Source organism: Nerophis ophidion, linkage group LG16, assembly GCF_033978795.1.
Source record: "Nerophis ophidion isolate RoL-2023_Sa linkage group LG16, RoL_Noph_v1.0, whole genome shotgun sequence".
Classification (NCBI taxonomy): Eukaryota; Metazoa; Chordata; class Actinopteri; order Syngnathiformes; family Syngnathidae; genus Nerophis; species Nerophis ophidion.
The window spans coordinates 18,944,896-19,089,074 of record NC_084626.1 but is presented as its reverse complement, the minus strand read 5'-3'; the positions used below and the strand labels follow the sequence as shown (position 1 = coordinate 19,089,074).

The 144,179-nt window shown below is 39.9% G+C and overlaps 4 protein-coding genes across 9 annotated transcripts in view; 2 read left to right on the top strand and 2 right to left on the bottom strand.

The window, feature by feature from the left end:
• LOC133535094 (calcium/calmodulin-dependent protein kinase type 1D-like) overlaps nucleotides 1-13,468 on the top strand; it is a 510,841-nt gene extending 497,373 nt beyond the window's left edge. For all 4 annotated transcript variants that reach the window (XM_061874580.1, XM_061874581.1, XM_061874578.1 and 1 more), the window contains exons 2-12: nucleotides 1,304-1,412; nucleotides 4,362-4,487; nucleotides 5,017-5,091; nucleotides 5,833-5,971; nucleotides 6,063-6,186; nucleotides 7,141-7,216; nucleotides 8,979-9,091; nucleotides 11,965-12,043; nucleotides 12,135-12,222; nucleotides 12,415-12,713; nucleotides 12,828-13,468. In XM_061874580.1, coding sequence (XP_061730564.1) covers nucleotides 1,327-1,412; nucleotides 4,362-4,487; nucleotides 5,017-5,091; nucleotides 5,833-5,971; nucleotides 6,063-6,186; nucleotides 7,141-7,216; nucleotides 8,979-9,091; nucleotides 11,965-12,043; nucleotides 12,135-12,222; nucleotides 12,415-12,713; nucleotides 12,828-12,891 — 1,269 coding nt within the window. In that variant the 5' untranslated portion in view covers nucleotides 1,304-1,326 and the 3' untranslated portion in view covers nucleotides 12,892-13,468. The remainder of the gene's footprint in view (nucleotides 1-1,303; nucleotides 1,413-4,361; nucleotides 4,488-5,016; nucleotides 5,092-5,832; nucleotides 5,972-6,062; nucleotides 6,187-7,140; nucleotides 7,217-8,978; nucleotides 9,092-11,964; nucleotides 12,044-12,134; nucleotides 12,223-12,414; nucleotides 12,714-12,827) is intronic.
• A 96-nt stretch (nucleotides 13,469-13,564) lies between these two features.
• On the bottom strand, nucleotides 13,565-54,336 carry lamb3 (laminin subunit beta 3). 2 transcript variants are annotated; one of them, XM_061874568.1, is made up of 23 exons: nucleotides 54,192-54,336; nucleotides 54,078-54,126; nucleotides 52,738-52,892; nucleotides 42,879-42,993; nucleotides 41,864-41,937; nucleotides 41,554-41,745; nucleotides 40,584-40,647; nucleotides 40,352-40,521; nucleotides 40,157-40,277; nucleotides 39,903-40,091; nucleotides 38,103-38,258; nucleotides 33,823-34,016; nucleotides 32,196-32,292; nucleotides 29,272-29,629; nucleotides 29,014-29,174; nucleotides 26,377-26,588; nucleotides 22,987-23,193; nucleotides 20,320-20,464; nucleotides 19,949-20,156; nucleotides 19,709-19,850; nucleotides 19,412-19,588; nucleotides 19,097-19,259; nucleotides 13,565-13,907 (listed from the first exon to the last, which is right to left on the bottom strand). In XM_061874568.1, exons 2-23 carry the CDS (start codon nucleotides 54,112-54,114, stop codon nucleotides 13,768-13,770), a joined length of 3,477 nt encoding a protein of 1,158 aa, XP_061730552.1. In that variant the 5' UTR covers nucleotides 54,115-54,126; nucleotides 54,192-54,336; the 3' UTR covers nucleotides 13,565-13,767. The 2 variants fall into 2 exon arrangements, with proteins under 2 accessions (XP_061730552.1, XP_061730553.1); XM_061874569.1 differs by having other exon boundaries at nucleotides 54,233-54,333.
• A 13,037-nt stretch (nucleotides 54,337-67,373) lies between these two features.
• g0s2 (G0/G1 switch 2) lies at nucleotides 67,374-72,270 on the top strand. Its single transcript, XM_061874512.1, has 2 exons — nucleotides 67,374-67,458; nucleotides 69,890-72,270. Exons 1-2 carry the CDS (start codon nucleotides 67,429-67,431, stop codon nucleotides 70,274-70,276), a joined length of 417 nt encoding a protein of 138 aa, XP_061730496.1. The 5' UTR covers nucleotides 67,374-67,428; the 3' UTR covers nucleotides 70,277-72,270.
• Nucleotides 72,271-79,192: 6,922 nt separating this feature from the next.
• Nucleotides 79,193-131,005, bottom strand: ldlrad2 (low density lipoprotein receptor class A domain containing 2). Of its 2 annotated transcripts, none has more exons than XM_061875619.1 (5): nucleotides 130,756-131,005; nucleotides 108,368-108,856; nucleotides 106,243-106,392; nucleotides 106,007-106,144; nucleotides 79,193-79,707 (listed from the first exon to the last, which is right to left on the bottom strand). In XM_061875619.1, exons 1-5 carry the CDS (start codon nucleotides 130,901-130,903, stop codon nucleotides 79,415-79,417), a joined length of 1,218 nt encoding a protein of 405 aa, XP_061731603.1. In that variant the 5' UTR covers nucleotides 130,904-131,005; the 3' UTR covers nucleotides 79,193-79,414. The 2 variants fall into 2 exon arrangements, with proteins under 2 accessions (XP_061731603.1, XP_061731602.1); XM_061875618.1 differs by having other exon boundaries at nucleotides 79,195-79,707; nucleotides 106,007-106,147.
• Between the last annotated feature and the right edge of the window lie 13,174 nt (nucleotides 131,006-144,179).

Here is a 144,179-nt window from a genome sequence, read left to right as displayed (position 1 = left end):
TTATTAATTTTTCACTATCGATTAAGTTTTGTACATAACATGGAATTAATATTATGATGTATCATGTTACAATGAACAAAACAATTACACACTAAAAGCAGTGCTGTGGCTCAATAAACACACATAAAATGATGTGTATTTTAAAACTTATTTAATTAATTAATTTTTTTAATGTTAGCATTCAGGATCTAATGAAAACAATCCCTGTGAAATGAACGAATTGAAAAACAACTGAACTTAAATCAGGGGTGTCCTGATATACAATTTTTTCAATTCAGATACGATACCGATATTAAAGCCATGAGTATTGGCCAATACGATATCCATACAAATCATATATACCTTTCTTTTTTTATAGTGTGAAATGTGAGAAAATATTTCATCAAGTAAAATTAGTCAAACAGACAACAATGGTAGGTATGAAAAACACTAACCTATTTATTGTTAACTGTCTAGAAATCGACTTATGCTATTTTTATACTGAAATAAAGTTGTCATTTTCTTTGGTAGCACCTCGTGGCCACAATAATTCATGAAGTTAAGCTAATGATGCTGTATATTTTAGTATGCGGACAATTTTGTGACTGGATACTTTCTAATACGCTTCTTTCTAGCTTGGAGCCTTTGTATGTGTAAGTAATATGCGACTATAATTATTTTATACTGGTTTATATTGACAATTGTGCTGTTTAAGACTGCAATATTGTTTATGTTTGTTGAACAAGACTTGCTATGTATTGTGTGCTTAGCTGTTGTGTAACTGGTAGCTCCAAGTAGCCTATAGCTGAGCATGTTTACCTTTTCTAAATGACTTGTTTAAAATACAGGAAAAGACCAATTCAGTGTGTTCGTTGGAGGTCATTAGATTTCAACCGGCTGCCCAGCTTTGCACAAGTAAACAAGCTGCAGGACTGCTTGTATCAGCAGATATCATATCAAATTTTACATGCAAGCCCATGTAATTTACTTTTTGCTGATATTGAATCCACTTAACTTTAATAAAACCACACTAATATTTTGTAAAAACAAACAGGGCTAAAATGGTGATCATTAAAACTCATTTTTAAATGAAAATAATGAATAATCAAACAATCTCACTCCATGCTCTTTATTGTTTATTGCTATGAACACCATTAGTAGCGGAATTGTTGTGTGGATGCATGGGGAAACAAGTGTACAAGTACCCAACAATCACTACAAAAAGAGCAACAAAAATAAGTCAAAATATTCGAGCAAATACATAAACACTCCCCTCCTAAAATAAAAAGGATTCAAATTCAAATGTATGCCATATGTGTTTCAGGAGTCTACGGTAACGTCAGAGCCATGGGGCGAAAGGAGATCGTCTGCACTTGGAAGAAACCCATAAATAACATCAAGGATGTGTTTGACTTCATGGGCAAGATGGGATCGTAAGTACAAAAAGGAGACTTGATTTATATGACTATTAAATTATTGATAATTTTATTGGATGAGGGAAAAGTGGTAGAAAATGGATGGATGTATACAATTTTCGGTTGGAACACTTAGACTTAGATACTACCACCACCAGGCTTGACGGTAGGTATTGGGTTCCTGGGATTAAAGGCCTCACTTTTTCTCCTCCAAACATATTGCTGGATATTGTGGCCAAACAGCTAATTTTTTGTTTCATCTGACCACAGAATTTTCATCCAGAAGGTCTTATGTGATGTCAGATGAAACAAAAAAAAAAATTGAGCTGTTTGGCCACAATACCCAGAAATATGTTTGGTGGAGGCCTTTAATCCAAGGAAAACCAAACCTACTGTCAAGCATGGTGGTGGTAGTATTATGCTCTGGGCCTGTTTTGCTGCCAAAAGAACTGGTGCTTTACAGAGAGTAAATGGGACAATGAAAAAGGAGGATTCCCTCCAAAATCTTCTGGACAATCTAAAATCATCAGCCCGGAAGTTGGGTCTTGGGCGCAGTTAGGTGTTCCAACAGGACAATGACCCCAAACACACGTCAAAAAAGGTAAAGGACTGGTTAAATCAGGCTAGAATTAATGTTTAGAATAGCCTTCCGAAAGTCCTGACTTAAATGTGTGGACAATGCTGAAGAAACAAGTCCATGTCAGAAAACCAACAAATTTAGCTGAACTGCACCAATTTTGTCAAGAGGAGTGGTCACACATTGAACCAGAAACTCACCAGAAGTTTTTGGATGGCTACCAAAAGCGCTTTATTGCAGTAAAACTTGCCAAGGGACATAAAACCAAATAATAACATTGCTGTATGTATACTTTTGACCCAGCAGATTTGGTCACATTTTTAGTAGACTCATAAATTCATAAAATAACCAAACTTCATGAATGTTTTTTGTGACCAAGTAATTGCTCCAATCACTCTATCACAAAAAATAAGAGTTGAAGACATTATTGGAATACTTTATCAAATTAGCAAATACTTTAATGCCTTCAACACATTCCCGCCGAAGCATTTTTTTTAAATATTGGTACATATTTTAATGCCTTTTCAATGCCTTCCTGCCAGCATACTTTATCAATATTGGCACATACTTGTAAGCTTTCGACACCTTCCTGTTATTGCACTTTATCAATATAGGCATGTTTTAATGACTTCAACACCTTCCTGCCAGTGTAATTGATCAATATCAACATGTTTTAATGACTTCAACACCTTCCTGCCAGTGTAATTGATCAATATCAACATGTTTTAATGACTTCAACACCTTCCTGCCAGTGTAATTGATCAATATTAACATGTTTTAATGACTTAAACACCTTCCTGCCAGTGTACTTTAATCAATAAAGCCACATATTTTAATGCGTGCAACACTTTCTTGCCAGTGTACACTACTCCATCAATATTGCCACATATTTTAATGCCATCTTAGCCTTCCTGCCAATGTACTTTATCAGCATTGGCACATGCTTTAATGAATCCAAACCTTTCTTGCCAGCATACTTTATTCTTCAACGCTCTACTGCAAGTGTACTTGTTTAAAATTGACACATACCTTATTGCCTTCAGTGGCTCCCTGCCAGCATCCTTCATCATTATTGGCAAAATTTTATTGCCTTCAAGACTTTCCTCCCATTATACCTGATAAATTTTGCCACATATTTTAATGCCTTCAATAATATACTGTCAGCATAGTTATCTGCACATATTTTATTACCATCAACACCTTTCTCTTAATGTACTTGATCAACATTGACATGTTTTAATGTTTTTAATACCTTCATGTCAGCGTACATGATCAATATTGGCACATATTACACACTGTATTATACACATTTTATACACACCAGCCTGCATTATCAATGCAACTTTTATGCTGTCTGCGTAAACTTGTGCAAGCTCCAACTAAGTATAATAATATTATTATTATTATTTTGCTTTTGTGACTCAAACTTTTCACTTATTAAAATGTACAATTGTAAATATAGTTACAAAATTAATGAGTGCATTTAAGACTAATACATGATGAGTAACAATACTGTACAATTTTGCACTTTGTAGATGTAAGAGTATGTACTTTGTCAGACTAAGTTGACCTCTTTACAATGAAATGCAACAGACTGAGCTGCTACAAATACTTGCTGAAGTATTGATAAGCCTATTACCCCATCACTGACTTGCAGGCCCAAATCTGCTTACAGTACTCATTGACTGGGGTGAATAGAGGTGTGTGTGCGTGTGTGTGTGTCTCTGCTCACTGACGTCAGAATAGAGCAATGTGGGAACATCCTGCACTACTTCATTATAGGATTAAGAAGGAATATATTCATGTTTGAATGTACAGTGTTCTCTATAATGAACATTATAGAGAACACATGGTTGTATAAAAGTATTTAATCTGAACATCTTGTAAATTCACACCCTTACAAAATTACCACATTTTTGAAACATATAATATTTGGAATGCGAGAGACAGAATATCAACAACAACAAAACTACAGAAAGACGATAAAGTGAAAGTAATACATTAATTTGTATTAGATTGAGTGGAATAAGTATTTGAATAATTACTAGTATTTAGTACTTGGTGGAGAAACACTTGGTGTTCTTTAATGACAAAACTACTTTGAAAATAGACAAATGAAAATAAAACAAAGACATAAACACCAAAGATCTATGACATCAACTACCTTCTTGTCGGTAATATCATTAGAAACATTGTCATCATGTGTTGACAATTTTTAGGATAATCACTCATAATAATAATTTCTGAACATTTAAAAATAAAGAACAATTGTGTCTTTTCATTTTACGCAAAATAAAAACTCTCCAAAGAGGCTGTGTGAGTGCTTTGACGTTGTAGCACATGTACTAAGTGAAATGCTATTTATACACTTTCCTTTCTGTTTGGCGTAGGGGGTCTTTTTCTGAGGTGTTTATGGTGAGAGAGAAGAAAACTGGGACATTGTTTGCTCTGAAATGCCTGAAGAAAAAGCACCTCGTTCACAGCAACCTGGAAAATGAAATCCATGTGCTGAAGAGGTAAAGCACACACACATACATATGTGCATATCTGCCCCTCAATCATTTGTTTATTTGTATGTCTATTTTTATATTTCTGTGTATAAATTCCAATCTGTAAGACTTCCACTTACCAAATTCATGAGCATATCTGCAAAATCCACAAGACCCAATGCAGCTGTTATTGTCTGCTGTCTGAATTATTGTGTGCGGATGTGAGAAATAATTATACTTTCTTTACCAAGCACGTGGCAAAAAGGACAGTTCTGATCATACTTATTCTTTATAATACATAATGCTACTTATAGCGAGCACACAACATTGTATTCCTTTAATCCTAAATGCTATATTTTCAAACAAATACATTTGTATGCACTCAAACCACTTTAGATTTAACTGCATACCAATATATGGAGTTAAGTCACGGAAAGTATTGAGCAAAGCACTCAGACAATGTAATAAAAATACATTTGAGCACATATCAGCTTTGTGACTCAAAAAATGTGTCAAAGAAGATATTGTAAATGTCAAAATTCACTTATGGTTTCAGGATTAAACACGACAATGTGGTAGGACTGGAGGATTTTTACGAAAGTCGGACACACTTTTACCTGGTGATGCAACTGTAAGTGGACTATTATTGTGTGTTGTAGTTTTTTTTTTTTTACGTGCCGTATCTAATGTAACATTTGGTAATGTAGAAATTCAATCACATTTTTCTGGCAGATATATTTGAAAGACTTAGCTCACTTTTCTCACATTTAGGCCATTTTCTTCACATTTGAGGTCGAAAAATTAATTGGTGAACCAAAATGTTAGATCTAGATGATTAAAGTTCAATTAAAATGTTAAATATGAATGTTGTGTATGTGAGTGTATGTGTATATGTATGTATATATATATATATATATATATATATATATATATATATATATATAATATATATATGTATATATATATATTATATATATTATATATGTATATATATGTATATGTATGTATATATATATATATATATATATATATATATATATATATATATATATGTGTGTGTGTGTGTGTGAGTGTGTGTGTGTGTGTTTATGTATGTATATCAATGTAAAATTTTAAATATACGTTCAAATGTTAAATATAAATCTAAAGTATATTTAAAAAATAATATTTAGATTCACTTTGTATGTTTAAATTTAACATTCACCATTTAATTTATAGCGCAAATGTGAAGACAATTTGCTAAATGTAAAAAAATATTGTTAAATATTTGAAATACAGTATCGGCAAGAAGAGGGTGATTTAATTTTTACTTACGGCACCTAGTAGGGTAGGGACTGAAATACTGACAATGACTCTCTTGACATGTCTGCAGCGTGTCAGGCGGGGAGCTTTTTGATCGCATTCTAGATAAAGGTGTTTTCACTGAGAAAGACGCCAGCACAGTGATCAAACAGGTACTGGAGGCCGTCAGCTACCTGCACGACAACAGTATTGTGCACCGCGACCTGAAGGTACAAATATGCAACGCTTCCTTTCTGGAGGAAAAATGACAACAAGTTTTCTTCGCACTAATTGATCTTTCTTTTGGTACTTGCTGAGCAGCCGGAGAACCTGCTGTACCACAGCACAGACGAGAACGCCAAGATCATGGTCAGCGATTTTGGCTTGTCTAAAACCTTAGAGCATGGTGTGATGTCCACAGCCTGTGGGACACCCGGATATGTTGGTGAGTGAAAACACACAAATGATAATAGAAATACTTGCTAGTCCGACTCCTTTTTAACACAAAAGACATACTGTATTGTGTTTTTTGCACTGATTAGAGGTGGGACGGTTCTCAAAATTCGATCTCAATTAGGGTTTTGTGACACGGTTTTTCGTTCGGTTTAGAATGTTATTCTTTTTAACACCAGAGACTACCATTTATCGTGTAATCCACCATTAGCATTTATTAGTTGTGGTTCTTACAAAAATATATGGTCAAATACAACTTAAAAAGGTCTCCAAAAGCTCTGCCCCTTGAATTAAATGCAATAATCCGTAAATATATTAGTGCAATACATTATTGGAGAATGTTGCCCACAATTGTAAGTCAAAGCATAATCATTTTTTAACACAAAAGTACCAATAAGTGCTTTAAGTACAACGTGCTTATGTAAGTACTTTTTTTATACCTACCTGGTAAATTTTGTTTGCACAGTCATCGGTGGTGGTGTCCACCACAACACAAGCAGATGAGATGTGCTGTCCTAGCATAAGCCTCGTAGTTTGTTTGAAGACTTAGTGTGTCAAGTGGCTGTTTAGACATTGTTTAATTCGGGAGGGGGCGGGTGAAAGTTTTGGGGACGAATGAGTGGCCACGAACACATAATTTAGTCACAGTTATATACATTTTTGTGAAATTCCACATTTATCAGTAGGTCCGATTAATGTGGAGATCATTTGGCCCTATTTGGCCTCATTATTTGCACACATATGATCAAAACTACACCTATACAAGCTCTAAAGTGATTAGTACCATATGATCAGAACATATGCTCTCCGAACCGTGTCAGATTAAATGAACGGTTCAGATTTTTTTCATAAACTCTTCCATCCTTAACAAAAAAATTGAAAAATTCAATTGTTTCAAGCAGATTGCAGATTTTAATGCATGACTATATACTCTTCTTTCCTGCAGCTCCAGAGGTTCTTGCCCAAAAACCCTACAACAAAACAGTGGATTGTTGGTCCATTGGAGTTATTACTTATATTCTGTAAGTTCCTTTTGTATCTTTAACAAAACCATGACTTACAGATCTGTGTTTTTTGAGATTAGTCCAGCAACTGATTGGTCAATTGTTCAAAAGTTGGCTTACTCTTTTACGTGTTTGTAAGAAATTCTCACAGTATTTGGACTGTACTTAACAGACTTAAAAGTAGACATGAGTTAGCAGTAAAAGCACATACTCATCAAAAAAAAAAATCATAATTACACATAGAAACAGCACCAAAAGCTTTCTTATTGTCCACTGTCTGCTCTGTCGTCCACAAGTTGCAGACATTTTCCATGTATGTTTTACATCATTATTTTTTTTTTTTTTTTTTTTTTGTCCTGTCCAGCTTCTCAGGCAAATCATATAGTTGATGTAGATGCCCATATCGGCTGTTCAGATTTACTTTACAAAAGAGAAGTGTAGGATACTTATCTTGTTGCCTTACTTGAATTTGACTTTATTAAATGTATTTATATTATCATTTGGTGCAGCCGAATGGGGATAGAAAGAGAAAAAAAGGAAGATAGAGGGGGAAATTGTGGGGACACAGGGGGAAAAGACAGACAGACAAAGACAACAACAGCAAATACAACAACAACAATAGAGCAACATCAGAAAATATGATATGTACAAATATAATGGTCAAAGTGATGGCAAAAAAGCAGTTAGCGAAATAAATAGTAATAAAGAAATGACAATGAGCATTATTACACTACAAATGTAGCAGTACAAATACCAACAGAAATAGCGCTATTGATAATGAACATCTATGTTTTACATCTTAACATCTTAAACATTCATTTATGTTCTAACACATTTCCCCCCAACACCTTAAGAGCAGAAGGGGATTGTGTAGCGCGATCAATATGGCAAATTTTTGTTGGCAAATCAGAGATGATGAGAGATTATCAACACACTTAAACATCTCTAAAATGTAAACGCTGCCTTTTTGATACAGTAGGTCGGCATTGCAAATAAAAATTATTTCTTATTTGCCTTACTCTGGATTAATAAATGTTAGATACATATATGAAACCTAGTAGGTAAATGTTTATATACTATACTACCCAGAAGACAGGAAAAGGGAAGTCGGTCTGCGCTAAGTCCCCATTGTACCGTATGATAAATAAATACTTTAGTTTATACAGTATATTGTTCCACATTTAGACAGTTGACGTGCACGTTTGAGTGCCGCTTGGAGAGACAAATTTAAAATGCCCTGAATGGCCAAAATTTGTGTGGAAGTCGCAAGCTTTGGACTAAGTTGTGAGGCTGCTCATAATTTGTGGTAATTGATTTAGGTGTAAAAGCAATTGCGAAATCCTGGAGGGACTGATTAGTTCATCTCGATTTTTTTATCCTAATGTCATGTTTACTTATACTGTTTGGTGTACTGTTGGCGCTCCCACAACATGGTTACTGTTATAAAAGTACTACTGAGACAACTTTTTCCCTAGCCCAATCACTTAACCCCTATATCCTGATTTTTCTTGCTATGTTCTGTCCCTCTATATCCCCAGACCGCCTCTTAAAGCCTTGCATGTCCTTGCCTTTGTCATCAAGTGCTATAGCTCATGTGGTGTTCAGTCACTTTTTTTAAGGAGCGTGCATGTTGCCCTGCTCCTGCTGTTGTGACTAGTGCTGTAGAAAAAACATGGACTTGACTGTTGACTCAAAAGTACTTTAAAACATCCACACTGTGTTGGGGACACAGTGGTGTGGTGGACAATTAGTTGGTTAACTTGTTGATTCTGCCTTTCAGATTGTGTGGCTACCCTCCATTCTTTGAGGAAAACGAGACTCGTCTGTATTCAAAGATCATGAGAGCCGACTATGCCTTTCACTCTCCTTTTTGGGACGAGATCTCAGAGTCAGGTAGGAAAATATTGACAAGAAACATCTTCAGTAATGGAAATTTACAAAACATTTGAAATGATCTTGAATTAGGCATGGCAAAAAATACAACTTTGAATTTGTTGAATCTAGGGTTGTATGGTGTACCGGTATTAGTATAGCACCGCGATACTAATGAATCGTATTCGGTACTATACCGCCTCTGAAAATTACCGGGCCACGACCCCCCCCGCACACCTGTCGTGTCATTGCTAGTTTACGAGCAGACGAGCATGTTCGGTAGCGCAAAATCACACTCTACTTACAAGCAGACACAGTGTGTAGACAGAAAAGGGAGAACGGATGCATTTTGGCTTAAAAACTAACAATAAAGGTGAAGTTTTAACACTGAAACACCCACCAAAAGAGGCACTTTAAGACATGGCTAGCTAGCTAGCGGCGCACGTCCATTTGCAGTCGGCAGTGTTTTAGCTACTTCTAAATCACTAATCCTTGTCTCCATGGCGAAACATAAAGTACATTTCTTGCAAGTATCATGCCTGCAGGACGAGGAATAGCTAAACACGTTTGACTTCACACCGTAGCTCACCGGTGTCAAAATGTAAACAAACACCATTGGTGGAGCTACACCTGACATCCATTGTAATTATACCATGTACAGAAGCGTATCTAGTCGATACTACTATGGTTACATTGATATTTTTGGGCATCACAACATCTTCTTTCGTTTAAAAAAATATATATATTTTTGTTTATAAACTCAGGAAATATGTCCCTGGACACATGAGGACTTTGAACATGACCAATGTATGATCCTGTAACGACTTAGTATCGGATTGATACACAAATTGGTGGTATCATCCAAAACTAATGTAAAGTATCCAAACAACAGAAGAATAAGTGATTATTACATTTTAACAGTAGTGTAGAAAGAACATGTTAAAAGAGAAAGTAAGCAGATATTAACAGTAAACAAACAAGTAGATTAATAATTAATTTTCTACCACTTGTCCTTAATAATTTAGACAAAATAGTAGAATATAAATGACACAATATGTTACTGCATACGTCAGCAGACTAATTAGAAGCCTTTGTTTGCTTACTTACCAATAGAAGACAAGTTGTCTTGTATGTTTGCTATTTTATTTAAGGACAAATTTGCAATAAGAAACATATGTTTAATGTACTGTAATATGTTTTGTTAAAATAAAGCCAATAATACAATGGACTTTTTATCACTGTAAATAAAAGTTAATTGTTTTAGCAATGACGTAAGTATTTTTGCATTCAAAAGAGTGATCACGTAATAACATCAAGGCTTGGAATTGGGGGTTAAATCACCAAAATGATTCCCGAGTATGGCCACTGCTGCTGCTTACTGCTTCCCTCACCTCCTAGGGCAGGGGTAGGGAACCTATGGCTCGAGAGCCAGATGTGGCTCTTTTGATGAATGCACCTGGCTCTCAGATAAATTTTAGCTGACATTGCTTAACACGATAAGTAATGAATAAATCCGCTGGTAATCACAGTATCAAAAATAACGTTCAAAATATAAAACATTCTCATGCATTTTCATCCATCCATCGGGTTTCTACCGCACCTGTTCAAGAAGTCGCATTAATGGTAAGAAGTATTTTATTTATTTTTGGCTAGGCTCAGAATAACAACGTTATTAAAAAGAATAAGAGACTTATTATACTCAAAAAATGTTGGTCTTTCTTAAAAATGCACGCATATAGTTGTATTCAGTGTTAAAAAAAAAGTAAAAAAAAAGTTGTGTGGCTCTCACGGAAATTATTTTTAAAATATTTGGCTTATATGGCTCTCTCAGCCAAAAAGATTCCCGACCCCTGTCCTAGGGGGTGGAACAAGGGGATGGGTCAAATGCAGAGGGTAATTTCACCACACCTAGTGTGTGTGTGACTATCAGTGGTACTTTAACTTTTTAACATGGAAGCCAAAATGATCGTGTTTTCTCCATCGGGGGACGAGGCTCCCTTAGAGATAGGGTGACTGTAAGAAGCTCTGTCTTTCGAAAGTAATTAAGAGTAAAAAGTACCAATGATTGTCACACACACACTAGGCGTGGTGAAATTATTCTCTGCATTTGACCCAACACCCTTGATCACCCCCTGGGAGGTGAGGGGAGCAGTGAGCAGCAGCGGTGGCCACGCCTGGGAATACATTTTGGTAATTTAACCCCAAATTACAACCCTTGATGCTGAGTGTAAAACAGGGAGGTTATGGGTCCCATTTTTATAGTCTTTGGTATGACTCGGCCGGGGTTTGAACTCAAGCCGCTGCTTCTCCACATTAAGGATCCAGATGAGGTGGTTCGGGAATCTGGAGCAACCTGGAGCTAGACCGTGTAGTATTTTATACGCAAGTAGTAAAACTTTGAAGTCGCATCTTAAGTGCACAGGCAGCCAGTGAGCCAGTATAGGTGTAATATGATCAAACTTTCTTGCTCTTGTCAAAAATCTAAAGTCTAGCAACCGCATTTTGTACCAGCTGTAATCTTTTAATGCTAGACACAGGGAGGCCCGAAAATAATAAGTTACAGTAATTAAGACGAGACGTAACGAACACATGAATAATGATCTCAGTATTGGCTGATCTGATTCACTGATGATCAGTATCAGAATCGAAAGCATAAACCCTAATGGAAACATCCCTGCCTATTTCCTATTTTGAAGCTGTGACATTGAGATAAAAAAACAACAAAGTCCTAATACTCCAAAAATGAAGCCAATGCCCACGTTTGTAGCACAAATAGAGTAACAAAGTAACGGAACAAGTAATAGTTAGAAAAACAACGCTGGTTACAGTGAACACACAATGTTTGAAACCATGAGTGAAGTAATGCATGTTGTATAACCTCTATGTCCTCACAGCAATAGATTTCATCAGGAATATGATGGAGAAAAATCCCACAAAGCGCTTCAGCACTGAACAGGCCCTGCGACACCCTTGGTGAGTGTTTTATCAAACATTAACAAACAACTACCCTTCTGAAGACATTGTGTATTTCAACACAACCAACAAATCACTGAATTTATTGCAGGATTGCTGAAAAAACAGCTAAAGACAAAGACATTTATCATTCCGTCTGTGAGCAAATGGAACGAAACTTTGCCAAATCGAAATGGAAGGTTAGTAGCACCGATAGTTAGTTTGATCTCCCAAATACGTTAGACTAACTGTATAATTCAGGCTGAGCACATCAATTGTGCAGATCGTTTAAGTGTAAATGTTGCGTTTCTTGTGCTTTGTTTGACAAAGGGCATAAAAACCCCGCAACAAATACCAATTATTTAATATATTTCTGTGTGCCTTTTCAACAGCAAGCCTTCAATGCAAGCGCGGCCATCCAGCACATGAAAAAGCTGCAGGTGTCCCACACGTCTTCTGCATCGCTCTCACTGCCCCACATCATTTTACAGACCTCCTCTCAGGCTGACCTGGGAAACCATGAAACGGATCAACTCCTCGACCCCAATGGCAATCCCTGCCACGTCACTTACAGCACTGAGCCCAGCAAAAGTCTTTGCCCACCGCTCAGAAGCCATCATAGTGAACGTGACTACGTGCTTGAAGAACCGAAAGAAGTCCCCTCGCAGGACTCTTTCATGTCCTCCAAAAGGTCATACATAATGCCGTGATCCTTGACTCTGTTAGCACTAAAGATAAAACCATGTTGTGTTGTTAGCACATTATAGCATATTCCTGTCTAAAGATGAACCCTGTTGTGTTGCAGTATGGATGCAGTGGCTCGGAGGAAGGACGGGACCCTTCAATCTGGTGTGTGCTCCGTCATGTGATTATTCAGCTAACCCGAAGATAATGTCACAAAAGTAAAGACTCTACCCTCCTTTGTCTGTCTTCAAAACAAAACATTTTAAAGAATTGCCGCTCCAATATTCATATTGTATTCAGTTGACATGACAGCGTGTCTCATTTTCTCAAGAACAACAGTTATATCGGAATGGCTGAAATCCCTCTACACACCAGCGAACTTACCCTGAAGTGGTGTTCAAAGTGTATTACACTTAGGTACTCAAAATACCAAGTGAAGCACACAAGTGTAACACACACATTTATACGAAAGACTATTGAGATACAGCTTGTATGCAGATGCTATGATTCAGACACTAAGTAAAGCTGCATTTTTGATGTACACTGTAAATTAGTTCATCAATTAATCTTGAAAAATTAAAGCTACTAAAATATTCTTTGAAGTGATTACACTCATTTAAGATTGACGAGAGCGCTATTACCTGGTAAAAATAAGTAGTGTTTGCTGTTTTGCAATTCTGTGTATTGATGTGACTTGCTCTTGATGAGTAAGTGAATTGAATGAAAAGTGCCACAAACTGAATAAAAATGCAGTCAACTAAACACGTGTAATTTTGCATAATTTTTTGACTGTTATGATTGCAAATATTTGCTACAAATTGTTAAGCACTTTGTAAGTCTCTGTAACACACAGTGAGGTATTGTAAGTAAAGCTTTTATTCAAATATAAGGGATTCTGCAGAAACAATAGCAACACAAAATAAATAATACAGTAATAATGTTCACAGATGAGTGCGGTGATAGATACTGATAGTAATAAGATTCCTGACATGGAATTTGTGAAATAATATGGTAAAACCCTACGAGAAAAATGTGCTTTTGTGGCAGGCAGCTTGGTGTCCTTAGCCCTGGCAGGTACTCAGGTCAAAAGCTTTCTTTCGAAGTGCGTCCAGGAGGACTTTAAGTCTGTCTTCCAGGCCCTCAAGATTTGTAGACTTCTGAATGATCTCATCCTGCAACTGCTTGAGGGAATCTGCCTTTCCTAAAAAAAAAACATAAAACATGTGAATGGTTAGCATGGGGATGTTAAGGCCTACTGAAATGAGATTTCCCCTTTTAAAAGGGGATAGCAGGTCCATTCTATGTGTCATACTTGATCATTTCGCAATTTTGCCATATTTTTGCTGAAAGGATTTAGTAGAGAACATCGACAATAAAGTTCGCAACTTTTGGTCGCTAATAAAAAGCAGACGATGTGCGCGTGACGTCATGGGTTGTCGGACTCCTTACATCCTCACATTGTTTATAATCATAGCCACCAGCAGCAAGAGCGATTCGGACCGAGAAAGCGACAATTCCCCCATTAATTTGATCGAGGATGAAAGATTTGTGGATGAGGAAAGTTAGAGTGAAGCACTAGGAAAAAATAAAAGGCGACGGCAGTGGGAGCGAATCAGATGTCATTAGAAACATTTACTAAGATCATTCTGGAAAATCCCTTATTGGCATGTGTTGCAATGTTAAGAGTTCATCATTGATATATAAACTATCAGACTGTGTGGTCGGTAGTAGTGGGTTTCAGTAGTTCTTTAAATAAAAAATAAAAATCAACAAAATTAGCACTCTTAACATGCCTGCAACACGCTTGTACCATGAATGTAACATGTTTGTAACGTGCATGTAACACGTTTGTAACATTCTTGTACAACATAAAACATTTAAATGGTTATCATGGGGATGTTAGATTCAAAAAATCTAAATTAACACTCTTAACATGCCTGTTTGTTCCATGCCTGTAACACGCTTGTACCATTCATGTAACACGTTTGTAACAGTCTTGTAACATGCCTGCAACATGCGTGTAACACACTGGTAACATGTACAAACCCCGTTTCCATATGAGTTGGGAAATTGTGTTAAATGTAAATATAAACGGAATACAATGATTTTCAGATCATTTTCAACCCATATTCAGTTGAATATGCTACAAAGACAACATATGTGATGTTCAAACTGATAAACTTTTTTTTTTTCAAATACTCATTAACTTTAGAATTTGTTGCAAGCAACACGTGACAAAGAAGTTGGGAAAGGTGGCAATAAATACTAATAAAGTTGAGGAAAACTCATCAAACACTTATTTGGAACATCCCACAGGTGTGCAGGCTAATTGGGAACAGGTGGGTGCCATGATTGGGTATAAAAACAGCTTCTCAAAAAATGCTCAGTCTTTCAAAAGAAAGGATGGGGCGAGGTATACCCCTTTGTCCACAAATGCGTGAGCAAATAGTCAAACAGTTTAAGAACAACATTTTTCAAAGTGAAATTGCAAGAAATTTTGGGATTTCAACATTTACGGTCCATAATATCATCAAAAGGTTTAGAGGATCTGGAGAAATCACTCCACGTAAGCGGCATGGCCGGAAACCAACATTGAATGACCGTGACCTTCAATCCCTCAGACGGCACTGTATCAAAAAACGACAATCTCTAAAGGATATCACCTCATGGGCTCAGGAACACTTCAGAAAACCACCGTCACTAAATACAGTTTGTCACTACATCTGTAAGTGCAAGTTAAAACTCTATTATGCAAAGCGAAAGCCATTTATCAACAACTTCCAGAAACGCCGCCGGCTTCTCTGGGCCCGAGATCATCTAAGATGGACTGATGCAAAGTGGAAAAGTGTTCTGTGGTCTGACGAGTCCACATTTCAAATTGTTTTTGGAAATATTCGACATTGTGTCATCCAGACCAAAGGGGAAGCGAACCATCCAGACCAGGGGTAGGGAACCTACGGCCCTAGAGCCAGATGTGGCTCTTTTGATGACTGCATCTGGCTCTCAGATACATCTTAGCTGATATTGCTTAACACGATAAGTAATGAATAATTCCGCTGGTAATCACGATGTTAAAAATAACGTATAAAATAAAAAACATTCTCATGCATTTTAATCCATCCATCCGTTTTTTACCGCATCCGTTCAAGAAATAATGTTATTAAAAAGAATTAGTGACTTATTATACTCTAAAAATGTTGGTCTTACTTAAAAAATGCATGCATTTAGTTGTATTCAGTGTTAAAAAAATATGATATGGCTCTCACGGAAATACATTTTAAAATATTTGGCTTTCATGGCTCTCTCAGTCAAAAAGGTTACCGACCCCTGATCCAGACTGTTATCGACGCAAAGTTCAAAAGCCAGCATCTGTGAGAGTATGGGGGTGCAATAGTGCCCAAGGCATGGGAAACTTACACACCTGTGAAGGCACCATTAATACTGAAAGGTACATACAGATTTTGGAACAACATATGCTGCCATCTAAGCGCCGTCTTCTTCATGGACGCCCCTGCTTATGTCAGCAAGACAATGCCAAGCCACATTCAGCACGTGTTACAACAGCGTGGCTTCGTAAAAAAAAGAGTGTGGGTACTTTTCTGGCCCGCCTGCAATCCAGACCTGTCTCCCATCAAAAATGTTTGGCGCGTTATGAAGTGTAAAATACGACAGCGGAGACCCCGGACTGTTGAACGACTGAAGCTCTTCATAAAACAAGAATGGGAAAGAATTCCACTTTCAAAGCTTCAACAATTAGTTTCCTCAGTTCCCAAACGTTTATTGAGTGTAGTTAAAAGAAAAGGTGATATAACACAGTGGTGAACATGCCCTTTCCCAACTACTTTGGCACGTGTTGCAGCCATGAAATTCTACGTTAATTATTATTTGCAAAAAAAATAAAGTTTATGAGTTTGAACATCAAATATATTTTCTTTGTAGTGCATTCAATTGAATATGCGTTGAAAATGATTTGCAAATCATTGCATTCCGTTTATATTTACATCCAACACAATTTCCCAACTCATATGGAAACAGGCTTTGTACTTAACAAGCCTGCAGCATGCTTGTAACAAGTCTAACACTTGGGACATTCATGTAATGCCTGCGTCATGCCTGTAACATGCTTGTAGAACAATTGCAAACTGCCTGTAACATGTTTCTAACATGCTTGTAACATGTCAGAGCACACTTGCAACATGCCTGTAACACAATTACAACATGTCTTAAACAAGCTTGTAACATGCTTGTGACACACTTGCAACATGTCTGAACACACTTGCATCATGCCTGTAACATGCGTGTAACAATGCCTGTGAAATGCTTTTACCATGCCTGTAACATGCCTGTAACACCTTGTATTACGCTTGTAGCATGCCTGCCACTGGGTGAACTGACAGAAGTAATTAATACAATTTTATACGACGGGTGAAGTGTCTTGCCAAAAGGATACAATGGCAGCAAAATACATTCATACAAATTCCCCAAAATTATTTAAAAATATATACAAAATATCTAAGAAAAGAAGGAAGCATTGATCTTTATTTTGTCACATATGTAATTTTGAGCAAAAAGTATCCCTGCATTAATCTATCATCTTGAGGAGCAGTGGTCACCGTCTGGCATGCGGACCGGATGTTGTCTTTGGTTAGCATCTTGGGAAGTGAAGCACCAATGTGTGGGCGACAATGGTGGCAACGTGACTTGTCCAAAGGACACAACAGCAGTTACTGGAATAGAGGAAGCCGGATATGAACTGGAAACCTTACAGTTACTGAATGGCCCGCTCTAGCTCCCGAGCCACTAAAAAGATGAGCTGATTTAAACAAAGCTCCTCGATGTCTCAACATTCACAGCATGTAGATGCTATAGATAGCTAAGGGAGTGAATATAAATAATGAAAACCAAGGAGGTTATGTGAGGCAGGTTAAAGGGGAACATTATCACCAGACCTATGTAAGCGTCAATATATACCTTGATGTTGCAGAAAAAAGTCCATATATTTTTTAAACCGATATCCGAACTCTAAATGGGTGAATTTTGGCGAATTAAACGCCTTTCTATTTATCGCTCTCGGAGCGATGACGTCAGAACGTGACGTCACCTAGGTAATAAAGCCGCCATTTTCTCGAACACATTACAAACACCGCGTCTCAGCTCTGTTATTTTCCGTTTTTTCGACTACTTTCTGGAACTTTGGAGACAACATGCCTCGTCGGTGTGTTGTCGGAGGGTGTAACAACACTAACAGGGAAGGATTCAGGTTGCACCACTGGCCCAAAGAAGCGAAAGTGGCAAGAAATTGGACGGAATTTGTTCAAAATACGAGGGTGTGGGGAAAGCCGACGAAATGGTCAGTCGTTTGTTCTGCACACTTTACCGACGAAAGCTATGCTACTACAGAGATGGCAGGATTGTGTGGATATCCTGCGACACTCAAAGCTGATGCATTTCCAACGATAAAGTCAAAGAAATCTGCCGCCAAACCCCCATTGATTGTGCCGGACTGTCTGCACATTTTACCGGCGATGCTAAGGCAGACATGGCACAGAGATGTATGGATAACCTGCAGATGCATTTCCAATGATAAAGTCAACTAAATCACAAAGGTGAGTTTTGTTAATGTTGTTGACTTATGTGCTAATCACACATATTTGGTTGCAGCATGACTGCCAGCTAATCGATGCTAACATGCTATTTAGGCTAGCTGTAAGTACATTTGAAACTATATTTACATCCAGTGTTTCCCTCCACCCACATTTAATGCCAAACAAACACTTACCAATCGATGGATTTAAGTTGCTCCAGTGTCACAAGATGCGACACTTCCGATCGTTGGTCTGCACATTTTACCAGCGATGCTAAGGCAAACATGGACATGGCCGAATAGCGTCAATAGTTATTCGCTCAATAGCTTCAGTTTCTTCTTCAATTTAGTTTTCGCTATCTGCCTCCATACTCCCACCATCCGTTTCAATACATGCGTAATCTGTTGATTCGCTTAAGCCGCTGAAATCCGAGTATGAATCCGAGCTAATGTTGCTATATCTTGCTGTGCTATCCGTATTGGGATCACTGGATGACGTCACAGAAAAATGGACGATGCTTCACAGATAGTAAAAATCAGGCACTTTAAAGTTTTTTTAGGGATATTCTGGGATGGGTAAAATTTTGAAAAAAAATTCAAAAAATAAAATAAGCCACTGAGAACTGATTTTTATTGGTTTTAACCCTTCTGAAATTGTGATAATGTTCCCCTTTAAGCACTTTCTGCATACTATTTGGAATCTTTGAAGTACAAATTCATTATACTGTAGTACATGTAAGTATTACTATAATCTGGTTTAGGAGTGAAAGATGCTCCCCTGCAATGCAAATTTGTTGCTGAGTTACCTTCCAGCGCATCCAACATGTTGTCAGTGGCGTTGGTCAGCTCCACAGCATCCGTCTGCAGTTTCGCCAGCCGATCGGCCCCTGCTCCCGCCGCTCCACCGGACCCCCCAGTAGCAGCCTTATCTTTAAGACGATCCAGCTCCTCCAGAGCCGTCAACATCTCCTACACAAGACACACACACAAAGGTAATACATCATGTATTCTACAAACTGTACGTACACACAACTAACTATTTAATACCAGGATGTACATTAAAGTACAGTATATTAAGTACAGTTTATTGCAGGGACGTAAGTCCTGAATCCACTTATGACCTGATTGGCAGCTGCTGCTTCATCTCCAGCATTGTCGGCCAAATTCTGTGCGTCCTCAGCATCTTTGTCGCTTTTCCGCAGCAAGTCTTCGAGCTCATCCAGTTGAGGTTTGGTAGGATCAATCATTGCTGATACATCATCTAAAGTCTCCTCTGCTGGCTCCAGGTTGTTTTTGGCCTACATACAAAATATTGTAAATTGTTATTATTGTCAAAGATATTGAGCTTCTCTGTGCCCATGACAAAACAAGAATGATGAGTGATACAATTTTTTAAAATTTCATTTCTTATATGGCACCTTAGTCAACTTGTCGTTCAAGTCGTCTACAAAATCCTCGTTATTCTGCAGTCTGCCTTCCATGTCTGAAAGTAAGCTATCCGCTGAGGTGAACCCTGCCAGAAGTTTATCAACCTTGGCCTTCACTCCCTTGGCTGTATCTCTGTGGATGTGGCAACAAAAGAAAGAGCACACATTCATACTCCAAGACATTTATACAAAACATTAACATGTAGGAGATGTCAGAAGAAAAGGTTGGACCTGGCTTCTTCAGCGTCTTTCAATAGTTTTTGGGCGGAATCCAACTGCGGTTCTGCTTCATTCAAAATGGATGTACTGTCTGGGAGGTTCTTGGCAAGATTTTTCAGATCGTCCAGTTTCTTCTTCAGAGCTGGTTGGCTCAGGGGCAGTTTGGTATTCAGGATCCAGTCGCTGACTTCCTGAACGTGACTTAGGTTGGATTTAGGGTCTGGACCCACAAATAAGGCATAGTATTACTTCTTTACCACTAGTATGACTTACAGTATTACTTTAAAACAAACTCAGTACCAGAGTGCAGTTTTCATCAATATTAGAATGTTGTACTGCATCCCTTCTCCCTGTTGCATGACCAAGTTATTGTAAATGTTTACCTGACAAAAAGTCTTTGAGCTCTTTCACGACATCCTCTGCTTCTTGTAGATCGCCTTTCAGGTTGTTTTTGGCCTGCGTCATCTTTTTGGACAGATCCCCCGATGACTGTCTCACATCATTAGTGACATCTTGTGTTTTTAGGAGCTGTGACAAAGATGAATATTGTTCATTGGTGGTGAATGGATGCACATAATATACCCTGCAGCTGACTGTTGACCAGTAAGGTTGTAGTCTGCCTTTTATTCACAGTCAGCTGGGATGGGCTCTAGCTCATAACCCTTGACTGTATAGAAAATACATCAATGGATAAGTATGTATGGATCCACTTAAAACTATTTTTGTTAATGACCAACAGGGCAAGTTATAACTATTAAAGATGTAGAAACACCTCGTATTATCGCATAAGTGCCCCTGTATTTGATTACAATGATGGACTGCAAGAAGGCGATGCAAGAATGAAGGGAGACAAGCAAGTCAACGCTTTTGACGACCTAAAAATGAGTTGTGGAATGGAATTAAAGAAAACTTTCGAATGTCTTCCAGTTCACTCAATAAGCTGTGTGGATTGAGTTTTGAGTCCGAAAGAAAAAAAAGTTAATGCCCCGATACCACTTCAGATGAGGGTTGCTATTGTTCTGTACAAGCTTGCAGGTTGTGCGGGGATATTTCCAATCAAAGGGGAGGGCAAAAATGCAGAGTGAAGAGGTTTCATACATTCATATATTTGGCATTTGGCATTTGGAGTCTTGTTCACGAGTGAGGGAAGAGTGGATCGTGAAATCGACAGGCAGATTGGTGCAGAGTCTTCAGTAATGCGGACGCTGTATCGATCCGTTGAGGTGAAGAAGGAGCTGAGCCGGAAGGCAAAGCTCTCAATTTACCGGTCGATCTATGTTCCCATCCTCACCTATAGTCATGAGCTTTGGGTTATGACCGAAAGGACAAGATCACGGGTACAAGCGGTCGAAATGAGCTTCCGGGTGGCGGGACTCTCCCTTAGAGATAGACTGAGAAGTTCTGTCATCTAGGAGGAACTCAGAGTAAAGCCTCTGCTCCTCTACATCGAGAGGACCCAGATGAGGTGGTTCGGGCATCTGGCCAGGATGCCACCCGAACGCCTCCCTCAGGAGATTTTTCGGGCACGTCCGACTGGTAGGAGGCCACGGGGAAGACCCAAGACACATTGGGAAGACTATCTCTCCCGGCTGGCCTGGGAACGCCTTGGGATCCCCCGGGAGGAGCTGGACAAAGTGGCTGGGGAGAGGGAAGTCTGGGCTTCCCTGCTTAGGCTGCTGCCCCCACGACCCGACTTCGGATAAGCGGAGGAAGATGGATGGATGGATATATTTGGCATATTAATGAAGGCAGAGACGCAAAAAGGATAGCATGCCATATTTTGCTCACCGAACAGATGTTGAATGCTTAGTGGCTCACTAAAGCTGAATCTGTTCAACACGTTTAAAATTCAGCTCATCCTATGTATATTCAGGGTAAAAAATATAATTTTGTCGATCATCATTTTTGTCGAAGTAGTCTTCGTTGTCTCTCATGAAGTGTACCATTAATAGTAGCGTTGTTTTTAATGAAAAGATAAACAAACGTTATGATGTGTCCGTTAAATTAATAGGCCGTTGTATGCTTAAACTAAGCAAAATCGGTAAATATTACATGCTGTTATGTATGTGCTTGTTACTACATTACATTATATACTTATAAACAGAATGTATGTAAAATGATATTTTTAGAGCAACTTCGATTGGCTCCATTGTTATCTGACTTTTGCTAGCGTTTATCTACAACTTAAAATGCATAAAAAAAACAAATAAATATGTGTTTGGTTGTCATACACAAGAATTGTCAATGATAGACAAAATTCCTAAAAAAGTTCAGTTCCCCTTAAAAAAATTAGCTGGGGTTTCCCATACATTTAATTATTTGCGTCAGCCTGCCACACATGCAATGTTGGTGCTTCCGCGCCACCCTTGCTCATTAACAAATTATAATGTAACTGAAGCGGTATGAATCGTAACCCCCCCGTCACAACTTTGCCAGAGAATAAGAGGTACAGAAGACGGAATCTTTGGTGGCACTTAGCAATGTACTGTATGTACGCATTAAAAGTGGAAAGAGATGAGGAAATAAAAGAGAAGAGTGTGTCTTGCATCATGCATTGGTAACGAAAAACAAGCAGTCATGAAAGGCAGGGAGTGTTAATACTGCGTGCAGAAAACCTGCCCAAGCTGGGACATTAGTTTAGTACCAGCTTTTAATAATGCCGGCTCCACTGATAGTCATGCTAGGTGTGGTGAAATTACTCTGTGCATTTGACCAATCACCTTGTTCAGCCCCCTGGGAAGTGAGGGGAGCAGTGAGCAGCAGCGGTGGCCATGCTCGGGAATTATTTTGGTGATTTAACCCAATTCTAACCCTTGAGGCTGAGTGCCAAGCAGGAAGGTAATGGGTCCCATTTTTATAGTCTTTGGTAGGACTCATTTGAACTCACAACCTACCAATCTCAGAGCGGACACTCTAACCACAAGGCCACTGAGCCAGATTGACAATATATGATAACTTGACTTTAAATCTATTTAATTATTCCTAAATTTTTCTATGGTTTATACAATAATTATTTTATTCATACAGTATATGAGTGGAAGGACTTGTACCTGCTCTGCTGCTTCTGTGATTTTGTTGCTGAGTTGTTCCAGTCGATCTTTCGCTTCTGTCACATCCGCATCAGCCGTCTTTGCTAGAGGAAGCGCGCCAACGCACTTTGCGTCTTTCTCACAGGGCGACGTTGGCTCTGGTGGACACAAGTCGTCCCCCTCACACTGCAGTGGAGTGCAAGGCTTGGTCCGAACACTGCCACATACCTGCAAAATATTCCTCATTCACTCCAATTCTTTCCCTTCACGGATAATTCAATTTGCATTATTCAAGGGACTGCGTGGGTTCCCTCCGGGTACTCCGGCTTCCTTCCACCTCCAAAAACATGCATCTGGGGATAGGTTGATTAGCAATACTAAATTGGACCTAGTGTGTGAATGTAAGTGTGAATGTTGTCTGTCTACTGTATTGTGTTGGCCCTGCGATGAAATTGTGACTTGTCCAAGGTGTACCCCGCTTCCTGCCCGAATGTAGCTGAGATAGGCTCCAGAAAGGGACAAGCGGTAGAAATGGATGGATGATGGATATTCAACATATTTGCAAAACTTCATTTATATGAATGACTACTGTATATGCAGTAAATACTGCATATACATCTTCTCGATGTATTCCTGGAGGCCTGTTGTTTTTTTCTAGATAGTGCCTGTGACACTGACTCGTCCTCAGCCTCCCTCTTTTCGCTTTGTGTATGTGTCATCTAGGGTTGTACGGTACACCGGTATTAGTATAATACCGCAATACTAATGAATCATTTTCAGTACTATACCGCCTCTGAAAAGTACCTTCAACACCCCCACTCGCCCCGTTGTCGTCACGTCGTTTCATTGCTAGTTTACGAGCAGACGAGCATGTTCACAATCATGGAGTACTTCTAACAGACAACGTGTGTAGACAGAAAATGGAGAACGGACGCAATTTGGCTTAAAAACTAACAATAAAAATGTGTAAGGTGTATAACACTGAAACGCCCAAAGGAAGAAATGCTTTAAGACATGGCTAGCTAGCTAGCGGCCAAAGTCCAGGCCCGGTCAGCAGTGTTTCATCCCTGCAGGACGAGGAATAGTTAAACATGCTTCACTACACACCATAGCTATCCAGCGTCAAAAGGTAAACAAACACAATTGGTGGGTCTACACCAGGGGTCGGCAACCCGCGGCTCAGGAGCCGCATGCGGCTCTTTAGCGCCGCCCTAGTGGCTCTCTGGAGCTTTTTCAAAAATATATGAAAAATGGAAATGATGAGGGGGAAAAATATATTTTTTGTTTTAATTTGTTTTTCTGTAGGACAGTGGTTCTCAAATGGGGGTATGCGTACCCCTGGGGGTAGTTGAAGGTATGCCGAGGGGTACGTGAGATTAAAAAAAAAAATAAATTCTAAAAATAGCAACAATTCAAAAATCCTTTTTAAATATATTTATTGAATAATACTTCAGCAAAATATGAATGTAAGTTCATAAACTGTGAAAAAAAATATATCAATACAATATTCAGTGTTGACAGTTAGATTTTTTGTGCATATGTTCCATAAATATTGATGTTAAAGCTTTCTTTTTTTGTGAAGAAATGTTTAGAATTAAGGATCTCTATTACAATCCCCAAAGAGGGCACTTTAAGTTGATGATTATTTCTATGTGTAGAAATCTTTATTTATAATCGAATCACTTGTTTATTTTTCAACAATTTTCAGTTATTTTTATATCTTTTTTTCCAAATAGTTCAAGAAAGATCACTACAAATGAGCAATATTTTGCACAGTTATACAACTCAATAAATCAGAAACTGATGACATAGGGCTGTATTTTACTTCTTTATCTATTTTTTCAACCATAAATGCTTTGCTCTGATTAGGGGGTACTTGAAGTAAAAAAATGTTCACAGGGGGTACATCACTGAAAAAAGGTTGAGACCCACTGCTGTAGGAGGACCAACATGACACAAACCTCCCTAATTGCTATAAAGCACACTGTTTATATTAAACATGCTTCACTGATTCGAGTATTTAGCAATCGCCGTTTTGTCCTACCAATTTGGGCGGTCCTGGAACTCACCCTAGTTTGTTTACATGCATTACTTTCCTCCGACTTTCTCAGACGTGATTTATGCCACTTCTTTTTCTGTCTTATCCCCCCCCCCCCCTATGGTATAACGTTGTTCATGAATGCACAAAGGTGAGTTTTGTTGACGTTATTGACTTATGTGGAGTGTGCTAATCAGACATATTTGGTCACTACATGACTGCAAGCTAACCGATGCTAACATGCTAATTAGGCTAGCTGTATGTGCATATTGCATCATTATGCCTCATTTGTAGCTATATTTGAGCTCATTTAGTTTCCTTTAAGTCTTAATAATTCAATTTATATCTCATGACACACTATCTGTATGTAATATGGCTTTTAATTTTTTGCGGCTCCAGAAAGATTTGTTTTTGGATTTTGGGTCCAATATGGCTCTTTCAACATTTTCAGTTGCCGACCCCTGGTCTACACCTAACATCCACTGTAATGATACTAAGTACAGGAGCGTATCTAGTCGATGCTACTATGATTTTGTCAATATTTTTTGACATTACGACATCTTCTTTAATTTTTTTGAATTTATATTATGTTTATAAACTCCGGAAATATGTCCCTGGACACATGAGGACTTTTAATATGACCAATGTATGATCCTGTAACGACTTGGTATCGGATTGATACCCAAATTCGTGGTATCTTCCAAAACTAATCTTAAGTATCAAACAACAGAAGAATAAGTGATTATTACATTTTGACAGAAGTGTAGATAGGACATGTTAAGAGAAAAAGTAAGCAGATATTAACAATAAACAAACAAGTAGATTAATAATTCATTTTCTACCACTTGTCCTTAATAATTTTGACAAAATAATAGAATGATAAATGACACAATATGTTACTGCATATGTCAGCAGCCAAATTAGGAGCCTTTGTTTGCTTACTTACAAATAAAAGACAAGTTGTCTTGTTTGTTCACTATTTTATTTAAGGACAAACTTGCAATAATAAACATATGTTTAATGTATCCTAACATTTTTTGTTAAAATAAAGCCAATAATGCAATACTTTGTGGTCCCCTTTATTTAGAAAGGGACCAAAAAGTACCGAAAAGTTTTTAAATAATTGTGGCACCCGTACCGGTACCACAATATTGGTATGGGGACAACACTAGTGTCATCTTATTCTTGCCATTCAGCTGAATCTTCAGGTTCTGCCTCATCCTCTGTAGGTGTTTGGCTGTGGCTAACCTATTCGAGCTGCCCCCTCATGGTTACTATTGGCCTGTGGGATCTCCAGGTATTTGTATCTGTCATGTAAGTCGAATATGTTGCGGTGTTGTGTTAAAGCGGATGACTTGAGTTGTGTTTGGTACCTTTTTAGCAACAGGAGTGAGGTCCGGGCGGGTCGCCATGCTCTGGTTAAGTTTGGTAATATCTCGAGTGTTGTCAGAGTACTCCTTTTTCTGAAGATCCAAAGTATCCTCTCTGATGTCCGCCGACTCCTTCACCGTGTTCTTACTGGCGTTTACTTTCTTTGCAGCATCCGTTGAATCATCGTAGGCGTTTTTGATGGCAGAAAAATCTCCTGAATGAGAGAGAAAAAACAGGTCATCACGTCAGTGTGAATCAGAAGAAAACGTTTTTTTATTTAAAGCACTGAGCTGGATTGCTGTTCAATTTCGTTGTTTCCATTCAATGACAATAAAGGGATTCTGATTCTGATTCTGAAATGTTGAATGCAATAAAATTCAACAGTGTCACTGTTGTGAGGAAAAGTCACAAGAAGCATGGACAGATGTACAGGAAATGTAAAATATTACTTCTAAAATATTCTTCTCAACTATTCATTTAATATGCCGTTATTCTTTGTAATTAAAGTGTTGTAGTATTAATCACAGAGTCTAGTTGCAGACTGGTCTGACTCTTAAGCATGTTTAAATGACACTAGGCTTTTCCTGAAACAATTTTTTCACTTTTGATACGATACCAATGTTGCAGCCTTGAAATGCCGATCCGATATAATACCAGCAGTAATAATACATACTATTTACTTTTTTTGTAGAGTGGAATGTTGAAGAAGGTTTGATCTCCCTCATTCCCCCAAAAAATGGATTAACTCGCTGGACTATAAAAACAATATAACATACACCCGTTAAAAGTGGATGCATATTTGTACAGTAATCTATCCATTTATATCTGCACCTTCTTTTGTAAATTCAAACACTCTGCACCTTTATGCTCTTTTATCTTGCACTACAATGAACTAATGCAACAAAATGTCGTTATTATCTGTACTGTAAAGTTCAACTTTGAATGACAATAAAATAAGTCTAAGTCAAAGTCTCTAATCGAGTGCTAAGTTGTTTTGATCACTTGGGCTCTGCTTGCTGAATCCTGGTGCTGCTCGATAGAAGATTCTGGAATTGACTGTACACCTTTTATTTTTTGTATATTATTTTCCCACATTTCTGAGTCTCATTTGCAAGTATGCATTTGGTTCAATTTGTCCTAGATAGGGAGCCGTAGTTGTGAAGTAGTCTTTGCCATTAGGTTGAATTTGCCAGTCTTGTCTTTTATTGATTCCTACAAAGTATTTATGTTGTAAATACATGGACAATACCAAATGTGTAGGCGTTAAAATCGTTCTGTAAAGCCGCTAATGGTAGTTAGTAGCATGTACTGTATATGGTGGTTCTCAAATGGGGGTACGTGTACCCCTGGGGGTACTTGAAGGTATCCCAAGGGGTATGTGAGATTTTTAAAAACTATTCTAAAAACAGCAACAGTTCAAAAATCCTTTATAAATATATTTATTGACTAATACTTCAACAAAATATGAATGTAAGTTCATAAACTGAGAAAAAAAATACAACAATGCAATATTCAGTGTTGACGGATAGATTTTTTGTGGACATCTTCCATAAATATTGATGTTAAAGATTTCTTTTTTTTAGAAGAAATGTTTAGAAATAAGTTCATGAATCCAAATGGATCTCTATTACAATCCCCAAAGAGGGCACTTTAAGTTGATGATTACTTCTATGTGTAGAAATCTTTATTTATAATTGAATCACTTGTTTATTTTTCAACAAGTTTTTAGTTATTTTTTCCAAATAGTTCAAGAAAGACCACTACACATGAGCAATATTTTGCACTGTTATACAATTTGATAAATCAGAAACTGATGTTTTTATTTTTATTTTACTGCTTTATCTCTTTTTTGCAACCCAAAATGCTTTGCTCTGATTAGGCGGTACTTGAATTAAAAAAATGTTCACAGGGGGTACATCACTGAAAAAAGGTTGAGAACCACTGGTATATCCAAATTAGCATCAAGCTGGCACATACAGTTTGTTTTAATGCATTTGTTTTATGTTGGCATGTTAGAGTAATTTTGCATTTAATTTCAGTTATATTGATGTACTTTGTCTTTGTGTAAATTTTTATAGTGTTTTACAGTAAAGACTTTTAAATGGCTGTGATGAGGTGGTGTCCAGGGTGTACCCCGCCTACCACCCGAATGCAGCTGAGATAGGCTCCAGCACCCCCCGCGACCCCGAAAGGGGTAGGCGGTAGATAATCGATGGATGGACTTCTAAAAGGCTCTTATGGACACAACCTATTTTCTGTCTGCTAAGCTATCAAGAAAAGAGACTAACGGGAGGAGAACAAACGTATCGAAATTCTTATGCCGGACGTTTAGGATGCAGGCCAAAACAATCTGATACCTGTTGTTTTGCTGATATCGAGCTGATATGCAATATAAATATTTTTGTTGTAATTGACCAAACTTCTAATCTTCACTCTTCGTTTCAGTCAAACAAGTAGAAAAATGCTGTCTTTATTTGTTTTCCCTCGCGGTAAAGCTTGTAATGCCAGTAACTTATCCGACACGCATCTTCCCAGGGGGTGACCAAGGGGATGGTTCAAATGCAGAGAACAAATGTCACCACACCTAGTGTGTGTGTGACAATCATTGGTACTTTAACTTTAACAGCTTTAGCGCTGACCTCTGTTGCTGGGATCGACAGACTTTTCCATGGCATCTTTCTTGGCTTTGAATTCCACACTCAGGATGACCAGCAGGTCCCTTAGTTTGTCAAGCTCTTTGCTCACATCTTCTCCTTTTGCCAGAGGGGAGAGGTCGTCATTCAAGTTGTCCATCTGGTCTCTTTGAACAAAGGCAAAATTGTGATTTTGGAATCGAGCAGAAAAAGCTCACTATATTCATATCATGAAACACATTCAATAAGAAACATCTCCAGTACCTTATTTTGTTTAGCTTGGACCGAGCATCATCAATCTTTCCGGAAGAAGGGGACGAAAGGGAGACAGAGCCCTGAATCAATTTAAGACGAGATTCCAAGTCTCTAAATCGAGGCTCAAATTTTCCAAGGTCACCAGAACCTCCTGGAGAAGGACGTATTCCCTTCAGAGCTAAACTGAGGGATTGTCGCCGCGTATCCAAGGAGAAGAAGCAGGAGGGACACGCCTGACAGGAAGGGAAGGAATCACATCTTCCTTGACTGCATGAGTCACAGCGAGCACCTGTGACACCAAGACGACACAAACAGCTTCCTGTCTGCTTGTCACAAACTTCAGTGCCTTCAGGATTGCACATGCAAGCTGTGGAAGGTCAAAGAAAGACATGAAATATAACATGTAATGAAATGTACTACATATACCAATTCAAGCATTTACAACTCGGTGTTGCTTGCAGTCAGTCCTCTCCTTTATCATGTCGTAGAAATGTTATTAAATCAGCTTCAAAATCCCATAAATAAACGTGTTGATACAAGTAATAACAAAAAGTAAGACATAAAGAAACGTTTTGATACAAGTAACAACATCGACAACTAGTAACACGTGTTTTGATACATGTAACACCAAGAAGTAACATGTAAACATATACAACATGTACAAGTGCAAGAAGATGCTACAAGTAACAACAAACAAGTCAATAAACTTCTGATGCATCAAGAAACAACAAGTAAATAGCCGTTTTAATTCAACAAGTAACAATAAAAATTTTTTGATGCAAAAGGTTAAAAATAAATACACTTTTTATGCAATAAGTAACAACAAAAAGCAATACGTAACTAGACAGCAACAAGTAACAAGTAAATAAGCGTTTTAACGCATCAAGCAACAATACCTAAGTAAATGCACAAAAGTAAGTAAGTAACAAGCAACACGTAACAAGCAAAAATACTTTTTGATGCAAAAAGTAAATAATAAATAGATTTTTGATTAAACAAGTAACAAATAAATAAAAGTTTTTATACAAGTAACAACAACAAGTAACATGTAAATAAGCTTTTAGATACTAGCAACAACAAGAAGTAACATGTTAAAGGACAAAAAGACGCTACAAGTAACAAATACATAAACTTTTGTTGTAACAGCTGACAGCAAGTAAACACTTTTTGAAGCAATACAGAACAAGAAAATATAATTTTTGAAGCAAGTAAAAACTAGTAAAAGATATATTTTTGTCTGCAATAAGTAAAAACAGCAACACATAACCTATTGATGCCTCAAGTAACAACAACAACTGAAAATCTTTTTCATGCAACATTGAACAAGTAAATACACTTCTTGATCCTTAAAGTACCAACAAAAAAGCAAAACAGAAGTACACAACAATATGCAAGAGTAACAAGTACATTTTTTGACGCATCAACTATACCAACAGCAAGCAATACGTAAGTAAATGTATGTAAGGAGGTAAGTAACAGGCACCACGTAATGGCAAGTAAATACACTTTTTGAGTTTATTGATCAAGTAACATCAGCCAATAAGTAAGTAAATGTGTTTAAGTAAGTAAAAAGAAACACGTAACAAGTAAATACACATTTTGATGCAACATGTACTATCTGTTATCGCAAAAAGTAAATGCACTTTTTGACACAACAAATAACAACTACATACATTTATTGATGCATTGCAACAACTAACCGGTGAATATTTTTCATTGGAACAAGTAGATTAACTTTTTGATGCAACAAGTAACAAGTAGATTTACTTTTTGATGCAACAGAAACTCATCTATTCTTGTGTTCACTTGAAAAAATGTAGTCCAAGGCTATGTTCACACTGCAGGGTATGATAATGTCAAAGTGGTATTTTCTTTTGTCAAATCTCACCTTTTTGATGACATATTGGTCGGATGAACGCGACCCGATTGTTCGGACTGCAGTCGCACCGGATAAATATTTGTTTCATATCCACATACGAAAAAGGACTGCGTCGGATTTGGAAATATCGGAATTAAACAGTGCACATTGACATGAAAAAACCTAATACAGATCAAATATAGTACGTGCAAAAAAATCTGAATGACCTGCAGTGTGAACAAGGCCAAAGACTGGAAAAGTAACACTTGTTTCTTTACTTTAACTCAGGGGTGTCAAACTCAAATACAGAGTAGGCCAAAATGTAAAACTGAACAAAGCTGCGGGCCGAGGTTGAACAAATTAACCTTATAATAGGGACCCAAACAAGTTCTGCATTGAATATTGACCAAGTAAGGCTTATATAACTTTATAGTAACATGCAAAATCCAGTTTCAAATAATAATAATCAAAAAATATCAATGGCATATAAAATAAAATAAAAACACAAATGTAATGCCTTTTTTTGGCGGCTTTGAGTTAGGGCGGGGGTTTGGTGGTAGCGGGGGTGTATATTGTAGCGTCCCGGAAGAGTTAGTGATGCAAGGGATTCTGGATATTTGTCCGGTTGTGTTTATGTTGTGTTAGGTGCGGATGTTCTCCCAAAATGTGTTTGTCATTCTTGTTTGCTGTGGGTTCACAGTGTGGCGCATATTTGTAACAGTGTTAACCTTGTTTATACGGCCACCCTCAGTGTGACCTATATGGCTGTTGACCAAGTATGCCTTGCATACACTGAATTTCGGGAGTCTCCCGGGAAAATTGGGAGGGTTGACGAGTATGAGTATTAGCGGTGAATGTGGTGTTACGACGGCGGGCCAGCTCTAATGTTAATTTGATATTGTCTCAAGGGCCAAATGAAATTACACGGCGGGCCAAATTTGGCCCGCGGGCCAGAGTTCGACACCCATGCTTTAACTGTTACTGAGATTGAGTGATGACAAGGTAATGAAAAATATTTTGTAAACATCAGTTAAAAGTGTCCCAATATGAGAAAAACAAAGAAAGAATGACTTACGCTTGCAGCCCATGAGAGGGTCTCCATACGTGTTGGGGGGGCATTCGCCACAAGTCCGGCCTGAAAAGCCCGGCCTGCACTGACACTGTCCTGTCAACTGGAAATACAAACATCTTCCTTTAAACACTGGACAATAACAAATCATATTCATAAGTATTATCATCTATTAATTAGGGGTGGGCAAATTAATGCGTTAATTACTCGTTAACTCATCAATCTATTAACGCCGAAAATTATTTTATCGCACATTTGCGTATGTTGTTTACATGCTTTTATTTTGTTAACGCCTTTTCTTAACAAGATGGCATCTCCCGGATGTACTTCGGTGTCGATGGGCTCTTGGTAAAGATAGAACATTTGGCAAAAATACCGGACAATTCTGCAAATTTCATGGCTGGCTTACAGCTCACCTACGACCGCCAGACAATTCTGAATGTGGATAGATCGGGCCGTTTTGGACTGAATGACGCGTGCTTGCTAGACCGGCTAGCTAGCATGGGAATACTTTGCCGGCTACATCCAGCGGCCTGTGAAGCAGCGGAGTATTTGTGTTGTCTGTCTATTTATCAATAATGCAGACGAGGCGTGTTGGCTGAGTTCTTAACGTTTACTTTCAGAGCGTGCATATCAAAACATACAAGATGCCGTCATGGCGACACAACCTATACCGGGCTACCGCGCATGCTCGTCACTCCTGTTGCATGCTGGGTGGGGTAGTTCTTTTTTCCCCTGGCTCATAACATCACAAATAGTACCATGTATATGCGTTCAGTTTATCAAAGCACCAACCAAACAATCGGAAAATTCCCATCATATCAATTCCTAGATATGGTCATAATTATTTTAAGTGCACTACGCAGAATAAACACAACATTATTAATATTGCTACTACGGATAATTTGATCAAAAATTCCCCAAAACAGCCCACTACCTATCATATAGGTTTTTTTAAACATAAGATCCCTGATAAAAGAAATGTTCCTGCTGTTACCTCAGAAATTGCCTGTTCGGATGTTATGATTGTGGCTCAGAGATTTGTATGTAGATTATATTTATTTTCCATAACAAACAGGATAACTTAAATACCCTGGCAGTGGAAATAAGCCTAAATGTTTGTATTTACATTTTTTTAGTTGATTTTCATAAAACATGCTATTTAACTGCTACTGTTTAACAAGGACTGATTTAAATCGTGTTTGCACAACAAATGTTTTGGCGCTTTTGTTCATGTGGGAGAATATTCCAATAAAGGTGCATTACACACTACTTTTGAATTAATTATTGGGCTTTGCGTATACAATGCAGTTAATTGTGATTAATCGGAGAAATGGTGCGATTAACTTCGATTAAAATTTTTAATCGTTGCCCAGCCCTACTATTAATACATAACATACCAAGCCATACATTATTTGAACATTTTCAAATGAACGACATTGTTTTCATTGCATCAAAACATGTACATTTACTGTGAAAAGTTTTACTTTTTCAACAACGTAAAGAAATAAATTAAACAATATTTTAAGCAGTCACATCATTCATATATTTTTAAACGTAACACAGTTGATAATAATAGTTTACTTCATCCCAATTTAGTAGAACACACAGGTCTAAAAAAAAGAGTTCTCACCTGGTCACAGGTATCGCCAAAGGACCGAGTGGGGTCACAGCTGCAGAGTTGGCAGCTCTGTGACAGGCGAGGTTTCCAGTATCCTCGTGCACACGCGTCACACCTCAGCCCATGGAAGTATGGCCGACATGGACACTGACCAGTCACTGCGTCGCAAACATCAGACAGCGATCCCTCTGTGGAACACGAACACTCTGGAGAGCACACAAGATGAGTTTAAACTCAGTTCCACACAAATATTGTAGTTATTATTTAAGGGATTTTCGATACAACTGTTTCACTTCCGGTACAAAACCGATATTGGAGGCTGGTATATTTGCCGACACGGATATTGAGCCGATACAATATTAGCATGAATGACACTTTCATTTATTATTTTGTTGTGTGGAATGTAAGACATTCCAAAGACATGCACCTGGGGATAGGTTGATTGGCAACACTAAATTGGCCCTAGTGTGTGAATGTGAGTGTGAATGTTGTCTGTCTATCTGTGTTGGCCCTGCGTTTAGGTAGCGACTTGTCTAGGGTGTATGCCGCCTTCCGCCCGATTGTAGCTGAGATAAGCACCAGCGCCCCCCGCGACCCCAAAGGGAATAAGCGGTAGGAAATGGATGGATGGATGGATGGAATGTTAGAAAAGGTTTGATCAAGTGAAATGACTCAAACAGAGAACAATGGTAGGTTTGAAAAACACTAACCTTAAAGGCCTACTGAAACCCACTACTACCCACCACGCAGTCTGATACTTTATATATCAATGATGAAATATTAACATTGCAACACATGCCAATACGGCCTTTTTAGTTTACTAAATTACAATTTTAAATTTCCCGGGAGTTTCGTCTTCGAAACGTCGTGTAATGATGACGTGTACGCAAGACGTCACGGGTTTTTAGGAAGTATGAGCGCTGCGCACACACACAGCTAAAAGTCGTCTGCTTTAACGGCATAATTATACAGTATTTTGGACATCTGTGTTGCTGAATCTTTCGCACTTTGTTCAATTAATATTGGAGAAGTCACAGTAGAAAGATGGAGTTGGGAAGCTTTAGCTTTTAGCCACACAAACACACGGCGATTCCTTGTTTAAAATTCCTGGAGGTGAAACTTTCCTATGGATCAGTGTCAAGCCAACATGGATCCCGACCAAATGTCAACCAGCAGGTTTCGGTGAGAAAATTGTGGTTAAAAAGTCAGTTCTTAATGGAGAAAAGCTGAGCTTGTGCCGTCCATAGCTGCCGTCGACTCGCCTGAGACACTGCATGTCAAGACACCCGTGGAGACACCCTTCCGACTATCAGGTACTATTTAACTCACTAAAACACTAGCAACACAATAGAAAGATAAGGGATTTCCCAGAATTAACCTAGTAAATGTGTCTAAAAACATCGGAATCCGTCCCAATGCAATCGCGTTATTTTTTTTTATTTTTTATTTTTTTGTAGTCCGTCGCTATCAATATCCTCAAACACAAATCTTTCGTCCTCGCTCAAATTAATGGGGAAATTGTCGTTTTCTCGGTCCGAATAGCACTTTTTGTTGGAGGCTCCCATTAAAAAACAATGTGAATATGTGAGGAGCTATCACACGGGTGACGTCATCGTCTGCGACTTCCGGTAGAGGCAGGGCATTTCTCTTAGGACCGAAAGTTGCGAACTTTATCGTGGATGTTCTCTACTAAATCCTTTCAGCAAAAATATGGCAATATCGCGAAATGATCAAGTATGACACATAGAATGGACCTGCTATCCCCGTTTAAATAAGACAATCTAATTTCAGTAGGCCTTTAAAGGAGAACTGCAGTTTATTTGGAATTTTGAAAATGTTTCACAATCATTATGATCATTAAAATGATGTATTTTTAATTTTTTTAATGTTAGAAATGTAAAAAAAAACAAACACTTGGAAAATGCGGCTAATGGGAGTCACCGTTCACCTTCAAAGCCCTTTAAAACTAGTTAAAAACCCTCCATCAATGTTTTACATACACACTGCAAGTTTATATATAATATAGTAACAGACATGTTCATAACAATATGTCATATGTACAATTTTTACCGTATTTTGGTCATTTTAAGCATTGCTGGAACTTATTTCCCCAGCGCATTTATTTCCGTTTCCATAGCAGTGCACTTCCGACTTCCGGCAACAAACGTGTGTTCCTACTTCCAGAAAAAAACACTTGGGTTGTCTAATCATGGCAGACTTGGTAACAGACAACAAAAACAACAATTTTTGACCCTATCTTTTTTGAAGCTGAATATAGGGAGGATGAACTGTTATAGAAGTGAGCATGAAGGAAGAATGAAATGTTGGAGCAGACGGAAGCCATGAGAGTGAAATCGGTGTGACTTTGACAATGTAAATGTGAAACCATTGATGTGCTATTTTGACATGAATGGAGTGCTTACCAAAAATAAACCGGAAAAAGCATCCCCGGCCAGCTTGACCAAAGAGACAACTGTCCATCGAGTGAATCACACTTTTATTTTGATCATGATACATGCTGTCGAGCTGGCTATGTACAAACAAAACATGAAATGTGGGCTAATACTTTACAGACACTGTAATATGATTGTTCACGTTTTCCAGTAGGTATAGATTGGGGTCCTATCGCATTGTTGTACATTACAAACTCAAAAGTGATTCAAGCGCTGACATAGAAGATAGCTGGAAAAAGAGTTCCTCCGTGTTCGCTTTTACAATAACAATGTCGCTAAAGCTTGTTTATTATACAGGTTACAGAACGTAAATTAAATATTGTTTGGAGTTTTTGAATGCATTTTAAATTGGTTTAGAGGTAAATTTTGATTGCTCCAATTAGCTGCATTGCTAGCCACTTAGAACAAGCTGATTTTTACAAATTATAATGCAAGAAAAAAAATGTTTGTACTCTTGTCTCGCATAAGGCTTGTGAATGATTGGCAAAATTCCCCCAAAAATGTGCTGTTCCCCTTTAAGAGAGACTTGTGGTGTCATTAAGTTGAAGTAATGTGGTATTTAAAAAAAAAAATTTTTGGATTCACCTTGTGGTCAAAATAATTAGTGAAGTTAAGCTTGTGATGCAATCAGTGGAATGATGGAGACATGTTTGTTACTGGATACTTTCTAATACACTTCTGCTTTGGAGACTTTGTATGTGTAAGCAATATTTAACTATACTTATTAGATACGTGTTTATATTGACAAATGTGCTGTTTTAGACTGCAATGTTATTCGATTTTGTGCTTACCTGTTGTGTAGCTGATAGCTCCTTTTAGCATATGGCCCACCATGTTTGCCTTTTGTAAATGACTTGACTTAAACAGAAGAAGAGACCAACCTTGTGTGCTTATTGGGAGACATTTAGATGTTAACTGGCTGTCCAGCTTTGCACAAGTAAAAACACTGCAGGACTTCTTGTGTCGGACAATATTCAGGAGATTTTAGATGCAAGCCAATATCAGCTGATACTTGTTTTTTTGTTAATATAGGGACACCCCTATTATCATTTCACCAAAGTATTTTATATAACACACTGGAGAGTGCAGATAATGATTCTACACAACTGTTATTATAACAACAAAGTATATATATGCTATAATTTGTCAGATTGTTCATTAATGTACTCTGTCCTGAATTAATCAAATAAATAAACATACGTACACTAACTACATAAAAATATTATTATACCATACACTAAAATAATTTTAGAATATGTGTTTTATGTCCACTGCTGCTCCCAAGCTCTGGAACGACCTGTTAGACAAGCCTCCTCTCTTCCTGTTTTTAAATCTCTCTTAAAAACATACTTTTATTCCTTGGCATTTAACACTGAGTGATATCCATCCTGCAATGGCTCCCCGTTATACACCTGCTGTGAACATGTTTTTATGTTTTATTTATTTATTTTTTATCATGTTCTGTTTGTGTTGTGTTGTTTGCTCGGTTCTCTTATTATCTTTTAACCTGCCCATTGTACAGCACTATGGCTACCCCTGTGGTAGTTTTTAAATGGGCTTTATGAATAAAGTTGATTTGATTTGATTTGATTTGATTTATTGTGTTTTTAATCACATTTATGGACTTCTGAGGTTTCTGAGGGTTTTTTTAAAAAATGTCTTCCATATTGTAACTTTAAATACAGTAGTACTTAACTGTAGGACATGTTCTACTAAACATAGCACTTTGAAAGTAGAGTACAAGTGAAATTTAAATGGACACACTGTTTGTGTTTCAAACACATATTAGCAAAGAAGGAACAGTGAATGGGGATTTCAAAAAAAAGGAATTGAACTCACTGGAGCAACCCAGAGGGTTGGAAGCAGAAAGGCCGTAATATCCCATTTTGCAGCGATCGCAGCGTTGTCCTTCGACGTTGGCTTTACACGAACACAAACCTGTGTTGTCGTCACACTGACCACCGTTAAACGTCCCTTCAGAACTGCACACACAACCTGGCGGCAAAAACACAAACACTCACTATACACAGTACACAAAGTAAATGCAAAGATCCATTCATCCATCCATTTTTCAACCGCTTATTCCCTTTGTAATTCATTACTAATTGGTCATGTGTAATATCTCCGATGTTATATCTGTTCATAATAAATATATACTTAATACCAGTGGCGGGCCGTGCGTTTCCCACCTAGGTATTCAGTGATCTCAGACTTCAATAATTACCTCTCAAAATACCATAATTGATGTCACCACATGACCATTGCTGGAGAAATACTATACAGAAACACATTTTGTAGTGTGGAATGTAACTTCAACCCAGATAACAATGGTAAGTTCGAAAAAATTAGCCTCATGACGGTTATGCATTTGTGTTTTGGTGACATTCAAAATAATTCATAAAGTTAAACTCTTGACGCAGTAAGTTGGATGATGCGGACACGTTTGTTACTTGATACTTTCAAATACTCTTCTGCCTTAGTGACTTATATTGACAAATGTGCTGTTTTTGATCTGCTCTATTGTTCAATGAAGAATACTTAGTACATTATGTCTAGCTTGTGTGCAATTGTGTGCTTCGCTGCTATTTCCTAGCAGCCTACAGCCTACCATGTTAACCTTTTACAAAAACTTAACTTGTCTCTGGCCATGCTCCCTCCACCCCAGCAGACGACGGCATGGAACACCGCAGAGGCCACCACAGTGTACATGTTTCCTTTACTTTTTATTCATAGTTGTATGTAAAAGTGTCTGGTTGTATCCGCTGCTTTAATGTCTTTCATGTCCTTTGTGTTCTTTGATGTTTCTTTCTTACACACATGTGAGAGGGATGTGTACTATGGCTATGAGTTGCTGTTTTTTTCCCTTGGCCTCAGTCTGGACCCCCTCTCCAGGGGCCCAGGCTTAGACCGATTTATTTGATTTTATTTACCTGTATCTCACCTTTTTTGTAAGGGGCGCTAGAAGCTGGTAGACTCGTCAGCGATCCTGTTATTTCTCCCTGTAATGTTTGTCTGATCTTGAATGGGATTGTGCTGAAAATTACAATTTTCCTGAAGGAACTCAGCTGAAGGAATAAATAAAATACTATCTAATCTATCAAATCTAATGCAGAGGATAATTTCACCTCACCTAGTGTGTGTGTGACTATCGTTGGGACTTTAACTTATTGGAGGACATTCATATGTTAATTGGCTGTCCAGCTTTGCACAAGTAAACATGCTACCGGACTGCTTGTATGGGAGCTTATATCTGACATTTTACATGCAAGCCGATATCATTCGATGCTTGTTTTTATGATATCGATATTGTATCGCTACGATGAGGTGGCGACTGGTCCAGGGTGTACACCACCTTCCGCCCGATTATAGCTGGGATAGGCACCAGCGCCCCCCGTGACCCCAAAGGGAATAAGCAGTAGAAAATGGATGGATGGAATATTGTATCAGAACAACCCATATGACCAGGCTAAATTTATTGATGGTATTAAGCTTGTGAAACCGGAAAAAATACCCAAATCAGCCTGGGTTATTGTATACGCTGCAGGGTTAAAAGTGTGGGAAATAAGTAGCGGCTTGTAGTTTTTTTGAAATGACAGTATTTTGGACGTGTATTTTTCTTTTCCAATGACGTGTGCTTACGCAAACAGGCATCGGGATGATCCATCTGGCTTCGGGGGTTCTGCTGGTATCCGGGAGCACACTGATCACACTTTGGGCCGGTGGTGTGGTGCAAACATCCCTCGCACACACCGCCACCCCTCCGCCCGCTCGCTTCGTACACCGCCGGGTCAAAATGACAGCGTTGGGCATGGTTGTTACACTCGCAACCTGGGGAGATTAAAAGGAATAAAAAAATCGTTCTGAAGTTTGTGAAGTACGTGACGTTTCCTGACGTTGGCAGGTGTGCGTGTTGCTCTCCTCCGCAGGTCTCCACGGTAGATCGTTGTAGAGGTCGTCACAGCGCTCGCAGTTGACGCCAGCAGTGTTGTGTTGGCAGTCGCACTGAGGGCTGACCTGTTGTTCACAGCAACGTTTAAGCACAGAAAGTCAAGCGATGATCATAATCCTAATAATAACATGACTCTAACCTTATTGTTGGCCTCCAGCAGACAGTGGCTGGCATGTCCATGGCACAGGCAGCTGCCCATCACTTTCATTTCCTTCAGCGCGAAAAACCTACTGAGGGCTCGGCCTGGTAGACGCGGCACATCGCCCAAATCGGTCAGCTTTAACCTCAGGCCCGTTAAGGCGGACACATCTGGGAATCAAACTGTTGATAAGGAGACCATCATTCGAGTCACAAGAAACACAAACTCTTACCTTTAATCTTCTGGTTGGTGGAAACTGGAACGTAGGAATATTGACGCATTGGACTGATCTCCACCTAAAAATTGAACATAGTGCTGATAGATGAATACATACAGATGATGGATAGATGGACAGCAGGGGTGCTGGAAAAAATGTAGACTGACATCTGAATCGAGAATCTTATTTATTACGATTCTGAATGAATTCATAATTTTCAATAATCGATTAGTTTTTTGTTTTTTTTTAAGAATCCAATTTTATTTAATGCCTTTTCTTTATTTTCATGACTATTTATATTGTAGATTATCACTGAAGGTATCAAAACGATGAATGAACACGTGGAGTTATGTACTTGACAAAAATGTGAAATAACTGAAAACAAAATGTATATTCTACTTTCTTTCCCTTTGCTCTGATTACTTTTTTGCACACTCTTGGCATTCTGTCGATGAGCTTCAAGAGATAGTCACCTGAACTGGTTTTCACTTCACGGGTGTGCTTGAAGCTCATTGAGAGAATACCAAGAGTGTGTACAGCTGTAATCAGAGCGAAGAGTGGTTATCTTGAAGAAATTAGAACCTTAAACATGTTTTCAGTTATTTCACCTTTTTTTGTTTAGTACATAACTCCACATGTGTTCATTCATAGTTTTAATGCCTTCAGTGACAATCTACAATGTAAATAAGTCATGAAAATAAAGAAAACGCATTAAATGAGGATAAGGTGGGTCCAAACTTTTGGCCTGTCCTGTATGTATATAGCGGTTTAAATCAAGAATCAATGCTGAATCAAATCGTCAACCTAAGAATCGGAATCGAATTAAAGCTTGAGCTGTAAGAATCATATCCCTGACAGATAGTTAGACATTTAGATAGATAGATACAGTAGATAGATAGACATTAAGATTAATATATAGATGTATAGATGGATACATAGAGAGATGATAAATATATTGACAGATGTATGGATGATATGTAGTTACCGTATGATCTTGATATGGGTTGGCTCCAATAGGGGGCAGATTGTAACAGTAGATTTGGTCCAAAGTAACAGGACTGGCGGTGGAAACGTCTGGAAAATATTTCTGGCAATCTGCGGCCACGTAGAGGGCTGGCTGCCACGTCCTGCCATTGTCCATGGTCTTCTCCACGACCATGGCATTGGGACGTGGTCCCTGAATGCAAAAATCACATTCATTAATACAAATGCATCATTGAAAAATACAAATGATTTCATGTGTTAAAATGTTCATGCCAAAGATTATATGAGAAATTGTTCATGTTTTCACACACCTTGAAGTTGAGCATTAAGTTGTCCAGCTTGAAAACATTGTTGAAGTCCAGCTGAAGCATGACAGGATGGATGTCTACAAGAGAAAGAATATAAAATCACATGCAACATCTATCTAATAACATCCACCTTTCTTTTCTTTTGGGACAACACAAAATTACATTGCAGTGTGTACCATTACTTACCATGTCAACTAAGGGTCAGATCAACAAAGATCCCAAATAAAAAGTGTCATTGTTTAATAGATTGTATCGTAAAACAGAAAATATTAAATGAAAAAACACTAATATTAGCTTGTTTTGGCCAAAGACTCTAATCTTCTTCACAAGGGACACACAACATGTTCCAACTGATTGGTTCGGACCAAGAATGAGAGAAAACAAAAATTCAAAAATCATGAGTGCAAACAGAGTCCACGTGCAAGGACTTTTTGCTTTGTCTTTTTGAGTGTTTTTTAGGCTCACTGATTTTGGCACTAATCTAACACCATACAGCTGGAGTGATCCAGCATGTTGCATGAAGTTTTTTCCTATCGCCTATGTGAAAAACAAACTGCATTAGAAAAAACACTTAGTTTTGTTCGCAAATTGTGCATAACTGTTCCAGTTTTCATGCACATTTTAAACCTGTTAAATATGCTGCTTTAAACCTGCTTAATGTTATGTCAGGCACAGTATTATTCTTAGGAGCCAGGACAGAGGAGTGAATTCTGATTTCTTGTCATGATGTCTTGCAAGATATGAGGCAAAACAACCCAACATAGTAAAACATTACATTACTTCAAGTTCAATTTTATTTAGAATAGCCCCTTGAGATGCAGAATCTTGTTTTCAAGGGGGACATAACATTCACACATTATTAAAATATTTTTAGTGGGATGCAAAGTTCAGCTTTTGTGTGACTTTTGAGATTTTTCGTTATATTTTAAACACTTTCAATTTTTGTGAGTCCACTCAAGGCCTGTTTTAATAAATAATTAATTACAGGTATTTTTTTTTTTTTTTTGTCGATACCAACCTTTCGGAGACTGCCACCATCTCTCTGGTCCAGCTGTGGAGAGAACTTCCTGTAACGTGTGTGCCAGCGGACCATCTGGATTTCTGGAGTCACATGGACAACATTTCATCTTCCTCTGAAATAAACACAGATAAAAAGAGTGGTGCATTTATTTAGGCAAGGAATTAAAATGTAGGTACAAGGAACATGAAGTGTTTGTCTCAGATGAATTGTGCAGCCATCTATTATGTTTTTTATCCCACTCGTCCTCATTGTGTGAGTTGGAGCCTATCCCAGCTAACTTGGGGTAAGAGGCAGAGTACAACCTGGACAGAATGCCCAAATGTGTCTCTTGGATTGTGTCCATACAGTCTGTTGCTTGTGTTACCATTTTAGCTGAAAGTGTGTACAATAGACCTGTGTATTATACTGTATAGTACCTCGGCTTACAAGTTTAATTGCTTCTGTGGCGTTTCCCCCAATTCCCAACTTAATTAAAATTCTGTACTGGTGCCACCCAAAAACAGCACAATTTTAACAGGTAACATGTTTTTAAAAGGAAAAACAAACTTCTATAGGCAAGGAATATTATATAATATAGGAAAAATACTGTACAATGGAATGTAGTACAAACAACTACAGTAGTCTTACAAAGTCATGTAACATTAATGTACAGTGTTTACCTTGGACCATCAGCATCTTCACCATATATATATCTATCTTTTCCATTCAATTTTTATTGACATCCAGCATCAGACATTCCTATCCATTACATCATATTTGCATACATCATATTTCTATTATCTGCCCTAAATGTCAAAATATTTTTTGTTTACATCCCAACGACGCCACCGGTCCTCCCCCATAAAGAAAAAAACAGCAAGAAAACAAAACAAAGTAATAATAATATTTACAGATAAATCAATAAAATATATACAATAAAATATAATAATAATATATTAATATTAATAATAATAATAATAATCAGAATCGTGTTTATTATAAACATAGTAAATAATACAAAATAAAAATAAAAATATATATAGACACATAGGGAGTAATCTTTGTTTTTATTTTTGTTTCATCTGACATCACATGGACAAAGATAAGACCTTCTGGAGAAAAGTTGTGGTCAGATAAAACACAAATTTAGCTGTTTGGCCTCAATACCCAGCAATATGTTTGGAGGAGAAAAGGTGAGGGCTTTAATCTCAGGAACACCCATCCTAAAGTCAAGCATGGTGGTGGTAGTATTACGCTCTGGGCCTCTTTTTCTGCGTTATAGAGAGTAAATGGGAAAATGAAAAAGGATGATTACCTCCAAATTCTTCACGACGACATAAAATCATCAGCCCGGAGGTTGGGTCTTGGGCACAGTTGGGTGTTCCAACAGAACAATGACCCCAAACACACATCAAAAGTGGTAAAGGAATGGCTAAATCAGGCTAGAATTACGGTTTTAAAATGGCCTACCCAAAGTCCTAACTTAAATGTGTGGACAATGCTGAAAAAACAAGTCCATGTCAGAAAACCAATACATTTAGCTGAACTGTACCTATTTTGTCTAGAGGAATGGTCAAAAATTCAACCAGGAGCTTGCCAGAAGCGTGTGGATGGCTTCCAAAAACACCTTATTGTAGTGAAACTTGCCAAGGGACATGTAACCAAATATTAACATTGCTGTATGTATACTTTTGACCCAGCAGATTTGGTCACATGTTCAGTAGACCCATAATAAATTAAAAAAAGAACCAAACTTCATGAATGTTTTTTGTGACCAACAAGTATGTGGTCTAATCACTCTATCAAAAAAAAAAAAAAAAGAGTTGTAGAAATGTTTGGAAACTCAGGACAGCCAAGACATTATGTTCTTTACAAGTGTATGTAAACCATAAAACCAAAAAGTTCTATTTTGGTTTCATTTGACCACATGACATTCTCCCAATCCTCTGCTGTATCATCCATGTATCCATTTTGGTATAAACTCAACTCGTCGTGTTTGGAGGGAGAAGAATAATGAGTTGCATCCCAAGAACACCATAACTACTGTGAAGCATGGGGGTGGAAACATCATGCTTTGGGGTTGTTTTTCTGCTAAGGGGACAGGACAATTGATCCGTGTTAAGGAAAGAATGAATGGGGCCATGTATCATGAGATTTTGAGCCAAAACCTCCTTCCATCAGTGAGAGCTTCGAATGGTTGACCAAATACTTATTTTCCACCATAATTTACAAATACATTTTTAAAAATTCCTACAATGTGAATTCCTGGATATTTTTTTTCACATTCTGTCTCTCACAGTTGAAGTGTACCTATTATGAAAATTACAGACCTCTGTCATCATTTTAAGTGAGAGAACTCGCACAATTGGTGGATGACTAAATACTTTTTGCCCCACTGTATTGTATGTATTATACAAAAAAATAATATAATATAATATATCAGTATAAATTATATTTTCTAAATATAATATGTAAAAATTACATACACGGTATATTTTATACTGCTACTATGGTACATTTTCTGTCTACTTAATACCTGCATTTGAAACTGAGCTACTGTGTGGAACAATTTCCCTTGTGGATCAATAAAGTTTGTCTAAATCTAAGTCTAAGTCTATTTTATTCATTATTCTCTTTGGTCCACTTGACATGTTTAACGTGTTATATAACTAAATTTGGATTGGATTTGAAAATGTGTGTATAGATAATGAGTAAATAAGTAAACCACAGCTGCCGCTGTTGCTGTCAGTCAAGTTCGATGTTTGGTAAATCCTTTCGTGTGGGACGTGAGTCACGTGACCGACACTCTGGCACGGTGGCAGCGTGGCAACTTTCCTGCTAGGGAAAAGTTCCTGCCTGCTTGTTCATTGTTGGAACAGAAATGCCGGGACGTGTCTCAGACACTAGCATGGTCCGGAAAATGTAACCAAGTTCAAATGGTCATTTTTTTCTGCGTTTCCAAAGATGATAGTCACAGTAAGTCATATATCCTTACTTTGTTAAAAAAAAAAAAAAAAAAAAAAAAATGACGATGATGAGTATTAGTATCTACTTTATCATAAAATATGTGGAAATGGAAGCAATGCATGTAATGATGGAAATAGTCATTAGTACAAAATAAATGTATTTTTTAGAGATGCACATAATTGAAGGCACACAAATGTTTTTTCAAACAAAACAAACTATTTAATGTAAATAATTCCTTACAATCTGAAAACAACAACAAACCAACAGAACCAAGGATTGAGGTTTAAGTCCAATTGCTTAATCATTATATCTGCTCATGTTCTACACCACTTATTTTCTTCAGGGCCACCACAACTAAGGCAGTGTACAAACTGGACTAGGACTTTTTGATACGATACATTTGCCGACACTTGAGTCATGATACGATACAGTATTTTCATATAGCGAGATGTTCCGATATACATGTACTACGATAACAGAGTTTAGTGATGAATGTAAAATGCAGCTTAAAATACAAGTTATAGACATGTACATGGGATAACTTAGTAATAATTCATCGCACACATTGAGTCAAAAAACAATGCAATTCAAATGATCAGTTTCAAGTTTCTTGCCACATAAATGGAAAAAAATGGGTTCCACTTCTTAACTGTCCACTTCTTGCACTGCCTTGCTCAACACTAGTAGCAGAACAGCGACACCTTACATAGTGGATTTATGGAAATTGTCCTTGAGTTACCCATCCCATCCATCCATTTTCTACTGCTTATTCCCTTTGGGGTCGCGGGGGGCACTGGTGACTATCTCAGCTACAATCGAGCAGAAGGCAGTTTACACCCTGGACAAGTCGCTATCTCATCGCAGGGCCAACACAGATAGACAGACAACATTCACACTCACATTCACACATTACAGTCAATTTAGTGTTGCCAATCAACCTATCCCCAGGTGCATATTTTTAGAGTTTGGAGGAAGCCGAAGTACCCGGAGGGAACCCACGCATTCACGGGGAGGACATGCAAACTCCACACAGAAAGATACCGAGCCCGGGATTGAACCCTGACTACTCAGGACCTTCGTTGAGTTACCCCTAAATTGATATTAAGACATAACAAATCAATATAATATTGTTAGAAAAAGTTTTGTGCTTCATGGACTATGAAAATATGTATATGGAAGCTGACTTTAAAGAGATGGAGTCTGACTTATTAAAGGTTTGCATATCTTCCATGCACAACTGTGGGCTGGCCTGGCTGAGCCCGGGAGAAGATCTCCCACATTATCCATTCATTTAACAATTCAATAATTATAACCACTCGACTCTACTTTGCTATATTTGTGGTTCCTTTTCCATGTTTCTTCTTATTCCTCAGCTTGGGCCCTGAGGTCAACAAGGTTAATAGCTGCTGCTTTTAAGTTTTTCCTTGCCAGGATGTGGGATTAAATCAGAGGCTGTTGTTGTTAATTTGTGAAACCTTGTGAGACACTTGGGATTAAGGACTAAATAAAGACATTTTGATTGATTGACATTAAAACATGTGCAAACTTGAAAGCACAAGCAAAACTGATCTGCTGATTCCATTCTATTCCATTGCTAGGATGCAAATATAACTATTTAGCGCTCACAATGTGATTTATCAAACCTGAAAGTGTTATGCGTGTACATTTATAAAGATTTTTGAATGTGTGCGCAAACTAGTAGAGTCATGCACAAAAATTGTAGCATTTTCACAATAAACTATGACATCATAAATTGTACATTAGATCGTTTAATAGTTTTTAAACTAGATATTGTAAATTCAATGATAAAATACAAGAATATAGAAGTTTTTAGTGTAACGACTGTACTCCTGTAAAATATTTCTTAAAGGAGCAATTACATGTCCTCATTTCATGGATTTATATACATGCGCAAATGCAGCATGTACATTAATTTCGATGTAGAGCACGACTCGCAAGAACACCGGTGTTGTGGTGCGGTCTCCGGGAGAGCATCTTTGGCGTGCTAAGAATTGGTTCTGTTGTGTGGATCGCGCTTCTATAATGCAGACAAGGCGGCATAGATTATAGTTGTGTTTGCCATGTTTTGCAACATAACAAAACACCACAGGATGTGGAGGGAAACTAGTGTCTCCATGGCGACAGCTGGGAGTACGCACAAAATAGACATTTAAATATGGCGTGTTGCACCACTTTTGGACCAAGTAATTGTACACACAGTCTTAGTAGATCACCTGCAATACACCCGAAAACAAGGTTTTATTTTGGAAACAGTATTTAGTACTTGTTATTTAGATTTTATCTTGGAGTCTTCATCATCCCATTATGATCTTAGCCCAAAAACAATGTGCGCTTTAAAATGCGAACATTTTAATTACGGCTGAAGCTATCGATTATTTTAGTAAAAGAGTAATCCATATAATTTTTTTTGTTTGGTTGAGTAATGGGATAAAGCACACTTTTCAGATTTAATGCGTATTTTAGGTAAAATAGTTTAAACGAAGAACATATTTTCTGCCTGCCTAAACCATCATTCTTTTTTTTTTCCTAATAAAAGCACATCATCAAATTTTAAATTGCACTTTTAACATGTGTGCATTAACACAAATATTGTTAAAAAAATCTACACTGTTTGCTGCCACACACACACACACACAAACACACACACACACACACACACACACACACACACACACACGCACGCCCACGCACACTGGCACACACACACACACACACACACACACACACACACACACACACACACACACACACACACACACACACACACGCATACACACACCACAGTTCTCGAGTGTGCTCTATTAAAGCAGCCATGAAAAAACTCTGTCCGTGTATACAAAGTTCTGCACTGCACTTCATGCAGTCTGGATTTTATAATTTTTTTTTCGGTTACTCATTGAACGATTCATGGAAGCAACAGAATATAGTAAATCAAAGCTTTTTTCATAATCTAATTCATTGTTGCAGCCATAATTTTAATACACTCAAACCTTTAGTAGATTAGGCCCCAAGTATACTCTCTGGTGTATTTCCTTCCCCTGACTTCGTGGGCGTGGGACTTGCTTTACCAAGTGTGTGCTTTGTCAGATCACATCCAATGCATTTAGTTTGGCATATTTGATTTTTGTAATTTGAGACTTAAAAACCGTCTTCGCTATATCATGATGTGAGATTTTATGTTGAATAATTATGGAAAATAATCCAACATAAAAGGCTGTAGCCCAGCATAAGTGAAATTACAATGCAATAATGCAATACAAAAGGAATATAAAAGTAAGTCAATCATTGACACTGCAATAGGCCTTTATTTCAAAATCAGTGCGTGATAGATTTGTGCTGAGCTTGCAAATGGTCTGGATTGTTGACGTGGCAAAGAACTTGGTGAAAGAGTGCAGTTGCAACATGAAGATCTGGCACTGAACTCAGACTGTTTGAAAATTGCAGTCCAGCCAAAAGTAGCACTGCTTCACTGCACGTCTGTCATTTCACTTGCACCTTTGCCTTACTAGCCTCCTGGGGAAACACATACCCATAGTCCTTTTAAATAACAGCTCATCCTGTCACCACCGAGGGAAGTCTCCAATAGAAGATGCTGAGAATATTCAATGAGCTCCTACCTTAGCTATAGCAAACTACCAAGTTACCAAGTTCTGAACATTGGTATTCATTTTAATATCCAGTCTATATTATGTGAGCTCTGAGCAGTGGTATTCTTCTCTTAAAGTCTGATCTAAAAAGATCCAAAATAACTGCTAAAAAAAATTGCAGGTACCGGTAATATTATTAGGCGTGTACAATTTATAACATACCGTATTTCCTTGAATTGCCGCCGGGGCGCTAATCAATTTAAAACCTCCTCTCACTCTTGCGCTTACCAAAGGCATGCGGTAAAAGTAAGCATGCGCTAATTATTTTAAAACCTCTTCTCACTCCGACATTTACCAAAGGTATGCAGTAATAATTTCAGTGTAATATAAGCTTGGACCTTAAATCCTACTGAATAGCTCTTTATCTTCTTCCCTCTATGCGATTTCAAATTACCGGTATTGAAATCAGCCTCCTCCATTTTGAAAATGATGACAGGGGAAATGTCACTCGTGACGTCACGAGTTTGACCAGGCGGTAATACTAAGCATGCGCTAATTATTTTGCGAAGCGAGTTTGACCCGGCAGTAATTCAAGGCAGGCACATACTATATGCCCTGCGGCAATTCAATGAAATACGGTATATCTTCTTTTGGTATTTTCCTGTACCAGTTTCACGTCTTCCTTTGAGCAATATTTCCCGCATCTACCGTATTTTTCGGACTATAAGTCGCAGTTTTTTGTGGACAGCCTTCCCAGAAGAATTGAAGCTGTAATAGCTGCAAAAGGTGGACCGACATCATATTGAACCCTTTGGGTTAGGAATTGGATGGCACTTCAAGTTCATATGTGAGTCAAGGCAGGTGGCCAAATACTTTTGGCAGTATAGTATAATGCCTTTAATGTAATGATACATGCAATGTAATTAGAGGAAGAATCTAAATAGATTCAATACCTAAACCACAACACTAACTTCACTTTAGAACTATATAAAGAAGGTTAGAGTAAGTTGCAGTTACAATTCAAGGAAAAAACGTATTCCCTATTATTTCAACTCATTGTGCCATTGTGCTCAACTCTCAGTGCGTGTGTGAGCTTAAAAGATGCTTTCACAAATGTCATACCAAATTGAAAAAGGAAATTTGCCAAACATGTTCAGTACAACCAGCAATAAAGATGATTTTCAGTGGACCTCGCCTCTGCGCTGTTATGTGGAGCCGAGCATGCGTAACATGCCCGCACATACTTTTTTTCCCCGGGGCCTACCCAAAAATTAGCATTGAATTACAGTAGTAATCTTACTCTTCATCTGACCTACTTACAGATAACTTTTTCAAATGATATGAAACCATGTAGCAATCACAAATATGATTATCTATTTCAAACATAAACCAACGGATACAACATAACAGGCTATATTAGGCTATAGTCAGGGGCTGATTAAAAAAAAAAAAAAAAATTCTACAACTACGGTTGGGCATCGAGCATCGATGGGAACCTGAACCAACATTCTGAACGTCCTGGATTTTTTTATTTTGATTCCTAGTTTTGATGTCTAAGCAGCAAAATAGCTGCCAAACAATGAAGAAGAACCAAGACCACAGCTAAGGCACAGATATTTTTTGGTAGGCCTCTAGGGGGCGATTAGGAATGGTTAGGAAACATTGATGTAGAATACATTTCTATCTTAAGGTAACATTGTCTTTGAAAGTCCTATGTTGTCTCTCCATCCACTGTGTGACCCTCTTCTCTCTCAGATGGCCCGCCCACAGAGCCTTCTTCGCTAAAGTATTTCCTTGCCTCCATCACCAAGTGCTTGCTTAAATGGGGGTCAGTTGGCTGACTTTAATGTATGGAGAGCATGCTTCTAGTCCTGCTCCATGTTCAAAGTGCCTTTAAATATGGTTAGATAAGCGGTAGAAAATGGATGGATGGATGGATGGTGTCCGCCCTGAGATTGGTAGATCATGAGTTCAAACCCTGGCTGAGTCATACAAAAGACTATAAAAATGGGACCCATTACCTCCCTGCTTGGCACTCAGCATCAAGGATTGTAATTGGGGGTTAAATCACCAAAATGATTCACGGGCGTGGCCATTGCTGCTGCTTACTACTCCCTTCATCTCTCAGGGGGTCAGGGTGATGGGTCAAATGCAGAGGATAAACTCACCACACCTAGTGTGCGTGTGACAATCATTGGTACTTTAACATTTTTAACTTCTTTTGTGATTTTGCAGTATATGGAAATTGACTTAAAATGGACACACACACGCACACACATATATATATCTATATATATATATATATATATATATATATATATATAGATATGTATATATATTAGCTATAAAACTAATAGCTATATAACTTATATAAATATCCATCCATTTTCTACCACTTGTCCCGTTCAGCTGCATTCGGGCGGAAGGTGGGTATACCATGGACATCGTAGGGCCAACATATATATATATATATATATATATATATATATATATATATATAGAAATACAGGAAAAAAAATACATATACATGTATATATATACACACAATATATATATATATATATACATACATACATACATATATATATATATATATATATATATATATGTATAGTGTGTATGTATATATATATATACAGTATATATATATATATAGTATATATATATATATATAGTTTATATATATATATATAGTATATATATATATATATATATATATATATATATACTATATATATATATATATATATATATATATATATATATATATATATATATATATATATATATATATATATATATATATATATCAGGGAATTTTCTATGATAAAAAATCCCCTGACTAGCAGGGAAACCTGCAAAACAGACTTGTTGGGATGATGTAGCCTCTTGTGGTCTTTCCTGACCTAACGTGTATTCTGCTCTACCCTGGTATTGAGCACAGTATAACGAATAAACCACAGAAACCTTGACTAATGTATATATATATATATATATATATATATATATATATATATATATATATATATATATATATATATATATATATATATATGTATATATATATATATATATATATATATATATATATATATATATACATATATATATATATATATATATGTATGTATATATATATATATATATATATATATATATATATATATATATATATATATATATATATATATATATATATATATATATATATATATATATATATATATATATATATATAGTTATATGCTACCTCACTGACAAAAATCTAGCAAAGTCTCTCAGGCAAACCATTAAACTCATACCTGTTGGTAAGGTGTGCAGTAGACCTCGGGGTCCGTCAGACCACAGGTGGATGACGCATGGAACTGATCAGAACGACCCACAAGCAGGTCGCTGCTTCGGGGGTAACAAGCTCCTCGAGAGCAGTCGGTCTGGGCCTCTGATATTGCAGCCAGGGCTGGGGACAACATCACAACAAAATAAATGACTTTGATGCTTGTAGTGAACAGTCCACCTATTGGAACATATTGATTATTAGGACTTAACACGTTTAGGTGCCGCTCGCGACCAGCATTTCATTTTTTATCATCACATTCTAAAGACAAATTGAGACATTAAACAAAAAAACTAAGAAAAAAAGCAATTGACTAAGTTCTCCCAAAAAATGGGACCTGAAAACCAAAATGGCCAACATTACTGTATTGTTTTTAATGATTCCTGTATGCATTTTTTTTGCTCTATATGGTACATTTTTGAGTGTGTTAAATTCCTCAATAAGGTTTTAGTTGGTGAAATAACCATACTAAAACAGAATAGGATAACACTTTAGTATGGGTAACACATATTCACCATTAATAAGTTGCTTATTAACATGCAAATTAGTAACATATTGGCTCTTAATTAGTCATTCTTAAGTACTTATTAATGCCTTATTATGCAGGGCCTTATTATACAACCAGTAAGCCATTAACTGAGAGTTTTCCCTCAATAACCTCAGAATTATTGCTTATTAGTAACCCTAACCCTTATATGTTCCTCTAGTGTCCAAATAACTCTAAATTAAGTCTTTGTTACTTTAATAAGCAAGTAATTAATGGTGAATATGTTCCCCATACTAAAGTGTTACACAGAATAGTTATACAAACAAATTAAACATTTCAATAATAATGACAATAATAGAATAATAACACTAATCAATAAAGATAAAGATATGAGGCTGATTGGCTTTGTTTAATGTACCACAATGCGGATTCAGATGTGTATGTTTAGTACAGATAAATAAGCATGCAACAAATTGACTGATCTCTATTGTTTTGCTTTTAGTATCTTTAAATAAACAAAATGTATAGAAGTGTCATATTTAAATTTTTCTGTAAGCGACCTTTGCTGGAGTAAGTATATAGTGTTGTTGTCGTGGTGTAAAAGTAGTTGGTGTGGAAATAAATCTAGCAGGTCCCAACTAAGTCCTGTGAGGGATGGAAGTCTTTAGACATGTGCCGTCATGACAGAAAGCATGCAGGTTTGTTCTTTCTTGCACTCAGCTTGTGGGTTTGTTTGAGTGTAGGTTGTATTAAGTGCTGCTGTGTTGTGTCATTTATAGATTAAAAATATCAGATTAAAAGTGTAAAAGAGTGAATCTTACCAGTTAGAAGTAAAAGCAGCATCATCTTACGGTCCATTCATGTAATATACTAAAATAAAACATAAACAAGAAATAAGTTAGCTTTTGTCAGCAAACAGATTTTAAAATACGTACGTCAAGTTTTTCACTTTGTGTCGGATGTCCAGGTGTTTTACCTCTGGTAATCCCGCCTGTACTGATACACACCGTCGACTCACCTGGACTATATGATAGTGTGTCTATGTGTGTCAGAGTCACACCCTTCAGCACCACTCCCTTCACTCCATGAATCAACACACACACACACACACACACACACACACACACACACACACACACACACACACACACACACACACACACACACACACACACACACACACACACGCACACGCACGCACGCACACACACACACACACAAATGCAGACAGAAAGACAGACATAAGAGACAAGATGGCTACATTTCGACATTTACAGTATTTATGTAATGTACTATTTAAATACACACAAAACTGCCACTTTGTAGCGCCTGTGTAATTACTTCATGTTAAAATAATTACCCCTGAGGTCATACAAGTCACGATGTGATGAAAATGTTTTGATACAAAGATTGTATTGTTAGTTTTGGGCGTGATAAAAATTGCATTACGAGCGCTAAATGATTACATTTGCGTCCCCTCCTCTAGTATTGTGTTGTAATAATCAGCATATATTCAGCATAACACAATGACCACCACACTAAATGTATTGCGCTCTCTATTTTGATCATTTAACAGATGCAATTCTAGTGGATCAGTTTTGCGTGCCATCAGGTTTGTACCCGTTTTAATACAATACATGCTCACCTTTGGTAGAGTAGACCCAGAGTGTACAGAACAATTTGTGACCTGCAGGCTCATATTTTGTGGCTCTTTAATTAACTTCATAGCTCAGTGTAATTACGCCTACACATTGTGGGCGGCTAATAGTTTTATATTTTATGGCAATCACTAACTACAAAAAAATGAGAGCCGAACTAAAACATACTGGGGAAATAAAAGGCAACCTACTGTACGCAAGCTGACGTGTCTCTTACCATTTCCTGGGGATAATACCATCAAGGCCCTACTACTTATAACTTTTGCTGAGGAGCTTATCGTCATCATCGGCGGTCACTCAAAGTGAGTATGACGATCCTCTTGGTAGGGGGGTATTCTTATATCAGGGGTCGGCACTCAGCAACCTTTACCACTCGAAGAGCCATTTTGACCCGTTTCACTAATTAAAGAAGACAGTGGGAGCCGCAACCATTCTCGCAAATATCTGCTGGTGGTCATCCAGACAACAATAATAAGGGCATGCTATGAAGCCATTGTCTTAGACGCCTTCTACATCATGTACAAACTACTTGGCAGTCCAGCAAAATATCGTATGTGACGTCCGCGGATATACGTACATGACTGCAAGGCATACTGGGTGATACAGTTTACACTGACGGTTGTAATATAAACAACTTTAACACTCTTACTAATATGCACAATACTGTTAACCCACACCAAACAAGAATGACAAACACATTTGGAGAACATCCTCACAGTAACACAACATAAACGCAACATAACAAATACCCAGAATTCTTTTGCATTCATGACTCTTCCTGACATTTTTTTTTTTTCTTTGTCATGAAAAAGGGATGCTTTTGTCATGAAAAAGGGAGATTTTTGTTGTTGGTGCACTAATTGTAAGTTTATATTGTGTTTTTTAAGTTGATTTAATTTATAAAAAAAAATACAAATGAATAAAAAATTATTCTGCGGCCTGGTACAGATCGGGCCACGGCCCGGTGGTTGGGGACCACTGCCTTAGCGTTTGCTGCATAACGTCCCTGATATTCATTAGTACATTCAATACAATTCTCCCTCAGATACTGTTAAGTAGCTTAAAACAGATGGATGTCAACCCGTACGTAATAAAATGGTGCTGTGATTTTCTTATGGAAAGGCAACAACAAGTCAAGGTAAACTCCACTCTCTCTGATATACAGGTTAAAGTTGAAGTTAAAGTACCAATGATTGTCACGCACACACTAAGTGTGGTGAAATTTCTCCTCTGCATTTGACCCATCCCTTTGTTTACCCTCTTGGAGGTGATGGGAGCGCCCAGGAATCATTTTTGGTGATTTAACCCCCAATTCCAACCCTTGATGCTGAGTGCCAAGCAGGGAGGTAGTGGGTCCCATTTTCATAGTCTTTGGTATGACTCGGCCAGGGTTTGAACTCACAACCTACAAATTTCAGGGCGGACACTCTAACCATTAGGACACTGAGTATACATATAAGGACAGCACCCCCCCAAGGCTGGGTAAGTTACCCCTTTCTGTTTATTGCATATACCAATGATCTACGGAATCAGCACCCAAACAACTATATAATCACATTTTCAGACTATAGTCATCCTTAGTTTACTGACAAAGCCCCAACCAAAGCCCAAACCATTGGCAAAGCCCAAGCGATTAACAAAGCTTAAACTATCCTCCAACATCGAATCATACAAACAAGATATAGAAGGAGCTGTGAGGTGGTGTGAGGAGAAAAATCTGATTTTAAATGTAAAAAAACCTTGAAAGGAGATGATTGTTGATCCCAAATCTGTGGAGGATCACAGCCCGATCATTATCCATGGGGAGAGTGGAGTAGGTGTCCTCCTATAACTACCTGGGTATTTGTTTTGATTCCCAGTTATCTTGGGCCAACAAAGTTGACTCTGTTTGCTTTCGTATTAACCAGCGCCTGCACTTTGTAAAAAGGCTAAAGGTACACAGTGTGGCAAGCAATATCAAGATGTTGTTTTAAAAGGCAAACATTAAATCTGTCGTCCGTTATGGCATCTCCACATGGTTTGGAAATATTTCTGTCAAACTCAAAACCCAACTTCAAAACCTTATTCAGAGGGCTGGTCAAATAATTGGCATGCAGCCCCTTGTTTCGTTTCAAGAAATATTCGAAAAGACCGTGAGGAAGCAGGGTCTTAAAATCACCCATGACTCACACCACATACTTCATAGTGAAATTGTGTTGATGCCAAATGGTAAACGGTACAGAACAGCAACATAAAAACTCAACAGGTGTAGATTTACCTTTGTCCCACTGGCAATCAAAGCAATAACAAAAGAAAACTACTATAATAACCGGATGCAATAATAAAGAGTGCAATGTTGGAATAGTGCAATATGGGAGGTGTGCAATGTGTTATGTGTGATGTCATAACCAGCTGATACACCTGTGCACTGTTCACAGTCGTCACTGTATTGTCTGATGAACTGTATGTATGTATGTATGTATGTATGTATGTATGTATGTATGCATGTATGTATGTATGTATGTATGTATCTATGTATGTATTTATGTATGTATGTAAAACGCTGTGTCCTAATGTCCAAGACAAATTTCTCCTCCGAGACAATAAAGCTAACTATTATTATTATCATTATTAATAAAGATATATCTTTTTTTACAATAAATTTTGCATTAATAATGACTTAAGGCCTACCATTATTCAGGGGCACTATAGCTGCTGGTAGATGTAGTTAACACATTTAGTCACGTGGTTAAACATGATTCTAAAGTGAATACTTTGTGTGGCTCAGATTCACCTAAAATCTACCTCCAGTGCCCCCGGTTATATTGAGTTCAAAACTTTTGGTATAGAGCATATAGTGCAGGGGTGCCCAAACTTTTTTGCCTCAAAGGGCCAAAGTAAAAATGTGCCAATGGGCTTGGAGTTAAAGACAGCGATTTTAAGTAAGGGTATCCCGATAGACCTTTTAGACTTCCGATTAGATACCAAAATTGACCAATACCGATATTTATTCGATACGATATCAGCATAAAACATACATCCTTATATTATTTAGTAATGTGGAATTTTATTAAATGTTTTATTCAGTGAAATTAATCAAACAGAGACCAATGGAAGGTGTGAAAAACACTAACCTTTTGCATGTATTATTAACCTGGTTGAAGTTGAATGATGCGGTCCTGTTAGTTACTGGATATTTTCTAATGCGGTTCTGCCTTGGAGACTTTGTTGCAACTATAATTACTAGATACTTGTTTATATGACAAATGTGCTGTTTTAGATTGCAATATTGTTCAATGAAGGGCACTTTTTGTGTTTGTCCCGCTTGTGTGCAATTGTGTGCTTAGCTGTCATGTAGCTGCTAGCTGCTAGTAGCATAAAGAGAGAGAGTATGGCCATCTTGGTTTCAGAGTTGGTAGCAAACATGGCACCCTGTAGTCACGTGAGGGGCTTTTGACCAATGCCTATACTACACTGGTCCTTGATCTAAAAAGATTGGTGACCCATGTCCTAAATGATTGCTCAAACGCCCCTCACGTGACTACAGGGGCACCATGTTTGCCACCAACTTTGAAACCGAGTTGGCCATACTTCCTCTATACACGACTGGTAGTGTAAAGTCTACCGTGTTCACATTTTGCAAGATACTTCACTGAAATAAGGAAATAAAAGCCCAACCTTGTGTGTGTCATGATCCACTGCCTGAATCATATGTGTTTTGTTTTCGATTCCCTCACTTCTTGTTTTGAGCACCTCTGTTTTGTATTTTAGTTGCCATGACTCCAGATTGTTTTCACCTGCCTCTGATTAGTGTTCAGGATGCTCACCTGCTCCCAGGCACTAATCAGAGAGCTTATTCCCGCTGTACACATCACTCAGTCTGGTTTTCTTGTTGCTTCCATGCAACACATTATGTCTAAGTATTCTTGATTCATGAGCTAAGTTTTACCATTTGTTTTCAGGTTTACATGCTAAGCTTTCTTGTTAGCTACCCCGTTAGCTTCCCCTTCTATAGGCACAGTTGTCTTATTTATTTTTGTATCCAGTAGGATTTATTGGACATTAAATCATTGTCCTACTTCCATATTGCCTCTGGAGTTTCCGTCTGCATCCTGGGAGAAAGACCCATGCGTAAACATGCGACCCAACCGTAACAGTGTGCTTATTGGAGGATATTCAGATGTTAAATGGTTGTCCAGCTTTGCACAAGTAAAGCCGCTTCCAGGACTGCTTAGGTCAAAGCTCATAGCGAACATTTTACATGCAAGCAGAAATCATCTGATACTTGTTTTTTTTTCTGCTTAAATCACACTTATATCCTGTATCAACCTAGGATTGGGACAATCTTGTTTTTAAGTATAAAACACAAATAACTGAAATGTAAATAATAAAGTGCTCACCCTTTGGCAGGTCAAGCAAAACCACTTGGTGGGCCAAATTTGGCCCACGGGCCCAGGTGGGCTACCCTGATTTAGTGTAGCATACTGTAGCATATGGTGGTTATGGCATATAGTAGACATACCATGTGGAATATGTGTATAATGTATAGCGCCCCCCGCGACCCCAAAAGGGATTAAGCGGTAAAAAATGGATGGATGGATGTATAGTCCATACAACTCCTTATGTCTGTGTCTTGAAAAAAATGAACAATAATGTTTGATGTCTTTGAAGCCATATAATAGAGCACATAGTGTTTATAGTTTATGGTGTATATATCATGCAGCGTATATAGTGTGGTGCAATGCAAGTGTCAGAGACTGAAAGGAGCACTGACATTCCTGAAATGCCTGTACAGTATTTTAAAATGAGCATGTTCAGTCAAAGCATAGTATTACAAGTATTTGGAAAAAAATAAAAAAATTCACATAGTCTTTTTATCCTGCTAAATATGAATGTCTCTCTTACTGTACATCATGAAAACAAAGGTTATCAGATTATATGTTCTTTATATTAATTGTAACCAAACAATTTTTTGTATTGCTGCTTCACTTAATCTGCATTAATTGCAACCATTTTCCATGCCCTCAGTTTGTGTTATTCTAACAAATATCTAAAAAAATTCAAGCATACAGTAAATACCTATAAAAAAAAAAAACTATAGCACTGAATGTCAAAAATGTGTTCTTCACAAGTACAGAATCCCAATAATCCCAGAATGTTAATCCTGTGGAATTTTCACTGATGTTACAATGTGTGTACAACTGATGTAACATTGGAAGACCCGTCTCACTGAACATGTTACCACAGCAATCTCGATGCACTTTATTGTACATGTCAACGCACACAAAAAGAGAGGTAGTATGAAGGTATTACCAGAGTACTACTACAGTACTATGACTATAGTGCCTATTTGTTTTGTTTACAGTTTGTTTACATGGCTTCTGTGTAAAAGTGCAAAGGTGAGAAGCTAAACCCGCACACACTATGCCCATATTATTTTCCTGTATTTCCCAGACATGATTACTAATACCAAGCACAGGGTGTGTTTTGTGACTAAATGCACACACACAATACACACACACACGCACGCACACACATACACTACACGTACAATTTCAGACAAGTACCATCATGCCTTCAGACGCTGCAAGAAGCTGCTCTTCATTTCTAAAGGTACAGTTGTGAAATAGTACACACACTCATTTGAACACCAATGACAAATGGAGGGAAACACATTTTAAGATTTTTCTGTATAAATTGAGTAAAATCAGTATTCCTAAAGTAGAAATTCACATTATAAGTTATGTGAAAGCATTTTACACAAAGAGCAGGTCTACAAGCTCCTGGTACTTTAAAGACAACCAACTAAACCAAGCATGAGCAAGCACTTGGCGACGGAGGCAAGGAAAAATTCCCCTTTAGGGAATGTCATGTTTGATGTCTTTTTGGCATTGCACCATAGTAGATGGACCTCACCAGTTAACCGTTACTTGAGAGCAGGGGACCCCAAACTATGGATTCGGCCGTCCAGTGTCCAAAATCTAAAGTAAAAAAAATATATATATATTATTATTTTTTTATTTTATTTTTATTTTTTCAAATCTGTCCTTTCAAATCTGTTATCTACCACTTGTTACCCTCAGTGTCTCCTAGCTTCTCAGGCAAGTCATATTGTCTAAAAATGCATTTTTCTATCGATAAAAAAGTTAAAGTTAAAGTACCACTGATAGTCACACACACTAGGTGTAGTTAAATTACCTTCTGCACTTGACTTATCCCCTTGTTCCACCCCCTGGGAGGTGAGGGGAGCAGTGAGCAGCAGCGGTGGCCGCACTCAGGAATCATTTTGGCAATCTAACCCCCAATTCCTTGAAGCTCAGTGACAAATGGGTCTCATATTTATAGTATATATATATATATATATATATATATATATATATATATATATATATATATATATATAATATATATATATATATATATATCCATTTACTACCGCTTGTCCCCTTTGGGGCCGCGAGGGGTGCTGGAACCTATCTCAGCTGCATTCTGGACAAGTCGCCACCTCATCGCAGGGCCAACACACATAGACAGACAACATTCACACACTAGGGCCAATTTAGTGTTGCCAATCAACCTATCCCCAGGTGCATGTCTTTGGAGGTGGGAGGAAGCCATAGTACCCGAAGAGAACCCACGCAGTCACGGGGAAAACAGCAAACTCCACACAGAAAGATCCCGAGCCCGGGATTGAACTCAGGACTACTCAGGACCTTCGTATTGTGAGGCACATGCACTAATCCCTGTTCCACCGTGCTGCCTTATCCTTATACATACATACATACATACATACATACGTATGTATGTATGTATGTAGATCTGACAATAGCAAAATCAAGTAGAGTCTATCAAGGCTTTAAGAAAAAAAGCTACCTTGATCCAGGATGGGTGGATGAATGGTGGATGAATAGGCTTCGCTGATTAACAGGTGAAATGATGAGCAGCTGGGAACAGGAACCGGTTGATTGGCCGCAGAAGCAATGAATGAGTGTGACCTGTAGAAACAAGGAAGAAACACAAACGAACCACCTCTACATGGAACGTAACAGTAACTTACTCTGTCAATGTATTTACTAGATACTGTAAATATTTTCAATGACACTTGGGCTGTTACCATAGTTGTTTTGTGTGCGTGTCTGTGTGTGTGTGTGTGTGATGAAGATGAAGAGATGAAGATAAAGAGACCTTTTATGCAACCCTTGACCAGGTTTTATCAAATGTCCCAAAGGAAGACAAGATCCTCCTACTCGGGGACTTCAATGCCAGGGTCGGCAAAGACCACAAGCTCTGGAAAGGCACCTTGGGCAAAGAGGGTGTTGGGAATGTAAACTCCAATGGAATCCTCCTATTATCTAAATGTACTGAACACGAGCTCGTGATCACAAACACCTTGTTCTGCCAGAGAAACCGTTACAAAACCTCATGGATGCATCCCGGATCAAAGTGTTGGCATCTCATTGATTATGTGATAGTCAGGGCCAGAGATCGCAAAGATGTCAACATCACCAGGGCCATGATCAGCGCGGATGAATCCTGGACTGACTACCGCCTCATCCGCTCCACCATGAACATCAAGCTGCGGCAGAAAAGGAGAACACAAAGGAAACATCTTCGCCCAAAATTCAACCTCGACAGCCTGGGAGACACAAACAGGGTGCAACTCTTTCAAGACACCCTACTTGAGAGGCTCCCTGAAGAATACCCAGAGGGTGTGGAGGAACACTGGAGGGCTCTCAAAACCACACTTCTTGAGACCAGCAGAGACACCTTTGGCTACAAGACCAGGAAACATCAAGACTGGTTCGACGACAACGATGTCGAAATACAACATCTAATTGACGCCAAAAGGAAAGCCTTCTGCACTTGGCAAAATGACATCAGCTGCATGGCCAAAAGGGAGGCCCACTCCAAGGCAAAGGCACTTGTCCAAAGCAGAGTACGAGAGTTGAAGAACCACTGGTGGTTGGAGAAGGCCCTGGAAATCCAGAGACTTGCAGACTCGGGAGACACCAGGGGTTTCTTTAACGCCACCAAGGCCATGTATGGGTCCTGCTATCGAGGCCTAAACCCTCTCCGCTCCAAAGATGGACAAACCTTGCTGAAGGACAATGTTGGTATCAGTTCCAGATGGCAAGAACACTTCCAAGAACTCCTGAACCGAAAGACCACAGTCGAGCTCGAAACCATCAACCAGATCCCTCAGTGTCCCATCATGGAGCAGTTGGGTCACCCCCCAACCGAAAATGAGGTCCTGGATGCCGTGAGGAAACTGAGCAACAACAAGGCCTCTGGACCAGATGGGATTCCAGCAGAAATCCTCAAGCAAGGAGGACCAAAACTCCTGTGTCACATCCATAGCCTGCTGGGTAAAATCTGGGATGAAGAGGAAATACCGGCTGAGCTCAGGGATGCCCTGGTTGTTACCATCTTTAAGAGTGGAGACAAGGCCGACTGTGGCAACTACAGGGGTATCTCCCTCCTGTCGACAACGGGCAAAGTGCTGGCTCGTATATTGGCCAACCGGCTACTGCCTTTGTCAGAGAACACCCTACCAGAATCGCGGTGTGGCTTTCGTCCTGCCAGGGGGACCTCCGACATTATTTTTACAGCTCGTCAACTGCAAGAAAAATGTCGGGAGCAACATCTACATTTGTACATGGCGTTCATTGACCTCACAAAGGCCTTTGACTCCAAAAACAGAACTGCCCTCTTGTGTGTTCTCTCCAAAATTGGATGCCCAGACAAGTATCTCAATATCTTGCGACTACTCCATGATGACATGACGGCAACCGTAGTCGGCAATGGTGGATTGGAAACACCTCCTTTCAAGCAGGGCTGCATCATCGCACCAACCCTGTTCACCATCCTCCACTTCACCAGCCAGAACCTACCTGAGGGAGTCAAGCTCATATACAGGACTGAGCGAGGGCAATTTAACATAAACAGATTCAGGGCAAAAAGCAAGGTGTTTACATCCTCCATCATGGAGCTCCAGTATGCGGATGACAATGCCCTAGTTGCACACTCCGAAGTGGACCTCCAGGACATCTTAAACGCCTTTGCCAGAGCCTACAGACTCCTGGGACTTGACATAAACATAAAAAAGACCCAAATCCTATACCAACCAGCTCCTGACACACTCCTACAACCCCCCACAATTCATGTGGGAGACATCATTCTGGATAATGTGGATCAATTTGCCTACCTTGGCAGCCTTCTCTCTACAAGAGCTGTCATAGACGCAGAGATTCACCACCGCATCGGGTGTGCCAGTGCAGCCTTTGCCAGGCTGCGGAAGAGGGTTTTTGAAAACCGAGACATCCAGACAAAGACAAAGCTACTTGTCTATCAAGCAGTAGTTCTGCCCACACTGCTCTATGGAGCCGACAGCTGGACCACCTACAGCAGACATCTGAAGGCCCTGGAGCAGTACCACCAACGATGTCTCCGGAAGATCCTCAGGATCGGTTGGGAGGAGAGGCGTACAAACATCAGTGTTCTGAAAGAAGCCAACATCTCCACCATCACCACAACCATCATCAGACATCAACTGCGATGGACAGGCCATGTCATACGCATGCCTGACAACCGCCTTCCAAAGCAAATGCTGTATGGCCAGCTAAAGGAAGGAAAATGTACCCAAGGAGGGCAGAAGAAGAGGTACAAGGATAACATCAAAATCCACCTGAGAAAGAGTCACTTCAGCCTCAGCAACTGGGAGGAGGTAGCCCACCAGAGGAACATGTGGAGCAAGATGGTCCATGAAGGCACAACTCACCTAGAGAAGGACCTCCAACGTGCCGCAGAAACCAAGAGGCAACAGAGAAAGGAGAGATCCACCACCAACACAGCTCCTCACACCACAACCACTACCGAGTCAACCACCCACGCATGCCCCCACTGAGATAAAGTCTGCGGATCCAGGATCGGCCTCTACAGCCACCTGAGGACCCACAGATGACCAGACCCACCGACAGGAGGACAATCTTACTCGTCTCGAGTGATCGCCGATGATGATGATGATGGTGTGTGTGTGTGTGTGTTTGTGTGTGTGTTTGCGTGTGTGTGTGTGTGTGTGTGTGTGTGTGTGTGTGTGTGTGTGTGTGTGTGTGTGTAAAAATAAATCAAAGCAAAAAATATAGAAACGGTGACATCCGAGGATGCTAGTAATGTTCAAACCCTATTTGAAATTGCACAGACTTCTATTGCACAAGTTTAATCATAGAAACGTGTGATGTATTATTATATCTGTCAGCACACATTTGCTATTTAACCTTGTACGTTATTTGATTTATCAGCTTAAGAGTTTTTGTTTTTCAATCTAAACACAATCAGCTTTCAACAAGCAACCCTATATTTTTCATCTTCCCAACAGCCAAAAAGATTCATCAAAGAACTCTGAATTATGTGGATTTTACCTGATAATTCCAATGACAACATGTTTATTTGTTGCATGGAAACTCTGATGACAGCTCATTCCCACATTCACAAATGTCTTCATGTGCTGTGCAATGCATTGTTTGTCATCATCTCACACATGCGTCAACTTGAGCATGAGCATGAGAGACTGAGAGGCAGAACAAACTGAGAAATGTAAGTTTCCACTCGGACCACAGTCAGGGTGAGAGTTGAAGCTAGAAAGTGCTGATGTAAAAGTAGTTCACATATACAGTCGTGGTCAAAAGTGTACATACACTTGTTTTGACTTTCCTATACATTCTACAACTCTTATTTTTTTGTGATAGAGTGATTGGAGCACATACTTGTTGGTCACAAAAAACATTCATGAAGTTTGGCTCTGTTATGAATTTATTATGGATCCACTGAACATCGACTTGTCCAGGGTGTACGCCGCCTTTTGCCCGATTGTAGCTGAGATAGGCTCCAGCGCCCCCCGCGACCCAAAGGGATTAAGCGGTAGGAAATGGATGGATGGATGGTTGGATCTACTGAACATGTGACCAAATCTGCTGGGTCAAAAGTATACATACAGCAATGTTAATATTTGATTACATGTCCCTTGGCAAGTTTCACTGCAATAAGGCGCTTTAGGTAGCCATCCACAAGCTTCTGGCAAGCTTCTGGTTGAATGTCTGACCACTCTTTACAAAATTGGAGCAGTTCAGCTAAATTTTTTTTTTTTTTTTTGACATGGACTTGTTTCTTCAGCATTTTCCACACATTTAAGTCAGGACTTTGGGAAGGCCATTCTAAAACCTTAATTCTAGCCTGATTTAGCAATTTCTTTACCACTTTTAACGTGTGTTTGGGGTCATTGTCCTGTTGGAACACCCAACTGCGCCCAAGACCTAACCTCCGGGCTGATGATTTCAGCTTTTCCTGAAGAATTTCTAGATAATCATCCTTTCTCATTGTCCCATTTACTCTCTGTAAAGCACCAGTTCCATTGGCAGAAAACAGGCCCAGAGCATAATACTACCACCACCATGCTTGACGGTAGACATGGTGTTCCTGGGATTAAAGGCATCACCTTTTCTTCTCCAAACATATTGCTGGGTATTGTGGCCATACAGCTCAATTTTTGTTTCATCTGACCACATAACTTTTCTCCTGAAGGTCTTATTTTTGTCCATGTGATGTCAGATGAAACAACAATTGAGCGGTTTGGCCACAATACCCACCAATATGTTTGATTCCATTAGCAGCATTGCGCGCCACCAAAAGCGAGCAGATCTTTACATGTTAGAATACAAAAAAACTAAAACTTTCGTATTCTTCATTCTCACAATGATTGTAATCGATAGGCAATGTTCCAAAAAATGTGGAGTTCCCCTTTAAATACTTATTTACCTTACATTACATTATTCACTTAAACGTGATTTGAAATAAGTTTTCCTTTTCTCTGAAGTAAAGAGTATACAGTGGAGTTAATTTGATACAATCATCAGTATATCATCATTGTATAGTGGATAATGACTAATTGATGCATGATCAATATTATAATTAGTGCATGGATGTTAAGTCTGTTTCTAACTTTAATCAACGATTCTTGAATGCCCCTCAGTTATGGACGATGAGATGCAAACGTGAAACTGACTTAAATATTTGCATCTTTTGTCTGCCACTGCTGGAAAAATCTGGTGTTGTGAAACAAACCATTTTGTAGACATTTTTCATTGAATTCAAGCAAACTTCTACTGCTTTCTTTCCATTTTAGATTAAAACCCCGAAAGTGACAAGCGGTGGAAATGGATGGATGAATGGATTTATGCCTTTTTTTTGTTGTTGTTGTTGTAACTTTGACATTTAAATACAGTACACATATAGTACAAAACATGCATCAAATCATATTCAACTTTGATTTAAAAAGTACAAAAAAATGTCATGCATACATAAAAAAGTGTGGAAAAACAATGTACATGAGGGAGGGGTCTAATTTAACCATTGGGGGCGGCCTTGCTAATGAATATTAAGTTAGTACAGAGTGGGTGGAGAGTGTAGATATAAATAAATGAGGACACTATCACGTCCCATAAAGCTCCTGACTGACTGGTGGTCCTCATCCAGATTCAAGATGAGTCTTTCACTTCAACAGACAGCAACAGTAAGTTTGATTGTAATATTTCACCAAAACTGTATATTTTTTATATTTTAATTGTTTGGCTTATTTCGAACCCTTTTACTATCATCTTCAAAGTAAATGATGTCGGATCAAAGGGTCACAACATTCTTTTTACTACAGAGAAGCTTTTGAACTACCATCTTATCACAGTGGACTCTGATGTATCGCAGTGCGAGTGAAATACAAGATTGTATGCATGATAACAACAAGGACATGATTTTAAGGCAGGGATGTCAAACTCGTGTTCAGTGAGGGCCACATTGATGTGCATGAAATATGAATATAAATGTATTTTATATGTATTTTAATTTGCCTCATTATATACAGTGCAGGCCAAAAAGTTTGGACACACCTGTTCCGCATTGACTATTTACATTGTAGATTGTCAGTGAAGGCATCAAAACTATGAATGAACACATTTGGAGTTATGTAAATGGTGAAATAACTGAAAACATAATTTATATTGTAATTTCTTCAAAATGTTGCTCTGATTATTGCTTCGCACACTCTTGGAATTCTCTCGATGAGTAGCTCCTTCAAGACTTGTCTGGAAACCATTTCAGGTGACTACCTCTTGAAGCTTATAGAGAGGATGCCAAGAGAGTGCGAAGTACTAATCATAGCAAAGGGTGGTTATTTTGAAGAAACTAGAATATAAAACATATTTTCAGTTATTTCACCTTTTGTTTCTTTTTTTCCCCCTCATAAGTACCGTATTTTTCGGAGTATAAGTCGCTCCGGAGTATAAGCCGCACCTGCCGAAAATGCATAATAAAGAAGGAAAAAAACATAAGTGGCACTTGAGTATAAGTCGCATTTTTTGGGGAAATGTATTTCATAAAACCCAACACCAAGAATAGAAATTTCAAAAGGAAATTTAAAATAAATAAAGAATAGCAAACAACAGGCTGAATAAGTGTACGTTGTATGACTGAGAAGGTGCCTGGTATGTTAACGTAACATATTATGGTAAGAGCCATTCAAATAACTATAACATATAGAACATGGACGGCGTGGCGCAGTGGGAGAGTGGCCGTGCGCAACCCAAGGGTCCCTGGTTCAAATCCCACCTAGTACCAACCTCGTCACGTCCGTTGTGTCCTGAGCAAGACACTTCACCCTTGCTCCTGATGGGTGCTGGATGGCACCTTGCATGGCAGCTCCCTCCATCAGTGTGTGAATGTGTGTGTGAATGGGTAAATGTGGAAGTAGTGTCAAAGCGCTTTGAGTACCTTGAAGGTAGAAAAGCGCTATACAAGTACAACCCATTTATCATTTAACATGCTATACGTTTACCAAACAATCTGTCACTCCTGATCGTTAAATCCCATGAAATCTTATATGTCTAGTCTCTTACGTGAATGAGCTAAATATTTGATTTTTTTGGTAATGTGTTAATAATTTCACACATAAGTCGCTCCTAAGTATAAGTCGCACCCCTGGACAAACTATGAAAAAAACCACGACTTATAGTCTGAAAAATATGGTATATTATAACTCCACATAATATAAATCCACATGGTTTCGATGCCTTCAGTGACAATCTACAATGTAAATAGTCATGAAAATAAAGTTAACACTGATTGAGAAGGTGTGTCAAAACGTTTGGCCTGTACTGTATATTGATTATTTCCAATGCCGAACGGTAAAAAACACCAGAGTTTAACTGTTAGTTACATATTAATGTAATTGATTTTTTTACTGTAAAATTCCAGCAATTGAAATACTGTTTTCTATACCATAAAATCAATGGTTGTTTATGCAGTGTATTACTGTGACTTGAAAAACGATGCCCCTGTTATTTTACGGTAAAATTCTGAGCTGACAGTTTTTCATAGCAAAATCTACACATTTTTACAGTTTGATGGATAACTTGCTTTGAAATCACAGGTCAATTTAAGTATTTGTATTTTAACAAAAATGATGATAATAATTGTTACCGTTTTAGACAATATTAAGTCTTAAAAGATATCCAGCCATGCAATTATTAGATTAGATAGTACTTTATTATTTCTGTTAAAATGAAAACTTATACTTAGTAAGAGCTATGAAGTGATTTATTGACACATATCGTTATCAGGCTTTCGCAGGCCACAAAAAAGGATGAGGCGGGTCAGATCTGGTCCCCAGACCTTAAGTTTGACACTTTTGTTATAATGCAAAAAAAAATTAGTCAGCGCTCCAGGTCTATTCAGACTGAATATTTAGTTTTGTTCAGATTAGTGACGAGGAACCTGAGGGTTCCTGGTTCGATCCCTGGCTTCTACTGTCCTAGTCACGTCAAGTGGAAATAGTGTCAAAGCGCTTTGAGTGCCTTGAAGGTAGAAGCACTGTACTATTATACAACCCATCTAGAATTTACTACATTATTGTGTTCAAGTGAAAGTTTGATAGTTTTGTTTATGTTTTGTAGATCGAATCGGAGCACCCAGCAAACACAGCAGTTGAAGAGCCGATGGAAAGGCACAGCTTGCAAGATGTGCTCGCCTTCGCTAAAGAAATGATGGCTCAAAAGCCCAGTCGAGGTCTGCTGAAGGTCTACTTGGTGGGCTCCGTGTTTGCGGTGCTCGGGACGCTCATCGGATTGGCCGAGTTGGTGTGTCGACCGCTCTCTTCAGGAGAGCCGCTGGACGCAGAGATGGTCCTCATCATGATGGACAAAGAGCAGAGGACACAAAAATCAGAGCGCAAGGTGGAGGAGACTCTGACAAAAGAGCACAAGGACGTCATCCAGAGCATACAGACATTTTCCAAGAGCCAAAGTCAAAGAAATCTGTGCAATCGTCTCCATGCTTCATAAAAGACACTTTCCCCCTGTGAGGAGACACATCAACCAGGGGAGGATCGAGGGTGATGGGTCAAATGCAGAGAATAATTCCGCCACACCTAGTGTGTGTGAGACAATCAGTGGCACTTTAACTTTAACTTAACTATGTGTTGTCTTCTAGACCCATACACAAAAAGACTAAATGTAATGTGGGAAATATTATTTTGGACTCTTAGCTGTCATGAATTCTCTCTGTGCAGTTGAGTCTTTTCCTTTTGCACAAGCACTTTCACTTAAATTGTCCAAGTTTTTGTTCCCTGACGTCATCTGTTTTCTCTACTTTCTGTTGGTGCCTCAACACACCAACAGGGACATCTAGTGGGGAAGATTGGAACTTCTATTTTTTACATTTTCCATGTATTTCATTATGTTGCTTTTTATATATCAATCTAAATGTATGTATATAGCCCTTCATAAAATATAAATAACGTTTCCTTTTTTAAGTTTGTGCTCATTTTCAAACCATTAAGCCTTTGAATACTTGCCTTATATCATTTCCCCCGTGATAATAAATAAATAATGATAATAATGTGGTTAATAATCATAATTATATTAATCATTTATGCAGTGAACTTCGCCAAGGCAAAAAGTCTACAAAGTTGTTGCTTTGGTGGTGACGTTGGAAATGTATTGAACATATTGCAAATCATATACTGATAAACTGTAATAAAATAATGATAGGTTGAGGCTGTGTGACAAATTCAGGAAATTGTCGAACAGTCAATCCCCTTATGAATGAAGACGAAATTTTATGTTATTTTATGGACTGGCAGCAATGACCAGAAAGAAAGAAATTCGAAAAACATTTTAGGTTTGGTGATTAAATGTTTTTGTTCATTTCTTAAATATTTTTATTTCTGCTTTCCCTTTGAGTATTGGTATATGGTTATATGCCACAAAAGGTGGATGTACGCCACAAAAGGCGCTTATACTTAGTGTTTTTTTTTTGGTTAACTGAAATACAATACACATTAAATGTTATTATTTTCTTCCATCCATCCATCCATCCATCCATTTTCTACCGCTTGTCCCTTTTGGGATCGCGGGGGGTGCTGGAGCCTATCTCAGCTGCATTCGGGCGGAAGGCGGAGTACACCCTGGGCAAGTCGCCACCTCATCGCAGGGTCAACACTTGTTCCACCGTGCTGCCCTTATTTTCCTACAGCCCAAAAATATATATATTGATATAAAGCCATAGACAACTGCACATCTGAATGGCCGCAGCAATGCACACAAAAGGTCATCATCCACAATTCAACCACGTCTCAACTGGTGCCAAACTTGAGATCAGTCTCCTTTTAAGAAAGCACCCCATACTTCTTGAAATTGTACAGAACAGCAATTAAATGTCAGCCAAATTTTCTCCAGTTTAAGGAAATGAATTATATCTCTAATCCCTCAGGTGTGTAAGGGAGGCGCTGCAGCCTTCCAGTTAAACACGATAGGTCTTCTAGCCCAGTGGTTCTCAACCTTTTTTCAGTGATGTACCCCTGTGAAAATTTTTTTAATTCCAGTACCCCCTAATCAGAGCAAAGCATTTCTGGTTGAAAAAAAGTGGCAAAGAAGTAAAATACAGCACTATGTCATCAGTTTCTGATTTATTAAATTGTACAACAGTGCAAAATATTGCTGGCATATTCCGGTGTTTGAAGATTTAGTTCCGGTCCAATTTACTTTCCCTTCCTGTTAATAGTTTGTCCTTGAAGTGACTTGACTCCTGCCTCAGAGCGCTGTTAGGTCCACCTGGGTTGAATTGTTATTTAACAGCCTATTCAAGCCAGCCTTGCATTTTAGTCAGAACAGCTCTGTTTTTACAAGCCTAACCGTAAGTGTAGTCTTGTTTTGATTTCTGTTTAGTCTTTTTGTTCGTTTCTAACCACACTATTGTTCCATTTTATGAGCACATCCCTGCACGAAATTGTTTAGAGTTTGACTACTGGTGTAATTAAATATTCTTTTACCTGCAAGCTGTATTCGTGCATTCCATTTGCATCTCGAAATCACGAGAACTACTGCTTACATGGGGCCCAGCAAGCATGGCAGAATTCTCCAGCCAATAAGTGATTTCGCAATGGGATACACAGGTGAAGAATTTGAGAGAAAAGTGCTTGAGGAATTCCTGAGGTGCCTCCGTCGCTTGTCCTGTGTCCAGCCTGGCTGCTACCTCCTGCATGGCCTCCGCTGCCTGTCTTATGTCCGGCGATGCCGCCACCTCCTGCACGACCACCGCCTACATGATCACCAGCTCGATCTCCAGCATAGCCACCTGCTGTCGTTGCTCTGAAAACCCCGCCATCCTTATCTCCACTAGGCCTTCTCACGACGCCACCATCCTCATCTCCAGCGGGTCGTCCCACGACCCCGCCGTCCTCATTTCCAGCAGGTCGTCTCACGATGCCACATCCTCGTCTCCAGCATGACCGCCATCACTTCCAGTGGGTCTCCTGCCGCCGCCTGTCCTGGAGTCAGCTCCAGCATCGTTGTCGCCTCCTGTCCTGGAGTCAGCTCCGGCGTCGTCGTTGCCTCCTGTTCTAGAATCGCCTCTGTGACCTCCTGTCCTGCAGTCACTTCCGCGAATTCCAGCTTTCCTGCCGCACAAGCAGCCATCAGGTACCCGCACGTGGGGCCCTCGCCTGCCAAGAGTGTGGGCGTTGCATGGATGCCCTTTGTGCTATTAGCAGCAATGCCCATGACCCGGGAATGGTCTGTTACAGCTGCTGGTGCGCCGTGGCCACTCGCCTCACTGCCTCATCGTCGGCAAAGGATGTGACCTTCCAAAAGCGCATGCCTCGCCAGTTGCGGAGGCAGTCGATTCGTCTATGAGGATGTTACACCATCACAATTTCACAACATCATAGTCAAAATGCTGGCAAAAAGTGTGTAAAAATACTCAAAGTCACTAAAATTGTACATAAAAACATAAAAAATAATGATTCAAACATATTTGAACTACTAGATAGATATGTTGTGCCTTCCACCCGAGTGCAGCTGGGATTGGCTCCAGCCCCCGCCCCCACGTCCTCAAGAGGGCCAAGCAGTAGAAAATAGATGGCTATGTCATGACGCAGCCTTCAATTATGGATAAATACAGCATTTGATATATGCAGTGAACGTGTTTTATCATGTTGGAAGCGCATGTTAGCAGAGATTGTCTGTGATTTAAGTAGTGAAAGTGTTTTATTAGGTTGGATCCACGTGTTAGCAGAGATAGTCTACAGACAAAAGAATGAACACACAAGAAGGGAGGGTCAATAAAAGGTGTGTACAAAGCGTGTCACATTTGGTTCTAAGAATAGCTTAAATAATGTTCAATGTGACAGTTCAAATCAGTAAACACACAAATCTCTGCAACCATGTGTGAGGTTAAAATATTTATTTCTAATCAGTATACACACATATCTCTGCAACCATGTGTGTGTTTAAAAATAACACGGCAACCCTAAAACCACATCTTTTATCTTATATTGCACTTTACACTCAAATTAAGTGTAACAGACTTTCCTCTTATAACACTAAGTCAACATATTTATTATTTTGATATTCTATTTGTCATTTATCACTTTGATATTTTATTTGTCAATTATCACACTGATATAATATTTGTCTTTTGAGATAAGCGGTCTCTTGCAAGCAAACATTTTAATGACCGGTGAGACAAGGGTTAGTAAGTGTGCCTCACAATACGAAGGTCCTGGGTTCGATCCTGGGCTCGGGGTGTTTTAGTGTGGAGTTTGCATGTTCTACCCGTGAATGCGTGAGTTCACTCCGGCTTCCTCCCACCTCCAAACACATGCACCTGGAGATAGGTTGATTGGCAACACTAAATTGACCCTAGTGTGTGAATGTGAGTGTGAATGTCTGTCAATTGTGTTGGCCCTGCGATGAGGTGGTGACTTTTCCAGGGTGTAACCCGCCTTCCGCCTAAATGCAGCTGAGATAGGCTCCAGCACGCGCCGCTACCCCGAACGGGACGGGTGGTAGACAATGGATGGATGTTACACTGAAACCTGCAAGATCAGACCAAAACAATCTGGTTTTATTTGCCAGGATAACCTTGTTTTCCAACCATGGGAAGGAAAAAAGGGAGTGTGAAGGCAATGTTGATTTGCGCGATTCAAGTGTTTGAATTAATAGCTCTCCCACGGAAGCAATTAAGCTATTGAGTTGAGGTACTGCCATATATTTGTCATTTATTCCCTTGCTATTCTGTTTGTAATTTACCACCTTCATATTATATTAATCCTTTTTGACCTACATACTATAGTTGTCATTTATCAACTCTTATCGTCATTCATCATTTTGATATACCTACAGTACAGGCCAAACGTTTGAACACTCGTTCTCCTCATTCAATGCGGTTTCTTTATTTTCATGACTATTTCCATTTTAGATTGTCATTGAAGGCATCAAAACTATGACACCTGTGAAGTGAAACCCCTTTCAAGTGACTACCTCTTGAAGCTCATGGAGAGAATGCCAAGAGTGTGCAAAACAGTAATCAGAGCAAAGTGTGGCTATTTTGAAGAAACTAGAATACAAAACATGATATCAGTTTTTTTCACCTTTTTTTGTTGAGTACATAACGCCACATGTTCGTTAAAAGTTGTGATGCCTTCAGTGACAATCTACAATGTAAATAGTCATGAAAATAAAGAAAACCCATTGCATGAGGTGTGTTCAAACTTTTGGCCTGTACTGTATATATTTTTTCTACTTTTACATATATTGTTTTGTCCATGTTTCTCACAAGAACAGAAAAGTAAAGGTTCTGTATAGATATGTTTTGTCAAAGTGTCAGCTATAGAAAGTCCAATCAAAAGAGGCAATGATTTACTTTACTGGTTGCCATGGATACCAAAGCAAACAGTGCAAAACGATGGAGTCTGTGCCAAACCTGTCCAACAAGCTGTGTCCTCCATGTCTGTTTCAGACAACGACACATCTTTGGCATGATCTTATCTTAACTTACCTTACATCGTGCTTTTCATGCCTTTGCCAGATGTTGACAGTGACACAATGTTAACGCGGCTGATTATTTCACTTTGGAGCAAAGCATGGCAACTTCCATCAATGTCAATCACTGTCCACGAATCTCCAACAATGTCTTTCTATGTCCACGAGTGTCAATGTCTTCTGATGGTTGTCATGACAGTGGATCATCTGTTACGGTTATTCATGATGGTACACGTTACAGCCAAAAGCCAAAGCAAGACATACATATATATATATATATATATATATAAATAAATAAATGGGTTAAATGGGTTGTACTTGTATAGCGCTTTTCTACCTTCAAGGTACTCAAAGCGCTTTGACACTACTTCCACATTTACCCATTCACACACACATTCACACACTGATGGAGGGAGCTGCCATGCAAGGCGCCAACCAGCACTCATCAGGAGCAAGGGTGAAGTGTCTTGCTCAGGACACAACGGACGTGACGAGGTTGGTACTAGGTGGGAATTGAACCAGGGACGCTCGGGTTGCGCACGGCCACTCTCCCACTGCGCCATATATATATATATATATATATATATATATATATATATATATATATATATATATATATATATATACATATATAGACATAAATATATATATATATATATATATAAATGTATATGTATATATACATAGAAATATATATATATACATACATATATATATATATATATATATATACATATATGTGTGTATATATATATATATATATATATATATATATATATATATATATATATATATATATATACTAGGGCTGCGAATCTTTGCGTGTCCCACGATTTGATTCAATATCGATTCTTGGGGTCACGATTCGATTCAAAATCGATTTTTTTTCAATTCAACACTATTCTTGATTCAAAAACGATTTTTTTCCCGATTTAAATGGATTCTCTATTCATTCAATACATAAGATTTCAGCAGGATCTACCCCAGTCTGCTGACATGCAAGCAGAGTAGTACTGTTTTATCAACTGATTGATTGATTGATTGATTGATTGAAACTTTTATTAGTAGATTGCACAGTACAGTACATATTCTGTACAATTCACCACTAAATGGTAACACCCGAATAAGTTTTTCAACTTGTTTAAGTCGGGGTCCACGTTAATCAATTCCTGGTACAAATATATACTATCAGCATAATACAGTCATCACACAAGTTAATCATCATAGTATATACATTGAATTATTTATATTATTTACAATCCGGGGGGTGGGATGAGGAGCTTTGGTTGATATCAGTACTTCAGTCATCAACAATTGCATCAACAGAGAAATGGACATGGAAACAGTGTAGGTCTTACTTAGTAGGATATGTACAGCCAGCAGAGAACATAGTGAGTTCAGATAGGATGAGAACAAGTATATACATTAGAAACAAATTTGATTATTTACATTACGTTATTTACAATCCGGGGAGATGGGATGTGAATGGAGGAGGGTGTTAGTTTAGGGTTGAAATTGCCTGGAGGTGTTGTTTTAGAGCGGTTTTGAAGGAGGAAAGAGATGCACTTACTTTTACACTTGTTGGAAGAGCATACAAAATTGATGTGGCATAGAAAGAGAATGAGTTAAGACCTTTATATGATCGGAATCTGGGTTTAACGTGGTTTGTAGAGCTCCCCCTGGTGTTGTGGTTATGGCGGCCATTTACGTTAAGGAAGTAGTTTGACATGTACTTCAAGGGAGGTGTAGCGGATTTTATAAACTAGGCTCAGTGCAAGTTGTTTGACTCTGTCCTCCACCCTGAGCCAAGTTGTTTGACTCTGTCCTCCACCCTGAGCCAGCCCACTTTGGAAAAGTGGGTTGGAGTGAGGTGTGATCTGGGGTGGAGGTCTAAAAGTAACTGGAGTAGCTTGTTCTGGGATGTTTGGAGTCTAGATTTGAGGGTTTTGGAGGTGCTGGGGTACAAGGGGTGTAAGCGTAATCGAAAAAGGGTTGAATAAGAGTTCCCGCTAGAATCTTCAAGGTGCTTTTGTTGACCAGAGAGGAGATTCTGTAGAGGAATCTCGTTCTTTGGTTGACCTTTTTGATTACCTTTGTTACCATTTTATCACAGGAAAGATTGGTCTCTAGAATGGAACCTAGGTAGGTGATCTCATCGTTCCTGGTGATAACAATGTCACCCACTTTTATAGTGAAGTCACTGACTTTCTTAAGGTTGATATGGGACCCAAATAGGAGGGATTCCGTTTTACCTACAGTAAATGTATGGATAGCTTGTTGTCAGCGAGCCAGGTGCAAATATTAAGGAGTTCAGCACTGAGGATTTGTTCCGCCTGTGACTTGTCCTTGCCGGATACCAGCAGGGCCGAGTCATCTGCAAATAGAAACAATTCACGGTGGCATGCTGATGGCATGTCATTTACGTATATTAGGAACAGTAAAGGTCCTAGTATACTGCCTTGGCGGACTCCACAGCTTACTGAGAGGGGAGGGGACACGGTGCCATTCACCTCTACCACCTGTTTCCTCCCCTCCAAGTAAGATTGCATCCAGCTGAATGAGGATTTATCGAATCCGATTGCTCTGAGCTTATCCAATAGTATAGCGTGGTTAACAGTGTCAAAGGCCTTCCGAATGTCCAGCCAACAAACATAATAAACATCACTTACTGTCTTACTGTACAATGTCTGTTGTCATTAGGATGTCGAGTGATAGAATCCTGTTATATTCCCGTTCAGATGAAGAATGACTCATAATCCTCGCAAAAAAATGGGGGGTGGAACCAAGCGTCTTTTCAGTGTCGTTTTTGCCACATTATTTGGCTGTCAAAGTGTCGGATTACATTCTCATCATTCGACTATCAAGGTGAGAGGCATGATTTATGATCTACTTCCACCAACAGGGTTGCTAGAAAGCAGATGAACATTCAATATTATTAACATAGGCACACAAGTTTGTGATCACGGCCCTGCTATAAATAGTTTGTGTGTGTTACTGCTTATAATAACAATATCACTAATACTTGGTTAATGTTCAAGTCGCGAAGTGTAAAATTAGTTTTGTTGGCGATTTTTGAATGGTTATTTATTGGGTTTTATGGGCAGAATATAGGACCTCCCATTGGCTCCATTGTAAGTGGACATTTATTTAGGTTTATTTACCAGTTAGAATGCACCAAAAAAAAAAAAAGTCCGTCGTCATTGGTTTCATAATGATTATGAACCATAGGCAACATTCCCAAATAAGTGCAAATTCACTCTACCATCTGAGCCACGACGCCTTTAAATAAATGAATAAAGTAAACAAATATCAGCCAAATTGATCCAACGCATTTCCCACAACACAAAGCTGACCTTATTACTTAAAGTTTAATATACTTAAGTGCTTCCTGTGAAATGTTGAACACAACGTTCTGGCAGACATCCAGCGGGAGTGTTGACCTTATCTTGAGTGACACACAACCTTATGTGCGCGAGATGTATATTCTGTTCTGTGTGTGCTGTTCGGTGGGTGTACATACACACCCGCTTTTACCTACATTTGGGCAAAGAAATGTGCGAACATCAACGTCACCTGGCAACCTGGAGGTATTCCGTTTGAAGCCTCAGGTCGTGTGTCTTACTGGAAACACAATTCCAAATCCCGACACACACTGTGGACTCGGTGAATGTTGTCACACTAAAATGTCTGCCGGAGCAAAGGTTACACAACTACTCAATGTGGAGCCCAGCACTAAGAAGCAGTGGCTGCTCCTCACATGGAGCATCAATCTCAGTAAAACATTAGGAGCGACAAAACTCTTCTGTTCCCTGCGTACAAGTTCACACGCCTCTAACATTTACTACCCTTGAATCTTACAACACTACAAACCCTTAAGCAGTACTTTTCTAATTGCACAAAAGATGAAATATTTCAATAGGGTAATCTTACAACGCTATAATTTGCTTCTCTTCCAGCCATATAATGAAAGTATATCACACTGCTGTATCATAAACATACATTTAATGAGAGGTCGTTGAATGAAATGTGTGATGCTCCTTTCATTTGAAGCACACAATTAGTTTAATGCATCGATCTCATGACATCACAGCTTCTCACTACAAAGTTTGCAGTCCTTCAGAGCCTCGCCACACAAGACGTCGTTTGCGGTCCAGCAGTCTAAAGAGCGGCGGCTTCGTCAGCGTTGGTTGTGGCAACCGTTGCCGCCGGTGTCCTGTTCACTGGTGACTGAGGGGTGACTTTTGCCAAGCGGAGCTCCTTACCGTGGGCGCAGCTGCCAGTGCAGAGTTGGCAGGAGGTGCAGAATGTGTTGCAGCAGGGCAGAAAGCGTAAAATACTCATACGCCACAGAAACCACCCGGGGGACCAGCAGCACCAGCATGACACGGCACACCCTGCCAACACACCCAGGATGATGAAGACAACCAACAAGGAAACAGACACGCCAGAGTCTGCAAAGAACACAGTAAAATTATGTAATTTTTACAGCAACCACAATTCACTTCGAATTCCAGAAATATGTTTACTTGTACACAACACTCCAGAGAATTCATACAAAAGGAGGTGGAAAAACAGTAAATACATTTAACTCTTAAAACTCTATTGGTCGAGTATTCTACCAGTCGTATTATAAATAGCAGAGAAGTGAGTTATCACACCTAAACAGTGGACATAACCCTATCCATCCAATGCAGTTTGGTTTCCATTAGAGATGTCCGACAATGGCTTTTTTGCCGCTATCTGACATTCCGATATTGTCCAACTCTTATTTACTGATACCGATATCAACCGATACCGATATATACAGTCGTGGAATTAATACATCATTCTGCCTAATTTTGTTGTGATGCCCCGCTGGATGCATTAAACAATGTAAAAAAGTTTTCCAAAATAAATCATCTCAAGTTATTTAAAAAATGCCGACATAGCACTGCCATATTTATTATTGAAGTCACAAAGTGCATTATTTTTTTAAACTTGCCTCAAAACAGCAGCTTGGAATTTGGGACATGCTCTCCCTGAGAGAGCATGAGGAGGTTGAGATGGGTGGGGTTGAGGTGTGGTGGGGGGGTGGGTGTTGTATATTGTTGCGTCCCGGAAGAGTTAGTGCTGCAAAGGGTTCTGGGTATTTGTTCTATTGTGTTTATGTTTTGTTATGGTGCGGATGTTCTCCCGAAATGTGTTTGTCATTCTTGTTTGGTGTGGGTTCACAGTGTGGCGCATATTTGTAACAGTGTTAAAGTTGTTTAAACGGCCACCCTCAGTGTGACCTGTATGGCTGTTGACCAAGTATGCTTGCATTCACTTGTGTGTATGTGAAAAACCGTAGCTATTATGTGACTCGGTCGGCACGCAAAGGCAGTGACTTTAAGGTTTATTGGCGCTCTGTATTTATCCCTACGTCCGTGTACATAAAGTCATACATTTTACACTTTGAAACCGATACCGATAATTTTGAAAACGGACACCGATAATTTCCGATATTACATTTTAAAGCATTTATCGGGCAATAATATTGGCAGTCCGATATTATCGGAGATCTCTAGTTTCCGTAAATCAAGGCTATTCAACTGGCAGTGGAATGACACCATACCCGCCCCCGAGTTCAGTTTAAAACTTGCAAGGCAAACATTTTTGCAGCAATTCCCTATAAACACAAAAGGGTTCCTGTTGTAGACTGAAACTTGGACCGGTGTAAACACATTGAAAGCTACAGTCGTCCCTCGCCACGTTGCACTTTTTTTTATTTTCAAAAAATATTTTTAATATTCGCACATTCACACACTAGGGCCAATTTAGTGTTGCAAATCAGCCTATCCCCAGGTGCATGTCTTTGGAGGTGAGTGTGAATGTTGTCTGTCAATCTGTGTCGGCCCTGCGATGAGTTGGCAGCTGTTATAGGCTCCATCGTCCCCCGCGACCCCATAAGCAGTGGTTCTCAAATGGGGGTACGCGTACCCCTTGGGGTACTTGAAGGTATGCCAAGGGGTACGTGAGATTTAAAAAAAAAGATTCTAAAAATAGCCACAATTCAAAAATCCTTTATAAACATATTTATTGAATAATACTTCAACAAAATATGAATGTAAGTTCATAAACTGTGAAAAAAAATATATAACAATGCTGTCAGTGTTGACAGCTAGCTTTTTTGTGGACATGCTCCATAAATATTGATGTTAAAGATTTATTTTTTTTGTAAAGAAATGTTTAGAATTAAGTTCATGAATCCAGATGGATCTCTATTACAATCCCCAAAGAGGGCACTTTAAGTTGATGATTACTTCTATGTGTAGAAATCTTTATTTATAATTAAATCACTTGTTTATTTTTCAACAAGTTTTTAGTTATTTTCATATCTTTTTTTTCCAAATAGTCCAAGAAAGACCACTACAAATGAGCAATATTTTGCACTGTCATACAAGTTAATAAATCAGAAACTGATGACATTGGGCTGTATTTTACTTCTTTATCTCTTTTTTTCAACCAAAAATGCTTTGCTCTGATTAGGTGGTATTGAATTAAAAAAATGTTCACATGGGGTACATCACTGAAAAAAGTTTGAGAACCACTGCCGTAAAGGACAAGCGGTAGAAAATGGCTTGATGGATGGATTTTCAATATTTTTTTAAAGCACATTCTACAATTGTTTGGTCCTACATAAAGCATTTTCAAGCATGAAAATGGTTCAACAAATCAAAAATATATATACTGAAGCAGGGGTGTCGCCAGACAGATTTCACTGGGGCACGTGCCCCACTGTTGATCTGTCGTGCCCCAGTAAAAATTTCACCAATAAAAAAAAACGCTTCAGAGTTTTAAGTCTACATAACATAGACAACAGCGCACATACTACTTAGTATGGTAATTGATTGCTACTGTGTTCACTCCACGTAACAATGAGCACATGGCTACTTAATATGGTAATTTATTCACGTGTGGATCGAGACTTCGGTTGACAGAGAGAGAGAGAGAGAGAGAGAGAGAGAGAGAGAGAGAGAAAGAGGATGAGAATCACTGCGTGAGGTAGGTAACGTTAGCCAACAACAATTTGTTAATTACATTATTTTGATTTTGATTTGGGGCTTCACGGTGGCAGAGGGGTTAGTGCGTCTGCCTCACAATATGAAGTTCCTGCAGTCCTGGGTTCAAATCCAGGCTTGGGATCTTTCTGTGTGGAGTTTGCATGTTCTCCCCGTGAATGCGTGGGTTCCCTCCGGGTACTCCGGCTTCCTCCCACTTCCAAAGACATGCACCTGGGGATAGGTTGATTGGCAAAACTAAATTGGCCCTAGTGAGTGAATGTGAGTGTGAATGTTGTCTGTCTATCTGTGTTGGCCCTGTGATGAGGTGGCGACTTTTCCAGGGTGTACCCTGCCTTCCGCCCAATTGTAGCTGAGATAGGCGCCAGCACCCCCCGCGACCCCGAAAGGGAATAAGCGGTAGAAATGGATGGATGGATGATTTTGATTTGACTCAAACTGTAACTCCTAGATGGATTTAAGAAAGTTATTCGCCCGGAGCAGAGAAGAAGCAGCAGGAATGAGAGATGTAAGTGAAGTCCTAGCTAGCTAGGCAACATCATTGTCTTAAGTTGATGCTAAGTTAGCTAACGTTATTCCTTGTATCAAGACAAACATATTCATTTGCTGTACGAGCTGTCGGGGGAATTTCCAATGAACATGAAACATAATGTTGGTTATTGTCTGCTGGTTCTGCATCAATGATGATTTGGAGTAAGCATGTGTGAGTTGAGTGCTTCTCAAATGGTTTATCTTCAAGAAGAAAAACATTTTTCCATATCATCAAGTCGTGAGCCAAATTTTTAAATCATTCAAGTTTGTTTCACAGAAAAATAGCACAGTAAACTTGTCTTGTTAATCGGTGTGACTTTGACTAAAATAATCTTGTTTTGTCACCAGAAAAATGGCTACAGCTAAAGCATCTGGTTTTGTTTCCAGAAAAAATAGTAACATTTCTGTATGTGTTTTCAGAAAGATGGCTGAAAATATCGGGTTTTGTTGCCCCATTTACATTTTTAAAAATTATATTTCCATGTCTGTCCTGAGTCCTCCTCCAACTTGTTAGTCGGTTTGCCTTTTGCTAAAATACTCACTAATAGTCACTAGAAGAATGGCTAAAAATATCTGGTTTTGTTGCCACAATTTGATTTTTTTCTCCCTAAACTTTTTTTTTTTCATGCACACATCTGACTGCGACTCACTGAAAATGACACACAATCCACTTTTATTTCACGACGCAGCAGTTGGGAACCACTGGTCAACTGTATAACAGTTACTGTAATATTTCCATGTCTGTCCAGAGTGATTGGCCACTTTGCAAAAATGAAAACGAGACGTTACAGTTTACTTCTCAGAAAATGATTCCCTGAACAGACACACAACAGTTGTTCATTTATTCTACTACTGTGGCTTTATTGTTTTGTGTATATTCTATAGTTTTGTGTATCTGAAATAGGATTAGCCACATTGCCATAAATGGAAATTAAATAATATAAAATAACCCAGAGATGTAGGGGTGCTTTATTTTTTGTTTTACTTTTGTAGATGTTAAATTTGCTGATGGTTACTGCAAAATATATTTCAAAAAGATTCATTGCTCTTCTTTTTTGCTTTTACCAGTAGCAGTTTAGAAGTCTGGAGTAAAAAAGTGCACAGGTAGGTCAAATGCATTAGTTAATTTCAGGTGGTTGATCAAAGATCCATACAACATAATCTGATATGATTTCATAGTTTAAAGCACTATTTATGTATTTTCTATTATAAATAAGTGCTAAATATGTTTTTGCTTGCGCGCTTTGCACGCTCACACTAATTATTTGTGCCCCAGGTGTGCCCCAGTACAGTATTAGGTCTAGTGACCCCCCTGTACTGAAGTAGTATTGGCCACGAGAGGAGACCAAACCAATCAGAGCGTGCTATTCAGTTTCGTTTAGCTCAGCCTCAGGCAGAATTACTACATTGAAGTAAAAGGGTGTAAAAGTGAAAAAAGAGTGTTATTTCATGTTTAGAAGACTATAATAATGTTAAAAAATATTTAGAATACCCCCAAAAAAGGGACAAGTGGTAGAAAATGGATGGATGGATCGTAAAGACAGTTTTTAGACGTAGACTTCCTTTGTCTTTCAAATTTGAACTTTAGAGTACAGATAAGAACAAAATGTTGTTGCATTACCTTGTTGTAGTGCAGCATAAAAAAACAATAAGGTGCAGGTATAAATAAACAGATTACTGTACAGATAAATATGTTCAACTTTTGAAAAAGCGTCAATGTTTACAAATGTATGTTATATTGTCTTTAAATCCAGCGAGTTAATCCGTTTTTTGGGGAAATTGAGGGGATTATTATGATGCGTTCAAGAGTTTTACGGCGTGAGGGATAAAAAGCTGTTACAGAACCTGGAGGTTCTGCTATGGAGGCTGCGGAACCTCTTTTCAAGAGTCCAGCAGCTAAAACAGTCCTTGGTGGGGGTGGGAGGAGTCTCTACAAATTTTCTGAGCCCTGGTCAGGCAGCGGCTTTTTAAGCTTTAGCTATGAAAATATTTAATTCATATTTAATGATTCCTTCGCGGGAATCAATTTATCGCGGTCATGTCTAGAACTGATTAACAGCTATAAACAGGGGACTATAAATAAAGCCAGCATCCACTACAGCAGTCACGTGTAGTTTGGTTTAAAAGGCTATTTCCTACATAAATCTGTAACACCATAAAACAAATTGACCAAAAACAAATGTGCACTGCAAATGACGCTGGTTCGGCCCTTGGTTTTAAGCTTTCAGGAAATGTGCCCCCTAAAATGTTTTTGTTGAATAGTACTTGTTACGCCGGTTCGGCATCATGGTACCGGGTTCGATTCCCTCGAGGATGTGTCAAGTGAACACAGCAAAGGTAAGATATACACAATTTATTTAAATAACAAAAAGAGCTATATAACAAAAATACTGGAGCTAGTAGAATAAAACAAACAAAGGACGCTAGCATAAAAGCTAGGATATACAACAATGAGAAATAAACTGGCACGTAGGCACATAAAACAGTAAAACAAAAACTTCAGCATGAGAACTGGAATGAACAATGAATGGCTAGCGTGAAAAGCTTAGCGAGAATATACATACCTGAGAGTATTGCAGGCGTAACTGGTTGCGTGAAAGGCAAATCATGAACCCAGGCTGAACAAACAAAAGAGGACGGCTTATAAAGTGACGGTGATTATCAGTAGCAGGTGTGCGGGGCCGTGAGCAGCAGGTGAACTGATGAGTAACCATGGTAAATGACTAAACAGGAAGTATGAGGGTAGAACGACGGAGTGAATAAAAATGCAACAAACCATAATATGGGAAGATCGGAGTACGGATCTTAACAGTATCTCCCCCTAAAAAGACAGATCCCAGATGTCCCAAAATCATAAACACAAACTTGAACCCCCTCCCCAAAACCAGAAAGTCCACAAATGAAGGGAGGGTGGAGGGAGGCCACGGTGGAGGGTTGCCAGGTCGCATGTCCTCGAATCCACCGAGGACAGGCAATGTGGCGGCGGCGGATGGAACGCCGCTGCCGAAAGAGTTTTGGCGGCCGACCTTGAAAAGGCCACATCAGTGGCTGCCTTGCAGGATGAGGTGCACGGCGAGGCGGACAACCTCGCAGAGGCCACACCCGTGGCAGACGTGGAGGATGACGCTTCAGCACCGAAGACATGGCATCCTTGGAAGCAGCAGACAAGGGTGCAGAGACTGCAGTCAAAGCAGGCCCGAGTGCAGCTGGTGAGGATGATGCAGGTGCTGCAGCCGAAGAAGGGGTCATTGGAGGCGTGGAAACCGCAGAAGGCGTCATTGGCGGAAGTGGAAGCCGCAGGAGTCGTCATTGGCGGCGTGGAAGCCGCAGGAGTCGTCATTGGCGGCGTGGAAACCGCAGGAGTCGTCGTCGACGTGAATGCAGGCGTAGTCGTCGGTGGTGCTGGCGTGGGCTCCAGCCCCAACGTCTGCGCTGATGTGGGCTCCAGCCCCGTCGTCGACGCTGGTGTGGTCTCCAACCCCGTCGGCGGCGGTGCTTGGCGGCGTGGAGCTGGTACCGGTGCTTGGCGGCGTGGAACTGGTACCGGTGCTTGGCGGCGTGGAGCTGGTACTGGTGCTTGGCTTCGTGGAGCTGGTACCAGCATTTGTTGAGGAGCTGGTACTGGAATGGGCTCCAGTTTAGGAACTGGAGTTGGTGCTGGCGTGAGAACCAGCTTAGAGTCAGTTTCTGGTGCGAGAACCAGACTAGAGCTAAAAGAGGGACATGGACTTGGACAGAAATTAAGACAAGGACTAGAACTATCAGTCGGACTAGAGCTAGGGCAAGTACTTGGGCATGTACAAGGACTCGGCCTACGACTCAGTTTAAGAGTCAGACTAACACTAGGACTGTGATGAGGACTAGGACTAAGACATGACTTAGTGCATGGACGGAACACAGGTGGAGGAGGTCTAGATGGCCGTTGAGGCTTGACCGGGCAAACACAGGTGGAGGAGGTCGACGAGGAAGAGCTAAGCGGAATACAGGTGACGGCGGCCTAGGAGGAGCTAGCGATTTAACGGGCCGAAAAACAGGTAAGGGTGGCCTCATAGGAGGTTGAGGTTTGACAGTTTGAAGAAGCGGTAAAGTTGGCCTACGTGTAGGTGCTAACCGGAATACTGGTGGAGGAGGTCTGCAAGGCCGTTGAGACTTGGCCTGGGGAAAAACAGGTAAAGGTGGTCTGCATGGTGGCTGTGGTTTAGAGGGTAGTATCTGTGCTACCTCCGTAGCACAGCTATAGGCCATAGCCCCTCCCTCCAGACGGGGATCCCAGACCCGTTCCCTATGGTCAGGGACTGACCTTAAGGGAGGGTGGTGGGAGGTTTGGAGGCGGGCCGACTCCTCCCCTTTAATTTGTCCAGAATTTCCTTTAGAAAAGGGAGGAAACACCTTGGACTTGGCCGGAGAATGAGGCTTTAAAGGAGGTGTAGGAGAAGCAGATGATTGTGAATTACCAGAATAGTTAAAAGAAAAATTGTCCTGATAATTTTGTATTTTATCAAAAATGTTATTGTTAGAAAGTTGTTGAAAGGTAGATTTACTGTGCACAATATAAAAATCCTCTCTGAGCTGCCACCTTACCGTGGTAGAGGAGTTTGCGTGTCCCAATGATCCTCGGAGCTATGTTGTCCGGGGGCTTCAAGCCCCCTGGTAGGGTCTTCCAAGGCAAATTGGTCCTAGGTGAGGGACCAGACAAAGAGCAGCTTGAAAACCTCTATGAAAAGTAAAAACAAAGGACCCAGATTTCCCTCGCCCGGACGCGGGTCACCGGGGCCCCCCTCTGGAGCCAGGCCCGGAGGTGGGGCACGATGGCGAGCGCCTGGTGGCCGGGCCTGTACCCATGGGGCCCGGCCGGGCACAGACCGAAGAGGCAACGTGGGTCCCCCCCTCCAATGGGCTCACCACCCATAGCAGGGGCCATAGAGGTCGGGTGCAATGTGAGCTGGGCGGCAGCCTAAGGCAGGGCACTTGGCGGTCCGATCCTCGGCTACAGAAGCTCGCTCTTGGGACGTGGAACGTCACCTCACTGGGGGGAAAGGAGCCTGAGCTAGTGCACGAAGTACAGAAATTCCAGCTGGATGTAGTCGGACTCACTTCGATGCACAGCAAGGGCTCTGGAACCACTTCTCTTGAAAGGGGCTGGACTCTCTTTCACTCTGGCGTGGCCGGCAGTGAGAGGCGACGGGCTGGGGTGGCAATTCTGGTTGCCCCCCGGCTTAAAGCCTGCACGTTGGAGTTCAACCCAGTGGATGAAAGGGTAGCCTCCCTCCGCCTTCGGATGGGGGGACGGGTTGTTTGCGCTTACGCACCAAACAACAGTTCAGAGTACCCACCCTTTTTGGGTACACTCGAGGGAGTACTGGAGAGTGCTCCCCCGGGTGATTCCCTTGTTCTGCTGGGGGACTTCAACGCTCATGTTGGTAACGACAGTGAAACCTGAAGAGGCGTGATTGGTAAGAATGGTCGCCCGGATCTGAACCCGAGTGGTGTTTTGTTATTGGACTTCTGTGCTCGTCACAGTTTGTCCATAACAAACACCATGTTCAAACATAAGGGTGTCCATATGTGCACTTGGCACCAGGACACCCTAGGCCGCAGTTCCATGATCGACTTTGTAGTTTTGTCATCGGATTTGCGGCCTCATGTTTTGGACACTCGGGTAAAGAGAGGGGCGGAGCTTTCTACCGATCACCACCTGGTGGTGAGTTGGCTGCGATGGTGGGGGAGGATGCCGGACAGACCTGGCAGGCCCAAACGCATTGTGAGGGTCTGCTGGGAACGTCTGGCAGAGTCTCCTGTCAGAGAAAGTTTCAATTCCCACCTCCGGAGGAACTTTGAACATGTCACGAGGGAGGTGCTGGACATTGAGTCCGAGTGGACCATGTTCCGCACCTCTATTGTCGAGGCGGCTGATCGGAGCTGTGGCCGCAAGGTAGTTGGTGCTTGTCGTGGCGGTAATCCTAGAACCCGCTGGTGGACACCAGCGGTGAGGGATGCCGTCAAGCTGAAGAAGGAGTCCTGTTGGGTTCTTTTGGCTCATAGGACTCCAGAGGCAGTGGACAGGTACCGACAGGCCAAGCGGTGTGCAGCTTCAGCGGTCACAGAGGCAAAAACTCGGACATGGGAAGAGTTTGGGGAAGCCATGGAAAATGACTTCCGGACGGCTTCGAAACGATTCTGGACCACCATCCGCCGCCTCAGGAAGGGGAAGCAGTGCACTGTCAACACCGTGTATGGTGCGGATGGTGTTCTGCTGACCTCAACAGCGGATGTTGTGGATAGGTGGAAGGAGTACTTTGAAGACCTCCTCAATCCCACCAACACATCTTCCTATGAGGAAGCAGTGCCTGGGGAATCTGTGGTGGACTCTCCTATTTCTGGGGCTGAGGTTGCTGAGGTAGTTAAAAAGCTCCTCGGTGGCAAGGCCCCAGGGGTGGATGAGATCCGGCCGGAGTTCCTTAAGGCTCTGGATGCTGTGGGGCTGTCTTGGTTGACAAGACTCTGCAGCATCGCGTGGACATCGGGGGCGGTACCTCTGGATTGGCAGACCGGGGTGGTGGTCCCTCTCTTTAAGAAGGGGGACCGGAGGGTGTGTTCCAACTATCGTGGGATAACACTCCTCAGCCTTCCCGGTAAGGTTTATTCAGGTGTACTGGAGAGGAGGCTACGCCGGATAGTCGAATCTCGGATTCAGGAGGAACACTGTGGTTTTCGTCCTGGTCGTGGAACTGTGGACCAGCTCTATACTCTCGGCAGGGTTCTTGAGGGTGCATGGGAGTTTGCCCAACCAGTCTACATGTGCTTTGTGGACTTGGAGAAGGCATTCGACCGTGTCCCTCGGGAAGTCCTGTGGGGAGTGCTCAGAGAGTACGGGGTATCGGACTGTCTTATTATGGCAGTCCGATCCCTGTACGATCAGTGTCAGAGCTTGGTCCGCATTGCTGGCAGTAAGTCGGACACGTTTCCAGTGAGGGTTGGACTCCGCCAAGGTTGCCCTTTGTCACCGATTCTGTTCATAACTTTTATGGACAGAATTTCTAGGCGCAGTCAAGGCGTTGAGGGGTTCCGGTTTGGTGGCCGCGGGATTAGGTCTCTGCTTTTTGCAGACGATGTGGTCCTGTTGGCTTCATCTGGCCGGGATCTTCAGCTCTCACTGGATCGGTTCGCAGCCGAGTGTGAAGCGGCCGGAATGAGAATCAGCACCTCCAAGTCCGAGTCCATGGTTCTCTCCCGGAAAAGGGTGGAGTGCCATCTCTGGGTTGGGGAGGAGACCCTGCCCCAAGTGGAGGAGTTCAAGTACCTAGGAGTCTTGTTCACGAGTGGGGGAAGAGTGGATCGTGAGATCGACAGGCGGATCGGTGTAGCGTCTTCAGTAATGCGGACGTTGTATCGATCCGTTGTGGTGAAGAAGGAGCTAAGCCGGAAGGCAAAGCTCTCAATTTACCGGTCGATCTACGTTCCCATCCTCACCTATGGTCATGAGCTTTGGGTCATGACCGAAAGGATAAGATCACAGGTACAAGCGGCCGAAATGAGTTTCCTCCGCCGTGTGGCGGGGCTCTCCCTTAGAGATAGGGTGAGAAGCTCTGTCCTCCGGGAGGAACTCAAAGTAAAGCCGCTGCTCCTCCACATCGAGAGGAGCCAGATGAGGTGGTTCGGGCATCTGGTCAGGATGCCACCCGAACGCCTCCCGAGGGAGGTGTTTAGGGCACGTCCAACCGGTAGGAGGCCACGGGGAAGACCCAGGACACGTTGGGAAGACTATGTCTCCCGGCTGGCCTGGGAACGCCTCGGGAGCCCCCGGGAAGAGCTAGACGAAGTGGCTGGGGAAAGGGAAGTCTGGGCTTCCCTGCTTAGGCTGCTGCCCCCGCGACCCGACCTCGCATAAGCGGAAGAAGATGGATGGATGGATGGAATATAAAAATCTTCAGCAAAGATATCGACAACAGGGGGCGGTGTTGCGTCACCGGTGGGCGTTCCCCACATATCATCACTACAGTCTGAGATGGTGTCATGGCGGCCGAAGGAATGATTGAAAAAAAAACAAGCAGGATTACTGGTAGTGGAAGGTGAATCCTGAATGGAATGACAGTTGCTGTGTCCATGGGGAGGAATAAGTGGTGCTGGAACATTACTGCCGCGCGGTGGACCTCTCCACTGGACCCCCCGTCTCTTCGGGGCAGCGCGAACGGCTTCGGAGGAGACTTCAGGCCCACAGCCGAGTCTTTCCTGCTCCCAAGCCATGAGCTCCAACCACAACCCTAAGTCGAAGGGTTCCTTCCTCTGTTTCGACGCGAGGGAATTCTTTTTTGCTGGGTTTATACTGTTACGCCGGTTCAGCATCGTGGTACCGGGTTCGATTCCCTCGAGGATGCGTCAAGTGAACACAGCAAAGGTAAGATATACACAATTTATTTAAATAACAAAAAGAGCTATATGACAAAAATGCTGGAGCTGGTAGAATAAAACAAACAAAGGACGCCAGCATAAATGCTAGGATATACAACAATGAGAAATAAACTGGCACGTAGGCACATAAAACAGTAAAACAAAAACTTCAGCATGAGAACTGGAATGAACAATGAATGGCTAGCGTGAAAAGCTTAGCGAGAATATACATCCTTGAGAGTATTGCAGGCGTAACTGGTTGCGTGAAAGGCAAATCATGAACCCAGGCTGAACAAACAAAAGAGGACGGCTTATAAAGTGACGGTGATTATCAGTAGCAGGTGTGCGGGGCCGTGAGCAGCAGGTGAACTGATGAGTAACCATGGTAATGACTAAACAGGAAGTATGAGGGTAGAACGACGGAGTGAATAAAAATGCAACAAACCATAATATGGGAAGATCGGAGTACGGATCTTAACAGTACTGCCATAAATACAGAGGTGGGTAGTAACACGTTGCATTTACTTAAAGCTGGGGTATCTAAGTTTTATTCTTTAAGTAAAAAAACAAACATATTAGCATCATACATCCATCCATCCATTTTCTACCGCTTATTCTCTTTTGGGGTCGCGGGGGGTGCTGGCGCCGATCTCAGCTACAATCGGGCGGAAGGCGGGGTACACCCTGGACAAGTCGCCAACTTATCGCAGGGCTTAGCATCATACAATATATCATAAAGTAATCATTTCTGAAAAAAATTGGACGTCTGCGCGCTGTCTGTGATTTATCAATCAATCAATCAATCTCATCAAACACTTATATGGAACATCCCACAGGTGTGCAGGCTAATTGGGAACAGTTGGGTGCTATGATTGGGTATAAAAACAGCTTCCCAAAAAATGCTCAGTCTTTCACAAGAAAGGACCCCTTTGTCCACAACTGCGTGTGTAAATAGTCAAACAGTTTAAGAACAATGTTTCTCAAAGTGCAATTGCAAGAAATTTAGAGATTTCAACATCTGCGGTCCCTAATATCATCAAAAGGTTGAGAGAATCTGGAGAAATCACTCCACGTAAGCGGCATGGCCGGAAATCAACATTGAATGACCATGACCTTCGATCCCTCAGACGGCACTGTATCAAAAACCGACATCACTGTGTAAAGGATATCACCATATGGGCTCAGGAACACGTCAGAAAACCACTGTCACTAAATACAGTTCGTCGCTACATCTGTAAATGCAAGTTAAAGCTCCACTATGCAAAGCGAAAGCCATTTATTTACAACATCCAGAAACGCCGCCGGCTTCTCTGGGCCCGAGATCATCTAAGATGGACTGATGCAAACTGGAAAAGTGTTCTGTGGTCTGATGAGTCCACATTTCAAATTGTTTTTGGAAATATTCGACATTGTGTCATCCGGACCAAAGGGGAAGCGAACCATCCAGACTGTTCGAAGCAAAGTTCAAAAGCCAGCATCTGTGATGGTATGGGGGTGCATTAGTGCCCAAGGCATGGGTAACTTGCACGTCTGTGAATTCATCCATTAATGCTGAAATGTACATACAGGTTTTGGAACAACATATTGCCCTCTATGCGCCGTCTTTTTCATGGACGCCCCTGTTTATTTCAGCAAGACAATGCAAAGCCACATTCAGCACGTGTTACAACAGCATGGATTCGTAGAAAAAAGAGTGCGAGTACTTTACATCGAAAATGTGTGGCGCAGTATGAAGCGTAAAATACGACAGCGGAGACCTGGGACTGTTGAACGACTGAAGCTCTACATAAAACAAGAATGGGATATAGTTCCACTTTCAAAGCTTCAAAAATTAGTTTCCTCAGTTCCCAAACGTTTATTGAGTGTTGTTAAAAGAAAAGGTGATGTACCACAGTGGTGAACATGCCCTTTCCCAACTACTTTGGCACGTGTTGCAGCCATGAAATTCAAAGTTAATTATTGTTTGCAAAAAAAAAAATTAAGTTAATGACTTTGAACATCAAATATCTTGTCTTTGTAGTGCATTCAATTGAATATGGGTTGAAAAGGATTTGCGATTCATTGTATTCCGTTTATATTTACATCCAACACAATTTCTCAACTCATATGGAAACGGGGTTTGTACAAATGTTTACACATATAGAATTTACACAAAGCTGCACACACCAAACACTGCACACACTGTATGTGACTTATCACAGTTAAACTTAAAGTGTAGTGTGTTCATCCTCTACGGGTCAAATTTAGCGCTAAATTTTTTTAAATGAGTTTGATCGGCAGAGTTACACTCAGACCAAAACCAACATGACCACGAATACAATTTAAATACAAAACGTACAAAATATCTTTATGAACAATATCTACTGACAAATATTTGACCAAGTTACATGATGAAGTTTACACGCTACCATTGTTGTTGCTTGTCTGGATCAATGTGTCTGTCGCTAAAAAGGTCCGACAGGAAACAATGACTGGATCACTTGCTCGGGGCAGAACATTCATACTTTGCTGTCTAGTTGTTGTTGAAAGTCTGATTTTTTCTATTTATTGAGATTTTTTTTTCAGGGTTGAATGAGTAGTCTTCTTCTACTCACTCCACTGCTGCTTTGTTGTGACACATAAGCCTCGCTGTTGCCCCCAGCGGGATGGCGGAGTACTGCATTAATGCTCAACCCTAGTTTGAACGGTTTCATCAAGCCTATTTGGGTGATGTTCAGCGGGCCAAATGAAAAGCTTTGGCGGGCTGGATGTGGCTCGCCACAACCCCAAAAGAGGTAATCAGAAGAAGAAAAGAAAGACGCTGTACGTTCAAAAAAACTAAAAAGAACCAAAACTCGAATAAATATTGGTCCCTAGTATTCAACATGGAAGGCATCGCTGGCCAGTCTTGAATTAACTTTGGTCGTGCAAGTGACTGTTTTTCTTCTTGTAATCTAATGTACCATTTTCCTATATTTTGCTCGTATCATTTTGCAAGTCGACATGTGTTACTCATAGTCTGCAACAAAATACGAATGAGGGTATCTTTCAATGCTACTTCAAACAGTCAACAACAATGCGTGTGCACGAACAGCTATCATGCGCGATTTCATGCATTTCCACAGAGGAAGAGACTGGAAGGGACTATCAGCAAGGTTCGCAGAGTGAGGGGTGGGAATTACAGTTTGACTTTTGTCTGGTGACACAAGATTCAAGTACCCCAGCTATAAATAACTGTTGGGATAAATTGTATTGACATATTTTGTATTTTACGAGAGTATTTTTTGTGAATAACAATGCAATTTTTACTCCGTTACAATGACTTTTATTCCAATCGCTACATTACTTAAATCAGGGGTGTCAAACGTACGGCCCGAGGGTTGAGTTTGCCAAGTATAAAATTTAACCTGAAATGTTTGAATGAAAGAAACAGCTGTTCTAAATGTGTCCACTGGATGTTGCAATAGTAATTATTTGTATCTTTGTAGATGATGCTACATATGTGAAAAATAAACCACATGATGTTAGTACATCAGTCGAGGAAAATGATAAAACTACATAAATAACATCCTGCAATTTGATTTTGATAGAATTTTCTTTATCTTGATAGATTGAAAATGAACACCAATGAGTTGACTGATGAACATTATGACAAAAACTTAGAATTTTGGAAGTATTATAATAAAAGTTGTAATTTTACTCAACGCAAGTCAAAATTTTACAACAAAAACTGGACATTTGTGCAATATTATTATAAAAGTTGGAATTTAACTCAATAACTGTCGCAATTTAACAATAAAAGCTTAACTGTCAGGCTTTCCCCTGACAGTTTGTCTATGTTTCAGTTTTTTCCTCTGCATTTGTCTGTTACCTCTGTGTTTAGTATCTCCTGTCTTTAGTTCCTGTCTAGTGCTCTTATTTTGTCAGCTTCCTGTTTTGTTCCCTGAGTGCTGTGTTCCTCCTCAGCTGCAGCTGATTGGCACCTGGCCACACCTGTTGCCAATCAGCCTGCTCCTATTTGTACCTGCTTTGTCTTGTGTCAGTTGCTGGATCATTGTATTGTCGTTGCCACATGTCACTCTTGTCGTGCTACCTGTCATGTCGTTTTGTTACAGCTACTACCTGTCGTGCTACATTATGTCCTGGTCGTCGTAGCGGTAAGCTGTTTCTGTTAGCATTAGTTATTTCCAGTTTTTCTGTTTGCTATCCACTAGCTTCCATGCTAAAGTTCCTTTTTGTTTTCTAGCTTCCAGTGCTAGCTCCCTTAGTTTGTGTGCTAGCTCCCTTAGTTTGTTATTCCGCCCACGTGCGTGCTTTTTGTTTGTTCTTGGTAAGTTTTAATTAAATCATGTTTCCATATTCAATACCTTCCTCCATCTCTGCATCTGGGGGTTCAAAAACAAATACTTCTGACATTAACATTTTGGCAAGTTTATGAAAATAGTCGGAATTTTACCCGACAAAAATCACGATTTTATGGGAACACTTAAAAATGTTGTCATTGTTATAATAATCATCATAATTTGACTAAAAAAAAAACAAAAATTGGCAATATTGTGATAAAAGTCAGAATTGTACATGACAAATGTTGCCATTTTGCATTAAAAAGTAATAACTTTACATAAAAAAGTAATCATTTTCTGAGAAAATATTGCAATGTAACAGAAACAGAAAGAATATGACATTATCACATAATAATAAATAACGACAGATAAAGCTGGAATACTATTAACCGCAACAGGTAATTATATATAAAAAAAAAAACATTACGATTTGTACATATTCAGAATGCGCTTGTTCTATTTTTAAACAAAGAAAACAATCTGATGTTGTCTTTATTTCTAAGTTATTGTGCCATGATTTTACCAGCCTGGTTCACTAGGGAGTAGATTTTTCTTCATGTGGCCCCTGAGCAAAACTGAGTTTGACACCCCTGACTTAAATCATCTTCATTTATTTGTAATCTACATTGATTGCTGCTCGCAAAGACGTATTCATTTTGATTTATACAAACTTCTAGTGAAGTTTGACTCCATTTCACCAACATGCTACTGATTAGCATTAGCATTTTTACAGTATCTGTGTAGGCCCTGGGATGAGGTGGCGACTTGTCGAGGGTGTTCCCTGCCTTCCGCCAGAGTGCAGCTGGAATAGGCTAAAGCCCTGCCTAACTCCAGCCCCACCCCCAGCAGTAGAAAAGGGATGCATAGATTTCAACTCCTCAAAATGTATTTTAAATTAAAATACAACTAAAAGACCTACAACAAAGATGTATGTTACAATCAAACAGTTGGTGTGTAATAAGTACAATACCTAAAGTTTAAACACTTTGTAGGGGTCAACAAAAAATAAGACCTTTACATTAAACTTATTGGCAAAGACTAATTTCTGACTATGACAACACATTGTAGTCCATACACAACTGCCTTGGAATTGCAACTGAAATACACGTGCAAAATGACACAGTTATGCACATGGCTGTAAGAAAGAAAGGGATCGCGTAGCAAAAAACAGCTAGTCAGAAAATCCTTTGTCCTAGGTCTGTGTGTGTCAACATATACGGACGGTCAGAAAAGCAAATATATTAAGCATATCTTCTATTTAGCACTATCATTTTGTGAATTTATAGCTGTTGGATGATTTAAAAGGGCTGATTAAAACAAATTCAATTGATTGGTTTTGTTGTCTGCTGACCTTCTTTTAAGGCGTTGTTTTTTCATTTAAGTAATAATATATCATAATAATATTTCTACTGTATAAAAAACGTATTGCTCTATGCATTTTCTTGCATTTTGCTCTTTCGAGATGCATGAATGCACTGCAGTGTTATGACGGTACACTGCCTCCCTGCAGAGCGCACCGCCAGTGTGCTTAAAATAGTCTAGATTGCAGTTCTGTACTGTAAAAAAGATGTTACAGATTATACATAGATTTGTGCTGTTTGTTCAACATTGCAAAACCCACAGGCTGGCAATGTGCAGCAAATGAGTGTTTCCATGAGCACACAATGCCAGTAGTACACACACAAAAAAACACATTTAAGTAGGGCGGTCTGCACCACTTTTGCACTTATCATTTGTACACACAGTCCTAGTAAATCACACAAAACACTCCCACTAATTGTACACACAATTTTATAGTTTGTACATGCTGTTAAGCACTTGGTATTTGGATTTTAGTAGATTAGGTTCCTAATGTTTAATGTAACTTCTTATCTCAAATAAACAATGTTCTGTACATCAAACACTGAAATGTCTACAGATTAAGGATTAAAGCACGAAAGTGTAACAATAATTAACATATTATACTTATACACTTACACCAGAATTTTTTTTGACAGTAATTCATGCAAAATACATATACTAAACACACAAGTTATCTTTTTCTATACAACATAATACATGGCAACAGGAAGTCCACAAAAATTGATTAGTGACTTGAAACTGACATCTTTTTTCTGGACTCAGTGCTTTGTCTTAAAACGAGAAACACACTCATCCTGGAAGATTTCCCGTAAAACATGGTAAATATCTCATTTAGATTTTTGTCTGTATGCTGTTTTAGACCAGCTCAGCTTTGTAGTAGTGTTTTTTGTGGTGATTAGATTAGATTAGATAGTACTTTATTTATTCCGTCAGGAGAGTTCCTTCAGGAAAATTAAAATTTTCAGCACAAACCCTTTCAAGATCAGACAAACATTACAGGGAGACAGAACAGGATCGCTGCGGGGTCTGCCGGCTTCCAGCGCCCCTTACAAAAAAGGTGAGATACAGGTAAACAAGGGGGGAATGGGAGAAAAAAATAGAAGGGGGGGGGGATAAAATAAAAATAAATAACTCATAGCCATAGTACACATCCCTCTTACATGTGTGTAAGAGGGAAACATCAAACATAAAAGAACACAGAGCACATTAAAGACATTAAAGCAGCAGATACAACCAGACACTTCTACATACAGCTATGAATAAAAAGTAAAATAAACATATACACTGTGGTGGCCTCTGTGGTGTTCCACGCAATCGTCCGCTGGGGTGGAGGGAGCATGGCCAGAGACAGGAGCAGACCCAACAAAGCAACCAAGAGAGCCGACTCCACTCTCGGCCAGTGTCCAGTCCGCATGGATGAGCGAGGATACGTCCAAGGTGACTGAGGTGTCCGACACCTGCTCACCCAGCCAAGACACCGCGAAGCCTCTACATCCCAGCGCTCAGTGGTAGCTCCGCAGCCCTGTCCCCCTCATCCGCATTTCCTCCAGTCCCTCCAAACCGACTCAGGTGTAGCAGAGACCCAGCAGCTGGTCTCCATGGCCAAAAGGCTCCCGGGAGACAGATCCAGAAGTCCACAAAAAAAAAAAAAGCACCACAGAGGTCACGAAAGTGCCACCCCTTGTCACCCAGTTCCAAAGGGTCCCGGACCAAATGGCAAAAAAATATAATAACACATGAAAACAAGAGGGAAACACAAAAGGATGACACAAGAGCACAGAGCTCCTGCCTACAGCAGCCACTACAGCAGCGCCATCTTGGGAAAAATGATGTAGGAGTAGTCCAAAGTATATTTACTAGGATGAGCAAGTCAATAGAATTACACAAGGTTCATTTTACGAACCACCACTAATGCTAAGCAGCCACTAAATGAATGGTATAAACACAAACACAACCAGCTCGACGAGAGCAAATAGGTAGTAAGAGTGTCTATAGACACAATTGTGCTGCATTGTGGTTGCAAAGAATGGAGGTGAGGGAATCACTGTGAGATGTTCTTAAAGGCCTACTGAAACCCACTACTACCGACCACGCAGTCTGATAGTTTATGTATCAATGATGAAATATTAACTTTGCAACACATGCCAATACGGCCGGTTTAGTTTACTAAATTACAATTTAAAATTTACCAATGATGACGCGTGCGCGTGACGTCCCGGATTGCAGGGGACATAATAGCGCAGTACCATATGCGGCCAAAAGTCGTCTCTTTTCATCACGCAATTAAACAGTATTCTGGACATCTGTGTTGCTGAATCTTTTGCAATTTGTTCAATTAATAATGGAGAAGTCAAAGTACAAAAAAGGAGTTGGGAAGCTTTAGCCTTTAGCCACATAAACACACGGTGTTTCCTTTTTTAAAATTCCCGAAGGTGAAACTTTACTATGGATCAGAGCGGTCAAGCGAACATGGTTCCCGACCACTTGTCAACCGGCAGGTTTCGGTGAGAAAATTGTGGTAAAAAGTCGCCTTTTACCGGAGATCAGCTGAGCTTACGCCGTCCATGCAGCTGCCGTTGACTTCCCTATTTAATCTCACTAAAACACTAGCAATACAATAGAAAGATAAGGGATTTCCCAGAATTATCCTGGTAAATGTGTCTAAAAACATCTGAATCCATCCCAATGCAATCGCCTTTTTTTTTTTAACTTAATTCTTTTTTTTCTATACCTTCGCTACCAATATCATCATCCACAAATCTTTCATCCTCGCTCAAATTAATGGGGAAATTGTCGTTTTCTCGGTCCGAATAGCTCTTGCTGCTGGAGGCTCCTATTATAAACAATGTGAGGACGTGAGGAGCCCTCACCCTTGTGATGTCATCGTATGCAAATTCCGGTAAAGGCAAGGCTTTTTTATTAGCGACCAAAAGTTGCGAACTTTATTGTCGATGTTCTCTACTAAATATGGCAATATCGCGTAATGATCAAGTATGACACATAGAATGGACCTGCTATCCCCGTTTAAATAAGAAAATCTCATTTCAGTAGGCCTTTAAGAAGTCATCCATCAATAATAACCGAAGCATAATTTTCCAGGACAGATATTTCCTTTAAAAACTTTTAATTAACAAGCTAATTTTTTTCCACCAAAAACTATAAGAACACCAAATGGGGCCCGAAGCAGAGTGAACACTCTTCTTGTCTGTCACAGCAAAATGAAGTATAATATAATAATAGAAAATAAATAGTTGTATTCCAACAGACTGTATGTCTCAGTATAATTTAGAAGAAATCCCATTTATTGTTAATTGCGGAAGTGCAGCGTAGTAGTGTTTGAGTGTCTAATTGTCTCAACACACCATGCACACCAACACAATTGGAGCTCCATCGATCCATTTTTTTTACCGCTTGTCCCTTTTAGGGTCGCGGGGGGTGCTGGAGCCTATCTCAGCTGCATTCGGGCGGAAGGCAGGACAAGTCACCACCTCATCACAGGGCCAACACAGATAAACAGACAACACTCACACTCACATTCACACACTAGAGCCAATTTAGTGTTGCCAATCAACCTATCCCCAGGTGCATGTCTTTGGAGGTGGGAGGAAGCCGGAGTACCCTGAGGGAACCCACGCAGTCACGGGGAGAATATGCAAACTCCACTCAGAAAGAGCCCAAGCCCAGGATCGAACCCAAGACTTTCGGATTGTGAGGCACATGCACTAACCCCTGGTCCCCCGTGCTGCCCAATTGGAGCTAACATGTTTTAAAAAGTAAGCAACTTTATTGGCATTATTTGTCATTAAGTATCGGTCGTGTTTCCTCCATGCGCAGCAAGAAAGTTGTAGGAGTGTCTGCATTGAGAGGCAGAGATGTGGGCATGGCTTTGCAGCTGAGAGGCGTCGGACTAGTGGAATATTGACATACTATAAATATTTATCTTCACACACGGCGAGAGATTTAGTGCTCACATTTAGATTTAAGATTCAGGTATTAAATTCAACATTTAGGTCAATCAATCAATCAATCAATGTTTATTTATATAGCCCTAAATCACAAATGTCTCAAAGGACTGTACAAACCATTCCGACTACGACATCCTCGGAAGAACCCACATAAGGGCAAGGAAAACTCACACCCAGTGGGCAGGGAGAATTCACACCCAGTGGGACGCCAGTGACAATGCTGACTATGAGAAACCTTGGAGATTAAGATGTTTAGATTTAACATTTAAGTTTATTCATCCATCCATCCATCCATCTTCTTCCACTTATCTGAGGTCGGGTCGCGGGGGCAGCAGCCTAAGCAGGGAAGCCCAGACTTCCCTCTCCCCAGCCACTTCGTCTAGCTCTTCCCGGCGGATCTCGAGGCGTTCCCTGGCCAGCCGGGAGACATAGTTTAACATTTTGCACTTACATTTAGATTTAAGATGTATATTTAACATTTATGTTACGGCGCGTGCGCATGCCGCCGTTCATTCCTCAGCACGCGGATGAGCGCACCACTCGACACGCCCCTGCACGGCTGTGTGCAATCAGTGATCAACACACCTGCCTTTGATGAGACTCCATGCCATAATAGCCAGCCAGTGCTGGAACATAGTTCTCTGTTTACAGTTAGTTATCACATCTCTGGCTCCTCTCCTTGTGTACTCGCTCTAATTGTCCTTCCGCCATTGTGCTCATTTGTCTCTTGGCATCTTCCTTGTCCCTGGATTCGAGCTGTGCGCCTCTCTTCCCTGGACTCCCCCCTGGATCTTGACTGCCTTCTCGGATCTCGACCCCCCGCTTGGACATGGACTGTGACGCCTCTCTTCTGCCCCCAGACCTTTCGCCTGTCTCACAAATTTCCCAACCAGTCTCGCCATATTGGACTTCCTGATTCTGATCAACACGCACCTACAACACTAGCTAGTGACATTTCCTTGTAAAAGGCTTCACATACTCCTGCACCACACCCATAATCGCATACACACCCCCCCGCATCATCAAAGTTAATAAATATGCCTTGTGCTATACCTACTTTCTGCCTCCGTGCCGTCTCCTTCCCCTGTCGAACATAACAATTTAGGTTTAAATTTAAAAATAAGGTTTAGATTTGAGCTTTAGGTTTAGGTTTAACATTTAGGTTTAGATTTAACATTTAGCGTTCACATTAAGATTTACATTTAAGATTTAGGTTTAGATTCAACATATGGCACTTACATTTAACATTTAGAGCTCACATTTAAATTTACATTTAATTAGGTTTATATTTAACATAAATATTTATGTTTAAGATTTAGATTTAGATTCAACATCTGAATATAACATTTAGATTCAACATTTCATTTCAAATTAAATGTGATGAAAATGTTCTAAATATGAGGAAAGTGAGTTAAATCTGAGAAATAGATCTGCTAGAAAAATGTGACTGAACTAAGCTGAATTTTATTTTGAACCCCCCAACACTACAACATATTTTATGCTTTTGCTTTAAATTAAACAAATTCATGAGTGTGGAGGGGGGCGTGGTTGGTACGCCTCATACGGGAATGGAGTGTGTATGGCCCGGCTTTGAAGCCCAGCTGACAGGTGAGTAGATTGCCCAGCTGGGATTAATTATCTAATCATCTGTATCAGCAGTGGCCGCGGCCATGTGCGAGAAGGGCGGATGAGGGAAAGAACAACCGACTACGAGCACACAAGACTGAAAATTCCTGCACACGAGTGTTTATGAAAAGACTTGTTCAAACCTGCTACCTGGGCTCGAGAAGATCCATTGGCCTCAGGAAAACCCTACCTGCATAGAGAGTCTTTCACAATGAGATATACATTTTTCAATATTTTATTCTTCTGCAAAATAACAGTTTAAACATAATTTCAAAGATACATTTGCAAATCTTCCTGACACGTCTCCAACTAAGGAACACAGGGATAAATCTGCAGTGATATTTCATAACAAGCGCCATGTCATTCATTAAAAATCATTTTACATGTGCTTGTCTTTAGAGTGAGCATTGTAACAATACTGCAGATATTTCCTCTCTTGGTTTAGTCACCAGGCAGGAGGAATAGATTATTTTCTCACTCGCAACCTGGCCGTGACTCTTCTAGCGGGCTGAAAGGACAACTCAGACTGGTTCTATTTGCTCTCTCATTTTGGAATACAGACAGAGCACTGAAAGGCTACTCTTTGTTGCGGGAAGCCTTTTTATTGCTTTACGAGTCTTTACAGATAAATTAACAGCTCAATGGCCACCTCCTTTGCTTTTATGTCCCGTCATCAAACAACTTTTCAGCACAATGAGAACTTTTGTTCATTTGTCCACAAAGCCGACAGCTGCTAGGCAAACAGGTGTTCATTTGTTTTATTAAGAGGAAACAATAAGTCAAAAATACGCTGTTATACATGACCGTACTGTTCTCTACCCCATCGTGCGTTTTATGTATACTTTTTATTGACTATACTGTACACAGGGTACTTGTAATCTTTTTGGTTGAACTGATTTTTAAGAACACCACAAATTAAAAATCCCCACAAATTTACTAGAGATTGGTAGTGTTTTGGTACTAAATCAGCACTTTTGAGACAGAATTTAATAAATAGAACACAGACAAATTTTTGTTAAAAACGAAACAATGCCAATGTATTTTTACCGAATTTTGTGACATTCAAGTTTAACAGACCAGTAATTTAAATAGTTATAAATACTGAGACTAATAGTTATACAATATTATAAATCAAACAATGACGAAGTAATACATTCAACAATAAGAACTAAAATCCACAACTGATTGTCATAATTATTGCAGTAAAACCAAAAACAATAGAAAATTAAAGCTGCAAGCAGCGATGGATGGGACCGCTTTGGCTGCTGCCCCCGCGACCCAAGCCCGGGTAAGCATTAGAAGATGGATGGATGAATTATTACACAGAGAAAAAGTTGTATAAACATGTATTATACATCAGACTTGTAGGCACCATATGTAAGTACCCAAAATAAAGACTTGACATAAAAAGAAATTCAATCGGAGCAGAAACATAGGAGGAAACGGGATTAAAACCCGATGCTAACCGCCCAATGAAAATACATGGGTATGGCTAGTAGCTACTATTAGCAAACAGATAGACCTACCAACTCGGCACATAAAAAGTGCAGATAGCCTTAAAACGCCACAACAGTCAGGCACCATATGTAAGTACCCAAAATAAAGACTCGACATACAAAGATATTCAATTGGAGCAGAAACATAGGAGGAAACGGGATTAAAACGCGATGCTAACCGCCTATTGGAAATACATGGGTACGGCTAGTAGCTACTATTAGCAAACAGATAGACTTACCAACTCGGCGTAATATCTTAACATCGACACACTCTCTCGTCACAACTCGGCTCTGGTGGTCGGCACCTATAAGTTTACAATTAATTGTAAAATGTTGGACGGTTGTTTTTATGATATGCAGGCAAACGACAACTTTAAAAATACCGGCTTAACTACGGCCCCTGGCAGCCATCTTGGTATAGACAATCACAGCCCCTCCCTCACGAATGTTGGTGCGTGCGCACCAGCAGCAGACGGTACGAAGAAAAAAAAAAAAACCCCGTCTCCCTCACTGTGTCTGCGCACGGCGGCCATCTTTGAAATGATTTTCAGTGCAGCGGTTCTTTAAAGGCTGATAAAATCAAAACCGTAGCAGTAATTAAAACCCCTTCATCAACTTTTAATCAGAAGGGTTCAATATCTCTCCTGTGATAGTTTGAAGCCGACACGACAAACGCGCTAAGAGAAGATAATGTTTGAAAAAAATGTTTTAAAAAACTTTTGTTTTGAAGGGGGAATAGCAAACTTCCTGTTGATTTTTTCTGGGGGTTGTCAATATATGAAATGTAGGTCTAAGTGAGACCTACATAGAGGTTTTTGTTTCATGTCCCTACGACACTCCTACTAGAAGTTACAGGCAGTTTTGTCTGTGTTTTCTTTCCAGGAGCAGTTTTGTCTGTGTTTTATTCCTAGGGGGTGCTAGAGCGCAATTTTTAGTTTTGGTGTTAGGTTTTTTTGATTAAATTGCAATGTTTGCCAATCCTGATGTGTGTGTCCAATTTGGTGAGTTTTGAAGCATGTTAAGGGGGTCAAATTACAGCTCAAAGCTACGGAATAATAATAAAGAAAGAATAAAACGCTAGAAATTCAATAGGGTCCCTAAAAATGTACAGTATAACTGCTGTACTTTTACTTGATGACAAAACTATATGAACAATATTACAACTACTACAACTATTTCTTATAAGACAATACTTGTATAAACTACTTAAAAGACATCATTCACTACTACTACATTACTTACAACTAGGGTTGTACGCTATACCGGTATTAGTATAGTACCGCAATACTGATGATTCATGTTCAGTACTACACCGCCTCTGAAAGGTACGGGTCCGCCACTCTTAATATCTAAGCAGATATTAACAATAAATGAACAAGTAGATTAATAATTCCTTTTCTACCACTTGTTCTTAATAATTCTGACAAAATAATAGAATAGAAAATGACATAATATTACTGCATATGTCAGCAGATAAATCAGGAGCCTTTGTTTGCTTGATTACTAATAACAGACAAGTTGTCTTGTATGTTCACTATTTTATTTAAGGACACATTTGTTTACTGTATCGTAAGATTTTTTGTTAAAATAAAAGCCAATAATGCAAGTTTTCGTGGTCCCCTTTATTTAGAAAAGTACGGAAAAGTACCGAAAATAATCAAAATATTTTTGGTACCGCTACCAAAATATTGGTATCGGGACAACACTACTTACAACACTTTATAATATCGCTAATAGTAATATTACTTGCAATACCTGTACAATATCACCACTACATACCTCAAATACTGTACAATATCACTACTATTATGGTTACTTACAATACAATACAAAACCTACACAACTATTACTTAGAAGACTTACACAATATCACTACTACATACTTCCAATACTGTACAATTTTACTACTATTACATTACTTAAAATATATTGCCACTATTACTAATATTACTTAGGATATATGTGACTATGATCGCATCACACAGAAGGATAAAATAATAGGTGAAAAAATAAGACCTACCTGGCACTGACGCAGAACTCGGAGGGTTGTCTGCCATGCCACAGTTCAACTGTGTGGGCGATGGCGCTGTGGGAGGATTTACCAAAGATGGTGGTGGGGTTGCTATTGGTGTTGCTGGCGCTGGAGGTAGTAGCTGACCTGCTGATGGACGGCATATATTGTCAAACACATAATCCGAAATGTTGTTCTTGCAGGATAAGTGAGACAAAAAGGTGCCAACACATCGCCTCACTGACCTTTGCACCGCGTCGTCAGATTTTGTTCTAGATCACTTCCATCCCCGCAGTTGTCAATGTCCTTGTCGTCACACACCAGGCTCAGTGGAATGCACTTCCCATTCCTGCAAGTGAAGTACGGCTCACTGCTGCACAACGATTGGTTGAACCCTAAGCAGAAAAAAATGACGTTAAGGGTGATGTCTGAATCAATGGCAACAAACTCGAGCTTTTACTCGAGGTTACAGCGGACCCTGAGTTTACAAACCCCTCATTGAACGACGTACAAACCACAGACCTTCTATTCATCTACAACATCATCAGCTCCACATGGCATTGGTAAGCCTATGACGTGAGCGATATGAAATGATAACTCGGGACACGCAGTGCTAACAACATTGAATGCTAACACCACGGCTAATCGTCGCAGCTGCAACTATCAAGTTGACCATGTTCTTGCAAAACAACTTACACCTGTGGTTTGAGCACATGAAAGCCCAGTTATAACTTAGAGGAATTACCCACAATGTGATAAAAGTATTTCCACATAGTAGTCATGTTGTAGTGGGCGGGTGACTGGCTTAGCAATGACTCTTGTAGGACTGTGAAGAGACGGAGCCGACGAGCCGACAGCGGGCGAGGACAAACATCGGTCCTGACCAAGATGGCAGCAAGGAGGTGGAGCATGCAGCAGAGCGGAGAGGTGGAGCACGCCTGGAGCGACACTGCAGCCATCAGAGTCAGGTGCGTACACAACACAGCCGCTCTCAATCCCTGCATCTTCTGCTGCAGAATAAAAGGGGAGAGGGAGGAGCAATCGTGGCAGAAGTAGGAGACGAAATGACAACCAGCAACAAAGACCACGAGAGCGATGAGTTCAACCCAGAACAAGATGAGCCCCGGCGGAAGATGCAGCCACCAGCCACTGAAAGGTGCGCCGCGATGAGCAGGAAGAAACAGCGCGCTAGAAATTGGCGCGACCAACAGGCAGGAAAATGTGTTTATTGAAATAATAAACCAGAGTCAAACCTGCTACAATGCGTCTTGCATCAATGGCCACAACAACCCACACGATGACGGCTGGGGACCTGTCACAACGACCCTCTTCACTACCAATGCCAGTCAGTACTGTAATGTGCAGCAGAGCACACTGAAGGCTACTATATAAAAAGAGGTAAAGTCCCAAAGATAGTCACACACACACTAGGTGTGGTGAAATTATCCTCTGCATTTGACTCATGCCCATTTTCACCCTCTGGGAGGTGAGGCAGCTGCTGTGGCCGCGCTCGGGAATCATTTGGTGATTGAACCTCCAATTCAAACCCTTGATGCTGAGTGCCAAGCAGGGAGGTAATGGTTTCCATTTTATAGTCTTAAAAGTGAAACAAGTGAAAAGGCTGTTATTTCATGTTTAGAGGTTTTTAATTATGTTGTTTTAAATTGGATAAATAGATGGATAGTACTTTATTGGTTCCTTCAGGAGAGTTCCCTCAGAAAAATGTACAGAATTGAGATCAAATTAAAAAAGTAAAAAGTAAATAATGGGAGTATAAATGGAAACAAAATATAATAATAATAAAATAAGAATAAAAATATTGCAAATAACAATATAACAGTAAAATAAGAACATAACAAGAGAAACTAGGCAGTAGTGACCATGTTATGAAAAAGTATTATTACATAAGCCTACTAAGATAGCCAGCTATATATATATATATATATATATATATATATATATATATACATATACATATATATATATATATATATATATATATATATATATATATATATATATATATATATATTGTGTCCCAGAGGCAGGTGCGAGTAAGTGCAACATTTTTTCTTATTGTGTCCACTAGTGACACAGAGATCATTATACATGCATTTGTTACGTCCCGTCCTAATTAGTGTAACATAATATTTTTGGGTTTCCCCATTATGTATACATTTTGATTGTTTTCATTTGATATGATTGATTGATTTTCATCCAAAAGATTAAGACTAGAATCAAGAGGACTGTGAACAACACTGCTCTGAAGTTTCTTATATTGTGAGCAAATATGTAAGTGTGTGTGTGTGTGTGCGTGCGTGCGTGCGTGCGTGCGTGCGTGTGTGTGTGTGTGTGTGTGTGTGTTCTTACCAAGTCTGAAAGATGTGAAGTCTCCCACGAAGTCCACCCGAGGCTGTGTACCCCGGGTGACGAGCCGAAGGGTCAGGTAATTTCCCGTAGACAGCACTGGCCGAGGAGGGCTCTTTCCACAAAGAGGAGGCCCCAGGGGAGGAGAAGTTCTGTCCAATCCATCATAAAACTGCACATATGACCCAGCGTGACAGGGGTCGTCCCCCGAGCTTTTTTCAGAGGTTGGTTCCAGTTTGGGGTTGAGGGAAGCAGATCCTCGTGGGGACTCTGGCAGCGGAGGGGCCGGGCTTAAAGGGGCCACTCGTAGCAAACTGTAGACAAGGAAGAAGCGAAAGTGGAACTGGACCTTGTCCTTCGGAGAGCTAGCCTGCATTGTGAGGTGGCAGTCGGTCCCCATGGTTACAAAGTAGTACTTTTTAGATTCCTGGTGAGAGTTGATGATCATGCCGTCACCCCGGATGGTCTGGCCACAGAAGTCCACCACGTTTACTGAAAAGACAAAATAAAATAAATTCTATCCTTTCCGCCCAATTGCAGCTGAGATAGGCCCAACACCCCCTGCGAGCCTAAAAGGAACAAGCGGTAGGAAATGGATGGATGGAATTTATTATAATGGATAAAACGAAAAATATTGCTCAGGAACATTACTTCTGCTGTCTGAACACTTTCCAAACTTACTGTGGCATTCAGTATTCCTTAAAAAAAACCCTACGAGCTGCAGCATTTTTATTTTGTTTTAGGTGGCACACTTTGTGAATGTGAGTGTGAATGTTGTCTGTCTATCTGTGTTGGCCCTGCGATGAGGTGGCGACTTGTCCATGGTGTACATTGTAGCTGAGATAGGCACCAGTGCCCCCCGTAACTCCAAAGGGAATAAGCGGTAGTAAATGGATGGATGGACTTTGTGTAACTTAGACTATCTTTTCTTTGTTGTAGGTCTGCTTTCAAAATCAAAGTGTGTTGAGAGTGAGCGTGCAAAGAAAATGTAAGAACAGATTATTCTTCAAATGAAGATACCTCCTCAACTCAGAGCCAAAAGTAGATGGAGGAACGGTTGTAGTATGCAATACTCTGTTATTATCAGCAGGGTGGACCATTTCTCTAAGACAACTAATTTTTCCCCCTTTGCTAAGCTCTCCTCTTCATTGGAGATTGCTGAACTTGTTTGCCTTAGTCTTTATTTTTTGTATTGTTCTTAACACATCCAGCTCTGTGATGTTTAGCCATAGGAGACGGCGTGGCGAAGTTGGTAGAGTGGCTGTGCCAGCTATCTGAGGGTTATTGGTTCAACCCCCACCTTCTACCATCCTAGTCACGTCCGTTGTGTCCTTGGGCAAGACACTTCACCCTTGCTCCTGATGGGCCCTGGTGAGCGCCTTGCATGGCAGCTCCCGCTGTCAGTGTGTGAATGTGTGTGTGAATGGGCGAATGTGGAAATACTGTCAAAGCGCTTTGGGCTCCTTAAAAAGGTAGAAAAGCGCTATACAAGTACAACCCATTTGCCATTCACCATACCAATGAGCCAAGTCCCACTCTGAAGAGGGCCTCCTCAGAAGGTGGTTTCTGTGAGTGGGCAGGTGGTGATGATGTGGTTGGCGGTCTGCACCGTCAGTCAGACCCGACTTATTCGTTTAAGACCCGAAGCACCCAACCTCAGTGTGGAGTTGGTAAGGAGGGTCTATTGTTGTTGAGGTAGCTGTACGCTCTCAACGTCCTGGATGTACTGATTCACGTGATCGTATCCATCCTGCCGACTCCCACCCCCGCTTCAATGTTGCTGCCAGCCATGCCTTCACTGATGGGTCCTTTGGAATGGAAATAAGCAGCTATTTGGCTGCCATCTTGAAAGAATGGCAGGACTTAAACCTGCTCAAGGGAAAGGAGGGGGTCTGTTGTCGTGGCATGCAGGGTCTGCCAGTGATGTTGTTTGTCTTTCTTTGCCATGGTCAGAGTATCTGCCTTCTGCCGTAAACAATTCCTGCAATAATTGGTAGGTAGAACATGTGGGTTGCCCACAGGCAGCCAGTCACAATACTGTGGGCTTCTGCCCCTGAATGGGGCACAATATTCAGCCACAAAAAGAACAAGGCCCTTTGTGGAGAAACTGATTACATTGGTGGAGGCGCCCCAGGTCATACCAGCGACACGGCGCATGAGTGAGACACTTGCAGTGGCTTTGATAGACAGTGTTCTGTCCAGCCCTACGTCAAGGTACTTGGGAGCCTGCTGTGACTCCCGGCGATGGTTTTCCATGTATATCTCCAGCTGCATTTTTTGGCAAGTTTCTTTGACTTCACATAATGCCCTAACCTCGATTCTGTGGTCTGTAAGGCCTTCTGCAAGGGCCTGTAATATTTTCTGCCTTTAACCTCCAGACAAATGTCCGGACAGGAAACTATTTAAAACCTGGAGTGGGCCATCCATAGCGACTATCCTGGTTGACACATGTGATACTGAGGTGGAAGCTGAAAGACACCCCTGTGTGTGACTGTGGTTTTCCGCAGCATACTGTCCTGCATGCTGTGAAAAACTGCCAACTCAGTTGCTGTCCACGTGGCCTCGAAGCAATCACTCACTAAGTTTCTATGCACTAAATTATTCTGATTTCTCAAATAGTTAGTTTTTTTGTATTTTCACACCTACATGTGTAACTCCAGTGTACATGCACTCGCTCTAATGCAACTATTGGTCATACGCCATGTGCCTCCTGTACACTGGGGGGCGTTAGTTCCTTTTTATCGCGGTTAAATACATTTCCTCTATGATGACAAATTATCTTGGATAGTGCTACGAACATGACGCTACTACAAAGAAGGTATCGGGGTGAATGCAGGTCGGACGCAATGAAAGACCGGCAGAAGAGTTTTTCAAATTAATTTTTGGACAAAAATCATGGAAACCAAACTTTTGAATGTTTTAAAGTTCATCCAAAAGACTCTGTGGATTAATGGAAGGAGTTTTAAATTCGAATAAAAAGAACGTTCGTGTCCCGACTAATATCAGGAAGAAGGTTGCTATTGTTCTGGACTAACTTGCCAGCTGTATGGAAAGTGCATCATCCATACTTGCCAACCGTCCCGATTTTCCCGGGAGACTCCCGAATTTCAGTGCCCCTCCCAAAAACTCCCGGGGTCACCATTCTCCCGAATTTCTCCCGATTTCTACCCGGGCAACAATATTGGGGGCGTAAGGCACTGCCTTTAGCGTCCTCTACAACCTGTCGTCATGTCCTCTTTTTCCTCCATGCAAACAGCGTGCTGACCCAGACATATATGCGGCTTTCGCACACACGCAAGTGAATGCAAGGCATACTTGATCAACAGCCATACAGGTCACACTGAAGGTGGTCGTATAAACAGCTTTAAAGGGGAACATTATCACCAGACCTATGTAAGCGTCAATATATACCTTGATGGTGCAGAAAAAAGACCATATATTTTTTTAACTCCGAACTCTAAATGGGTGAATTTTGGCGAATTAAACACCTTTCTGTTTATCGCTCTTTTTGCGATGACGTCAGAACGTGACGTCTCAGAGGTATTACAGCTGCCATTTTCTTTTTCAACACATTACTAACACCGGGTCTCAGATCTGTTATTTTCCGTTTTTTCAACTATTGTTTGGAACTTTGGAGACATCATGACTCGTCGGTGTGTTGTCGGAGGGTGTAACAACACTAACAGGGAGGGATTCAAGTTGCACCACCGGCCCGAAGATGCGAAAGTGTCTGCCGCCAGACCCCCATTGAATGTGCCAAAGTGTCTCCACATTTTACCGGCGATGACAGACATGGCACAGAGATGTATGGATAACCTGCAGATGCATTTGCAACGATAAAGTCAACTAAATTACAAAGGTGAGTTTTGTTGATGTTGACTTATGTGCTAATCAGACATACTTGGTTGCGGCGTGACTGCCAGCTAATCGATGCTAACATGCTACGCTAATCGACGCTAACATGCTATTTACCGGCGGTGCTAAAGCAGACTTGGCACAGAGGTGTATGGATAACCTGCAAATGCATTTGCAACTATATTACGTTTCCTTCCACCCACATTTAATGCGAAAAAAACACTTACCAATCGAAGGATTTAAGTTGCTCCAGTGTCAAGAGATGAGAAAGTCCTGATCGTTTGGTCCGCACATTTTACCGGCGATGCTAACGCAGCTATTCGGCCATGCTATGGCTATGAAAAGCGTCAATAGCTATTCGCTCAATAGCTTCAGTTTCTTCTTCAATACTTTCATACTCAAACCATCCGTTTCAATACATGCGTAATCTGTTGAATCGCATAAACCGCTGAAATCCGAGTCTGTATCCGAGCTATTGTCGCTATATCTTGCTGTGGTATTCGCCATTGTTTGTTTACATTGGCAGCACTGTATGACGTCACAGGGAAATGGATAGTCGCATCGCAAATAGCGAAAATCAAGCACTTTAAAGCTTTTTTTAGGGATATTCGGGGACCGGTAACATTTTGAAAAAAACTTCAAAAAATACAACAAGCCACTGGGAACTGATTTTTATTGATTTTAACCCTTTTGAAATTGTGACAATGTTCCCCTTTAACACTGTTACACATATGCGGCACACCGTGAACCCACACCAAACAAGGCTGACAAACCCATTTCAGGAGAACATCCGGACTGTAACACAACATAAACACAACAGAACAAATACCCGGAACCCCTTGCAGCAATAACTCTTCCGGGACGCTACAATATACACCCCCGCGACCACCGAACGCCACAACCCCCCTCCTTGCCTCTCTTACTGAGCATATGTTATACGTAAGAAGAATTAAAAGGACCTACCCTTGGCCACCGGGGACAGGAATCTAATATCCAGGTAAGGCTGCACATTCAAGATCAAACATCTCTTCAATACCAGAGGGGGTCCTGTTTTTTATCGGCTCCATGTGGTATCTCCAGTTTGCTCATTTTTTCCTTCATTTATTTCATTTGCTACTAATTTTCCTGGGTTGCCTCTGTCCAAGAATCACCCTTGCCAAGTTGCTTTTTGAGGTTCTTTTCCTATTTGACTTTTTCAGGTGTCTATTTTGTTCCATTATCATCACAGTTTTCTGTTCTTTTTTATATAACAAAAATAATTTTTTAATTGTATAACATATCCTGCTTACTAAGCTGTTTCATCTTGTCACATACTTTATATTAAAAGCCATTGAAATCTCTTCAAAGACTCTTTAGTCTGCTTTACTGTTTGACCAAAATGGATGTTGACAGACTCCCTTTACTGAGGCTATGTCTACACTAAGCCAGATAACCCCTTAAACGGATAATTGTTTAGCCCAGGGGCGCTCACACTTTTTCTGCAGGCGAGCTACTTTTCAATTGACCAAGTCGAGGAGATCTACCTCATTCCTATTTATAATTTATATTTATTTATTTATGAAAGTGACATTTTTGTTAAGCTAATGGTGTTTAATGATAATACAAGCATGTTTAACACACATAGATTCCTTTCTTTCATGAAGACAAGAATATAAGTTGGTGTATTTGATTCTGATGACTTGCATTGATTGGAATTAGACAGTGGTGCTGATAACGTCCGCATTTTCAAATGGAGGAAAAAAAAAGTCGTCCTTTCTGTCCAATACCACATGAAAGTGGTTGGATTTGGCATCTCATTTGTCCAACTTGCATACTCGTTTTTAAACACTTTGTTATGAGAGTAGCATATGTGTGTGGCCCTTTAATGTCTGGCAGCAGGTGAGTGACGTCAGTGAGAGTGCGGGTGGGCAAGCAAGTGAGAAAGCGGTCGCTGAGGGCGGGGGAGAAATACATTGGCATCAAACTCCGTAGCTTGCTAGCTTGTGCACGCTAGCTTTCTGAGACTCTTATTTTGTTAGCACAGGCAGGATGAAACGGGTCTTTTATGGTGAAGACAGGAACTGTGCAGTCGGTCTTTAGAGTTTTGACAGTAGGTACGGAGTCTCTAGAAATAAAATGTGTTTCTCTGCGTCCGCCCTGTTAGTGATTTTTTTCTTAAATATGAGCTTGCAGCAGCCAGCGTCATCTCACAAGATCCTCGGGTGCCGAGAATGTCAAACAACTGACGAAAGTGAAGTCTTGGTATGATTGATGATTGCTCATTTTTATGTATATTTTTTAATGCCTAGCTTGAGATCGACTGACACACCCTCCGAGATCGACCAGTCGATCGCGATCGACGTAATGGGCACACCTGGTTTAGCCTAAGCCCTGTTTCAGCCACACTATAAACCATCATTTAAGGAAACCCTCCTTGGATAATTTTTTACACGGGTAATTGCACTGTGTATTTCTTGAATCTCCGGCTCTTAGCTTTGTACAGACTCATTGATCGTTTACAAACTGAGTTCGGAGAGGAAGTTAAGTCAGAAAGACCGCGCCCCATACAGGAAGTGACGTCAGAAAGAACGTGCCACAGCCGGAGCTAACCAATGCCCGTGTTTCTCATTCTTCTACATGTACAGATGCTTGTTGAAATCACACATTAATACCTTAAGAGAAGAAAACAAGCAATTGCAGCTATTTTGGATACAACACATCTCAGACGGCAAGACAACTTTCGAATGTCTGTGTCAGCTGTGATTCTACTTACCGAAACACTTCGTCCATTTGTCGAAGGAGAGACAACGAAAATGTGGGCTCCCGTGAATGTGATAAAAAAGATAGCGTGTGCTTTGTATTACCTGGCCGTCGAGAGAAGACTACGGAAAACATTGAATGCATTTGGACTGGCAAAGCAGACTGTATCAGTTATTGTCCGCCATGTATGACGCGGACTCGACGTCTAGGTCCAGAGTATATAAAGTCACCAAAAAGGAATGGACAATGAAGGTGAAGGCAAAAGAGTGAGCAGTGTCCTGACCAGATATCTAGATCTCTAAATTGATTGTTGTAAAATGTTCTTTATCAAAATGTTTATGTGTCTAATAAAGATTTGATTAATTTTTGATGGCTCAGTAGTGATTCACTACAACAGGGCCCCACAGCACACTGGATTCCATCCATCCATCCATCCATTTTCTACCGCTTATTGAAATACCACAACACTGGATATTGTTCAGATAAGTAAAATTTAAGAACTTGCACACAAAGCAACACTGGAGGTGACCAAAACGTGCGCATTTTCCGCGCATGCGTACTAAGTCGTGTTGCGCCAGCAGACGGATGGGGCAGGAGGTCTTAAACGACCTTTGTGTGTGTGTGGACAAGGATAAAATTAGGTGGGATTCACCTTGGATAACCTTAGCCGGCTTCGTGTAATTGGAGCCTGAGTATAAATGAGCTGTGTCCCAGTATTGAGACAAACTGGGAATCGCAAATACTGGGAATATTCATGACAGTTGTTAATGTGTTACAGCCGCCGTAGTAATTTAACCACACACGTGTAGCTTTCCCTTTCCATTTCGCCAAATTATGTCCTGAAACATTATCGCGTGACTCAACCCCAAGAGGTACAAACGGTAGAAAAAGGATGAATGAAGACTGTAGCTGGATAACAGAAAATTGGTCGCTCAAAGCAGAGCAAAAGAAGCAGTCAGAAGAGATGAGAAAATAGATAGTAGCAGTAGTAGAAGTTCATTTCAAACCTGCTTAATGAGTTACGTCAGAATACACACAGGACCTGACATACTAAAGGTTTACGTGTACTAAAACATGTGCAAACTTGATAGCACATGCAATGCCCAACTACTGTAATGGTGTGCAGACAATTGTGTCTCTTAAATGAGCAAAATAACAATCGCAATCTCTTTTGCATGTCTGTCTTCATGCGTGTGCAGAATATATGCTGATCGTTAAAACACACACTAATGGGAGGAGAAGATGCCAATATAATCTAACAACACACGCAACGTGATTAATACATGATGAAACTATTCGGGCTTTATTTTGAATATCTATTTAGCATGTCTAAAATATATGTAAAAAAGTGTAAAAAAGTAGGGATGGCATTGCAAAGACAGATGGACAGAAAATTGGTCCAATGTGTGTGTGTGTCTATATATTTGAACTATCATTAAGAAAACCTAATAAAAATTTCCTCAATATGGCAATATTATTTTACAAACATTTGTATAATTTCATTGCTGCTGGATGACTTAAGTGGCTGATTAGAACAAATTCAATTGATGTGTTTTGCTGTCTGCTGTTTTTTTCATTTTTTTCTCTCTGGTGTTTGTTTTTTGATTTAGGAAATATATTATTATCCTATATATATGTATAAATATACATGTATATATCTCCTATATTTAAAAAAAAAAAGTCTTGCAATATGCATTTTCTTGCGGTTGGATCATACCAAACGCAAGAAGAGAGCACGGGGAGTGTGCTTAAAATAGCTTCTGTTGTATAGATTGCGATTCAATATTGAATTATTTTTTTTTAACGATTATATGTTGTGTTTGTTTATCAGTATTGCAAAACCCCGCACTTTAGAGAGCATGATACCATAAGGAAATTAGTGTCTCCATGCTGATTTAAATATTGCGTTCTGCAACACTTTTGCACTTGTTATAAATTGCACACATAGTCTTAGTAGCACACACACACACACTACTTTGCACACGCTGTTTAGCACTTGATATTATGATCTTATCAGGCCCTCAGTATCTTATTCACAGTTTAACATGTTCGAAAGGAAGTGCGGAAAAGAAAAGCTTATTATCTCCTACCCATTCTTCATCCTTGGATCCTTGAATATCACAACATTTAATACAATAGATTGTTTTACTTCCTGTGCTCAAAATGCACTACTCACAAAAAGGTTAGGTACATGAAACCTTCGACGAAAAACCACATTGAAGCCAAAATTCACTATGACCTCTGCAGGCAAGCCCAACGTGGTGCCCCCAAACCTCTGGCACACACGCTTAGCTGTCCAATGCGCCAGACAACCCTCACACACACACACACACACACACACACACACACACACACACACACACACACACACACACACACACACACACACACACACACACACACACACACACACGTAAAAGCTGGTAATAAATTAGACGGTTAACTTAGCCAACTGAGCAAGCGACGTTATTAGCAAGTCTGTTTAACTTAATGGCTCTATAAATCCGTGTTTATGCACCGCATTTTTCATCTTGCTGCTGCAGAGACTGAGGATCAAGTTGCTGGAGGACAGACTGAGGTCATATAGGTCAGATCAACTTTTTCTGCCGTGTTTTGGTAATAAAGAAAAATGTTAATATGTCAATACCTGAAGTTGTAGTGTTAGTAAGAGCGTGTTTGTTTATGAGTGTTGGATGAATTAAATTCAGGATAAGTTAGCAGTTAAGTAAGAGTCTCAGCATTCTTATTCTGTATGCCTTGTAAAAATCATATGTGTTAGCACTGAATTTAGTTAAACTGACTTAAATTAGCACATTGTTTGACTTCTTCAATCACTGCGTTACATATTTTATTTCACATATTGATATAATTCTTACGGCTTGTCACACCACGCCGTGCCTTATTTTGAGTTTGTTAGCATTTTTCTGTGCTTGATTAGTTATTTTGATTTTCTGTTTTTGTTTGTCCTTCTTGAAGTGACTTGACTCCTGCCTCAAAGCGCTATCAGAGCCACTTGAGTTTAGTGGTTTGGTTAATCACCAGCCTATTTAAGTCAGCGCTCGAGAATAGACTGCCGTGGCACGCTGTTCTTACTTTTTACGCCTCACCATATGTGTAGTCTGGTTTTAGGTTTTTCATATAGTCTTTTTCTGCACTCTTAACTGCACTAGTTTTCTGTTTTTTTTGTGCACACCCATGCATGAGTCTTTATGTCGAGTTTGACTGCCGGCAAGCTGTATTCATGCATTCCAGTTGTATCTCGAAATCATGTCAACATGCGGCCCCGCAAGCGTGACAAGAATAAAAGTATTGTGCGAGCATCTAATTATTTTGAAAGTTTTTTTTTTTTGCATCACGGTGGAACAGGGGTTATTGCATGTGCCTCACAATACGAAGGTCCTGAGTAGTCCTGAGTTCAATCCCAGGCTCGGGATCTTTCTCTGTGGAGTTTGCATGTTCTTCCCGTGACTGCGTGGGTTCTTTCTGGGTACTCCGGCTTCCTCCCACTTCCAAAGACATGCACCTGGAGATAGGTTGATTGGCAACACTAAATGGTCCCTAGTGTGTTAATGTTGTCTGTCTATCTGTTTTGGCTCTGTTATGAGATGGCGACTTGTCCAGAGTGTACACCGCCTTCCGCCCGAATGCAGCTGAGATAGGCTCCAGCACCCCCCGCAACCCCAAAAGGGACAAGCAGTAGGAAATGGATGGATGGTATACATATATATTTTTTTTATCAGGGATCATATTTATCATGTTTTTTTTAAATAATAATAATTAAAAAAAGGGTTTGTATATTCTCTATAACTGACATTGGGGCTCAGCTCGGGCTGTGAAATGATTAAAACATTTACCCACAATTTTGTCCGTAGTTAACTTGTAATTAATCACAAATAATCGCCAATAGATAAAAGCTTTTTATTTTTAATAAGTGTACCTTAGAGCAGTGGTTCTCAAATACCCCCTAATCAGAGCAAAGCATTTTTGGTTGAAAAACAGAGATAAAGAAGTAAAATACAGCACTATGTCATCAGTTTCTGATTTATTAAATTGTATAACAGGGAATAAGCGGTAGAAAATGGATGGATGGATAACAGTGCAAAACATTGCTCATTTGTTGTGGTCTTTCTTGAACTATTTGGAAAAAAGATATAAAAAAAGCTAAAAACTTGTTGAAAAATAAACAAGTGATTCAATTATAAATAAAGATTTCTACACATAGAAACAATCATCAACTTAAAGTGCCCTCTTTGGGGATTGTAATAGAGATCCATCTGGATTCATGAACTTAATTCTCAACATTTCTTCACAAAAAAAGAAATCTTTGACATCAATATTTATGGAACATGTCCTCAAAAAAATCTAGATGTCAACACTGAATATTGCATTGTTGTATTTTTTCACAGTTTATGAACTTATATTAATATTTTTTGAATTATTATTCAATAAATATATTTTTTAAGGATTTTTGAATTGTTGCTATTTTTACAATATCTTTTTTTTAATTTCACGTACCCCTTGGCATACCTTCAAGTACCCCCAGGGTTACGCATACCCCCATTTGAGAACCACTGCCTTAGAGAGACTATTATCAAGTTTTAATACTGTTAATTAGGGATGGGTACATCATTTAAATTTTTTATTAATACGGTACTAATTCCCAGTACCTGGGAATTAATATCAATACGGACCGGTATCAATTGTCTGTAATTGTGTGTTATTAAATATAAATTTTTTTAATAATAATACAAAAAATATATATTTAACAATTAACATTGAGACGATAATTATAAATGCGCTGTCCAGTTGATATTCCTTGTTTTTTTACACTTTTGAGTTTCATTTGCAAGTAAGTGCCAAGTGCTTGAGCCGAAAACCGGTCGTGACCTATATAATTGTTTTATATTCGTTTGTATTCACAAATGTCATGTTTTAAACTGCAATATGGTTCAATTAAAGAAACTCAAGCTATTGCGTGCTTTGCTATTGATAGCTGCTAGTAGCCTGCAGCCAATCATGGTTACGTTTTGCAAGTGACTTAACTAAAATATGTTTGTACAAGGAAAGACACAAGTAAACGCACTGCAGGACTGCTTAAATATGGAGATTGTAGATGCAAGTCGATAACATCCGATAGGTTTTTGATTGTTATTGGACCATTATCAGAAAAAAATTGCTGAAAAGGGTTAATTATATCTTCTTATTCATATATTATTTCAAATTGTCTTGTAATCAGAAAATATTTTGGTATATTTAGATGGAATATTTACCTGACATGTTTCGACTGTCATCTGCAGTCTTCTTCTGAAGGGTCATCTGAACATTGTGAGGTCAGTTAAAGATTCTATCTAAATATACCGAAAATATTGTCTGATTGCAAGACAATTTGAAAGAGTATCAGAAAGAAATATCGGCTCGGTACACCCCCAGTAAAGATACTAGTGAAATGTATAACATGTTGTGGTCTAATGCAGGTCACACATACGGCCCGCGGGCGAAAAGGTTTTATCCAAAATATGTCGAAATTTAGGAATGAAAGAAACTGCTGTTCTAAATGTGTCCACTGGATGTCCCAATAGCACTTCTTTGTATCTTTGTAGATGATGCTACATATGTAAAAAAATAATAAACCACATGTTAGTGCACCAGTCGAGGAAAATGAGCAAACTACATAAATAACATCCTGTAATTAGATTTTGATTTAATTTTTTTTTATCTTAATAGATTGAATAAGCCTTCCCGGTAAGATTTATTCAGGTGTACTGGAGAGGAGGCTACGCCGGATAGTCAAACCTCAGATTCAGGAGGAACAGTGTGGTTTTCGTCCTGGTCGTGGAACTGTGGACCAGCTCTATACTCTCAGCAGGGTTCTTGAGGGTGAACGGGAGTTTGCCCAACCAGTTTACATGTGCTTTGTGGACTTGGAGAAGGCATTCGACCCTGTCCCTCGGGAAGTCCTGTGGGGAGTGCTCAGAGAGTATGGGGTATCGGACTGTCTTATTGTGGCGGTCCACTCCCTGTATGATCAGTGCCAGAGCTTGGTCCACATTAAGTCGGACACTTTTCCAGTGAGGGTTGGACTCCGCCAAGGCTGTCCTTTGTCACCGATTCTGTTCATAACTTTTATGGACAGAATTTCCAGGCGCAGTCAAGGCGTTGAGGGGTTCCGGTTTGGTGACCGCAGGATTAGGTCTCTGCTTTTTGCAGACAATGTGGTCCTGATGGCTTCATCTGACCGGGATCTTCAGCTCTCACTGGATCGGTTCGCAGCCGAGTGTGAAGCGACCGGAATGAGAATCAGCACCTCCAAGTCCGAGTCCATGGTTCCCGCCCGGAAAAGGGTGGAATGCCATCTCCGGGTTGGGGAGGAGACCCTGCCCCAAGTGGAGGAGTTCAAGTACCTAGGAGTCTTGTTCACGAGTGAGGGAAGAGTGGATCGTGAAATCGACAGGCGGATCGGTGCGGCGTCTTCAGTAATGCGGACGTTGTACCGATCCGTTGTGGTAAAGAAGGAGCTGAGCCGGAAGGCAAAGCTCTCAATTTACTGGTCGATCTACGTTCCCATCATCACCTATGGTCATGAGCTTTGGGTCGTGACCGAAAGGATAAGATCACAGGTACAAGCGGCCGAAATGAGTTTCCTCCGCCGTGTGGCGGGGCTCTCCCTTAGAGATAGGGTGAGAAGCTCTGCCATCCGGGAAGAACTCAAAATAAAGCCGCTGCTCCTTCACATCGAGAGGAGCCAGATGAGGTGGTTCGGGCATCTGGTCAGGATGCCACCCGAACGCCTCCCTAGGGAGGTGGTTAGGGCACGTCCAACTGGTAGGAGGCCACGGGGAAGACCCAGGACACGTTGGGAAGACTATGTCTCCCGGCTGGCCTGGGAACGCCTCGGGATCCCCCGGGAAGAGCTAGACAAAGTGGCTGGGGAGAGGGAAGTCTGGGTTACCCTGCTTAGGCTGTTGCCCCCGCGACCCGACCTCGGATAAGCGGAAGAAGATGGATGGATGGATGGATGGATTTAAAATTAACACCAATGAGCTGAGGGATTAACACAATCACATATTTATTCAGAAAGTATGAATAACGACAAATAAAGATAGAATACTACAGTATTAACCGCAACATGTAAGTGTAAAAAAAAAAACAACAACATTATGATTTGGAAATTTTCAGAATGTGCTTGTTCTATTTTTAAACAAAGAAAACAATCTGAATTTGTTTTTGTTTTCAAGTTATCGTGCCGTGAATTTACCAGTCCGGGCTACTTGGCAGCAGATTTTTCTCTATGTGGCCCCCGATCTAAAATAAGTTTGACACACCCGCTCTAATGTGTCTCAAAATTATTCTAAATATTTATAAAGAGCAAAAAAATTACTTCTTTTGTGAATTGGACTTTATCTGATTAAAACCCAGGTGTAAATCTGTACAATGAATAACACATTAAAAATGTACCATGTTGTACATCCGTCCATTAAGAACTCAAAACTAAGCTTCAATGCTTGAATGAAGACTGGTAACGTGAAGTTTTGCTGCTATTCAATGTTTGCACTAGTTTCCAAACATCTGATGGAAGTCCCTCAAGTGTGTAAATCAGATCAGTGTTGTTATTCAGGGCAGCTTATTGCTCATCCGCAAGCAGAGCAGGATGGATGACGGCAAGATCTCAGTCGCCGTCACCCCCTGCCTCTGGGCTGCAGGCCAAATAATGAGGAGATTTACAATCTCCATGGAGTTTATTAGCTGTGTTTCCAAGGGAGACAAGTAGCTCATCCTGCTCTGACCTCCAGGAATGTCCCAAAGTGTTGGTGGGAAACACTTTCGCCTCAGAAAACTAACCTCTGTGCTAACAACATGACCTGAAAATTCATCACTTTCTACAACATTGTTGTTATGAACGTTAAAGTGAGCACGGCTTATTCTTTCACTTTCATACTCACAGGATTGTCAAGCCTGCTGATTAGAAATAAAATAGAAACAAACAGCGGCGCTCCACAAAAAACAAATACACATTAATATTATTACATACACCAGACCAGTGATTCTCAAACTGTAGTTCGTGTACCACGAGTAATTATATCTAATGGTACGTCTCGGGCTGTTGCTAGGAATTGTATTCCCCCTGAAAAAGTATCGTGTGGGCCCCTCAATCCTTTTCACGGCTACCTTCAATGTTCTTGTTCCTTAATGTTCTTGACGGTGTCTGGTGTAAAACACCCACCGTGTTTCCTTTTTTACAATCAACCACTTAACAAGTCAGAGTATTAGTATGTCAATTATGTATTATTAGTTGTCCATTAACTTTTTTGTATATAGGCTATTCAAATTTCCCACTACTAACACATTTTACAAGACCAACATAACTGACCTTTGTCTGATGCTTGTAATGAGAGATCATTATTCAGTTGCTCTGTAATTATTAATAATGTTTAATGATTAATCAGTAATTATTCATTACTGAGTACAACTTTATGCGTCGTAATACGGTTCAATGCAGCCTCCGATTGGTGCACACTGGAGCCTGGAGTCTGATTGTCGAGAATGTAGCGTTGTCCCGATACCCAATATTTTGATACCGGTATCAAAATATATTTTGATACTTTTCGGTACTTTTCGATACTTTTTTATAAAAAAAGGGGACCACAAAAAATTGCATTGTTGGCTTTATTTTAACAAAAAATCACAGCAATACAATAACAATGCAATCCAATTCCAAAACCAAACCTGACCCAGCAACACTCAGAACTGCAATAAACAGAGCAATTGAGGAGACACAAACACGACACAGAACAAACCATTTTTTGATTGATTGATTGAAACTTTTATTAGTAGATTGCACAGTTCAGTACATATTCCGTACAATTGACAACTAAATGGTAACACCCGAATAAGTTTTTCATCTTGTTTAAGTCGGGGTCCACGTTAATCAATTCATGGTACAAATATATAGTATCATCATAATACAGTCATCACACAAGTTGATCATCATAGTATATACATTGAATTATTTACATTATTTACAATCCGGAGGTGGAATGAGGAGCTTTGGTTGATATCAGTACTTCAGTCATCAACAATTGCATCAACAGAGAAATGTGGAAATTGAAACAGTGTAGGTCTTACTTAGTAGGATATGTACAGCCAGCAGAGAACATAGTGAGTTCAGATAGCATAAGAACAAGTCTATACATTAGAAATACATTTGATTATTTACATTAGGTTATTTACAATGCGTGGAGATGGGAAGGTAGTGATACCAAAAGTAGTGAAACAAAAATGAATATTATCAACAACAGTATCAATATTAGTTATAATGTCAGCATAGCAGTGATTAAAAATCCCTCATTGACATTATCGTTAGACATTTATAAAAAAAAAAGAACACTAGTGTCACAGTGGCTTGGACTTGCATCTCATCTCATAAGCTTGACAACACACTGTGTCCAATGTTTTCACAAAAATAAAATAAGTCATATTTTTGGTTCGTTTAACAGTTAAAACAAATTTACATTATTGCAATCAGTTGATAAAACATTGTCCTTTAGAATTATAAAAGCTTTTCAAAAGAAATCTACCACTCTGCTAGCATGTCAGCAGACTGGGGTAGATCCTGCTGAAATCCTATGTATTGAATGAATACGGAATCGTTTTGAATCAGAAAAATATCGTTTTTGTATTGAGAATCTTGTTGAATCGAAAAAATCGATTTATAATCGAATCGCAACCCCAAGAATCGATGTTGAATCGAACAAATCGTGGGACACCCAAAGATTCGCAGCCCTACAAGACAACTTGTCTTTTGTTAGTAAATAAACAAATTTATAGGCTCCTAATTTAGCTGCTGACATATGCAATAACATATTGTGTAATTTTCTATTATATTATTTCGTCAAAATTATTAATGCAAGTGTTAGAAAATGAATTATTAATCTACTTGTTTATTTACTGTTAATATCTGCTTACTTTCTCTTTTAACATGTTCTATCTACACTTCTGTTAAAATGTAATAATCACTTATTCTTCAGTTGTTTGGATACTTTACATTAGTTTTGGATGATACCACAAATTTGGGTATCAATCCGATGCTAAGTTGTTGCAGGATCATACATTGGTCATATTCAAAGTCCTCATGTGTCCAGGTACATATTTACTGAGTTTATAAACATAATATGAATTCAAAAAAAGGAAAGATGATGATAAAAAAATATTGATGTAATCATAGTAGTATCGACTAGATACGCTACTGTACTTGGTATCATTACAGCTGATGACAGGTGTAGATCCACCAACGGCGTTTGTTTACATTTTGACGCCGGTGAGCTACACTGTGTAGCTATTCTTGTCCTGCAAGGATGACACTTGTAAGAAACATACTTTATTTGTCGCCATGGAGGCGAGCATGAATTATTTAGAAGTAGCTAAAACACTGTGAACTGGGGATCGACTTTAGCCGCTAGCTAGCTAACCATGTCTTAAAGCACGTCTTCCAGTAGGCGTTTCAGTGTTATAACTTCACCTTTATTGTTAGTTTTTCAAGCCAAAACGCATCTGTTCTCCCTTTTCTGTCTACAAACTCTTTGTCTGCACGCCGTGATTGTGCGCTGCCGAACATGCTCGTCTGCTCGTAAACCAGCAATGACACGACGTTACGACATCTTTCCTTCATCTTACTTTCTTTTAAATAAGGCTTCTGAGCGAACCGAGGCACATCAATCAGACGGCGGTGTTGTGTCTTGCTGCGAGGGGGAGGAAGATGGAAAAGAAACATAGCAAAAGGCGCATGTTGGCTTGCGCTGGATCCTAACTTCTGACTAAATGATGACTTGGGGAAGTTGGTAGAGTGGCTGTGCCAGCAATCTGAGCGTTACTGGTTCAATCCCCACCTTCTACCATCCTAGTCACGTCCGTTGTGTCCTTGGGCAAGACACTTCACCCTTGCTCCTGTAAAGCGCTTTGGGCTCCTTAAAAAGGGGTAGAAAAGCGCTATACAAGTACAACCCATTTACCATTTGCCATTCACACTCACTATGATCATGACCATGTCCAAAGCACAATCATGAAGTATTAGCACAGTGACATGATGAAAGACACACTGGACCAAATAGAAATATGTGTATTCATGCACACTGCATATCTCGGTGTAAGAAGCAATTGCATCCATTGTCAAACGCGGAAGTGCAGCTTCAGGTGTTTGAGTGTTTAATTGTTTCAACACATCATGCAAACTCCCAAGTTTGGAGCTAACATTTTTAAAAATATGCAACTTTATTGGCATTATTTCTGTCATGTTTCCTTCTTCCGCAGTCATGCAGATGTAGGCGCGCCGTGCACTGATTGGTGAAATAGTGATATTCTATAAATATTCATCTTTACACTTGGCGAGATATTTATCTGTCACATTTGGGATTTACATTTAAGCTTTTGATTTAGATTTAGATTTAAAATTTAGGTTTAGATTTAAAATATGGTGCTCACATTTAGGTTCAGATTTAAAAATGAAGATTTAAATTTAACATTTAGGTTTAGATTCAACATTTAGATTTAGATTTTCATTTAAGATTTATATTCAACATTTAGGTTTAGATTTAACATTTAGGTTTAGTTTTGACATTCAGGTTTGAAATCAACATTTAGTTTTAGATTTAACATTTACATTTTGGCCAAAGCTTTAGATGTAGATTTAATATTTAGATTCAACATTTATGTTTAGATTTAATATTTACGTTTAGACCTTACATTTAGATTTAGGCTTTAGATTTAACATTTAGGTTTAGATTTAAAATATAGTGTTCACCTTTAGGTTCAGATTTTTAAAATTAAGATTTAGATTCAACATTTAGGTTTACATTTAGCATTTAGACTTAGATTGAACATTTAGATTTTCATTTTAGATTTACATTCAATATTTAGGTCTAGATTTAACATTTCAGTTTAGATTCAACATTCAGGTTCGAAATCAACATTTAGATTTATATTTAACATTTACATCCACACCTAAGATTTAAATTTAGATTTAATATTTTGATTTAACATTTATGTTTTGATTTAACATTCAGATGTAGATTTAACACTTAGATTTACATTTAAGATTTGGATTCAACATTTAGGTTTGGATTTAACATTCAGGTTTGAAATTAACATGTAGATTTAGATGTACAGTAACATTTACATTTAGACCTTAGATTTAGATTTATTATTTAGATTTAGATTTAATATTTAGGTTTAGATTTAACATTTACATTTAGATTCAACATACAGATTTATGTTTAAGATTTAGATTTAAATATAACATTAACATTATAAGTAAACATTGATTGATTGATTGATTTAAGATTTATATCTATCATTTAAATTTACATTTGGATATGATATGTAGAGTCACCCTTTAATTTAAACTTAAATGTGATGAACATAAGCAACATTTGGGAAAAGTGAGTTAAAGGCCTACTGAAATGTGATTTTGTTATTTAAACGGGGATAGCAGGTCCATTCTATGTGTCATACTTGATCATTTTGCGATATTGCCATATTTTTGCTGAAAGGATTGAGTTCGCAACTTTTGGTGCTGATAAAATAGCCTTGCCTGTACTGGAAGTAGCAGACGATATGCGCGTGACGTCATGGGTTGTGGAGCTCCTCACATCTGAACATTGTTTACAATCATGGCCACCAGCAGAGAGAGCGATTCGGACCGAGAGAGCGACGATTTCCCCATTAATTTGAGCGAGGATGAAAGATTTGTGGATGAGGAAAGTGAGAGTGAAGAAAAAGAAAAAACAAAAAAAGGACAAGAGGGCAGTGGGAGCGATTCAGATAGGGAAGAAGCTGTGAGAGGCGCTGTGGCAGCCGTGGGGGTGGCAGGACCACTCGGCCAGGCCCAACCGCAACAAGGGATAGAGCCATACCGCTTTGAACACGACGCTGACGCTGACGGTCAGGAGGACGCTGCGGATATTGATGCTGGAGTCGCACACGACATAGATCGCCTTCAGAATACAGGATGGTAAAATGTTTTTTATTAATAAACATAATACACTGTACTTTGTGTGTTTGGTCCAATCCAACCGTGTTCGCTTGACATCTTTGTTCCATAGTAAAGCTTGACTGTCATCTTTCGGTATGGTAAACAATGAAACACAGGCCGTGTTTGTGTTGCTAAAGCCGGGCGCAATACACCGCTTCCCACCTACAGCTTTCTTCTTTGATGTCTCCATTGTTCATAGAACAAATTGCAAAAGATTCAGCAACACAGATGTCCAGAATACTGTGGAATTTTGCGATGAAAACAGACGACTTAATAGCTGGGAACGATGCTGCAACAAAATGTCCTCTACAACCCGTGACGTCACGCGCACGCGTCATCATACCGAGACGTTTCAGCAGGATATTTCGGCGTGAAATTTAAAATTGCAATTTAGTAAACTAACCCGGCTGTATTGGCATGTGTTGCAATGTTAAGATTTCCTCATTGATATATAAACTATCGGTAGTAGTGGGTTTCAGTAGGCCTTTAAGTCTCAGAAAACTGAGTTAAATCTGAGAAATGTATGTGCTACAAAATTGTGACTGAACTTTTACATTCGGCACCCTGTAGTGAACCATATCACAGTGTAACAAGTTAACGGAGTTTATGTGTGGTGATGGAGTTGTCCGATTGCTTTTGTGGCCATGAACGCATCACTGACCGAGCCGAGTGTGTGCGTCTTCAAGTGCAAATGAAAGTGAGAGTTTGCTGTCAATACGACGTAAAGTTTGTTTGTTTCTGTGTGATTAGAACAGAAAGAGACCACTTTTGTTAGATAGTAGTTTTGTGCTGACGTTTTGTTGTGGTTATAGCCAACATTAATGCTGGATAGAACTGTTGTTGATGCAGCCCACCTCCTTGCCCTCCTTAAAACGTCTTCATTGTTTCACCCTTTGTAACCACTTGTTGAAAATGGCACAGAATAAATAGTTATGTCTTTATTTTGTTTAGAGTTTAAATGTTGGATTTTGGATTTGGAATTTGTGCGCTGCATAGATTTCCAACGTGTACAAGACACGGGAGCAGTGCGCGATTGTGCAGGCGCGTACCTAAGTGGACATTGGTGTGGTCCTAACCATTTTTTCAGAAGGGGCCAAGGGGGTTACTGAAACTATTATAATTATTATATTGTATGACTTGTGGCTCTGTTTTAATTTGTATGAATATAGTTTAGTTCATATAATTTTGTCATATGGGATTGTGGGGCATGCATGTGCGCCCGAGCGCAGTGTTATTTAACCTTTTCTGAGCCGAGGCACATTTTTTTCATTGAAAAAATCCCGAGGTACACCACCAGCAGAAAACATAAAAAAATTACACTCAGCAGCCGATATTGACAGTAAAAAGTTGTTCTCCCAATTGTTGAATATTAACTAAAACCATAACCAACCATGCATCACTGTAGCTCTTGTCTCAAAGTAGGTGTACTGTCACAACCTTTCACATCACAGCGTGAGTTATTTTGAGTTTTTTGGTGTTTTCCTGTGTAGTGTTTTAGTTCTTGTCTTGTGCTCTTATTTTGTTGCTGATCGTCATGTCTTGTACGGATGTACTTTGTGGACGCCGTCTGCTTGACCCACTGTAAGTTTTTGCTGTCGTCCAGCATTCTGTTTTTGTTTACTTTGCAGCCAGTTCGGTTTTAGTTTCGTTTTGCATAGCCATCCCTGAGCTTTAATGCCTTTTGTTTATTTTTGGTTTAAGCAATAGATACCTTTTTACCTGTACGCTGCCTCCCGCTGTTGTCTGCATATTGTGATCATGACAAATCATGTTCCTAACGTCTACAAAGCAATTAGCTACCTGATGCCACCTACTGATATGGAAGAGTATTACACAGTTACTTTGCCGAGCTCTTGGCAGCACAGACAATAATTAATGAAAATATTTTTAACCCGATTAGGTCAAATTACATAATCTCCCACGGCACACCAGACAATATCTCACGGTACACTGGTGTGCCGTGGCACAGTGGTTGAAAAACACTGCCCTAGCGGACTGTATATTCAAACACAGTGTTACTGTTCAAAATGTGTGTAATGTGACTGTGGCCAAAAATATTAAATATTTTTTAAATAAAACCTCTGCCTTGTTTTTAATGAATATTTAGGCCTATTATGCTACTGTATTTTATTGTTAGTCATTATGGTGGTACTTGGAGAGCCAAGTGTTTTCTAAGGTGGTTTTGGTTGGGAAAAATTTGAGAACCACTGCACTAGACAATACAGTGATTGGATACTCAATTCATTTAAAACAATAAAATAGTGATTCGATTAATATCATGATAAAAATAATGTAATTGATGATATTTATATAGTGCCTTTTTCAGAGGCTAAAGTGCTTCACAGTGTGAAGTAATTATTCATTCAGTCCACATTCACATATTGATGTGTAGCCACAGCTGCCCTCGGGTGGACGAATGGAAACATGGCTGCCAAATCGCGCCTAAATAGCTTCTCAAACATTCATTCACATTTTAAACATTAATTATTTTTTTATATTATATGATTTTCAACCACACAGAAAATATTTTCACTAAACATTAATTTAATTTTTAAAACCAAACATTTTTTATACCTAACTTTTATTTTTTTACATCAAAAATGATTTTCCTTTTACACATTACATGAGAGCTGCAATGGAGGCTATGCAGGGTGACTAAAGTATTTTTGCCCAAAGAAATCATAATATACACTTATTTCCACCATTATTATGAGAAAGGCCATCAAAAACAAATACAATTGTTTTTGCAAGACAAACAACTGTCTGGTCTTACCTGTGTCGATAGCTGAGCTGCGGAGAATGAAGAAGCAGAGGGGAAGTAACAGTTTGAGCACGCCAAGTTTTATCATCCTGGATGGACGCGCGAAAGAAGACAAAGTCAGAGAAGAAAAAGAAAACATGTCCGCCACATTCTTCTCCATTTAACTCAGTTCTTCTGCAGGATAAATGTATCCAATATGTTGGGGACGGAGCTTCTCCTTCAACATCCTCAAAACTTCAAGCCTTTTAACAAACACACACGCACAGACACCCGCCCGCTCACACACACACACACACACACACACACACACACACACACACACACACACACACACACACGCACGCACACATTCTTGTATTTGTTACCTTCTCGGGACCTGAAAAAAAATGGCTACCTCTTTAGGACCTCACTTTCTAGAAATATAAAGAGTTGTATTTACAACATTAATAATATATACATACTATGCAAATATAAAAAATGTTGTTGGGAAAAACGGGTTGGAATTTCACAAGAAAAAGGTTACAATTTTATAAGAAAAATGTAGAATTTTGGCAGTATTATAAAAAAAAGTCATAATTTTACTCAACCCCAGGCAAAAGTTTACAAGAAAAACTGAAAATGTGTGCGCTATTATGAAATAGTTGGAATTTTACTCAACAGTCGCGTTTTTACAAGAAAAGCTTAACATTTTGGAAATTTTATGAAAAGTCGTAATTTTACTCGATAAAAGTCACAATTTTATGAGAAAACTTTAAAATGTTTGCAATATCATAATAAAAATCGAAATTTTACTTGGCAAAATTATGACAAAAGTCAAGGACTGGACTGTCTTCCACTCTGGCGTTGCACGCAGTGAGAGGCGACGAGCTGGGGTAGCAATTCTTGTTGCCCCCCGGCTCAAAGCCTGTACGTTGGAGTTCAACCCAGTGGACGAGAGGGTAGCCTCCCTTCGCCTTCGGGTGGGGGGACGGGTCCTGACTGTTGTTTGTGCTTACGCACCAAACAGCAGTTCAGAGTACCCACCCTTTTTGGGTACACTCGAGGGAGTACTGGAAAGTGCTCCCCCGGGTAATTCCCTCGTTCTACCGGGGAACTTCAACGCCCATGTTGGCAGCGACAGTGAAACCTGGAGAGGCGTGATTGGAAAGAATGGCCGCCCGGATCCGAACTCAAGTGATGTTTTGTAATTGGACTTTTGTGCTCGTCACAGATTGTCTATAACAAACACCATGTTCAAACATAAGGGTGTCCATATGTGCACTTGGCACCAGGACACCTTAGGCCGCAGTTCCATGATCGACTTTGTAGTTGTATCATCAGATTTGCAGCCTCATGTTTTGGACACTCGGGTGAAGAGAGGGTCGGAGCTTTCTACCGATCACCACCTGGTGGTGAGTTGGCTGTGATGGTGGGGGAGGATGGCGGACGGACCTGGCAGGCTCAAATGCATTGTGAGGGTTTGCTGGGAACGACTGGCAGAGTCTCCTGTCAGAGAGAGTTTCAATTCCCACCTCCGGAAGAACTTTGAACATGTCACGAGGGAGGTGCTGGACATTGAGTCCGAGTGGACCATGTTCCGAACCTCTATTGTCGAGGCGGCTGATTGGAGCTGTGGCCGCAAGGTGGTTGGTGCTTGTCGTGGCTGTAATCCTAGAACTCGTTGGTGGACACCAGCGGTTAGGGATGCCGTCAGGCTGAAGAAGGAGTCCTATCGGGTTCTTTTGGCTCATAGGATTCCGGAGGCAGTGGAAAGGTACCGACAAGCCAGGCGGTGTGCAGCTTTAGCGGTCGCGGAGGCAAAATTTCGGACATGGGAGGAGTTCGGCGAAGCCATGGAAAATGATTTCTGGATGGCTTCGAAGCGATTCTGGACCACCATCCGCCGCCTCAGGAAGGGGAAGCAGTGTACTGTCAACACCGTGTATGGTGCGGATGGTGTTCTGCTGACCTCGACTGCGGATGTTGTGGATCGGTGGAGGGAATACTTTGAAGACCTCCTCAATCCCATCAACAAGTCTTCCTAAGAGGAAGCAGAACCTGGGGAATCTGTGGTGGGCTCTTTTATTTCTGGGGCTGAGGTTGCCGAGGTAGTTAAAAAGCTCCTCCGTGGCAAGGCTCTGGGTATGGATGAGACCCGCCCGGAGTTCCTTAAGGCTCTGGATGCTGTGGGGTTGTCTTGTTTTACAAGACTCTGCAGCATCGCGTGGACATCGGGGGCGGTACCTCTGGATTGACAGACCGGGGTGGTGGTCCCTCTATTTAAGAAGGGGGACCGGAGGGTGTGTTCCAACTATCGTGGGATTACACTCCTCAGCCTTCCCCGTAAGGTTTATTCAGGTGTACTGGAGAGGAGGAACAGTGTGGTTTTCGTCCTGGTCGTGGAACTGTGGACCAGCTCTATACTCTCTGCTGGGTCCTTAAGGGTGCATGGGAGTTTGCCCAACCAGTCTACATGTGCTTTGTGGACTTGGAGAAGGCATTCGACCGTGTCCCTCGGGAAGTCCTGTGGGGAGTGCTCAGAGAGTATGGGGTACTGGACTGTCTGATTGTGGCGGTCCGCTCCCTGTACGATCAGTGTCAGAGCTTGGTCCGCATTGCTGGCAGTAAGTCGGACACATTTCCAGTGAGGGTTGGACTCCGCCAATGCTGTCCGTTGTCACCGATTCTGTTCATAACTTTTATGGAAATAATTTCTAGGCGCAGTCAAGGCATTGAGGGGTTCCGGTTTGGTGGCCGCGGGATTAGGTTTCTGCTTTTCGCAGATGATGTGGTCCTGATGGCTTCATCTGGCCGGATCTTCAGCTCTCACTGGATTGGTTCACAGCAGAGGGTGAAGCGACCGGAATGAGAATCAGCACCTCCAAGACCGAGTCCATGGTTTTTGCCCGGAAAAGGGTGGAATGCCATCTCCGGGTTGGGGAGGAGACCCTGCCCCAAGTGAAGGAGTTCAAGTACCTAGGAGTCTTGTTCACGAGTGAGAGAAGAGTGGATCATGAGATCGACAGGCGGCTCGGTGCGCCGTCTTCAGTAATGCGGACGCTGTATCGATCCGTTGTGGTGAAGAAGGAGCTGAGCCGGAAGGCAAAGCTGTCAATTTACCGGTCGATCTATGTTCCCATCCTCACCTATGGTCATGAGCTTTGGGTCATGACCGAAAAGACGAGATCACGGATACAAGCGGCCGAAATGAGTATCCTCCGCCGGGTGGTGGGGCTCCTCCTTAGAGCTGCTCCTCCACATCGAGAGGAGCCAGATGAGGTGGTTCGGGCATCTGGTCAGGATGCCACCCAAACGCCTCGCTAGGAAGGGGTTTAGGGCACGTCCAACTGGTAGGAGGCCACGGGGAAGACCCAGGACACGTTGGGAAGACTATGTCTCCCGGCTGGCCTAGGAACGCCTTGGGATCCCCCGGGAAGAGCTGGACAAAGTGGCTGGGGAGAGGAAAGTCTGGGCTTCCCTGCTTAGGCTGCCGCCCCCGCCACCCGACCTCGGATAAACGGAAGAAGATGGATGGATGGATGGGTGGGTCATAGTTTTACTAGTTTTAATCTGTTACAAGAACAACACAAAACTTGGCAATATTGTGATAAAAGTCAGAATTTTATCTGAAAAATATCATCATTTTGCATTAAAAAGTAATAATTTTGCATAAAAAAGTAATAATTTTACGAGAAAATATTGCAATATTACAGAAACAGAAATAGTATGACCAATTTGTATATATATATGTATATATATATATATATATATATATATATATATATATATACATATATATATATATATATATATATATATATATATATATATATATATATATACATAAACAAAGTGCAAAGCCATAGGCTCACTCAATTTCAGTAAATAACTTCAATTTGGTGGTCCTCTTCTAGGTTTGTTTACCTGCCAATTCAAATCCATGTCACTCTACTCCCAGTTTGTATTTTTTCAAAATATGATTTAATTAATATTTGTAAATTAAGAACAACTAAACATTATTAATGTTTTTGTTTTCCTTTAAAAAACTAGTTTGGAAAAAAAAAAAACATTTTTAGTGGCGCATGTCTACATTTTTAAAGAAATGTGCAGTGCTGCATGAACACCACTAGAGGGGGGAAGCAACTAAAAAATTATGTTAAAAAAACATTTTTTAAATTCTATTTATTTTTTGAACGAACAAAAATGTAAACAATATACAACATTAGGCACTTTAAATGCAAATAAACGATTGACATCAGGCTGAACAACTCACTTTAATACAAAACAAAACAACCTTAACACAATCCACATATCAACAAAAACTGTTGATGAAAATCAGAGTAAAAACCACAGAGACAACATAACATATTGGGCTTATATAAAATAAATTACATTTATCTAACAAAGACAATAACTTTAAGGATTTTCAACCATTTGCAATTTTCAAAGTTTTACCTAACATATTTAAATAATTAATTTGATAAGAAAATGTGGGTTCTACTTTTTTAACAAATCTACTAGTGCGTATGAACATTTTTTCTAACCACCGAATATTATAAAATCTACAACTATAAATGGGGACATATCTATTGTACCTTTGGCTAAATAAAAACTGATTTCCAAACACCGAAAGTGTAGGAATTTACGAGGTAAATGCAGTGTATTCATCTGAGATTATTAAAGTTAAAGTTAAAGCACCAATGATTGTCACACACACACTAGATGTGGCGAAATTATTCTCTGCATTTGACCCATCACCTTTGATCACCCCCTGGGAGGTGAGGAGAGCAGTGGGGAGCAGTGGGCAGCAGCGGTGCCGCACCCGGGAATCATTTTATGGTGATTTAACCCCCAATTCCAACCCTTAATGCTGAGTGCCAAGCAGGGAGATAACGGATCCCATTTTTATAGTCTTTGGTATGACTCGACCGGGATTTGAACTCACGACCTACCCATCTCAGGGCGGACACTCTAATCACTAGGCCACTGAGTAGATCACTGATACGTAAAATGGTTACATTAACAAGCATTGCTTAGCAACTACAAATAATGTATATATATTTCATATCACCTTTAAACACAATCATCTAAACAATACTCTTTTTACATGTTTTGCTTTGCTAATATTTATACGTTTCTATAACTTCAATGTATGCAATGTTTATTCTGTCTTTACCAGCGCTAGTACACTACTTTTTTCTTTATTTGAAATTACAATGCTTGACTATATAAACATTTAGCAGCACCCTATTGTCATCAATTCCTAGTTTACATGTATTTATACAAGCTTTGATGATCCAAGGTAAGACAATTAAGGACACAATTTCATTTGCAATGCTGACTTTTGTTTTTTTGCACACACTAATTAACATGTGGAATTTGGATTTTAGTGAATCAGGCCCCATGTGTGCACGTGGCCCCTCTGCTTGCGCAAACTCATTTTGTGTTGCACTGGTGCATTCGTGCATACTCTGCTTGGCCTCTCTGTGCACCCTCGCAGTCATCTTGCGCTATGTTCCTCCTTCTGGCATTATAAGGACAGGCATTGAATACACAACACAGCAAGTCCCCTCCTTTCTGATTGGTCACTTTAAACACCTGCTGTCTCCTGGTCAGACAAAATAAGCCATTATTATTGTGTTTTGTCGTGTGATATACATATTTTACACTAGAATCTTTTAAGTGATGACATTACCATTTATTGTAATGTCAAGGGAAATGGCATTAATGAACAAAGTATTTCAACTGACTACATGTTTTTCTGGATAAGTGCTCCCCAGATAAATGTATGATGTTACATCATCTAGACATACTGTATAGGACAAAAGGTAAATAGGTTCTCTCCGGATACTCCGTTTTCCTCCTATCTCACATTTCCACATTTTTGTTTTATTGTTTATATCTCAATCACTTTACTTTATTTGTTTAAACCAGTGGTTCTCAAACTTTTTTCAGTGATGTACTCCCTGTGAACATTTTTTAAATTCAAGTACCCCATAATCAGAGCAAAACATTTTTGATTGAAAAAAGGAGATAAAGAAGTAAAATACAGCACTATGTCATCAGTTTCTGATTTATTAAATTGTATAACAGTGCAAAATATTTCTCATTTGTAGTGGTTTCTCTTAAAGTATTTGGAAAGAAAGATATAAAAATAAGTAAAATCTTGTTGAAAAATAAAGAAGTGATTCGATTATAAATAAAGATTTCTACACATAGAAGTAATCATCGACTTAAAGTGCCCTCTTTGGGGATTGTAATAGAGATACATCTGGATTCATAAACTTAATTCTAAACATTTCTGTCAACACTGACTATTGTATTGTTGTATTTCTTTTCAGAGTTTATGAACTTACATTCATATTTTGTTGAAGTATTATTCAATTAATATATTTATAAAGGGTTTTTTAATTGTTGTTATTTTTAAAATATTTTTTAAAAATCTCACGTACCCCTTGGCATACCTTCAAGTACCCCCAGGGGTACGCGTACCCCCATTTGAGAACCACTGGTTTAAACCAGTAATTCTCAAACTTTTTTTTTTTTTTTACCAAGTACCACCATAATGACCAACATTAGAATGCAGTAGCGTAGCATGCCTAAATATTCATTAATAACAAGGCAGAGGTTTTATACAATTTATTATTTTTGGCCACTGTAACATTATACACAGTTTAAACCAGGAGTGTCAAACGTACAGTCCGAGATCAGGCCCCCGAACAGGTTTTTTTCCGGCCCGCAGGATGAGTTTGCGAAGCATAAAAATTAACCTGACATTTTTTAATGAAAGAAACAGCTGTTCAAAATGTGTCCACTAGATGTCGCAATATCAATTCTTTGTATCCTTGTAGATGATGCTATATATCTACAAAAAAAACACATGATGTTTTGTACATCACTCGAGCAAAATGATCAAACTACATAAATAACAGCCTGTAAATTGATTTTGATATTACTTTTCTATCTTGATAGATTGAAAATTAACACCAATGAGTTGACTGATGAACATCATCACATTATTTTTTCCGAAAATATGAAAAACGACAAATAACTACTACAAGCACCTACTCAGTGGTTAGAGTGCCCTCCCTGAGATCGGTAGGTTGTAAGTTCAAACCCCGGCCAAGTCATACCAAAGACTATAAAAATGGGACCCATTACCTTCCTGCTTAGCACTCAGCATCAAGGGTTGGAATTCGGGGTTAAAGCACCAAAAATGATTCCTGGGCGCGGCCACCTCTGCTGCCCACTGCTCCCCTCACCTCCCAGGGGATGAACAATGGGGATTGGTCAAATGCAGAGGAAATATGTCACCACACCTAGGGTGTGTGTGACTATCATTGGTACTTTAACTTTAACTTAATAAAGATAGAATACTATTAACCGCAAAATGTAAGTATGAAAAAAAAAAAACAACAACATTATGATTTGTACAATTTTAGAATGTGGTTGTTCTATTTTTAAACAAAGAAAACAATCTGAAGTTGTCTTTATTTTTAAGTCATCATGCCGTGATTTACCAGTCCGGCCCACTTAGCGATATGGCCTTTTATTAACATCTCGATATTTTTAGGCCATATCCCGATACACGTTATGTATATCGATATTTTTTCCTTGGACTTGAATGAACACTTGATGCATATAATCACAGCAGTATGATGATTCTATGTGTCTACATTAAAACATTCTTCTTCATACTGCATTATTATATGCATATTTTAAACTTTCATGCAGAGAAGGAAATCACAACTAAGTCAATTGACCAAAACTGTATTTATTAAAGTTATTAAGCAGTGGCACAAACGTTCATGTCATTTCCAAAACAGAAAGTGCAAGATTGTCAAAGACATTTTAAGTGTCAAATAAAAATGAGCTGCATAATAGGAAATCAAGTAGTATTCGTCCTTCGCAATATGGTAGGTTACTACGGACGTTTTTAAATTCAATTTTTTTCATATGATGTTGATGTGGAAATGTTTGCCTCTGCATTTTGATGGTGTGGCACGGAGCGGAGATGTTGACATGCAGTTTGAAGCACTCTTCATCCTCTAGCGGGTGACTTTTTAAAATATGCTACATAAAAGCAGTAATGTTACTTTTTATAGAAATGCTTTTGCCGCATGCTTGACTTATTACGGTTGTCTGTTCGACATATTCCCACATGAAGCCAAACCACGGCCAGACGTTGGACCCCCTGCTGTTTTTCTTGGGAATTACTTCTTCCTTCATTCGCACCTTCTTTCTATCGTATTGCCACTCGCACGGCTCCGCTAGCATCACAGCTAGCGTCACCCATGCTGCTACCTCTCTGCTCCGCAAGGGTGTATACGTATATGACGTATAACGTGAGAGTATGTGACGTGTGTAAGAAGGTGCGCATGCTGTCTGTGAGAAGGAGAGACAGGAAGGAGCGAGGAGAGCCTGTAATGTAATGCCAGCAGCTAAATGCAACTGTGTGAGAAAGTATACTTGAATATCACGAAATAGTCATTTTCTATATCGCACAGAGACCAACCCGCGATATATCGTGTATATCGATATATCGCCCAGCCTACTTGGGAGTATATTTTTCTCCATGTGGGCCCCAATCTAAAATGAGTTTGACACCCCTGGTTTAAACAGTAACACTGTATTTGAATATCAATCAATCAATCAATGTTTGCTTCTATAACCCTAAATCACTAGTGTCTCAAAGGGCTGCACAAACCACTACGACATCCTCGGTATGCCCACATAAGGGCAAGGAAAACTCACACCCAGTGGGACGTCGGTGACAATGATGACTATGAGAACCTTGGCGAGGACCACATATGTGGGCAACCCTCCCCCCTTCTAGGGGACCGAAAGCAATGGATGTCGAGCGGGTCTAACATGATACTGTGAAAGTTCAATCCATAGTGGATCCAACACAGCCGCGAGAGTCTAGTCCAAAGCGGATCCAACACAGCAGCGAGAGTCCCGTCCACAGCGGAGCCAGCAGGAAACCATCCCAAGCGGAGACAGATCAGCAGCGGATCAGCAGCGGATCAGCTGTGCAGAGATGTCCTAAGCCGATACACAGGCGAGCGGTCCATCCTGGGTCCCGACTCTGGACGAGCGGTCCATCCTGGGTCCCGACTCAGGACCCGACTCTGTACTTCATCCATGGCCATCGGACCTGACTCCCTCCACAAGGGAGAGTGGGACATAGGAGAAAAAGAAAAGAAACGGCAGATCAACTGGTCTAAAAAGGGAGTATATTTAAAGGCTAGAGCAGGGGTAGGGAACCTATGGCTCTAGAGCCAGATGTGACTCTTTTGATGACTGCATCTGGCTCTCAGATAAATCTGAGCTGACGTTGCTTAACACGATAAGTAATGAATAATTCCACAAAATAATGTTCAAAATATCAATTATTCTCATAGATTTTTAATCCGTCCATCCGTTTTCTACCGCACCGGTTCAAGAAGTTGCGTCTATGGTAAGAAGTTATTTATTTATTATTGGTTAGTGTGGGGCTTGCCCTCCTGGGAGTTCTTCAGACCCCCAAGCACAGACATGAGAGCCTGTTTCAGGGTTCCAATATTGTTTTATTTTTCAATAAATCTCTGTTGTTTTCCAGCAATTGTATTTCCAGCCCCAGACCCATCTCTCCTCCTGGCTTGTGCTTATAACAGAGCGACAGGTGATTAGATAACAAGGCCCAGGTGGGCCATCTACGCACCTGTCGCTCCAGGCCCGCAGGGCACGCCCCCTCCACAGTTAGCTTCAGAATAACAATGTTATTACAAAGAATAAGAGACCTATTATACTCTAGAAATGTTGGTTTTACTTAAAAATGCACGCGTTTAGTTGTGTTCAGTGTTAAAAAAAATATTATATGGCTCTTACGGAAATATATTTCAAAATATTTGGCTTTTTGACTCTGTCCGCCAAAAAGGTTCCCGAGCCCTGGGCTAGAGTATACAAATGAGTTTTAAGGTGAGACTTAAATACTTCTACTGAGGTGGCATCTCGAACTGTTACCGGGAAGGCGTTCCAGAGTACTATATAATTAAGTGATTAAGTGATTCTTTGCCGTATCACTAGATGGAGCCACAGTGCCACAGTTTGACAATCCCCGGTCTAAACTTTAGCCTCTAAAGACTAATCTTGTTCAGAAGGGACACACAACATGTTCCCTCAGATTGGCTCTGACCAGGAGACAGAAGGCGTTTTAAGTGACCAATCAGAAAGGAGGGGAGTTGCTGCAGTTCTATTCAATGCCAGCTCCTAAGTGCCAAAAGGGTGGAACGTTTTGCATGCGTGAGCAAAAAAAGCAGCGATGCACGCAAAATGTGTCCACCCGCAAAGTGTGAATTTTGCCACTGTTCTGAGGCTTTAAACACACCTCCTAACATAGGGGAAAGTCTTTTATTGCCGTTGACATTGTAATGTAAACAAATATGACTCATGTATTTCCAAGTGTGAGTTGGGCGTTGAAGAAGATGGCTCTGACACCGTGCATGTGGTGTGCATGCGCTTGTGCCGGGTCAGTGACGGAGGTGAGATGAGAGGAACATCCTGCCAATTTGTCAGCAGATGCGGAAAACATGCTAAGTGTTTCTTTACTGCCAGACTAGATTATTAAGCCCATGCTGTACCCCACCAGTGTGCCCCCTTCGCTAGCTTTACCCGCTAATTGGCGCTGATCAGGCCAGTGACGGGCTGACGCGGAGTGGCGGCTTGACAAACGCAATCATCCGGACAGGCCGTGTTGAAGTGGCTGGTGCTTTGGCAGCTCCTCGGCTCCTCAGCTGGGGCCTCCGCGCTGCAGGCCCCTGGGGGTCACGAGTGACTGGACCAGTCTGGACTGATAGCCCAGCAGGCACAAGACATTGATACAACGTTGATTATGCATACATGTCCTTTAAAACTGACATGCAAACAAGGTTGCAAAATAGTTGTGTTTGTAAATTGAGACAATGTTGATGTCTAACGTCGGACCCATGTTGTTGGTTGGGAAATGAGCAGGTTCCTAAGGTCAAATCAAGGTCACAACCTGACATTGAATAAACCCCGTCAAAAAGCATGTTGTCTCAACATTCAGTTTGAGTTGCTCAACCACAGACGTCAGCACTAGGGTTGTACAGTATACCGGTACTAATATAGTACTGCGATATTAATAAATCATTTGCGGTATGATACCGTCTCTAAAACGTACGTACCGGACCCGCGCCCATGTCGAAGTCACGGCGTGACATTGCTGGTTTACGAGCAGAGGAGCATGTTCGGCGGCACACAATCACGGAGTACTTACAAGCAGACACAGTGTATAGACAGAAAAGGGAGAAAGGACGCATGTTGGTCTGAAAACTAAAGATAACACTGAAATGCCCTCAGGAAGAGGTGCTTTAAGACATGGCTAGCTAGCTAGCGGCTAACGTCCAGCTACCGTAGGCTGTGTTTTAGCTACTTCTAAATCGCTAATCCTCGCCTCCATGGCGACAAATAAAGTATGTTTCTTACAAGTATCATCTCTGCAGGACGAGGAATAGCTACATGTGTTTTACTACACACCGTAGCTCACTGGCGTCCTAATGTAAACAAACGCCTTGGGTGGATCTATACATGACATCCTCTGTAATGATATCAAGTACAGGCATGTATCTAGTCGACACTACTATGATTATGTTGATATTTATTGGCATCACATCTTCTTTCGCTTTTTTATTTTATTAATATTACGTTTATAAACTCAGGAAATATGTCCCTGGACACACGAGGACTTTGAATATGACCAATGTAGGATCCTGTAATGACTTGGTATCGGATTGACACCCAAATGTGTGGTTTTATCCACAACAAATGTCAAGTAACAAAGAAGAGAAGAATAAGTAATTATTACATTTTAACAGAAGTGTAGATTAAAAATGTTAAAAGAGAAAGTAAACAGATATTAACAATAAATGATCAAGTAGATTAATGATTCATTTTCTACCACTTGTCCTCAATAATGCTAACAAAATAATAGAATGATAAATGACACAATAAGTTATGTCAGCAGACTAATTATGAGCCTTTGTTTGTTTCCTTATTACTAAAAGACAAGTTGTGTAGTATGTTCACTATTTTATTTAAGGACTTAACTGCAATTAGAAACATATGTTTAATGTACCCTAAGATTTTTTGCTATAATAAAGCCAATAATGCATTTTATTTGTGGTCCCCTTTATTTAAAAAACTACCAAAAAGGACCAATATTTTTTTAGTACCGGTACCAAAATATTGGTATCGTTACAACACGAGTCAGGACCTAATTCAACAAGATCTCAACGTTGTTTCAATGTCTTGTGCGTGCTGGGGAGGGGCTGGCGGTGGGCGCCACTCGGGCGAAGGGAGCACGATAAGTTAAGTTGTGAGGTCACGGCCGGATATGAGGAAACGGTGACAGGGTGAGTTGGAAAGGGAGGAAGACGCAATGTAGCAAATGATCCAAAAAAACGTTTTCAAGCGCACTTCCAAACGATGAGCTCATTGTTGAGGCCTGGGGGTGGAAGAGACCCCGCCTCAGAGACCCCACACAGCTCCTCGACTGTCCTCCAGCCCTCCTCCACGGCTCAAGTCCCGAACACGACACAAAGCGCTTTGTGTGGCGTCCACTGAGACGCCGACAGATAATTGGCTGAGCACAAGCTTGTAAATGCTTAAGTGTGGCTTGGAGTTGATTGGATAATGGCTAATTGCACGCTGCATTTCATTCAGTGATACGCTGCTGGGTAGCAGGGGCAAGTGGAAGAATGGAAGAGGGAAAATATTTTGGTACATAGCATTTTTGCCGCCTGTTGTTTTTTTTTTTTTTTTTTTTTTTTGGAGTGTGCGGCATTTTGGCTGTCAGATGTATTTCAATTGCAAATGACATTGTTCTTTATTTCTGCTTGTCTTTCTCAGTTCAAGCGTTTGAAAGTTCGCAGGTCAGTGCAGCAGCTGAACGTCATGCCTGGTGGCGCAGTTTGGGGCTTCTTGCGTTGCATGGAAGTCCAGTGTGTGATCATGTCAACTCTACTTAGGAGCCTCGCTAACAGCCTCGTATTCCCCGCGCAGACCTCCACTGTTGCTTCACATGAAATAAAGCTTCATGTCGCACTAAGAGGAAGCAACACTGGCCTTAAGGTACACACTCTCAAGTGGGACACTTGTTCTTGGCTGGTGCTGCTGTAATTACACACCTCCCCACATGCTCTTGTGCACTATTTCTTATTATTCAATAACACTTATTATTCAATAACACTTATTATTCAACCCCGCCTTCCGCCCGATTGTAGTTGAGATAGGCTCCAGCGCCCCCCGCGACCCCAAAGGGAACAAGCGGTAAAATAATGGATGGATGGACTTATTCAAACAATAATACATGTTATTATTCAATAATACTTTATATTATTTAATAAAAAGTATTATTATTCAATAATACTTATCATTCAACAAACAATACTTTGTAT

What these genes read in the sequence shown, in the direction of transcription:
- ldlrad2 (XM_061875618.1), bottom strand. Translation starts at nt 130,903, where the DNA reads ATGGAGAAGAATGTGGCGGACATGTTTTCTTTTTCTTCTCTGACTTTG. An exon ending in CAGCTCAGCTATCGACACAG is followed by an intron (nt 108,857 to 130,755) that starts GTAAGACCAGAC and finishes TTGTCTTTTCAG; the next exon opens with TAAACGTGGTGGACTTCTGT. An exon ending in GAGTTCTGCGTCAGTGCCAG is followed by an intron (nt 79,708 to 106,006) that starts GTAGGTCTTATT and finishes TGTTCTTTGCAG; the next exon opens with ACTCTGGCGTGTCTGTTTCC.
- lamb3 (XM_061874568.1), bottom strand. Translation starts at nt 54,114, where the DNA reads ATGGACCGTAAGATGATGCTGCTTTTACTTCTAACTG. An exon ending in ACCCATATCAAGATCATACG is followed by an intron (nt 40,648 to 41,553) that starts GTAACTACATAT and finishes TTCAATTTTTAG; the next exon opens with GTGGAGATCAGTCCAATGCG. An exon ending in TCACAGAAGCAGCAGAGCAG is followed by an intron (nt 20,465 to 22,986) that starts GTACAAGTCCTT and finishes TCTTTGTCACAG; the next exon opens with CTCCTAAAAACACAAGATGT.
- g0s2 (XM_061874512.1), top strand. Translation starts at nt 67,429, where the DNA reads ATGAGTCTTTCACTTCAACAGACAGCAACA. An exon ending in CACTTCAACAGACAGCAACA is followed by an intron (nt 67,459 to 69,889) that starts GTAAGTTTGATT and finishes TATGTTTTGTAG; the next exon opens with ATCGAATCGGAGCACCCAGC.